Source organism: Archocentrus centrarchus, chromosome 5 (assembly GCF_007364275.1).
Source record: "Archocentrus centrarchus isolate MPI-CPG fArcCen1 chromosome 5, fArcCen1, whole genome shotgun sequence".
Classification (NCBI taxonomy): Eukaryota; Metazoa; Chordata; class Actinopteri; order Cichliformes; family Cichlidae; genus Archocentrus; species Archocentrus centrarchus.
The window spans coordinates 29,669,735-29,813,913 of NC_044350.1; the positions used below are offsets into that span (position 1 = coordinate 29,669,735).

The 144,179-nt window shown below is 40.0% G+C and overlaps 3 protein-coding genes across 10 annotated transcripts; 1 reads left to right on the forward strand and 2 right to left on the reverse strand.

Annotated features, from left to right (window-relative positions):
* Positions 1 to 1,627: 1,627 nt before the first annotated feature.
* Positions 1,628 to 68,789, reverse strand: eif4g3a (eukaryotic translation initiation factor 4 gamma, 3a). 5 transcript variants are annotated; one of them, XM_030729105.1, is made up of 35 exons: positions 68,177 to 68,789; positions 55,240 to 55,312; positions 49,631 to 49,798; positions 46,537 to 46,629; positions 43,387 to 43,419; positions 37,225 to 37,245; positions 33,914 to 34,093; positions 32,378 to 32,489; positions 32,024 to 32,127; positions 30,411 to 30,536; positions 28,958 to 29,147; positions 27,614 to 28,381; positions 26,707 to 26,795; positions 24,337 to 24,631; positions 24,001 to 24,125; positions 21,972 to 22,091; positions 20,490 to 20,645; positions 20,135 to 20,332; positions 18,880 to 19,026; positions 18,515 to 18,751; positions 15,576 to 15,680; positions 14,277 to 14,415; positions 13,873 to 13,985; positions 9,576 to 9,666; positions 7,486 to 7,603; positions 7,129 to 7,352; positions 5,674 to 5,786; positions 5,136 to 5,308; positions 4,364 to 4,489; positions 4,066 to 4,147; positions 3,557 to 3,655; positions 3,058 to 3,204; positions 2,386 to 2,467; positions 2,100 to 2,246; positions 1,628 to 1,809 (listed from the first exon to the last, which is right to left on the reverse strand). In XM_030729105.1, the coding sequence occupies exons 1-35, from the start codon at positions 68,329 to 68,331 to the stop codon at positions 1,628 to 1,630; spliced, it is 5,331 nt and encodes a 1,776-aa protein (XP_030584965.1). In that variant the 5' UTR covers positions 68,332 to 68,789. The 5 variants fall into 5 exon arrangements, with proteins under 5 accessions (XP_030584965.1, XP_030584966.1, XP_030584962.1 ...); XM_030729106.1 differs by lacking the exon at positions 37,225 to 37,245 and having other exon boundaries at positions 30,411 to 30,545; positions 32,024 to 32,184; positions 49,691 to 49,798; XM_030729102.1 differs by lacking the exon at positions 37,225 to 37,245 and having other exon boundaries at positions 30,411 to 30,545; positions 32,024 to 32,184.
* Positions 68,790 to 72,230: 3,441 nt separating this feature from the next.
* On the reverse strand, positions 72,231 to 98,287 carry ece1 (endothelin converting enzyme 1). Of its 3 annotated transcripts, none has more exons than XM_030730390.1 (19): positions 98,150 to 98,287; positions 88,951 to 89,037; positions 86,682 to 86,817; positions 83,750 to 83,962; positions 83,520 to 83,644; positions 83,269 to 83,415; positions 82,759 to 82,824; positions 82,302 to 82,490; positions 79,356 to 79,498; positions 78,910 to 79,024; positions 77,148 to 77,258; positions 76,972 to 77,070; positions 76,786 to 76,863; positions 76,569 to 76,672; positions 76,166 to 76,276; positions 75,134 to 75,201; positions 74,846 to 75,036; positions 74,225 to 74,320; positions 72,288 to 72,464 (listed from the first exon to the last, which is right to left on the reverse strand). In XM_030730390.1, the coding sequence occupies exons 2-19, from the start codon at positions 89,035 to 89,037 to the stop codon at positions 72,288 to 72,290; spliced, it is 2,256 nt and encodes a 751-aa protein (XP_030586250.1). In that variant the 5' UTR covers positions 98,150 to 98,287. The 3 variants fall into 3 exon arrangements, 2 of the variants coding, with proteins under 2 accessions (XP_030586249.1, XP_030586250.1); XR_004020004.1 differs by lacking the exon at positions 98,150 to 98,287 and adding an exon at positions 74,444 to 74,498 and having other exon boundaries at positions 72,328 to 72,464; positions 88,951 to 89,610; XM_030730389.1 differs by lacking the exon at positions 98,150 to 98,287 and having other exon boundaries at positions 72,231 to 72,464; positions 88,951 to 89,079.
* Positions 98,288 to 100,209: 1,922 nt separating this feature from the next.
* alpl (alkaline phosphatase, biomineralization associated) lies at positions 100,210 to 126,409 on the forward strand. 2 transcript variants are annotated; one of them, XM_030730391.1, is made up of 12 exons: positions 100,210 to 100,361; positions 102,539 to 102,704; positions 103,127 to 103,246; positions 110,489 to 110,604; positions 112,864 to 113,038; positions 113,915 to 114,090; positions 116,459 to 116,599; positions 116,754 to 116,823; positions 116,957 to 117,091; positions 123,524 to 123,715; positions 123,802 to 123,921; positions 125,078 to 126,409. In XM_030730391.1, the coding sequence occupies exons 2-12, from the start codon at positions 102,632 to 102,634 to the stop codon at positions 125,341 to 125,343; spliced, it is 1,584 nt and encodes a 527-aa protein (XP_030586251.1). In that variant the 5' UTR covers positions 100,210 to 100,361; positions 102,539 to 102,631; the 3' UTR covers positions 125,344 to 126,409. The 2 variants fall into 2 exon arrangements, with proteins under 2 accessions (XP_030586251.1, XP_030586252.1); XM_030730392.1 differs by lacking the exon at positions 100,210 to 100,361 and adding an exon at positions 101,111 to 101,398.
* The last annotated feature ends 17,770 nt before the right edge of the window (positions 126,410 to 144,179 follow it).

Consider the following 144,179-nt stretch of genomic DNA (forward strand, 5'->3'; position numbering starts at 1 on the left):
TTCACTTGCTGCACGATGATGATGATGATGATGTGTTGCTGCTCTAAACTCTACATTGTTTTCTTGCTTGTTTTTGTCTGTATCAGTCAGTTTTATAAACCTCCTGGGATTTCTTCAAATAGCTTTGTGAAATAAGCTGAAAAAATTTCTACTTTAAGATTAATCATTTTTGCTTACATGTATGAATCTGCATGTTCTCTTGCTCTTGTTAAAATCAATAAAGAGATGTTTTAAAAAAAAAAAAAAAATCATTTTTGCTAGAAAGCAGCCGCTGATGGATATGCATAAAATAAATGGCTGTAATTCCTAAACAGTTAATGCAGCACTTTTGTTTAAACCCCTCGAATTAAAGCTGAACTCTTGGCTGGTGTTGAAAGGTAGAATTAGAAAACACATGAAACTGATTTTTTAACAGTCACAAGAGAACCAAGCACTAAAAACACATTTGATGATGGGTGTGTGTGTGTGTGTGTGACCGCACAGCCTCTGCATTATGAACGTACAAATGTTTGTATCCAACACAAACACGAGAAGAAGCGCTGTAACGATTTCAAAGCCGACACACGGACAACTTCAGCAGCTGGTGGCTCACAGGGGCTCCAACTGCTCCTTCCTGTTGGATTCAAAACTGCCTGTTTTTCAAACACTGGCTCAGTTCATTAAGCGCGCACGCACACAAACACACACACACCCACGCGCACACCACAAGTTAAAAAAATCTGGTAAACCACTTGTCCACAAATGAAGAGACGAAACCACGAGGATGAGCACTTTTTTAAATACCTTTTTTGTCTTTAATGTATTTACAAGCTTTAATCTGCTCTGTAGGTCTGAAGTGTTACAAGCATGTCATGTTCGGCGACTTCGGCCATTTGCTTTTTGAAGTTGCTCATTTCATCTCAATGAATCTGGTTTGTTCGTCTACGTTTGTGTGACAGTTCGGACTTGCATTGCTTCTTGAACGCATACTCCTACCTCTCATGAGGTGTATGTACATATCAGCGCAGAGCAAGCCAAGGCTGAGGGAGACACTTCTCGGTTATTACAAGATAACCTTTGACCTTGGACAATGTTAATAGTTCCTGTGCATTCACTCCTCTTTTTTTTTGTTTTTTTGTTTTTAATCTTTGCTTCCCCTTCATCCCAAAATAATTTTTTGCTTTACCCTGTTTTAAACCAAACAGCGTGGAATCCGGGGAGGCCATTTATTTCACAATTATTATCTTGTTATTATAATTAATTATATTGTTATTTCTGCCGTCTTGTTCTCATTGTGAGCATCTGCAAATGTTAAATAACTTTCATATTTGCAGTCCTTAAAAAAATAATAAATTAAAGAGTCCAGAACCTATGTATTTTTAAGTCTCTTCTTAAAAAGTAACAAAAGAAAAGTAAGTTAAAATTTAAAACAAAAATATTTTCTATGTATAATACAGGTATTTAGTGCTTCCACTGTTGGAATCCAAACTCAAAATGGCGGCATGTTTCAGAACCGTACCGCAGGAAAAAAAAAAAAAAAAAAAATTCCAGCCGTAAACATGTCGTCCTGCCCACGCAGCCATTTTGAAAGTTTGTTCTGCTGCGAGGATACAGTTCTACTACGTCACGTCCCCGGGTGTCTCCCTCGTCAATTATCTTCGGACTCCTCCTCCGCCTCCCGCAGCCAGGTGAAGAAGGCCGTGACGGACTTCAGGGCCACACCTTTGCCCTGCTGCTCGGCCGGGTCTTTGCTCGACTCCCACTTGTAGAAAGCGTCCTCCGAGATGACGTCCTCGTCATACAGGCAGTCAAAGAACATCCTTAGGAGGTCTAGCAGACACAGGAAGAGAGCAAACACTCAAATGTCACCTTGTTGCCGTCTGACAGGTTAAATTTGGAGCTTAAAGCTTAACTCAGTTCCTTTTTGAGGCTTTTTTTTTTTTTTTTTAAAAACAATTCACAACTAAATTTAAGACCAACCTAAAAACTACTGTTCTCTAAATGAATAAAAAGGTATTAGTTATTACATGTATAGTTTCTTGTAACCGCTATTTGGGCTGTGAGGCGAAATAAATGAAAGATGCATCCGCAGGTTTCATAAACTATGATGCAGAACTTACTTGGAGGCTGATCGAGGGCAACGATCAACGCCTGAAGTGCATAAAGTGCTTGCAGCTGTCGCTCAGTGTCTGAGTTAAGGTACTTGAGTAATACAGGCAATCTCCTCTGGATCATGGTTGTGTCCACTCGACAAGTGGTGTTATCATCTGTACGGCACAGCAGGAGGCAGAGTGAGTGCATGCCGAGCGGCTCCGCTCGCAGTTTGGCACAGTGTAAATATTGCAATCAGCGGTGCGATTTTAGCAGAACAGGGAAGTGTCTCCTCCGGGCGGTGGAGCGGCTTACCTTTCACTGCTGCCTTACACACAGCTGTCATCAAAGCCCTCAGGAAGGGAGACGAGCTCATCTGTGATTCATCTAGATTTGCCTGGGAAACGGAGCACAGAGGACACAACTTCCTGTCAGTGTCACGTGACCCCACTGAACAGTTAAAAGACATCCTCCATCCTCACATAACTTTGCAGCAGGACCAGTTTCAACAATGTTTTCCCCTTTGCACCGTGTTCGGATTGTGCCCTCTCTTCAAACACTCAACTTCAACCACACCAGGATTGTATTACACTCTGTACCAACATGTCACTTAACACCTACTTGTTTCAGGAATGATCTGGTACTCCGTTCTACTGTCGGCCATATCTGGACAGTGTTTGAGTCATTTTCTGACATTTTTTAGTGATGAGTGCAGCTGTGTAATGGTAAGTGGCAAATGGGCTGCATTTATGTAACGCTTTTATCAAGAGAGCTTTGTAATTTCATTCACATTCCTGGAGTTAAAAAAAGGGAAAAGGCAGGAAGAATTAAAAATAAATCTAAACACAAAGTCTGTTCTCATTCCACAATTTCACATCAAACAAAATCCAACATAATATACGATGGCCTGCCACACTTCCCTCCTTAGTCACTTGCTCACACAGTTTGTGTGACGTTTGAGCTCCCGAGAAGTGTCGCTTGTCATACCTCCACCCAGTCAAAGATCTGCTCGTCACTGGCCACATCCTCCAGGAGGAGTCTCTCCAGCTGCCGGCTCATCTCCTCAGGAGACAAGATCCTTTTCGGCAGAGCCGCCTCAGGATTGGAGCTGTCTGACTGAAGAAACTGGAGTTTCTGTTGATGTGAAGATGACAGGACAGTGATATGAGAAGGAAATGCCAAGAAAAGAGAAGATAATGAAAAGGAAAAAAAAGTTTATCCCATCATCTGTTTACATACTTTTTTTTTTTTTTTTTTTTTTTTTTTTTTTTTAAAGAAAATTGATAGTTAACAGCTGATAACATCATGCAGGTCTTGGAAAAACAGTAAGGCGTGAATGATGAGGAAGCAATGCGTAGTCGGGTGTGCAAAAAAACAAAATCTTTGGATGCTATTGCGGCCTTATTTCACCCAGTGACCATCATAAGATATAAAAATCTGAAGTCTGAGCCTGGCACTAATTTAAATGGATGCCTGTATCACTGACCTGTTGTGAGATGAAGGCCTGGACATCCTCTCCCTCTGGAAGAACGTCGGTCCAGTCGAGGCCCGATTCTCTCCACAAAGAACCTACAGTCCTATGGCTCTGTGGAAGCACGACAAGACGAAGTTAAACCTCTGCCTTCACACATATCTTCTTGCATTTTTAAAATTTTGCAGGTGTGGGTAAGGAGGTGATTCATACACATATATATCCACATATGAATACTTAAACCTTGCTTTAAAAAAAAAAAAAAAAAAAGATAAAACATAAAACATAACATGGAAAAACAAATATAAGGTAAAAACTAAAATAAATGCAATAAAGTAATCTAAGTATAAATTTAAATCCAAACACTAATAGATTATGCATCTGTCAGTCAGTTACAGATCATATGTCTGATCCTATCTGCAGTTTAACTACTGCTAAAACTCCACTGGCTTCATGAGGACAGGCAAAAAAAGGTAACCATAATAATATCAATAAAAACAATAAAAGATCAAGGTGTTGCTTACCATGTGTTTGCATAGTATGTGCAGTATTTCGGATATTAAGATCCCAGCTTTTCCCACAGGAAGCAACGGTTTGCTTAATTCACTGCGAACAGAGACCAAAGAAATTAAAATATCCACATTTTTTCCCTCTCATACACCACTTCGCTTACAGCAAACAGCAAAGAGATGCAAATTATTTAAATACATATACGGATGTAACCCTTATGTTTTTTTATTTCTGAAAGTGGTGATAAATAAAGGTGGCAATTTATTCCTGAACAAGTTCAGCAAATGTTTCTATATTTTTTGGTATTTGTACCTAAAGAGCTCTTTCATAGAGAAGCCCCCCTCCTTCAGCATAGGGCTGAGCAGCTCGGCCAGGTACAGCCAGATATGAGGAATGTCGATGGCCATGTCATCCGCTTGCTCCAACGTGTCCGCAAACCTGAGAGAAAACAAAGGCCAGGCGGTGCTTAGTTCCAGAAAGGTTTTTAACAATAAATAAAAAATAAAATTGAAGTAACTTTTATTTATTTTCAATTTGAAAATATTGTTTTTAACATGCAGGAAACACAAAATGTGTCTCCAAAACCAAAAACAAACAAAAAAAAAAAAAATCTGTTTCCCCTTGTTTTATGCCATTTTTTTTTTTTTCATCTATTTTTTATCTACGTGGAGTTCAAGTTTGATTGAGTGCACTTGTGTGTTATGTAGAAAATGTACTTTCTGCATCTCTAATGTCTAAAACCACTCAAGAAAGGTTAGAAGGGAAAAATATAAACAAAAAGATAGAAAGATCCCTGAGGCTCAGACCAAGCGGGGAATATTCCGGTAGAAACCCTGAGGATGATGATGAAGGTGGCAGCCTTGTTAACTAGCCTACTCATTCAAATGGCTTGAAAATCGAGATGGGAGCTGCCAAAGCTGGCTGCCGGAAAAGCACAAAACAAACTGCTGTATTGCGAAGTGCTTATAAACACATTCGATCTCCTCTATAGCCCCACATTAGCACCAACACATTTGGACAATGTTTCAAAAACTGGCCCAATACTTTAATGGGTAAATAAGAAGATGAATATAATTCAGCTGACCCTTTGTACAAATGTGCCTTGAGGAGGATTCCCTGCTGCACCAGCTGGAAGAAGAGCTGGCCCATGTGGTCCCGTGTGATCTGACTGCGCTCTAGGGTCGACTCCACCCCAACGCGCACAAAGATGTGAAGCTGGAAGCCCAAGTCGAGCTCGTCCACACACTGGACAGCCTCCTGCAGTAAACAGAGAAAGACGGTCAAAACGAGCTCTGCTGGAAACTTATGAGAAGCTTAAAATCTCTGAATTTAGCATTCTAGCAATTACAAAGCATTCAAATATGACACAGTCCATTACTGTACCCTCCTGGTGGATTTAAATTCAAACAAATGTTGCTTAAAGCTTACAATGCTCACAATTAAAGGCTATGAAAAATGCAAAATGCATGCTTTGCCTTAAAGAAAAGACATTATTTAATCATGAGTGAATCTTCTGGAAAACTAGTTGCTAATATTCATGTAAAGCAGAAGCCTGCTGATGCAAACTAAAACTTTTACGCCATAAGCTTCACCTACTGCTGATTTTCTCGTGAACGTCATACCTTATAATCGTTTATGTGCAGGAACTCGTCAATAATAGACTTGGACTTTCTCTCGATCTCCTCCTCAGACAGGGCTGGTCTGTCTGGGGTCTGGACCACTGGCTCAGGTTTCACTGTAAACATAGAAACAAGAGTCACAACTTTGCCTTTGTGCAGACAGAACTGAAGCCTGTTCGATGAAGCAAGTTCAGCTTATCCGGCATGTCTTTTTCATATCTAGCATCAATTACGTGAACACCGGCAATCAGGATGAGCAGTCACAGGTGGTTTGCAACTTGATAAATATACCCGATGTTAGCAGCACAGCACACATGGGAAGCAGAGAGGTGTTTTTATAAATCAAGAGTAAACTATAATATTAAAAAACAAAAATCCAAAGAGGTTAATCCCATAATGCAGTAAAAGCAGCAGAGCGTGTGAGAGTGTGTGTGAGAGGAAAAGCACCCCACAGTAGCACAGTGTTAAAAAATGCTGCATGAATATTAATAAATATATTATAATATATTATAAATATATATATAAATATAAATATAAATAAATAAAATCTATTTAGAGCCAGGAAGGAAAGCTGGCTGTGTAAAGTTCACAGACTCAATATTACTGACCGATCATTAAGGAACGGGGAAATCTGACTACATTAGGGGGCAACTTTTAGTTGTTGCTTACGTGAAGGAATTCTTACATTAAGTAAGAACATTTTAGCCTTATTCTGCCAACTGCATGTCAAGAGGTACAATACGATCTTAGAGCAAGTAAATAATTCAGACCGGTGAGCAGGCTTACTAATTTTATATAAAGTTCTATAAGTAAGGTTTCCTTTTTTAAGGCTGGGTTTAAAATCGTTTGCAGCCAGCAGGAAAAAGGGTTGTTCCTAAACTTCTGTTCTAAATGTCCTATTGATGCTCATTAAGGCAAGGCAGAGACTTTAGACCCTCTCACTATCTGCGCACTAATATCCAGGAATGGTGACACTGTTTTCCAGGTATCTGATTGGTCAGTAGGTGGTGGTTGTATACATGTAACCTGCTCCAGAACAGGATGCATGTGCAGCATAGATTACTTTGGTGATGTACCCTGATAAGAAAAGACCCACCAGTGAAAACCAAAGTTACCTCGCTAAGCCCTTAATCCTGCTCTGTAATGAAGAGCTCAGATCTCCTCTATAACCCCACATTAAAACCAGCTTACTCTATCTTTTAATAAACATCACAGATTCATCATTTTATTCACAGAAGACCAGAAATAACTTAGAAGTTAAAGTGATTTCCAAAGATGAAGGATGCAAATCCTAAATGAATAAGAGACACAAAGATATCTGCACATGCTGTTTGCATGCTAAATAAAACCAGTGCATTTGAAGAAATGCTAATTTTGTTTTATGTATGTTTGCAGCAGGAGCTGTTTTCACTTCTTTTCACCTGAAAGGTCAACAAAATATGTAAACTGTGTTCTCACCAGGCTCCCTGACTCTGCTGCGCTCCGTCTCCGGTTTGTCCTCAGTGACACTCGGTCTCCGGGGCTCGGCTCCCTCTCGCTCGCGGTCTCTTCGCGGCTCCTCCGGGCTTTGACTTTCCAGCAGCTCTTTTGAACTCCCTCCCCTGATGAACGGTCCGGGCCGTGATGACGGCGCGGCAGAGATCAGTGGCTTGTCACTGCGCTCTCTGCCTGTACTGCTACGACTGTTGTGAAGGAGGAAGGGGGAAGCAGACTAATCAGTCAAACAGGATCTTACTGTACACGAGGATATCTGAGAAACCAAAACATGAGGTCAACAATCAGGAGGATCAAACAAGAGCTGGAGTTGTGCTGTACCTTCCCAGAGTTCTCCTGGAGTCATAGTCTGGGTTCTGAGGAGGTGTAGTGGAGGGCTGAGGTGAGGGTGTGGACTGCAGTGCAGAGTAACGGTTGAGGCCAGATGTCCGTGACAGCTCTGTAACAGGAATGACAAAAAAGACCAATAAACAAAGAAGTGATCACAGATTGTTAGGTTTGATTGCCAGATTAGCCAGAGTGCTTTAGATACTTATGACTGTTGCAGTCCTTTTTGACTCATTTCATGCATTTGAGCTCTATTCAACACGAGGCTAAAATGTCTGCAGGTCTCACACTTGTAAACCCCAGAGAGCCTGAGAGTCACTGCTCCATTACTCAGCAACTAATGAGATACACAATTAATTTCAACTTCCCAACAATCAAAAGAAATAAAACAGTGGTGGATCAATAAAGAATAAGGCAAAATGTAATTTGCTTTGAATACTTACTTTTTTAAATAATTCATAATAAACGAGCGGTGCCAAGCACAAAAAAAAAAAAAAAAAAAAAAACACACCCCCGGCTGACGTTTTAGCTGATTTCAACGTTGTCCGACTCACAAATGTGTCACTCTCCAAACACCGAATCACTGAGATGACGCATCGGGTCCCACTCTGACCTTTACCTTGAGGTCAAGGTCACTGACATTTGAGCTCGTAGATAGTAGATTAATCTATGGTGTGAATACAGACATCCTACCTCATATTGTTTGAGTTATCGCATTCACAAGATTTTCAGAAAAACTTCATCTCTGACCTTGACCCAATAATGGCAAAAATTTAATCAGGTAATCTAGGGTCACTGGCCATCTTTCGTGCAGATTTGGTATGAATCAGACTGGTAGTTTTGCTGTAATACTGTTAACAAACAGACAGGCAGACAAACCTAAAACAACAGCCCGTTTCCCCTCCAGGAGCAGGGTAAAAATCTATGGTTATTTAAACGACCTCTCCTGGCTAAAGTGCAGCACCTTCACAATCCACCAGGGGACCACAGCCCCAGAATCACGACTGCCCAGAGGTTTTTTGGCACTCCCCAAAGAGGTTTTATACAGAGCAGAAGATAACATTGGTAACTAAATCAAAACTGAAATTAAAATTAGGCCCAGCCTGATGAGGCTTCCTTGCAGATGTTTACTGATGTTTACTTGCAGATGTTTACCGTCCGTGTTTTTTTTTTTTTTACAATTCTGAACTTCACAAATGTTACAATCTGACAAATATCACCTGCTCATAATAAAAACAACCATTTTAACTAAAGTAGTAGTAAATTGTATAGATTTTTGTCAGATAGATTAACACAATGCCTCCCCCCAAAGGCCCTGATGTCACAAGCAGAACATGTAGTTTTAATATAAAACTAAATTTATGGAGAAAAGAGTTTATTATAAGCCTGCAAAGGAGTGGCTGTTCCAAAGGTTGAATTATTTTCACAGAGTGTGCTGTGAGTGCAGTGCACTGGGGGAGTTTTTGCCCTGAGGACTTTCAGACCTGTCAACGCTGAGCTTCACAGGATTTGTATAGAAAAATAGATGCTTCCTGTTGAGACGGATCCTAACAGCCACAGGTCGGAGCGTGGAGAGTGTGGAGAAAGCAGTCTTTGTTTTCCAAAACTTCACACAGGACCTGCTGTTCATGCATCCTGGCGCTTTAACTGTGAGACATCTGAGCTAGCTGCAGCTACAACCTGACCATCAGACCTGATTTTCAACATTTTTTGGGGCCAGTCACAAAGCACTGAAGATGTATCACTCAGTATTTATACTGTTATGCTGTCTAGTCTCATTGATCTCATTTATCTTTTAGAAATAATAAGCCATTTATCTTATTTGAAATATGTTTGCTAATGGCCTAAACTGACTTAACGTCATCAAATCAGCAGCTGACTGAGACTGAAAGCTGAGGGATGTCAGATCAGTGCGCTAAACGTTGCAGTTTTGGTGTTTTGGTACAACTAATGAGCCTCTGAGATTCAAGATAAAAAGGAGCAGCCTGTTAAGATGACCAAAGTTTTTACAGTCTACTCAGTTGTGCTCGGTTTTGTTTTTCCAACTTTTGCTAATGATGTTTCAGCTTGCTGTGGCGTCTTACCCGAGTCGCTGGCTTTGGCTCCTCCACTGCTGCCCTTCACCCACGTGACTTGAGCCCGTGGGCCAAGCTGGATCTTCTCATCCATTTGAGGCTGCAGGAACACAATAATTAAAAAAAAAATTCAGTATTTTTGCTTTTAAACAGGAGAACAAGGAAGACTGCCAGCTATAAGACCAAAGGAAAAATGCCAATGTGCATAAGCTGCTTAAGCATTAAGGTAAATGCTGTTATTGAATTGTTAATCAATGATAACAACAGCTAAAATGCTGCATCAATACCAAACAGCTTCTGGGATATTTGGTGTTCTCACTTAACTTCTACCAGAGTGCTTCCAGCAGAGGGCGCTCCAAAAATGAACTGAGTTCTTTTACTCAGCAGTACTTATAGTTGCAGCAGGTTGTCAGTATGTGCACAACTAAACATACAGAGTTATGCAGATGAGATGAGATCAGGGAGCATTTATGTACACAGGCCAGTTTTGATGATCCTTAAGAGTCCTCTTGAGGCTGTGCAAACAGTTATCATCTGTGTACAAGAAAATACCAACCAGCTGTGAGAGCCTTAACCAATGTGGAAGGAAAAAAAAAAAAAGAAAAGACGCAAAACAAACTTGTCATGACATGAAAACCACCCTCGACAATTTATGTAAATTACAATGCAGACCTGAGAAAGTTAAACCAAGTCTGAGAATCTGAGAGAACAAAGCAGCTGCAGATTACCCACACACAATCGTTACACAATATGCTGCAACAAAAACACTGTCGCTGTCAGTGACAGATTTCTAATTAGAGCACATTTCTGATACCTCCACCATCATTGATGCCTCCTCATTTGATGGATTTGCTAACTTACTGGTTTTCAGACTGGCACATCCCACTTTGGAAGCCAAAAAAAGATTCAAGTCCCATCCCCAACAATTTTGGTTATTAACTAACAAGGATTCAAATGGAATTTTAGTGTGAAACAAAAAGTTAGTACAATAATCTTGACTATCCACCCCCCTCCAGAAAAAGCGAGCAAACAATTTCGTTTCAAACTGGTGATAAGTGCTAAATCTCCAGATTGAACAATTTTCAGTTCATGAGACCAGGCCAAAGACATGGTGTCAGGTGAGGAGTGAGACCTTGCATATGTTTGTTTTAATATTCATGGGGTTGTGCACTGTGAGTTTGTCCCTTGGGCGAGACCGTCAACCCCGAGTCAACAGTAATGTCCTGAGACATCTGAAGGGGAGCAGAGGAAACAATATGAACTGGAGTGCCATTGTGTACCAGCTAAGAAAGCAAAGAAAAGACATGAACTTTTGCCCCCACCAACACATTCTTCGCTCACCAACTGGCTCACTTGCCAGATTTGCGTTCCTGCAACTTTGTCCACTTCCCAAATATGAAAATCAAGTTGAAGGGACGCTGTTTTGACATACTGGAGGAGATCCAGAGCCGCTCACAGAGGGATAGGTAAAAGGAAACATACTGGGAGTTTCACTGTACGTCTAAAAACAGGAGTTGTGCTGAAAACAGTCCAGAGATGACGAGAAAGATGATGGATTGTGAGACTGTCTAAACTTAAAATCATTTAAGGGTTTTGAGGTATATAAACCTCTTCTCTGACTCTTAAATTAAAACCCCATCATCTCATATTTCATGACTTTTCGTAAAACGGGTTAACGCCAGGCGATCGCCACTGAAGCACCAATTTTCTGCCCTTACTAGTCGGGAACAGCTCGTTAAGAAGTAGTATCAGCTGGCTTTTTACCGTAACTCCGCCACCGTTTGTTCTATCGGAAAAATTCAAACGGTTCCCGAAAGCTCAGAAATTGCACTTCACCAACCATATAGGGGTATTACGGTATTTGTTGCCACGAATGGTGGCACTTTTGAGGTACGCTGTGTCGTATACGACACGTTTGGAGGTATAAGGTTAATTCATCATATAGTAATTTTTGGGGCGTGCGGGATGCTATGTAGGTTTACACAGGATGGCTGCTGTAGCGTGAGCCAGAGCTAGCCAGATGTGACTGATTGACAAATACATTGTGTACCACCCGTCCTTAATGGACTGTATTAGTCCAAGTGAAACTGAGAAAGGTCTACCAGATACCAACAAAAACGGTGGCAGCTTATCCAGCAAACATTTACACGTCGGTTTTTCATTCCCAGATAAAAACTGTTTGCAAACTTACAGTTGAACCGACGTCGCGACCCTTCACCTCCATCACCGGTTCAAGGTACCAATTTAACGTTGCCTAAACATCCTTGTTAGGCTTTCTAGCAACATAAAGTTTGGGTTCAAGAATTGTTTCTCTTAGTCGATAATAATAAAACAAAATAAACGTCGGGAATTCAGCCGTGGGACATTTACCGACTGTATTGGATCAGCAATGAAATAAAATGGCAAGTCACCAGAACCATGGTACTACCTTGGACAAGCTAAAAGTATTAAGCAGTGTTGCCAATTAGTGACTAGCAACTTTTTCCAGTGATTTCCTGGCTTTTTGGAGACTGTCGTGGAAGGTGAAATCAAATACAGTGTCTGTACCGTGGCCCCGCTTATCATAGTGTGATATTTACAGTCCCCATATAATTTCCTAAATGTTGCCAATACAAAGGCAGTAGAATTTTAAGCACAGGTTTAAAGATAAGACATTTTATGAATGTTTGACTTTATTTGACCTTGGTAAAGAGGTCAGAGGTCCAAAGTAAGGTGTTATTTAGAATCCTCATACAATATATCATTCCCTATATGTTGTCACTACAAACAATGACAACAAGAAACATTTTTAAATAGCTCTATATACCATTATTATAGCTCTGACCTTCAGATAAATCTACTGACCTTGAAGGTGACATGTTCTATTGGATTCGGGTCAGGTGAGAGTGGGGGCCACTCAGTGGTATCAAATTCTTCATCCTCTAGGAACCGCCTGCATACTCTGGCCACATGAGGACAGGCATTGTTGTGCACCAGGAGGAACCCAGGATCCAGTGCACTGCAGGGTCTGACAAGGGTCCAGGGATTTCATCCCAATACCTAATGGCAGTCGGGGTGCCGCTGCCTAGCCTGTAGAGGTATGTGGATCCCTCCATGGATATGCCTCCCCAGTACATTACTGACCCACCACCAAACCGGTCATGCTGAATGATGTTACAGGCAGCATAACATTCTCCACGGCTTCTACAGACCCTTTCATATCTGTCACATGTGCACAGGGTGAACCTGCTTTTGAAAAGCACTGGGTGCAAGTGGCATCTCTGCAAATTCTGGTATTCTATGGCAAATGCCAATCAGGCTCCACAGTGTCAGGCAGTGAGCACAGGGCCAACTAGAGGATGTTGGGCCCCTCAGGCCCCCCTCATGAAGTTTGTTTCTGACTGTTCAATCAGAGACATTCACACCAGTGGCCTGCTGATGGTCATTTTGTAGGGCTCTGGCAGGGCTCCTGTTCCTCCGGTCCGGTCTTGCTGATGGGTTAAGAACCTTTTCCAGCCCCGTCCAGCTATTCTAGAGTAACTGCCTGCCTCCTGGGATCTCCTCCATGCTCTTGAGACTGTGCTGGGAAACACAGCAAACCGTCTGGCAATGGCATGTATTGATCCACCCTGAAGGATCTGGAGTACCTGTGCAACCTCTGTAGGGTCCAGGTATCATCTCATGCTACCAGCAGTGACACTGACCCCAGCCAAATGCAAAACTAGTGAGAAAACAGTCAGAAAATATGAGGAGAGAAAAATGTCAGTGGCCTCCACCTGTAACCATTCCTGTTTTGTGGATTGTCTCATTGTTGCTTCTCCAGTGCACCTGTTGTTAATTTCATGAACACCAAAGCAGCTGAAACTGATTAACAACCCCCTCTGCTGCCTAACTGACCAGATCAATATCCCAGAAGTTTAAATGACTTGATGCTGTACTCTGATTAAAAATGTTGCTTTAACTTTTTTGAGCAGTACACACACACCTTACAGTTATGTTACTGTATTTTTGTTTGGCCATGTCAGACAGCTTTTCCTTGATGTTATTGTTTCTGTTATTCTAATCATTAATAAAAATAAATATTTAATAATGCATCTTAATTTTTTGTCTTTTTTCAGTATCTGTATAAAGGAACAATTCTAGTATCTCAACCTTACAGGTTTTCCCATACTTTTTGCAACCTGCTCTGATTACTTAGCATGTTCAATAAAGACAAATGTTTTTGTGCACTCTGAAGCTCTTTAATATTTTTTAGAGGTTTTTCTTGTCCTTGGCTCCTGCTGCCTCCTGCTCACTTATGGCTACGAGTCCGGGCAGCATGTCTCACCTTAGAGATCTTTGGGATCTTGTTGGGGTCGATGGTCCTGCTGTTCTTCGTCATAGGCACAGTGTTCCAGGTCTCATCTCTCTGCCCACGCTGATCTCTTTGCTCTCGCGGATCTATGAGAACCAAAGGGGCACAATGCAGAAAACAAGAAAAATATACATCAATGGAAATCCAGCAACACTTTTCTAAGCATTTTTCATCATTTCAGCCACACATGATGGAATATTATAGGTCAGCTGACAGATGGGAGGGGGCAGGGGGGCTTCCTTTCTGCTGGGCACAATAGCATCTCTGCAGGCTATAGGGACAGGAAGTCTGCCTGTATGCTTGCAGGCTTCCTGAGTCACTGTAGCTGTGCCGATGTGACTCTAAGCCTTAAAGAGGATTTAGACTGCAGGCCTGACCTGGCCGTCTCTTGCTGTCCTTGGAGAGCAGCTGCTGGTGCACTTTTCTTTGCTCTTCTTGCTCTTCAATCTTAGCCTCTTTGTGGATCTGCTCGATGGTTTTCGGGCCCTGGTCAGCTCTCCTGGAGAACCAGTTGTGCTGAGGGGAAAAAAAAAAGTGTCAGACTGATGTAAACCAACTAAAATAACAGCCAGAGAAATTACAGTATTTCTCTGTTTTATCATAACACATAGATCAGTTCATATATGAGAAGCTGTCAGTCACAAAAGAAAGTGACTGACACATTAATGAGTGCCCACACCTGATAAATGCGTTAACAAGGTTTTCATCTTGCAGACAGGCCTTCATTTGCTACTAATATTTGTGCATGTCTGTAATGCTGAGCATGAAGGTTTTTGTTTTTAAACAAAGTAGATCCACGCTCATTTTAATTTCAAATTTGACAGGAACGCAGCACAGCAGAGCTTTGAATCGGTTTTTCCTCCTTTCTCTATGAGACAGTGACACACATTCAAATAACCTGCGTAAAACGCGAGTTAAGGAGGAAGCTCAGTTTAATGCATGCAGATGTCTCTACAGGTAAAGCGCAAGATCAACCCCAACGGGGACGCCACAGATAAGGTTTGATGTATGTATAAAAGGACCTCTAGCTGAACCCACAATTCTGCCTCATCTCCATTAGGCTGATAATATGACACAATGAAAAAAAGCCATGACTACTCATTTCTAGACTAGAGACATGTTTGTACAAACTTTGATGACATCTATATAATTAATTGTCTCTGTGTGATTCGTTCATAAAATAAATACAGGAGTAGTTGCACGAAACGTCTATACGAAGTGTTGAAGATATTGAGAAGAGAGAAAAAAAAAAAACAGTGTTGCACCTTGTTAGCAAGCCAGAATGAATGCAGACTCACTTTGGGAGGAGTTTATAACTCACTTCCTGTTAACTGGTTTGGTAACCTAACTAAAGTGTTGTAAGTAGTAAGAAGTGATCGGCACACACAAGCGGACATAAGGTCAGGTATTTAAACGCTTCGGGTAATTGTTTGTTTAAGGCTTGTTTCTGTTCTACTGTGTATTTCCACAGAAGGTATTAAAATTCAGTACCAAGAGGTAGATATAATTTGAACAATATCAGATCAAAACAGCAATATCTTGTTTCAGAGAATCGTGTCAGAGAAATCAATGAAATAAACCTCTATTGGGGCGCAAAGCATTGTGAGGTCATCTAAACAAGGGTTGGGAGGCTGGACTCTCTACTGAAAACAAATATCATAAATGCACAGACTCACCAATCTGAGGTCTATAACGTCCTGCAACATGAACCGTATCCGAGATGAAGTCTTCCTCTCTTTGACAATTTTCTCCATCTGATTGAAATATTGATCCATCCGAGGCTGATGAAAGAGACAGAGAAAGTTCATTTGAGACATGAAGGTTAAATTTTCAATTTCTTTAATGGACAGAAGGTCAGAGTGATTCACATTATTTCATTCTACTGAGTGATTGTTCAGTTTATTACTTGGAGCAGGAGCTGCCCCTCACCAACCAACATTAAACTGGAACATTTTGGGAAGCAGAAGAACAAAAAGTGTAATAACCCAAAATGAATGTAGCCAATTCAGTATAATAGCTCTCCATTAAACAGACATGTTCAGAAAATGATGAGATTAAACAAGATAAAACTCATCTAAAAAGGGAACAATGGCTGATTTATGGTCACATTTTTTAGGATTTAATGTTTAAAAATGTCTGGTTTTTTTGTTTGTAAACAGGGAAAACATATTCCAGAAGCAAACAAAGCAGCTCTAAGTCATAACACTGAGTTCATTGATGCTTCTAGGGGTGTGGTCTCAGTGTCAGTTAGCTGGCTCTTTGGCATTTCCTTCATAAGGAAAAAGATCCTACATCTTTAACCTTTAAGGGTTGATTTTTGACAACAGGAGGAAAACAAAACAAAACAAAAACAAACAAACAAACATTATCAACTGTGGACTCTGTAGACGCAGATGTAATGGTGACTGCTAACTAAATTAATGTTCACATTCACTGAACCTTTGCTCCAAGTCGGCTGCAAACTAACTGAAACCATGCTAAAGAAAACCAAGCAGCAACCTATGAAGCTGAAAAATGAAGCTATTCCTGCTATGCTGTTCACTTCACTACAGACTGCCATGTTAAAATGCCCAACTTCACAGCATTTAAAAACATGTTTACAACCTCATCTAATTGGTTCTGGCCTCTGTGGATAGTTTTCCCCCCTTCATAACAACTCTCCTGATGTGATTGCTTTAAATCATGCACTCATTTTTATGGAATTATACGGAATTCTATGACTTGCCGTGGGCTACAGACCATCTAGGAAGTTTGCGCTTCAGTTTTGGTGAGTGACAGATATGTGTGAGCAAGCTGTGATTTCAGGGTTGCAGCTTGCTAACCAATCTTCCAAGCATTAGCTGATAATTTAGGACTCCACTTCTTGTGTTATACACGGTCACTGGCTCAAATAAGCAAACATGGCGGTGGCAAAAATGCTAAGTTGAAGCTTCAAAATTCATAGTCCATGTTTAATACGGTCTATGGTTACAGATGACCAAAAAAAGGTGAGTATAAACTCTGCAACAGTCTGCATATCACAGCTCAGCTATCGTTAAGCTGAAACGCTAAGCTAACTGTCTGTGCTTTCTGGATTACCTCTTCAGGCTTCGTGAACGTATCAGATAATAATAGTATATATATTAATAATAGTTTTATAATGGCACAGCCACCCAGCCACAGCTGCATGAGCTTATCATCTGTTACAATTTCAGTTTAATGTAACAAGGTTTAATACACTGCAAATAGCAGCTTTATCTGTCTATTTGTGACTCATTAAAAACACACACACACAAACGCACACAACCCCTTCACTGCTTTGAACTGAAGTTTTAGTTAAAAGGCAGGTATGATGTCAGTCCACCAGGATTTTCCCCAGTTGACCACAGCCTTGGCAGGTTCCTTGCTGGTCAGAGGGCTTGTCTTTTGTGGGCTGATGGGGAGATGACAAGGATCAAACCACACATCACATCACAGCGCAGCAGAGAACAGAAAGACCTTTAGGTCAGTTGTGTCTCTCCAAGCATCTGAGGACTCTTTCTGTGACCAGCTGAGAATTACTGATGTCTACAGGAGAGCCAGTCAGACAGAACAAAGCAGAGCATCGACTGCAGGGACACTGTGGGGATATCCCCATTTCCTCATAACCTACATAAACAGCTTCTCATGCCTCTGGAACCAAACGTAGCCCAGCTGGTGCAGGATCAAATCCCACCAGAACTGCTGCTTTATGACTCTTGAACCTGTGCTGCTGTAAATCACCTTCAGCTTCACTTAACTGCCACACAGCCAACATTCACCTCAGTGGATATTAGCAAAGGCATAATGATGCCAAAGGGTTACTCCTATGTCATAAATATATATCGGTTCACCTTTGAATCTCTGTCTCCAAACACCGTCTGAATTCTTTCACTTTCATTTCCAAGTCTGGCTTCAGTCCCGGATTTATAGATTTTGTAGGTGTTTAAAAATTCACACTCCTCAGAGTGTGATCCGATGTCAGACTGTCCAGTGCCAAAGCCTTCCTGATAGGCCGCCACTGATCGGTTCATACAGAAAACTATGCCACATAAAAACAGCTAATCACGCATCACCTTATAAAGCACGCTACCACATGGCCAAATCTTTCAATACAAAAACCCCCATGTAGGGATATATGTTTGCAGGCTCATTCAGTGTGATCAGCTGGCTGCTGATGGGGATTTCCTATTCCCAATGTAAATGTAACATTACTGCAAGTGTCAAATCATACCCACCTTCACTGATTCACTTTCTTGATACCACACTTCAGTCAGAATAAATTCTGTACCGATTAGAAGCAGCAGGTTATCTGATCTTGGTATAAAGACTAGAGACAGAAGACAGCTAACCTGACTCTGTCCATAAGTTAAATAAATCTGCATACCTATTGAAATCTAACCATTAATATGTTTGTTTAACACCAAAGTAAAGTGCCTTAGGTTGCCTCAAGCTTACAAACAGTCCAGCTCATATGGCTGTAAAACCACATTTTTTACACTCTGCATGTTTTTTTGCACAGATTACATCAACAAGGTCAGACTATCGTTTTTTTAATGCTAATTTTTGTAAAACTATTCTTCCCTATTTAATAAAAGAACCTTCTCCTCCAGCTCACCTTGGCCTTCTCAAAGTCGAGGTCCTTGCCAATGGTGGTGAGCAGCCTGCAAAGACACTCCAAGGACTCCTCATCGTGGTTCTTGAGCAGCTTGACCACACAGTCATGCATAATGGCCTCTGTCAACATCTTGAGCTTGAACAGCTCGCCGATGAACTTGATGTTGCCGATGGAACGCCGCCGGGCCTTGTCCTTGGCTTCCTCAAGCTCTTCCTGAAGTCGCTCACGCTCAGTCACCTGAAAAAAAAAACAAGGAAATGTTAATCTTTACCTAGGTTCAGCCAAACCTTCCAGCCAGCATAAGATTTTCATAGTCTAAATAAAATCCAAAGTAACACATCTTTAGTAATTCATAGATGCCATACCGATGCAGCAGAGTCCAGCTCTTTCTGCTTCCTTTCAAACACCACATCGTCTACCTTGTCTTTCTCAAACTCCTTCTGGCACCGGTTTAGCAGCAGCTTGCGAAAGTTTACTGTGGTGTTGGGTTTGTCTGTCATCTGCACTCTCAGCTGTACATGAACAGAGTAAACATAAGTAAAGAAACATCAGAACAAAAGAAAAGATAAAACCTCTAAAAATGTTTCAGATGTAAGGCAAGACCAAAACAACTGAAACTCTTTTCTGCAGGTTATACTAAAGGAAACCATTATACAAAAGCATGCCTTTTTAGATGTAAAGGCTCATTTCATTATTTTACACTTAAAGCCATTTATATTTATACGTTTATATGTATGAACGTTATATTCACAGGTGGAATTGCCAGGGAACAGTTCTTTAGTTGTTCTGAACAGGAATTGTATTGAACTGTATTGTACATTTTAATGTGGTCTATATTGAGCCACATTAAAATGCATATGATTATTTTGCAAAACAAGCAAAAAAAACTAAAGGTAATGATTTGGGGTCATCTTCCTTCTGTGACACACTCATTTTTTAAAATTTTATTTATTTTATATCAAGTATGTGGTCAATTGTGTGGCGTCATTTATGCTGCAAACATACTTTCATTTTGTTTTGTTTTTTTACATTATAGGCTGTGATTTTATTGTAATTTTCCACTTCTAATCACTACAATGTAATGTTTTAAAGTGAACCATGGCTAATCGACTTAGAACAAGGTTGAGAAGCATCCTGAAGTACATGCAGTTTGCAGGCAAACCTGCTTTCAGGGATATTTGGACAATATTTCTACCCCATTTCCCCCAACACTATCTCCCTGGTAGTGAGCTCTGTGTCAATGAACACTTCTACAAATCCTTTCCAAACCAGCCAAGTGTGGCGTAAAGATCGAGTGAAACTGTGATGTTATGCAAAGTCCTATTTGCATAAAAAAGACTGAAAACTTTCCACTGGAACAACTTAGAATACCTGTCACATATAAAGTATAAAGGTAGGCATGATAAACACAAACAGAGCCATTAAAAAGGATTGCCGTCTAACATATAAAGAGGTAAAAGAGGCCCCAACCAGTTCTTTTTTGCTATAATAAGTTGGTCACTTGAGGGTTAAACATTTAACAATTTGGCAACCCCATAATGCATGGGTGTAAGTCAGGATGAAGATATCTACAGCATAAAACAGCCACAGCTGTCTTCATCGGGACAGTGACTGGCTTACCGTGGCAAGGCAGCGGCACATGTTTCCATAAGCCACAGAGAAGCTGGGCTCATCGATGGCCTTTTCGAAGACCAGGTCGATGACACCTTTGAGTCTCTCCTCTGTGTCGATGGTCAGGTCTGTTACCTGCTTCATCAGCTGGTTGAACTTCTGAGGTGTCAGCTTGTTCAGGATGCTCCGCACCTTCCTGAAAAGCTCCTGTAGGGAAGCAATCATGAAATGGTAGTTGATAACTCAGCCTATCAATCAGTCAGACACGCACTTAGAAAAATTCTCTCTGTATGTGAAGTTCATTTAGTTTTTCCTTGTATATTTTCATGTGTTTGCTGGCTACGTATGGTATATTTGGCCCTGCCTGTGTCTTTTGCGTCTCTGCGTCCTCTGCGAGGGACTCCCTCTTCATGCCGGGCTTCCAGGCATGCTCTGCTTTTTTCAGCTGAACATCATCATTCACTGACACATTCATGATGATCTTCCTGGGTGGAGGCCGTCGGGGCCCAATGCTCATAATCTGCAAATGCAATGGGAGAAATCAAGAGACAGTTAAAATTGCTAATGATGTGACATATACATAAATATAAATAACACAACTACCAGGAGGCATTCTTTATAATTTTAGCTGCTGTTTGCTCATGCCGTTGAGAAGACTTATGCCAGTACAAATATTAAATCAGCTCTAACTATGTAACCGCATCACTGCAGTGCTGCCAGGTAGTCTTTTTGGTGACTCCCTTTAACATTTATTTATTTTAAGCATCCAAAATAATGGCACCAGGCGTGACTGATGCACTAGTGGACATTCCTCTCACTCGCGCACCTGACCAGCAAGCCCTAGCACTTCCTGTCTTGTGTTTTCCCTGCTGGCTGGCTCGTTGGCCAGGTTTGCTATTGTGGCAGTCCTCGATATCAGCTGCTTTTCCTGAAAGGATCTCATCCTGCAGTTGAATGGACTTAAACGCCAATGTCTTGGACTGCAACTACTGAGAGTAACTGGAGGGCCACTAATTAAAGCCCACAGCAGGAGAGCTGGTTCATGAGAACCTATGCCCACTCCTGTTGTCAGTTGCAGTCCAAGGTAATAGTGGGTAATGTTGTTTGTATATATATACACTTGTGTCTTGATTCGGTTGCATTGCTAGGAAAATGAAAAAATAAAAAGGCCTAAGTTTATACTGGTAGAATGTGAGCTCTTGTATTAACATCCATCCATCCATCCATCTTCTGCTTATCTGGGGCCCGCTCGCATGCTAAATCCAATTACAGTCTATTACATTTTGTTTTAGAGCTGTTATCCTTGTGCTAATCAATAAATTGCATTAGTCTTGTGCAATAGACCCATTTCTTTAAAGGTGTACTTAAACCTCCACCACAGATTTAACGCAGCACTACAAATTAAGAATTATTCATTCATCACAAATAATGGAGAAATAAAATATCTGCAGAGAAGACTTTTAAAAATTGCACTATTTAATAATTCATTTCGCCTCTCAGCATCCACCAGATAACTGACAAACCACCTTGGAGTAGGGTTAGGTTACATTTTATCTACATATTAAACAGCCATACTTAACTAGAAGTTCTTCTGTAACAGCAAAATTTGAGTATGCAAAAAAAAAAAAAAAAAAAAAAAAAGAGTCAAAAAGTCTAGATTTGAACCTAATCCTACCCTTAAGCAGGTTACCCGTGGTATGGATCATTAATAGGTGCAGAAAAATTCCCAGTTGATTAGGTTAATTCAAGTCTGAAACTATGTTACACTGTATAATGGAATAGAAGGAGTGTGAGTGGGATTTTATGAATGACTGTGGCAGCTTGTGTGAGTGCATGTGTGACTCACTGCAGCGCTTCGTCCTCCAGGCATCGGCCTCCCAAATTCTGCGAAAGCAGGTGTGAAATCGGGTCCTCTGGAAATCACCCTGGAATCCACCGCTCGAGATGGCAGCTTGTTTTGGTTCATCTGCATGAAGCATAACATGCAGAATATGTCATCACGCACACATAAACACACAAGATAAGCCTAACAGCAGGGGGAGCAGTGATACCCCGGTAATATTGGCAACAGGGCAAGAAGTGCCTAATGAGAGAGAGAGAAACAGTGTGAGAGAGTGTTTGTGTGTGTGTATGATTTTCTAACTCAGTAGTGCTTTAAAAGGTGGCCTCCAATAAATGACAGTCATACTACATTATCAATCTAAGGTTTATGTGTTCTTCTAGCACTAGTAATAAATTATGCTCATCTTGTTCTGCAGGCCGCACATGGAGAAAAGTCAGAACCAGATGTGGAAGGGGAGGGCAGAAGAAAGGAACGCAGGAGAGAGCGAGATAGTTGTGGGGGAGGAGAAGAGAACAAATCCAGCTCTTTGTCTTTCAGCTGTCCTTGACTTCCTCTCCACTCTTTTCCAGTGAGATTTCACTTTCTCCCACAGAGAAAATGAGACTTTGGGATTGTACCAATCAACTGTTCGCCGGTCTGGTTGTTCTTTTTGGAGAGACGGGGGAGGGGCATGTGCTCTTAACACTGCCAAGTGTGACATAATAGCAATGTGATTTTAATCAAAACAGCATTTCTGCAGGCCATATGCTCCACCCATACATATGTGGGGATCTGAGGAACAAACCAAACTTGTATCTTTGATCTGATCCAATGCACACAATCTAACAAACTAAAACAATGTCTATTGTTGCCCTGCTGACACACAGTGAAAAATCATTTTCATCCATTTCTTAAAAAGGTTTATTTGAAACTAATACTACAACTAATATTTTTCAGCACAGATTTTTTCCCCCCCAGTCTTTAAAAACAACTATGAATAATGCCCAGAGTTTGCTGTGAGGATTTCTGAGAGATTTTTTTTTCCTCCTGAACAACAGTCTAAAACCCAACTGACAATAAATGTACAATGCTTTAAAAGCTTCACATCACTGAGATAGAGTTGACTGTTTGGGACTAGTCTACATCATGAAATTTGTATATAGAGAACATTTGTTAATAATTTCATATCAGGGGTGAGCAGCGTACCTCTTCCAGACCCTGCCCTTGACTGTAACTGCACTTATTTTCAAATGCATGCTGCCGGAGGCCTCCAAGACGCACCATTCACTGGTGCTTAAGCTATTTAAACAAGTCTTTTTAATTTTGCTGCAGTGATTTGGTGACTTTGATGGGAGCAGAAGCACCACTGTGCTGCATTCTTTCCTTTCAAATGGCTTAGCAGAGTTGCAGATCACCAGCAGTCCATCAATAGCGATAGCTCTTGCTTCGAGCATTACCAGAGCGAGAGCTAAATTTAATACACCTCCTGAGCACCATTTCCCTCTAGCTACCACACTACAGTGTGCTTTAGGAGGAGCGAAGTCCATCCATTCATTTTCTTAGCTGCTTATCCAGCCCTGGACAGATCACTGGTCCATCACAGGGTTAACAGAGACAGACAGACAACCACACGCTAACACATCCGCACCCAATGCCAGTTTAGAAACACCAATCGACTAAGCATGTTTTTGGACGTCAACAATCCCTCCTCAGTCAAAGATGGCCTAGACCTATTACTTTATATCACTCAAATATTTGATTAACAAGAGCGATGATATATATTTGGGGTTTGAGTTGAAGGTTGGATATTTAAATAAGATGTCTGGCTCTGGGCATAAATAATAATGGAATATTTAAAGACAGTTTTAGCCCCACACAACAGAGATTGGCCTCTCAATGAAGTTACACATCTGCTAAGAAAACTGACAACATTTTCAACAATCTATTTATCTTCACAGATGTTAGGTATGACTGCTAGAGATTTTATCACCGTACAATCTTTTGTCTAAAGCTCCATGAATTCTACAAGCCTGCTGGGCCAGCTGTAGCCTACCTTGTCCAGCACCACATCACTGATCGGTGGGAGGCCTTCCGGCTTCTGTATGCAGGCAGGCATGAACTGGAAGCCCAACAGGAACTCTCTGTTATACTGACGCTTTCCACTGGGCTCCGCCAGGTCTGGACAGCCAAGCAGGGGTTTAAGAGGAAAGTAAAGAAAGAAAAAAAAAAAAAATAGATCAGCCAGAAGTGCTGAGCTTTTCATACAGTAGCAGCTCTAAATGGCATAGACAAACATTGTACATGCGGAAATCAATCCTTTGCTCACTGGATTTAGTTTTGCCCCTGGCTGCTTAAAAACAGTGTTTGCACAGACCGAGGTCTTCCTCACCTTCTATGTCTGGAGGAGCTCCAGTGGAGTTCTCCTTGTCTCCAGTGGTGGCTCCGCTGTCGCTGCTCTCCGTCTCTGATGTGTGGCCTGCTCCGTTCCTTATTGGCTCCAACTCAGCTTCACCATTTTCCTCTGGAGCAGCGGGCTTTCCATCAGCCTCTGGGCTGCTACCAGGAGCAGGAGCAGGAGCAGGGGTGGAGGTGAAGGCTGACGGCAGGGGCACTGGGCTGCTGCTTAGAGGAGCTGACTGCATTGCCTGGTCTCCAGCAGGCTGATCTACTGGCTTAGGCTCATCCTGTGAGGAGGAAAGACTCCATTATGGTCTATATATACATTTATGTGTGTGTGTGTTTAAATATACATTTAAACATATATTTTATACTGTGGAATTGTAATGTATTTGCAAGGCACCATGGTAAATGAAAGCTTAGCTCTAAAATGGGCATTCACTGATTAAATTAAGGTCTACCTGTTTCAGTATCTGTCCAATATGATATGTCTACTCGCAAGCTGCTGCTGCTCTCTAATTATTATATAAGATTATTATATGAAATAAAATAAACACATGGAAGTCTATTACACTTTACACAACCACAATAAAAACAGAAAATGTGAAAACTGAAGCGCAATATGCTGCTTTTAGCGGACTGCATCAATGCTGGCACATAGTTCGAAGACATCCTGCTAGTATCATTTATTCCCCTTAACAATATACCTGCAGTCATTTAACTGGAATTTGAATAGCTCAGTACACTTAGTAATCCTCTTCATGGAGACACAAACACCATCTATGCACATAAACAGCACAACAGAAAGCACTGAACTTCCTCTGAGCAATCCGGCAGGACAAGTAAAATAGAACTACAGCCTATCAGAACAACTATAATACTGGGAAGTATACGTTTCAATTTGTTATTATAGCAGGATTTAACTTTGTCACTGTCTGATGATGCATAGGATTTGATCTTAAAGCTTGTTAAATCAGCATCCGTCTGTGCCCTTCACCTTCGTTTTGGCCAGAAATGCATTCTTAGCCCATTTCACCCCACAGTACAGCTCATTTCACTAGTGTGATTGCTACATGCAAGGCCAAGGAAAGTTAACCGTTTCAGTTGAACTCGGCCACTTGGCCATGGTATGCATGTAGTGTGATTGCTATTCCAAGTATGGGACTCTTATGCTACGACAGCCACCTTCAAGAAAGTTTACAGATCTATAATAGGTGACCGATTCCAAAAACAGCCTTAATTAAACAACAAAATGCATCAAAGCAACCTCATCGTGCCCTGCAAGAGCGCTCTTAAAAAATACTGAGCATGTAAGAGAGAAAGCGCGAGGGTGCGAAACAGAAGATGACATGCTGCGACAAACTGAAGGCCCCAGACAGTTTAGTGAAGTGTGAGCACAGGCCAGCAGGGGGAGTGGGGAGGGAGAACAATAATGCTAGGACATGCTACAAGACAGCTATGCACCTAGAAAAAAAATTCTAATAAAATAAAGGTGTAGAGATCTTTTCTGAAACGCTGTTCAATATTTTTAGTCAACATACAAGTTTATTCCTTCACTTTTCTTTTCCTTTTTTTCCTATTTGTGTTTTTTTTCCCCTTCAAATATATACTATACTAATGTATCTATTTCTAAAGCTGCTATTTCTGCATATAAAACTCTGGCTTCCAGCACTGAGATGAACCGAGTATAGAAACAGATAATGAACTGTACTGGGATCATTTATTATCTACGCTACTAAGGTTTTATGTTTAAAACCTCTGTGTGTGTGTGTTTTTTGTTTTTTTTTTTTCATAAAACAGCTCATAAAACTGGTTCAGCACAGCCTAGAAATAAGCTATTTAAAGCCATTTATTTGTTGGCCGGTATTTGGTGGTGTTAGAACTCAGACATCGCAACAAGCCTGTGCAAAACCATAAAAGAAAGGAAACGAGAGCGGAACGGGGATGGTTTTACATACAGTGGACTGGCTGAGCAGCGGAGATGATGGATAACTCCTCGCTAACGCTCTCGGACGATAACAACACCCCAAAGTCATTTATGTCTGCTTCCCTAACCACACATGTGGAAACATTTTCCACTTGAACTATTGCCCACATTGTGCCTTCCCTCCTCTCTCTCTGCCACTCTCTCTCATTCCTTTGACACTTTGTAGTCTTGCTCCAAAATGAATTGAGACAAAATAAAACCATTAGAATAGAAAGAAAGAAAGAAATCTAAAAAGATTTGTCCAGAGAAAATAAGTCACTTCTGTTCAGAAGCTAATAAAAGACACATTTTGGAGGTAAAATAATCTACAATTAGATTTTTTTTTTTTTACCCCCTCCTCATCCTGAACTATGAAATAACAGCCTCATTTCATACCTCATCTTCCTTTTGAGGTGCATCTCCAGTAGAGGTCCCTTCATTTGGTTTTCTCCAGGTCTTTGGTATTGCAGAAGCAGTCTGATTAACTGCAGGTAAAACAGAAATGCAGGCCACTTAAAAATCACTCACAGCCAGTCAGCAAACAAGCAAGTAAAGAGGGATTTAAAAGAGAAATTTGTTTTTCTAAGAAATAATAGTTAAAGACCCACTATCTTTTATCCATTATCAATCAATGCTAAATGCTCCATGTCAGACCGTTTCTACTACTCTTGAATGATGTGTGAGAGAGGAGGTATCCCTAATACGGTGTTGCTCAAACCTTCTGTTTGCAAGGGGCAGCCAATCAGAAGAAAGCTGACTTAAAGGAGTATATCTTAGTATATCTTTCCAGACAGAAGATATACTAAGGGTGTGTATCAATATCCAGTATAAGGCTACTCTAGTAGAGCACAAAAATTAAAATATGGAGTTGTAAATGAGAAAAACAGGTCAACATTCATTCAGTGCAATGTCCTCTGCAGCACGTCGAGACGGTGTGGCACAAACATGACCCCGAGTCCATTCAGCCACTCTAAATATGCACAGATTTCATATAAAGCCTATGTTTGATACCAGACAAACAACAAAATGTGAAAACATAAATATTCTCCTAATGTCCATCATTTGAATGGTAATTGGCCTATTGAGGATCAACTATATTAGCACAGTGTTTGATAAGAGATTATCTGCAAAATGTGGTGTATGGATGTGTCCAATAGGGCCATTTAATTCAGCTACTTATGTATTACACCATAAAAAGTAATGGACTCATAAAAAACCCTTCATTGCCTTGTCATTGCCACTTACTTTATAGCACACTTTTAAAAATGCCACATGCAATCAAGAACTTCAACAGACACAGTACCTGTAGTGGGACTCTTCCTGGTGAGTGCTTGTTGCAGGGACTCTGTTTTGCTGTCAGTAATACCACCATGCGCCTCTGCCCCTCCTCTAGAGATGAGGTCTTTAGTGTCTAAGGACTTGCTCGACTCATCAGCCTCTGCTGTGGCCTGCACTAGAGGCGGAAGGCCAGGAGGGAGCGTAACTGGCAGAGTTGGGACAGGGCTTGAGGTCAGGGTGACTGGCACCACAGCCACAGGTGCCATAGGGGAGAGCGTAGCAGCAATGGGCACCTCTGGCCTCACATCAGAGGGCAAAGTTTCAGAGGAAGAGACCTCTCTGTAAGCAGGAGCAGAGGTTTGGGGCTGGAGAGAAGGCTCATGAGCTTGGGTATCCAGCTCAGTCCCAGACTCTGCAAGGCCGTTCAAAGCCTTGGGAGCCAGCAATGGAGAGGCAGCTAAAGTTCGTGGGGTGTCTAAAAGAGGCTTGTCTGTGTTGGGCAACTGAGACTGTGCCAAGGAGGACTTGCTCTCCACAGCAGAGCAGGAGGCGCTGGGAGAAGAGGCTGAAGCAGGGGACTCCCTGGCTGAGGGGCGTTCACTTGTGTTGGCGACTGCCACTGGGAGAGCGACGGGGCCCGCCAGTGAAGCGGGGAAGGGAAGCTCTGGCTCGAGAGCAGGAGAGGGCTCAGATACAGGAGTGTTGGCCTCCAGTCTCTCCAAGGGAGCTTCAGGCTGCACGAGCCCAGGCGAGGAAGACTTCTGGGCAACTGGCTCCAATTTTGGCAAGTCATCTAAGTGGAGAAAGGAAAATGCTTTAAGAATTCAGTAAGCAAAGGTAAAGGTTTTTCTCATCAGACTTGAGTGCAAACATGCCTTTGTGTTTATCTGTGACATTAGCAGGTACATAAATTAATTAAAAAAAAAAAATTCAAAACTGAAGCTCAACAGTGAAATTCCTGTGAAAGCTAGTAAAATGGTACAAGTGCTTACAGGCAGAGCAGAAGGCCCTGCTGATTCGATACTTTTATCTTCACGTGAAATGAAAGTGAAAGCACTTAATGTGCAATGTGTCGTAACAAAAAGAAAAGTGATATTTAAAATATCTGAAAATCACCAAGAACAAAAGACACCTAGCTAGAGGGGAACTATGGCTACTGCTATGCATGAAGAGTTAGAGAAGTAAAACCAATGATGCATCAATTACATTACTTTAGTCATTTTTTTTGGAGTACCTAATGCCATAGTTTTACCTTATGTACATATAATTAGAGTTATATATGTTTTGGGTAGTTTAATAAGGTTGGACTCCTATGTGTTGGGAGTTTTAGATGACTTTTAGGGACACGAAGGAAGTGTTTGGAGCAGACCTGGCCCTGGTTTGGGGTCTGAAGCCACAGCTGTCAATGGCTGCTGTGGCTGTTGGGACTGTGGTGGCTGGGGTGACTCCAACGTGTAGCTTCCAGGATGGGATTGCTGTTGCGGAGGAGGCAGAGGCTGCGACTGCTGCTGCTGCGGCTGCTGCTGCTGCTGCTCCGGAGTCTGGCTGCTGCTCAGCTGCTGCGATTTGAGGTAGAAAATGTGAGGATAATGAGGGTGCGGCCATAAAAACTAGCAACACAGAAAACCCGCAAGAGAGGCACAGAGATGCAGGCAAGCACGCAAACAAACAAATAAACAAGCCCAAATGCAGCATTAAGCAGAAATAAGAGTCCAACAAGGTAGAATAAGAGGAGAGCGATGGAGGACAAGACAGGAGAAACAAGATGGAGAATGAGGATCGATGCAGGAGGAATGGCAGGAGAAGAAGAGATGCTCAGGACGATGCAGAATTAAAGCACAGAGAAAAAAGGGTAGATGCATAAAAATGAAATTTGGGAGGGTGGCACAAAAAGACAGAGAAAAAGAGGAAAGACTGTTAACATCCACAGAAGGACACAGGGAGGAAGTCGTCCTAACGTCCCTCTCAGAATTCAGAATCTGGGGAATATGTCTAAGTTGGGCTCAGTTTGTTTCATTTATTAAAATATGCCAACAAAATTGGCGCAGTAGATTTTAGCCTCAACCAAGAAATTTAAGATTTTCCATATAGAAACAGGGGCTACTTTACATTTTTCATAGAATGGCAGTATCAGTAGTCTTGGACTTAGAGAACAGGATTGAGCACCAACACGTTTCCATATTTATTAAAGCAGAACACCAAACAAATTACATTTTTTAAATTTTGTTTGTGCAAGAATAGATTGGACAGACTTAGAAACAGGGACCTGAGTGGATTCTGAGGAAGGAGTAGGAGTATAAAGAAAGTACATATGCAATTTACTGTAAAAGGTAGTGAATGAACAGAAACAGTGAAAGAAAGAAAAGCAGGTGTAAGATTAAAAAGAGCCGTTAAACAATCAAGTGCAGAGCGATTTTTACAAGGTATGATCCACCTCCATAGCTACACATATGTGGTATTTAATAATAATGTTATTCTTTTGTTATCATCTGTATGCAGTTTTTTTTTTTTTTTACTCTTATGTTCCCAGGAACTTGGGCTGAGAAAGCAAGGGAATGAGCACAATAAATATGAGAAGATGTATTTTTAAATATTGTTCCTGATTAAATACAACAGGCATGTAACATTCTGGACTGAAAGCCCTCATGAATTTCTTATGAAAGGGCTGAATAAACTGATCCTGTCTGACACACATGTGGTGGCAGAGAGGAGATTAGAGCAGAGAGCTCACACTGCAACATGAAACCTTCCACCTCTCTAAATACTTCTACATAAGTACTGCAGGTGAGAGGTGGGTGAACGCGTTTCAGAGTAAGCCATACCTGTGGTGGGGTAGGGGTAGAGGAGGGGGGACCGACAGGAGGTGTTGAATTCCTGCTCCCTGAACCTCCTGCCATGATCTCCTCTGTGATATCCCTGCCACCCTGATTGGGGTCACGGATACGGATCTGGGAGGACAATGGCACAGAAAAAGAAAGAAAGGGGGGGAAAAAATATATATATAAAAAAAAATAGACTTCACTAAAGCACCCAAGTCTTACAGAATCCTGCATCAGCAGTATTTTATCAGCTATAAAAGGAAGGAAATAGTCTTGGAGTGTCACACTCAAACTGGCTGCAAATGATCATATAATGACCAGCTTTTAATGTACTGAATACCAGAAAAGTTGCTAAACCAGGCACTATTTGGCACATTTCAACATGACTCTCGTCAGACTATTCACCTGTCAAACTGGAAGCTGCTAACTGAGAAGTTCTGCAGACAGAACTTCGAAACACACGAGATAGGAGGGAAAATAAGCGATAATGGGAAGTTTATTTCCAACTTTCCATGATGACAAAGAACAAGAAGTATAGAAGGTGAGCACTGAATCACAGTTGACCTTCTTTACGTTTAGCAAATAAATGACCTTAAAGTAAAATGACATTAAGTAGGAACAGTAGGTCAGTAAGACACATTACCTAGGTTAGAGGTAAGAGCGTTTGTCTTAATAAAAACATAAATAAATCCCAGGGCTCAGGACCAGTCAACTCTGGATAGGCGGGTTACCGGTGAATGGATTTTAAGAAAAAAGTTAGACCGTCAGTCACTTTCTCAGCTTCCTGAACACCCAAACCATATGACATTTACAGTGCCATGAGAAAGTATGTGTCTTGCTGCCAAGGGTGACATGACCAGCTATTAGGTTTAGGGGGCAGTTATTTTGGTTAACTTTTTTCCCCTTAATAAATGAAACCATGACTTAAAAGCTGCATTTTGTTTTTACTCAAGTTGTCTTTGTCTAGTACTAAAGTTTGGTTGATGTTCTGAAACATTTAAGTGTGACAAACATGCAAAAATCTAAAAGAATCAGGAAAGGGGCAAATACTTTTTTCATGGCACTGAATGCCTCAGGTTGCCTCTCGTTCCACTCCTCTAAAGGGTACAACAGCAGCTAACGTTGGAGCTTAGGGTCCACCAGTGTCAACAAATGACCAGCTTCCAGCCACAGAGACTCCAACACAAACTCAAACAAAAAATTAAGCACATTCAGCTGACAAACAGACAAATAAACGGCGTTGTAAGCGTACCCGAGGGAAACAAAGTGTTTAGTCAAACCACAATCTCAATAGCCAGCCCTGTCTCCAGGTGGTCGGCGCCCACCTACGCAAGAGTGTGCGACAGGATGCTGACTGCAGTTCACTTAACAGCTAAAGGTGTTATTAATAGCAAAGATTTTATAAAAGTTACACACACACAAAAAAAAAAAAAACTTTAATATTCATGCAAAGGAAAACTGCTGAATATTAATTTTAAATAATGTGGTTTGTTTAAAAAAAACTAAAATAAACTGACTTTGAGGTGAAATTGTTTTGTTAACATACATTTGTAGGGTAAGGGGGCATTGGGTCCAATTTTCCTCTCTGGAAAACACAGAACTAATAGGATACTCACTGTTTTCTTCTCACGCTTGGCTGGTGGAGGTTGCTGTGGTGTAGGCACTATGATAGGGGGTGAGGGGGGGTACACAGTCTGTCCTGGGTAGTACGGTGGACCAGCTGTGGGAACGGGAGCAGGGACAGAGGGTGAGACAGGTGGGTGGTACCTGAGGGGATCTGAATGAATTTGCAAGAAAAGACAAACACAAACAGAAGAAAGGAGATTTTAGTTAAACATGGTTACAGTCACAGCTCTGTGGGCACACAAGGCTGAGTGGTAGTGTGTATTTGTGCTACTCTGTCATGATTTGAGATTTTATGGGTATGGGAATAGCACTGCATGTGTATCTGTGTTGGATTAGTGACTCACGATATGGGGCTGGGTACTCCCCTGGTCCTGGACCAGGATAGAAGGTGCCAGACCCTGGGGGCTGTACAGAATACTGCTGAGGAGGTCCCACGTAGGGCGTACTGTGGCGATACTGTATGGAGGACAGGGAGAGACACTACAGTGAAAACAAGACAGATACAGACCAACTTATTCTTAAAACTGATATTTTTCAAACATTTGTGGTTTTTCTTTAAAGGGGTTTTAACAGTCCTTTTGATTATCCTTTGAATAATTCACTGAATTCTGTCTAGACTAGATTTTTATAATCTTCTAGCACACAAAATTACTGTAAATAAGACAAAGGATAATGCTGCTGTTTAGGATCTGTGTTCTTTATCATAAATTACACAAACTTTATACTAAAAGTGTACAAATTTATAATATAGCTGAAACTCTGCTATGGACGGATGATAAAGACCCATCATGTGGTTTTACTATCTGATTCTAGGAGCATAAGTATGCATGAATTGCCTAGTTCATAAATAATTCTTATTTATCTTTTACTGGACCTTACAGTAGTCCCTTAGTTCATTCTCTGTCTGAAGTAAATTGTTTAAGCTCCCTTTCCCATTACTTTTGGCCTACTTTCTTCTGATTGGCTGCCATTTGCAAACAGAAGGTTTTAATAGCAGGTGGGCTGGGCTTCTGGCTGAGAACTGGCTGAGCTCTGCCCCCCCACCCCCCACCCCCACCCCCACCTCCAGCTCCAGCTCCTCTAGGTGGATACCAAAGCAGTCTCTAGCCAGCTGACAGATATGTTCTATCCAGTGTGTCCTGGGTCTGCCCCGAGGTTTTCTCCCACATGGACATGCCTGAAACACAGCACCTAGGAGGCTCTCAGGAGGTATCCTGGACAGATGCCTGAACCACCTCAAGCGGCTCCTTTTGATGTGAAGGAGTAATGATCTATTCTAAACTCGCCAGCCTAACTCAGAGGGAGAGCCCAGACACTTCGAAGGACGTCACTTGTATTTGAGATTTCATTGTCTCACACTGACAATTTCTCTGTAGATCTCAGTGTAAATATATATGACAGAAAATAAGAAAAAAAAAAGCATAATAGAGCCACTTTAAACTACTGCTAAAGTGATCAACAGCTGTTATGGTGCATATGTCTATTTTTTTTTTTTGGTGGGTGTTACCTAAGACATTTTTCTGTCCCTTTAATTTCTATTAATTAAATATGCAGGCACCAGATAACTGGATGAGCTTAGCACAAAAAATGGAAACAGTAGAAAAACAGCTAGCCTAGCTCTGATTTACTGATTTTGTCTGCAGAATCTGGAACATGTGTAAATAAATCATGATCTTATGTTCTGGACTAATTCCTGGTCATATGCAGTAACACCCAGCCAGTCTTACCAGGAGCTTCATATTCAATTAACACATGAGAGTGGTTTTAAAAACTTCCAATACTTCTTTGGAAGAAAAAAAAAAAATTCTTGCATACATTATGATGGATGGAGCAACAATTTTAATAGTCTCAACTGTACAATTTCATTGTGATTGTTTTACCTGTGGGATGTAGTACTGTGCAGCCTGTGGGGAATGGAAAGGCATAGGTGCCATGGTCATCATTATTGGCTGATTGGCGGGGTAGACGGCTGCTGCGGGAGTCTGTGAGCCCGGCCGTATCGAGGGCGTGTTTGTTGGGATGGTGGGCCTTGCTGTCTGCATTTGAGTTCTCTGAAAAAACTGAAGATAACAAGGAAGAAAAACAGAGAGAAAAACAACAGAATACATTAAATACTCTCCCAGATGCAGAGCCTCGTTTCAACAGGCTGTCATGCTCTGTCTAAAATACAAACAAGTAGCTTTTTTTCAGATGTGTGCAGCTTTCTCCACTATGAGCTTCAGTTTTTGTTTTTTTTTAAATCTGCAGCTTTGTAAAATGCCAGTGACCACAAACTTCCCTGAATACAACACTGCAGACAGTCCAGGCCATTTCATTAAACCCACTCATAAGGTTGAAAACACTTTTATAACTTTTCCTCCAAAACCAACCGATAATCTCTTCCTTGAATTATTTACTAAACATATCTCTGAAGTTTGGATTATATATTTTAACTGGCAAGAAATGTGATGAATCAGATGAATATTTACAAAGTAGTGGCACCAGTCTGAATTTAGCTCACTTTAGACACTCAAGTCCTTAATGTTTCATCCTGCTGCAGCCGTCTAACCAGAAGTCTTAAAAGCACGATTAAGTCATTCAAACAGAGGTGACGCTTGAGTAAAGAAACCCACAGCACATAACTGCAACCATCCTACTCCAGAGTGAAACCTCATGTGTACATTAGTGCCACGATCACTGGCACCTTCACAATGTTTCTGCTGTCAAAGTTTCAGACATATACACATGTTTGAGCTGGTGGATCATTTAGGATTGCATTTCCAAGACAGACTCTGGTCCCAGATCTGAGTTGAGTCAAGAGACCTTTGTCATATCTTTGTCATTACAAATTTTTTGTTCTAGCAATTCAAAGTGAAAAAATTAGGGCACACATGCATTAAAATAAATAAAGACTGTTTTCCCTATGCTTTATTCCAGTTCAGTTGTGTATATTATTGCCTTTGTGCCAATTTCCACTCATGAATATAACATGATCAGGGTTTTTCAAGGGTGAGTATGCATGAAGGCATGGCCAGTCCAGAAAATGAACACTGTCTCTTTGCTTATGTGAACAGAAGTTTACACATTTTCATGTTTTGTGTACCTGAGTACACCAAACTCCACGATCCACCTACAAAAAAATGGCTGAAAATGTTTCCATTACAATTCTGATGACTTTCCTGTTTGGGAACGATGGAACCTCTTTAAGTAGTATCGGTTTAACTTTTTGATCAAGTATTTATGTTAATGTTAGTAACACATCCTGACACCATTTCCTGCCATGACAAACAGGATGGATTAAACTATGATTTGACAAATTTTCACAGAGAATGGTGGGTTAATGTGAGTCAAACTTCTAGATATTTAATTTGTCACATGTGTTGCCTTCTTTATCACAGGGTTATTCAGGATTCATACACAGATGAAGATTTTCTGTGGTATGAATATTAGTAAGACCATGTTATAGCTGGATAAGCAACAAAGGACTATGGAGACTAGAGACTGAACTCTTCTTCTTTCAGCTGCTCCTATTAGGGGTTTCCACAGCAGATCATCTGCCTCCATCTCCATCCCACCTATCCTTTGCACTTTCTGTCATCACACCAACCCTCTGCATGTCCTCCTTCACTACATCCATAAACCTTCTCTGTTGTCTTTCCTCTTTTCCTCCTGGCTGGCAGCTCCAGATTCAACAACCTTTGCTCAATATATCCACAGTCACTCCTCTGCACATGTGCAAACCATCTCATCCTTCACCCCTCACTAAACTGCTCGAGCTTAACCGTCCCTCTGATATGCACATTTCTAATCCTGTCCCTCATGGTTACACCCATGGAAAATCTCAGCATCTTCAACTCTGCCACCTCCAGCTCCGCTTTCTGTCTTTTATCAGCGCCACTGTCTCCAAATCATACATCACTGTAGGTCTCAGTAACATCTTGTAAACCTTCACTTTCACTTTTGCTGCTGCTATCCTTCTGTCACAAATTATGAGACCGGAGATGAAACTGGTTATGGTTTCCTGCAGAAGGCCCTAAAACTTAAAGGGGAAAAAGCCAAAGTTAAAATTTCCTTTTTTGTGACCTGGAATGCACAGCTATAAAAAAGTAAAAGCTCTCAGACTATTAAATGCCCTTAACTATGTTTTTTGTGCCTGAGCTGCATGACCAATCCCACAACTGTACAGAACGTGTGACACAGGCCATTGCTCTGCTCATCATGCAGAAATATGGCCTTTTCTGGTGTGTCAAAGACAACAGGAAAAAAAACAACAAAAAAAACAGTAGTCACAGTGACTGCAGCTACAGTGGCTTTCGAAATACATGTCACAATCACTTAAAAGTTAAACACTGGAGGAGCTCTGTATTTGATTAGCACATAAAATGTAATGATGAATCTTTGTGTGCCAGGCTTGAAGAAAGACCACCACCAACAGCTGTGACCGACTTCCACATAAACAGGGCTCAAGCTGGGAATACCCAACCACAGTCACAGAGTGCCCCAGTGAAGAACAGAATGGAGAGCAGTATAAACAATGCTGTAAAACAGTCTAAAAATATCCAGGAGGGAAATCACCTTTAACATAATAAATCTGCTTCAATGGCTTTATTCTAAATAGCTCTGTGAAAATCTGGGAAATTACCGGAAAACTCGTTACCAGTCTCTGTTAAAACTGCTGGCAAAGCAAGAGAACAAGACACCAGACAAAACGACTTATCAACACTGTTAACAGAAAGGAGTTTTTGTAACTTAAAACAATCACTTAACTCCCCAACAAGACTGTAACCATATATATATATACATCAATTAGTCACCTATACAACATGAAACATATTTCCAGGGCAGCAAACACTTTTCTTATCACAATGGACATAAAAATGAACTGAAAGAACACAAATCTCAGGAGGGAATACACAGTTTCTCTATCATTGAGCATGCTGTTCATTTAACTGGGCAAGCTGATAAAGGATGAGTAATGAATGGGGCAAAAACTATAAAATTATAAAGTGAAAAGTCCACTAAGGATCCTTCACAGGATAAAAGACAGGACATGGGGATAAAATGATGATAAAAGACCACCCTACTGAGAGTACACTGCAGTGAAGATGGGGGGGTGCACAAGGTAAAAGGTTTGGAGGGATGGGATCATTTAAGTATGATCCTCATTATGTCATGCAGGTCTGCAGAGACTTTTGACAAAGAGGTAAATTACCTGGATGGGCCTGAATCCTCCCTGGGGTATTGAAAGCAGGAAAGAGAGAAAAGCCAATAGTAGACGGCACTGGTGAGACTTAGGCAACAACATATCAACAGGAAACTGCCCCATTATTTCTATCTAACTGACACAGTGACTGGTCCGGACTCACTTTTGGCAATATAGCCCACAATACAGAAAATAACCTCAGAAGAGGTGATGGGTGATATTAAGTGGGCAGTAGAGCAGGACAGGCTTAAAAGTCACAGTCAAACGTCACATCAGTATTGGTCTTGTGGCCATGTGCCACCCAACATAACATGCAGGCATTCACATGCACATAATCATTTGATTCAAACATGCTTTTTATAAAGAGTTTCTTTCCCAACTGGGAGGATTAAACCTCCACGCCAGTCTAACCTGAAAGTGTCTGCTCCAGTGGGATCTGACTGGCACCTGAATCACTGGCTCAGCAAGAGGGGAAAGTGTTATGGGCCGCATGCAGGAGGAGTTGCAGACACATGTCTATATTATGGAGCAGGTAGGCTTCACTTCATTCCCCTGACTTTCATGTGCTACCAAAATTGTCACCAGAGTTTAGGTGAAAACTCCGCGGCAGCCTCTAGGGCTGAAATATGAAGCCAAAGCAAAAACTACCAAAAATGTCAGTCTCTCGAATGGCCAACAGTGAGTCAGACCTCACTCCAACTAATTCCAGTCACTGAAGGTGTAGCCTAAAGGAGGGAATTGCCTGCCCCGCCCTAGTTGCATATCAATGCAATTAAGTGTAATTATGGAGGGACACGGGGGTCCGGATCCACACTTTTGGGTCAACAAACAGTGCTGCTTTCTTTAATTCACCAGCATCAAACTAACTATACGATGTTAAATAATAACGTCAATAATTAGAACAGCTCTGATGTTAATTATAGATGCAAAACAATACATGTTAAGTTTTGAAAAACAGTACCCACCCCTCATATGCTTCACAGCGGTTTGGTCCACTACCTACCATTCCTTAATTCCTTGAGTTTGCAAAAATTAACATAAAGCAAAGGATGTGTATGACAATGTTTTTTACTTCTACCCATTAATAAAATTAATCTTTTGTTTGCATTTTATTAGCTCCATTACTTGATGATTGAATTTGATGCTTCAATGCAGCCACCATATTGTTAGGGAACAGCCCCTCCTAATAGTCCCCCTAATACAGATTTTTGAAGGAAAGTTAAAATCATAAAATTAGGTATGATAAAACATTTTAATTAGCTGAAATTTAAAAAAAAAAAAAAAGGCTTGAGGAAATTTTTTAAATATCTGAGTTTTGTGAACTTAACTTACCAAAGTAACTAAATTTAAAATATATAGGCAACGTCCATAGTTTTAATCTTTTGGATTTTGTTTTTTTTCAAACACAACCAGCCTGAGGACACTTTGTTGCACATTTATTGAGACTTAAGTTGTCTGCATGACTGTGAGTCAACTGCCTTCAAAACGCACTGTGCTTATATTTAATATTTACTTCCTAAATCTCACCCGACAACTACTTTCTCTAATGTAATAATTAAAAAAAAAAAAGACTAAAACTGAAACTAATTAATTAATTATAAACTAAATCCGATAGTACCAACTAAACTGAAATGATCAAATTTACTCTGGAAAGTAGTGGACCCACAAAGGCACAAGGAGAATATAAAAACTCCAAACTCCACAAAGAAAGGTCCCAGCCAGTGGGTCTGAACCCAGGACCTTCTTCCTATGAGATCACCGTGCTGCTCAGCTCAAAATGAATAAAAAACTAATAAAAATAAAAATGAATTTAATTAGAAAATAGAAGTTAGAAGTTGTGTTGAAAATCATAACTGCAAATAAAGATCATGATCGCTTGTAGACAGACCAATTTTCAGGCCAAATAAATGTTTGGATCTCTACGCATCCTTTAACTGTGCATTGAATGTGTTTCAGGAAAACAATAGCTGTTTTCTCTGTTAGTATAAAAGGCCACTGTTTGTCTTCATCTGCTTTCCGATTCCACTTCCGTGGTGGCACAAGAAATCTCAGCACCAGTTTGTGACAGCCAGAGCATGCACTTATGTGTATCTGTGTGTTTGTGCCAGTAAACACAGCAGTTACACTTTGGTACCATCCTATTAATAGATGATATGAAATTTGTCCACACAGAAGCAACCAGAAGGTGAGGATGTAACACAGCAAGTGACAGGGGCCACATCTTGTGGACCAGTGGGTGTGAATAACACATCAACCTCATAAACGGGGCAGCTGTGTGAATCATGGCGGTGTGAATCAACAAACACAAAGATAACAGCAAGCCACATGGACTGAATGTCAGGACCCAGACATGTCTAAGACTCTTAGCATCCACAAGGTAATACACAAACAGCATCATAAATCCTGAACTGCCAGACATGAACACATGCCCTCCTATTGACTCCGTTTTACACGGTGTCTACAGTCTCACAGGATCCAGGGTGTTATTTACACAAGTATCAGCTATCATCACACAAAAATGGGCCCGTCCACACACACTTCTTCTAGCCTCTTAACGACAGAACTACCTGACCACTAGCTATCCCTTATTAAATCACTTTCTTTAACCCTGAAAAAGGAATCACTGCTCAGTTATTATCAAAGATATGATCTAAACAACAATAAAACAGCCGAATGAAAAAAAGTAACAACTTGGTATTTATAGTGGAAACAAATGCAAAAGGTCTGACAGATTAAGCTACGTGAGCACTGAAGCAACAATGTTCCCATTTCTGTTTTCTGGCAATATATTCTATCCAAGTTAGGTGGCATACCATAATTTCTATTATTTGCAAAGAAAAAACTACACAAATGCCTTAAAACTAAGGTCAAGATTATCACAACAACTGCCTACTCTGAAACTAATCATTTGGTGTCGGCCCCTAAGACATGCACCTCGAATATCCTGTTTCATAAACACTTCAAAAACAATAAAGAAGCATTCAATTTCAGTACTAGAACTGAAAGTGGTGCAACTGCTGTTTGAGGACACTTGAGTTTTTCTTACAAGGATAACTGCTGACTTTCAAGACAATGTGAACTGAATCCAAACTGTAAATACTAAGGTAACGGATACTGAAGTGTCAAATGCAAGGGTTTAAACCAGAGTCACTAGGGAAAAACATACATTATATTGCCAAAAGTATTCACTCATCCATCCAAATCATTGAATTCAGGTGTTCCAATCACTTCCATGGCCACAAAGATATAAAATCAAGCACCTAGGCATGCAGACTGCTTCTCCAAACATTTGTCATGGGTCGCTCTCATGAGCTTAGTGAATTCCACCGTGGTACTGCGACAGGATGCCACCTGTGCAACAAGTCCAGTCATGAAATTTCCCCACTACTAAATATTCCACAGTCAACTATTAGTGGTATTATAACAAAGCAGGAGTGATTGGGAACAACGGCAACTCAGCCACAAAATGGTAGGCCATGTAAAAATCACTGAGTGGGGTCAGCGGATGCTGAGGTGCATAGTAAAAACAGAGGTCACCAACTTTCTTCAGAGTCAATTACTACAGACCTCCAAACTTCATGTGGCCTTCAGGTTAGCTCAAGAACAGTGCACAGAGAGCTTCATGGAATGGGTTTCCATGGCTGAGCAGTTGGATTAAGCCTTGGTGTAAAGCACACCGCCTCTGGACTCTAGAGCAGTGGAGACTTGTTCTCTGGAGTGAAGAATCACGCTATTCTGTCTGGCAATTCAACAGACGAGTCTGGGTTTGGCAGTTACCAGGAGAACAGTACTTGTATGACTTCATTGAGCCAAGTGTAAGGTTTGGTGGAGGGGAGTTATGGTGTGGGGTTGTTTTTCAGGAGTTGGGCTCAACCCCTTAGTTCCAGTAAAAGGAACTCTTAATGCTTCAGCATTCCAAGACATTTTGGACAATTTCATGCTCCCAACTTTGTGGGAACAATTTGGGGATGGGACTGCACACCAGTGCACAAAGCAAGGACAATAAAGACATGGATGAGCGAGTTTGGGCTGGAAGAACTTGACTGGCCTGCACGGAGTCCTGACTGCAACCCCACAGAACACCTTTGGGATGAATTAGAGTGGCGACTGCGAGCCAGGCTTTCTCATTCATCATCAGTGTCTGACCTCAAAAATGCACTTCTGGAAGAATGATCAAAAAGCTGTTATAGTTGCAAAGGATGGGCTGACATCATATTAAACCCAATAGCTTAAAAATAGGATGTCACTCAAGTTCATATGCATGTGAAGGCAGACAAGCAAATACTTTTGGCAATATAGTGTACATTCCCTGATTGGTTGCCAGATGTTTGCTTGCAGTTGCTAGGTGAAATAGGTATACAATGCTGCACCAAAAACCTCCTTGCGACTGCTTTGGTTGCTAGCAAACTGCCCATAGTTTGCATGGAAGATTCTGACTTGTCTCTCTCTGAGCAGAAACTGTGACAAGTGCAACACAAACTGGAAAAAAAGCACAGCTTTGACTTTGAGACCATTTCAAAGCTGTGCTTTTTAAGTGTTGGCTGCAGCGGCGAGGCACAGCTTTTACTCTGAAGACCAACTATCTCCATTTCTGATTTTACGACCGCTTGACTAGTAGTTAGCAAGGTTTTTTGCAGGCGAGTAGGTGTCTTCAATGCAAACTATGGACAATCATGGAATTATCTGTAGCAACCAAAGCAATCACAAGGAGGTGTTTGGTGCAGCACCTTCTTTGCTACCAATTTCACCAAGCAAATGCCAGCAACCTCCAGCAACCACTTGCAACAGGAGTTTGCGGACTGGTCTCTAAGCCTGTGTGACTGAGGCCTTACTAAGTGTTTCTTGGGCAGCTAATACATGAAAAAGTTTAAATGTGACTCAGGGTTGAGGGGAGCCTTTCAGAATAAGGTGGAGGTGTTGAAGGTGCCCATACAAATGAAAATAATACAGAAAAGCAAAATAATATCAGAGACCTATCAAAGGTGGTATTTTATTCCAAAAATCCAAAAACAGTTCCAGTCTAAAACACCAATGAAACTCAGCCAAGAAAGGTAACAGCAGCTCTGTAATAAAACTGTATGAACAAAACATCTCCATCAAAGTTATGAAAAGAGGAAAATGTAGAGCTCAGAACCCAAATCTTGCCAACATGGTTATATATGGCTGCTAGTAGTGCTGTCACACTGGCATTTATTGATGATTTCACTGCAGACAGAAGCAACCAGATGGATGCAGAGGTATACAAAAGGAGTCTGTGTGCACAGATACAAAGCATCTGATGACATCTATGAGTCCAAGACTTCAAGCAGTCTTTGACTGATAAGAATTTGCTATAGATTTATCAAGCATGAAAATTTCATCTGACTTGATGAATGTTGATCTGATTACTTCTGAACCCCAAAGATTTAAAAACTGTGATTTAAAATGGCTTCATCTGCCACATAGTCCTTTCTGTATTAATATAAACCTAAATTGTAAATTTGAATGCAGTTTCCTGTATTTTTGATTTCAAATTTAAGGTGCTAAAACACAGAGGCCAAACAAAACTCGTGTACTTGTATAGAATAAAAATTAATATACAGACTGGTCTCTAAACTCGAGGATATAATGTATAATGCTGGTTGGTCTGTACTCTGCTGTAGACTATGTATGTTTGAGAAAATCTGAGACCAAATAAAGCAGCACAGATTGATAAAGAACAAAGTTATATCCTTTAAAAAGCATTAAATACCAAGAAAAGCATATTCTCTGTAAGAAAGCCTTCTTACTCAAAATCTTGTGCAAAATATGCTTCTTTCTCCACTTAGTACCCACAGGCATCAATAAATTAAAACCTGATAAACACCAAATTCCAGTTACTGGAAGGAACTAATTTCACCCTCAACATAAAAATAAACATGAATAGTTCAAAAAACACAGTCAGGAAACAGCCCTGTGCACCTGAATGGATATCTTGATTAACTAACAGCACGGAAATATCCCATGACAATTAAACCCTCTAACTGTTTCCAAGACACTTGAAGGCTTTTAAATCTGAGAATTTTTTTTTTTCCTCCTAAGGAACAGCAGACGCCCCACAAACAGGCCTCTGCCAGCAGGCCTCAGCAAACTGCTTTGATGATGATGATGCAAGAGAGAGAGCAGGAGGAGCATTCAGCGGGGGTAAATTACCTGATGGTGGGTTGGTCGAGGGCCCGTAGCAAACTGGTGGGGGAGGGAGGAGAGGTCCAGCAAGGAGATTGAAGCAGTGATGGCAAAGCGGGGAGAAGAAGGAGCATAAGAGAGACAGAGATACAGTATAAGATGAGCAATGGAAGCTGACGCTTGGAAGTACAACACAAAACCACAGAGCTACAAAGCTTTAGAGACACATGGCACATGATGCAACAGTAGTTCTCAGTCGCAGCATGCATTTGCAAATAATAGCTTGCAATTTTCACTTGTTTTAAGTACCACATTGAATATAACAGGTTTTAAGGCCAGTGAAGATACTGTGCGTAAATGTCAAACAGAAAAAACTAAATTGGATGGTATGAGGCATCTTGTAGTGCAATAAAAATGTATTTCCAGTGTCTTAAGTGGCAGAATTTAAAACAAGACTTACTTTCTGTGTAAATACACACTGACTTAGGTCTTGTTAGCCAAGCTCTTCAGACAGAGAAAGACTTACAACAATGTAAATGAGACATCATCATACTTGGAGATTTTTCTTCTAGGCTTTTCGTGGTAAGAATTTGATTTTTTTTTGCAGATGTTTTCTCTCTTTACAGGTTTTATTTCAGCTACACTGAACAAACACAAAATAGTTCGATTTTACTTTCAAATTTTAGGTCAAGAGAGGCAACGCCACCAGCTATAATTTAATAGTTTGTGGAGAGCGCAAAGACAAAATACATATACAATAAAAATAAACTGCTTGGTAGGGAATAACAAGCTTAAAGTGGACCTATGATGCTTTTCTGTATTTTCTGTTATATTCAACCCCAACTCTGAAAAAGGTTGGATATTGTGTAAAAGGTGAATAAAAAACAGAATGCAATAATTTGCAAATCTCAAACCAATACTGTATTCACAGTAGAACACAGAAAACATCAAATGTTTAAACTGAGAAAATCTGGCATTTTCAGACAAACATTGGCTCATTTTGAATTTGATGACAGCAACACAAAAAAGTTGGGACAGGGCCATGTTTACCACCGTGTGGGAATCTCCTCTTCTTTTAACAACAGTCTGTAAATATCTGAGAACTGAGGAGACCAGTTGCTAGACTTTTAGGAGAAATATGTTGTCCTGTTCTTAGCTGCTCAATTAGCTACTCAAGTCCTGGGTCTTCTTTGTCGTATTTTTGGTGTTTCATGATGCTCCAGATGTTTTCAGTTGGTGAAAGGTCTGGACTGCATGAAGGCCAATTCAGCACCTGGATCCTTCTATGAAGTCGTGCTGTTGTAACATACAGTTCAGCGCCGTCTTTCTGAAATATGCAAGGTCTTCCCTGAAAAAGATGTCATCTGGATGGGAGCATACGTTGCTCTAAAATCTGTATATACCGTTCAGCATTGATGTTGCATTGATGAACTGTATCCATGTTTTCTGTGGATACAGTTTAAATCTCAATTTGTCTAACCACAAAACAGTTTTCCTCTTTGCCTCAGTTCATTTTAAATGAGGTTTAAAATGGAGGAGATAGCAGCATTTCGAGATTATGCTCACATATATCTTCTTTGCATTGAGATTTATCTTGCACTGGTGGATGGTATAGCAAGTGATTTCCATGACAGAATCATGTCTGTTTTTAATGTAGTGTCACCTGAAGGCCTGAAAATCATGGGCATCCAATATTTATTTTTGACCTTGTCCCTCACACTGAGATTTCTCCAGATTCTGACAATCTTTTGATGAGATCATGTACTACAGACAGTGAGTTATACAAAATCTTGAAAAACATTTTGAAATTGTTCCACAATTCTATGACAGTTTTTTTACAGATTGGTGAACCTCTGTCTTTACTTCTGAGAAACTCTGCCTCTCTAAGATGCTCTTTTTATACACAGTCATGTTACTGACCTGCTGCAAATTAACCTAATTAGCTGCAAAATGTTCCTCCAGCAGTTTCTTTTAGGTACCACTTACTTTTCCAGACATTTTTTTTACCCCCAAGCCAACTTTTGAGATGTGTTGCTGCCATCACATTCAAAATGAGCTAAAAATTTTCACCAAACTCTAAAATGTCAGTTTAAACATTTGATATGTTTTCTATTTTCTACCACAAATTAAATAATGGACATTATTGTATTCTAATTTTATTCACATTTTACACAGCATCCTTTTTTGGAATTGGTGTTGCATATATACTTGTATAATATTGGATGTTCATATTAAACATGCCCAAGTTTCAAAATATTGAGGTCAGCATATGCACAAGTAATCCCAATGAGTGAGAAACAGAAGCCCTGTCCATCTGCTCTTTAAATCTTCTGTTTGTGAGGGGCAACCAATTAGAAGAAATCTGGCTTAAAGGGAGGTTGGAGTTAAAGAGAAAGGTGCTGATATGGCTCATTTCAGACAGAACAATGGGACCCAGTATAAGACAAATAAGAATAATTTTTAAATGATCCAAAGATACTCTAGGAAAGTCCAATAGTAGAAATATGGAGCTAGAAATGAGCATAATAGGTCCATTTTAAGCCTTCGTTAGAAACTGAGCAAAAGCTTCGATAAAGAATTCCCACTTTGGTGTATTCTACATTCCTTTATGCTGGACATGGACTATAGTGAAAACGGCCGAATTCAACCCTACGAATGGTCTCCATTGATGACAAAACCTGACAACAGTTCTTGCTTCCAAACTACTCGTTATTTGCACAAACAACATCTCAACTCTGATTGTTCAAAACACGATAAAAACATTGATTCCCAAGACCGATTTGAAGTCTCTTTCCTGCAGTTAAAAGTTAATTTTCTGCAATTTTTCACTGTCAATAAGTGTATAAAGTGTTAAATACCCACGGCGCAGATGAAAGGTGAAAAAAAAAAATTACACGAGTGCGGACTCATGCTACCACCAACAACAAGCCCATAAAGGGAGACCTCATTAAATAAATCTACCCTCTCCTGAAGTACCTCAGTGCCACAGTCAAACTAAGATCAATCAACAACTAAAGTGGATTTTGTGGCTTCTAAAAAAAAAATTAAAAATTAAAATTTCCTTTCTCTTACTCCATAAAGCTTCTACTACCGAACAGATTCCCCACTAAAACACACAAACTGTTTGGGTACTTGGAGGCAGGTGTGCTGTAAATCCAGGTCCAGAGGGGCACTCACCGGGCGACTCTGTGGCTGTGCATTCATTGGCTGCGTCTGGGGAGAGTACACTAAAGGTGCGGAGCCAGCATTTTGCCCAGGGTTGTATGGAGACTATGAAAAGTAGAAAAAGAATCATAGACAGAAAAGAAGAAGGCTTAATATATACTGTGCAAAAAATGTGCAGCAATCAGTCTGTAGTCATTTAAGAGAAATTGCACTGCAAATGACCTAAACTATAGCCAATACACCAAAACACAGCACTAAATACTTTTGGATGTAGCTGGGAGAAAGTGTTTTCAATCAGGGTTTATGTACTGCGCAAAGATAATTGGTACCCTCAAGGACTGCAAATCCTGTGTTCCTTTATTCTTCATCTACTGTGCAGTGGAGCTAAGCAGAGGTGGGTTTAAGCAGATCTGTGTACTCTTCTTCAAGCTGCTGCTGGTACGGTGTTGATAATTTAAGTTTGTGTTGGCTGACAAAACTATTTATAGAAATACTGACGAGTGACTAGAGCCGCTTTAGGGTGAGGCAGTGGGCCATTAGGCTATAACAGTAAAGAGGAACAACTAGATTTCTTGGACACATAGTCACATACTTCTAGAGAAGCTGAGTCACAGAGTTAACATGCTTTAAAGCGGGAGCAACAAGGCAGCAGCAGTGTCATTGTCTGATGTTGTTTATGTCTTTGTGATTAATGGACTGACCTTTCACAAAGTTACCTGCATACATCTAGGTATTTTCCCAAATAAAAAGAGGAAGGCGCAGGTAGCAAAACCTAACTAAAAGGCAACAAGGGCAAGAGAATCTTCTCAGAATGCTTAATGCTGATTCATTTCTGCCCTGCCCTTGAAAATTCTGTCATAGCCTCATCCCATCTCCATCAAACAGGCAGAGATTTTGCTGTAGTCACAGGCAGAGAGGGAAAAGACCTTGCTGGATTTCTACCCACTATTTAACCCATAACCAAACTCAACCATCTCAAATACAAAAATCAATCAATCTTGTAAAATCCATCCTAATCAAAGTTTGTCTATCCATAGTCCTACATACATACATACATATCTTCATTTAAAGGGGACCTTTTTGTTTATTGTTTCATTTTCTGTCATATAAATAAACAGTTACTGTGGTAACCAAAGAGTCAAATAACAAGATCACCATATGTGCATGTAGTCCCTATGAGCCAAAAGCTGAGACTTCAGACTTCATGATGTCAAGGAGAGGGGATATCCTTAATATCTCCTCACCCACCTGCTTTTAAACCCTGTTTGTAGGGGGCAGCCAATCAGAAGACAGGTGACTTAAAGGGGAGCTAAAATAGCTCGTTTCAAATAATGGATGAACTGAGGGACTGAACCATGGCTCACCGTAAGATAAATCATGTAAAATCATGCAAAGCTACTCTAGTGGCTGAGGCTGGAAATGAGGATAATACATCCACTTTAACAAATCGCAAAACTCTAATCAAATACTGCTTTTTATACTGCTTACATCCAAAGAGTGTTGGTTTAAAAATAACAAGCAAGACAAAATGACAAATTATGAAAGATGAGGCTTCAAATCAATTAATACCATTATAGCACTCCAAATATTCAACAGGACCCCCCCCCCCCCCCCACACACACACACACACAAACCAGAATTAAACAACAGCCTTAAAAACTACTTTTAACAAATATACTGATTAAACACCTCTAACATCATAATGTTGCTTTCACCAACATATCTGTCATTATTAAACTGTGACTTAATCCAAGCATAACTCAACAGTACTCCTCTAAAAAGGTTCTAGGATCTAATTCTAATTACTAATCTGAGTTAGTTTCTCCTGTTCTACTTTCCTCAAAGTCTTACAGGTCACGTAAATGTTCTGTGTACACATTAGCCCTATAGGAGACTGGAAAAATCAGCAGACTGGACTGTTTATCTCTCTTTTGCCACATCTATGCTGCGCTTGCTCACTCCAGAACCCTTATCAAGATTAGGCAGGTACTGTGTGCAGAAAACAGTGGATGGATGTTTGCCTACAGGCAGCAGAGCGCACGAACAGCTCTCTTTGATTTTGTGACTGTTGTCATGTAATCATGTGGATTTCATTTAAACAAGACACTCATGCACACACGACTTATCGTCGCATTAAAACTGTGGTGAAATTAAAGGAGTGACAAACATGAAAATGAAGGCTTATGTAAAAAAGGAGAACAAAATAACACAGGGTAGGTGCAAGCAATATGATCAAAACTAATACAGGGTGTCTACAGGTATGAATACATTTTAGACTTTACCACTTTAAATAAAATTTAGCACACATCAAATCTTGAAATATAGTTCTACATGGACACACTGAAGCCGGTACAAATAGTAATAGTAAAGACAGAGATACTAGCCTCAGCATAAGAATACTGTCTAAACATCTTATTAATGCAGGGTTCTAGCCAGTGGTTGATCACCTGTGCCTTGCTTTGGTGCCGTCACACCAGGCTGAGAATTTCAGCACTTAGCTACCAGAAGAGATCGCTATTTTAACAGTTAGCTAGCGACGGCATCTTCAGTTTCCAGTGTTTTGCTCACTCAGCAGCCCACTCATCTTAAATTGTCCATCATCAGACCTAAGACCTGGGGCCTTTGTAGTTTTAGGATATTTTTTAGGCATAAGCTATATTTAGCTATGACACATTTCTCTACAAGTTCTTAAAGCTATAAAATAAATGCCCTGAAAGGGTCAGTCAGTTTATAAAACACAGCCATAACAATACAGTCACATTGCAAATTTGAAACTGTGGCAGGTTTGAAAATAGCAAGATGAGCAATATTTGAGACTCATTCAAATTTCAGACAATTTGATGATATTCAAGGCGTGTTACTAATAAATATGAATTTTAGATATTTTAATGACTCACAGACACCCTGTAATAGATTTAATTTGTCAAAATGATGCTGTCCTTTTATATTTTATTCACACAACAGACAATTTTTAAATCTGATATTTTACGAGTATGCTGTTATGATATTGGCCATTATACAGTATGTTTATACTAAGAAAGCAGACAAATGGAAAGACCAACAGTTAAAATGGAGAGGATGACGGCGTTCGTAGCGACAAACTCACCCCTCCGCCTGCCTCCCAGCCCTTAGGGTAGCGATATGGGGAAGCTGTGGGTACTGATACCTGAGAGAGCGCTGGGGAATGGGCATGACCAGGCGGGGTGCCTGCCAAGTTAGTGTGTCCCTTTGTGATGTCGTGAGCAGGGTAAGAAGGACCAGCATGCCTGGGTACCTGTATGAAATGAAGCAGTAAAATTAAAGAGTTAAACAAAATGAGATATTATGCCAGACTGGTGAAGAGGAGGAACAGCAGTGGTGGGGCTCCACAGGTCATTAGTCCTCCCTCCTGCTGAGGGATGCAAATTAAGCGCTCAAGCAGCAGGATTAGCCCCTGTATTTATGCACAGAGGTGAAGACCTTCAACATGCATGGCTGCTGAAGGCTGCTGCAGTTTGCTAAAAACTTGACTCTGGCCTCTTCTGCAGTCTGCTGTTCCAGACTATGCTGTGCAAGTATGTCTGGGCCTCATATGGCAAAACTGGGTCAATTAATCTCTGATAAATAGAGAATACCTGCTGCAACAGATAGAACTGAGTCATGTTACACAAGCCTGAGCCAGGGGGAAGGGTTCAAGGTGGGTACCAGCAGTGAGCAGTATCAAACAATCCTGAGATTTGATTTGGTTCTCTGTGGTGCGGCAGGATGGGCCTTGGCTGCTGTAGCTATGGGCTGGCCCCACTGCAGGTGATGCTTGTTGCTGCAGCAGGCCTGAAGACACCAGGGAATGAGACAGAATACTGCAGGAAGAAATCAGTAAGCACAGAGTGATGGAAAACGGAAAGCTAGGCAAGCCCCCCTCTTCTCTTTTGTTCTTCTAACAAGGACAGCTTTTCTATGTTGAGAGATTTAAGAACTCAGATAGCAAAATTAAGAACTCACAACTTCAATTGTTTGTAATCTTTATTACAGTCAGTACTCCATACAGCTTCTATAGTATCTCTGCATCTCTACTGAGTGGCCCACTTCCCTCAGATGACCTGGGATAAAGCAACTAATCTAGCTGCTGTTGCCAGGGGAGGAGCCTGCATTGCTTCAGGCAAGTGACTGATTCTGAGGACATACAGTGTGATGGGATGGGGGAGGGGAGAGCTGAGCAGCTGTATGGGGGCTGTACATGAGGGGAAAGAGAAGAAAGAGTGGCTGAGCATATCCCACATTCACCATACAGAGCAACAGCTTCACGTGCTGTTAATTTCCACCGGTGTCATCATTGTTGCAGCCCCCCACCCCACCCCCCACCCCACCCACCCCCCACACACACACTGAAAAAAAAAACAACCCAAACTTTCTTGAAGAGCTTGAAAATCCCATAAAGCCTCCAATGTTTTCAGTATTGTTAGGTTGCAATGCATAAACAGAACTCACAGCCTGAACAGCCCATCTCCAAGGATACAGGAGCTCCTCTTCTAATGTGCAGCTACTTAATGTACCTTCAACAATTCAGAAATGTTATCACCACAGGAAACATCTTCAATGTGGTGGCAGAAAAAAAAAAGTCAATTATAAGGCGTACTGTTAAATGCCAGCGATTGTAAAAATAGACAAGTTTTCGCCCTCATAAACCAAAGAAAAATATATTTTCTCCATGTAATTTAGCCTGTTTCTGTGAACTCCTTTCATTTAATATCAATGAGAGTCTCTTTCAGGGCTCTGCGATTAATCAGATTTCATTTTCAATGATCATTTTGACTCGCAAAGTTTATGAAAACAAGATGATTCAGATAAAAGGATTACCACGCCACATTCCTTTTCGCAATGATGCTCTAACTGATAATGATTGATGATGCTCTGTCTTGTGTTATAAATTCAGCGCTTGTACCATTGGCTCCAACTGTCCCACCCTAAGAGGCTTAGACTCACTCCCTGCCAGCCTGCGCCAGGTTTGGTTCAGATCACTTTTGACATTTTCTGTTGGATTATATTTACAATTCAAGGAAATCCACAGTTAATCCACCGTCGATGGCATATCAAGTTTACACGAGACATCAATATTTACCTAAATTAATTACAGAAAAACAGCACCCAGGTTTATAGTGGCTACTATTTTATATCAATTGTTTAATCAATATAAGGTTCATTTATTGGTTTCAATTTGACACTACAACCATGTGACTGGATCATGTAACTAGCTGTATGCAATTTAAGATGGGTCTTATATGTGCTTTACTGTCTGATGCAGAGCAGGCTGGTTGTGGTGCAGCAGAAAGGTAAAACTGGAGCCCTGCAGCACTGTTGATTTTTAAACATTAGACGTTTTATTTTTAGCTCAGTACTTGCCCCTGTTTTGGTGTGGATGTGTGTGTATTTCTCTACTTTTTTTTTTAAAGTGCTTATATTTATGGTAGAATCGAGCGGGCCTAGTGTCAAATGCATTTTGCTGATATTTATGAACACGTTAGTATATCATCCCTGGTTTTGCGCTCTGTTTCACTGTGGGTGAGAAGGGGCAGAGGTGAGTTGACAGGTGTAAGTGAAATAAAAATTGTACTGCAGGTGTAATAAAGGGCAAATAGTCCTGGTCAGACCACTAGCAGCTCTCCTGCTGTTATAACTGCACCTCTATCAAGCACAAGAGGCCAGGTTTTGACCCAGCACTCCATCTGGCTCACTAAGAGCAATACTGGTAAGGTTAGGTGCACATGTATAAATAAAGTCAATGTCATACAATCCTGTAACACTCAGATTGTGATCACGTTCAGCTTTCACCTGTTCAGAACAACCAAATTAAACAGATTTCCAACAACCCCTGAATGGATAGAAATAGTTCAGGAAATCTGTGAAAAGGAATGTCTGACATTCCCTCCGAGATCTGAAACAACAAAATTTAGAAAATACTGGGAAAAGGAGATCATAGCAAACTGTGAAATGACATATTTGAATAGCTTAATATAAATCCTAAATGGATAAATGTATTTTCTTTTTCTGTGGAAAAAACTAACAGAGAAAATCTCTGGATCTGAATGAGTGTTAGATTCCTCCACCTTCTGCAGTAATTGACCAATAGATGTGACTTGTATGGCTCTACAATAAAACAGATAATGCTAGATACAAAGTAACTGCTGCCTTTACATGATGGGATCATTTTTGTCTTTAGAGAGGAACGGTAGGTGTGACTGCTCACTGATTACGAGGCAATACACAGCCTCCAAAGTTCAGGCAAATCTAATTGTCTACCAAATCCTCCGAACTCATGTTTATGCTCCGGGCAGGTTAAAATAAAACACACCAAGAATTGTGTAAATATTATCATGACAAAGACATGATGAAGGAAATGTTAATTAAGTCCTGAAGGAGTCAGTGAATGGCAAAGGTGCCCTAAGGGGCCCAATCTGCAGAGCAGGCCTGCTGTGGTCAGATCACAGCAGAATTCCTCTACAATTTTTAAACTTCAAACACACATGCATGTTTACAGGGTTTGTATTCCTATTGCTCAGTTTCAAACAATCATATATCACAGACTAGGCCGACAGCAAACATCCAGGTGGAATCTCCAGCATTAACGTCTTTGACAATCTTGACATCAAAAACAGTAAAAGTATTTTTGTGTTTTGAAAATGTTTACAGCCAATATGCTGCTGCTGTGTTTTGGCATAAAGCCTTCTGATTATTATTGTTATAAATAATATTGTGTGAGATAAGTTTTGGTAGCAACATCATTATTATGCAGCAAACTGATAGTTCTATCAACTCATTTAAAAAATATATTTTATGAACCATCTACAAGGATCACAATAACCTTGTTTAAAAGGTGGCTCTATTAGGCTTAAAAGATACATTGATTCAATATCTGGATGCTGGATTGGACACTGGTGACAACAAGCAAATCTACTCAGTTCAGCTTTGAGTTGTTTACTTTGCCACATAAAGCTGGGAGGTTAAACAGCATGGAGGAAGGTACCAGCAAAGGGCAGCAGTGTGGAAGTATTTCACATCTGAAGCACCTACACCAACAGATTTTCTTCATATGTTTGCCAAAGTTTTTTTTTTTTTTTTTACTAAACCTCAACCTGTGGTCATGTAAGTGGACATGAATGCAAAGCTCATATAACGAGGGCGGGGAGGCTTTTTCTGTCTCTCTTGCTGGCTCTCACTCTTGTTATGTCCAGTTCGGAAAGTTTTTATTACATTTTTACACTAACATGACGTGTTGTTGTCAATTCAGCAACAATCCAGCTCCATTACACACTTGAGAGCGAGCGCGAGAGTGGGAAAAGGAAAAAAAACTAGTGCAAGTGTAAGGCAGCACTATGAAGAAGCCTAACTGCTCTTATACTGAGCTGCAAAAAAAAAAAAAAAAAAAAAAAGACTACTGCAAATAAATTAGATGAATAATGTGAAAACAATTTAGTAAATGCAGTTTCTTAGATCCATATATTTTTCACTCAAGTTAGCAAAGCAATGTTTAAGCCAATCCCAATAATGTTTTATACATAAAAAAAAAAAAAGGAGGGATTCCCAGACTCAGCCACACAGTGAGGAATACAGCTTAACTTATCACTGGTATTGGGCTGAAGCCACGTTAACAGTATCAACCTGCAACCGAAAAAATCTGGATCAGTGAATCTTTAATTTTAAGTATAAATTTTTCTCTTTTTTTCCTACCACACACTGTACATTGAATGCTTCACTTTCATTTCACAAGCAAAGGGGAGTGCTGAGTAAGCAAGACTTCTTGCTCTTCCTGTTATAAATACCTGGAATGTTTGACCAGCGTTCCGGGTAACTATATTGTTAAGTTTCACTTTTAAACTCCTAATATACCATACCAATGTTGTTATCTAAACTTATAAAGGCAGCTTTTTTTTTTTTTTTAAAGCAAAAATACACAAAGCAAGCTGATTACTTGCAAAAATCAGCTTGCTTCTGCTAGCTCACTGGTTAAATATATGAACCTAAATTTGGTAATAAATGGCAAATACAGAATATAGTTTAAATATTGCACATGCTCATATCAACATTATGTAATTATTATTTTCTATTATCAAACTATGATATAATACATAATGGTTCTTTCAGCCACTTCCTTATTTCCCAAAAGGGGCACCACAGCAGAGGGACCTGCATGTTGATTTGGCACAGATTTTACACTGGATGCCATTCCTGACACGACCCTCTCATTTATCTGGGCTTGGGATCACCGCTAAGAATACAGTAGCTTGTGACCTTTGAGGCTGGGTTTTGTGTCTCCTCCCCATCTTGAATTGGGGATCTTTCGCATGTGAGGCAAATGTGTTAACCACTACACCACAGAGCCACAATGACACAATGTACAACAAATAAAATGATATAATTCCATATTATGACATTAATTTTATGGTAAACATTTTTAGGTATCATTTAATTGTGTCTTATTGACATTTAAATAACTATAAAAAATTTGTAAAATTTTAGTGATCGTCATGAAGGAATGGTTGTACAGGACTGCATTAGTTTTAGTGTACCTAACCTAATAATCAAGTGTGTGCAAAAGCATACAGTGAGTACAGCAGATCTAAGTCTTCAGTGTTTTTACTTAAAGTGTGTCCTTTCTGTATGTGCACTGCAGCATACAGTACATACAGGTGCATATAAATGTGAATGTGTCTGAAAAGGGGGCTGCATGCAGTGACTCACGCTGTAGACTGCAGCGACTCCAGGCTGTGTAGGGAAGATTCGTTCGTCCAGTGATGACTGAACCCGTGGGATTCTGGAAGGAACGTGTTAAGGGAACTTCTTCAAGCAACAGGAGAGTAAAACAAGCATCATGCTGGGTCAGAGACAGGTAAGATTCCTCTTAGATTTTAAAAGAGGCATTGGTGAGTCTAAATATGGCTGATTAAACCACATAAAGAGACCTGATCTGTTGTGTTTAAGAGTAAGAAAACACAAATCCACTGAAAAACATTCTGCAGTTCTTTATTTTAATACAATACATTCAGATTATTAAGATACCCAGGACTTCCCTCAGACCCCATGTCCTGTGTGGCTCAATTTCAAGGACCCACCCCCCCAAACCATACAAACCCCGCCTAAAATGCCCCATCTCTGAGAGTACACTATGTACCTTCACCATTTTGCAAGAGTTAAAGGGAAAATCTGAAATGGATTTCTGGGCTACTTCAGGCTGGGGGGCAGCTGGAGCATAAGACTGAGGACTGAAACAACTATTCAGCAGTACGGGAGAAAATACATTAAATATTAATTCTCTTCGCCTCGTGGTATGTGAAGAAGAAGAGGTTAAACAAAAACTACAACAAGATGCAAAAGAAAATCTATAACACTCAAGGGTTTAGTAAGCATTTGAAGAGAAACCTGAGTAGGTGATCACTTTCTTTAAAGCTTACAGAAGACAAAAAAAAAAAAAAATCAAGACATCACTGAGATGTTAGAGGGAATAAAAGGGGGAATGTGTAAAATCTAAACAGAATAGGGAAGTCCTGTGTTTAGTAACCTGCTCAGGCAGTTGTGTGTGACAGACAGGCTCACACACTGCTGATCACATGATTTAAGGGAAACCAAACGTCTGGCTTTCTTCCTTTCACCCAAATCACGCCTCCCTTTGCCCTAAACCCTCTTCCTTACTCTTGATCTTGCCTGCAAGGCCCGTCATCTGTCTTGGACCCCTGCCAGCACCGCTACTCATAACCAGATAAGAGGGAGCGAAAAGAATTATTTAAAAAGAGCGCCGCAAATCAAAACACAGAAGCACAGCAGGAAGCATTATCTGTTTCATTACCGAGGAATTTATATTTTTATATATATATATATATATATATATACATATATACATATATATACATATATATATATATAAAAACAACACTGCTGCCCCTCCACCCTACCCTCCACATGGTACACACAGACACAGATATTAGGAGTAACTGGAGGCTCAGTCCCATCATAATGATTTTACAGTCTAGGTGAAGAGGAGCACAAAAACTATGGGAAAGACAGTATTTAGTTGTCACCTTCTTCTTCCTGGTGCTTTGAGAACCAGACAGAAAACATTCTAATATAAGACAGATTTCTTCAACGATTCACAGACTACACATCATGATAAAAAAAAAAAGTTACATCCAAGAAATGCAGCACTCGAAAGTAGGTGAAAAACATGAACTATATACAGAATTGAAAGGGAAGTAATTTTAAGCAAACATGTCAAGCTTCTCCCATGAGAGGATTTTCTTTGTTTTATATCACCGCACACAGAAACTGAACATTTTCTGCTTATATTTTTAATGATATCACTCGGTGGCTCTAGGAAATGTGACTAAAATGTATCAATATTTTCTAAGTTGCAAAAGTAAAAAAAGTACTTCTTGACCCAGTTCTGGTAGGCGACAGACAGAGAACCCGACAGCAGCAGCGGCGGCTATCAATGGTGCCACAACCTGATATGTCTGCACTACATGACCACTGGCTGGCAGGGGCAGCTGTGGAGAGTGTAAACAGTGGGTGGGGAGCTATACACAGAGGTGAGAGCAGGGTTCAACATAATAGAACAGGTGCAAGTCCACCTGGAGATCAAAGGTTGCAGTCATCATGCTGAAACACGAGCGTACAAGATGAAATCGTGCAAGCACCAAAACCCAAAGTTCCTCCATTGGCCCCTAAAAGCTTTCTCCAAAAATGAGTCAACCCCCATAAACTCCATAAACACCACTCTTAAAATGTCCAATTTTACAGCATTAAAAAGTGTTTTTATAGACTATTTTAGCCCCTAAGGATAGTTTCCCCCTTCATAAAAACTCTAGCATGGTGATTTAAAAAAAAATTTACCTTCTGGATATTGTTGAGATTTAAACTTGGGGCGTGGTCATCTAATTGACAGTACTGCTGACAAGGGCAGCTGTAGCAGATAACCATCTGTGAGGCCGCATCTCCGTCACAGAACCAAACCTCTCTGCCATGTTTGTGCTGTTGATGCTATTTGAAGCATTTTTAATGGAATTGTCTGACTAACATAATGACTTTTCTAATACAGACCATTCAATACGTTTGTGCTTCAGTTCTGGTATTTAAAATGTCTGTGTATTATTAGCCGGTTTTTTAATAGGACTAATTAGAAGGCATGTGTGTCTTTACATTGTATGCATACAGTTCATGAATGCAGGATCACCAAGCTTGACAGTGTTATCAGATATAGTAACCTAGGAGTCCACAAAGCCATCTTTCTGGCTCCAGAAGACAAACATCATAGTGTCCGCAGCCATCTTCTATGTACAGTCTAGGAAAAATGCCATTTCTGAATCTTCAATCAACTGCACTTCAAGGATTCAGCTATTCCAACTGGAAGGAGAATTGAAAACAGCGATGACACGTTTCTTACAACACTATTAGCTTTTAGACCCACAGATTTCCAGTCAGTGCAAATATACTATTATCCAAGTATGAACACAGTGTAGAAAACAACAGAAAAACAGACTTATGTGTGACTCAGGTGTGCAAATGCTTCACATTGTCAATTCACAACGCACGCCTGTCAGTAAAAAAGAAGGTTGGAAACATACCAGCCTGATGGACGGGACAATTTGGAAGCAGTTTTTAATTCCAAACCCTACTAGAGGGGGGAAAAAAAAAAAAACAATGAGGGAAGATGAGACAAATACACCTGAGAGGAAAAAACTAACCAAACGCTGGCAGGCCTGGGCTTCTGACCACAACCACCAAATTATAAGAATGAGTCATTATTTAAATGGCTCAAAGGCACTGCACAGATTTCTGTTGTCTCAGAAAGAAACAACCAAAAGTCTCAAGACATTTTGGTAACATGCTTTGAGCCAGTCAAGCTTTTATGCAATGTATGCTTTTGTCTTTTAATTCTACTGTTCTTAACCCCATTACTGTCATTTTTTATTAGGGTTAAAGCAATTTTTGCATTGTATATATTTTTTGCTGTTTTTCAATGCCTTCTTCTTTTCCTGTTTTTAAATCAGCATATTATCTTCAACTATTTTCTTGCTTTCCTTTTGCTTCAGGGAAAACATGATCCTATCTTTAGTTTGATTATTTTTAAGAGTTATGTTTTGAAGATGTTTAAACGTTTGATTATTATACTCTGTTACGCTTATTTAATCAGAGAGCTGGCTCAGTCTTGATTTTGCCTCATTCTGCATCTGTACATCCAGTTTATATCCAGCTTAAACTGACCAGATATGGTTCTTTTTTAAAGCTTCTTTAGCAGTGAACTAATACTCCAGTGTTATATCCAGGTGATCAAGCAGGGAAACCAAACTGTCTTGAGATGAAACATCATTCATGTCGAGCTCTCCATGTGGGTGGTCCAGCAACCAGATGGATGCAGACACTCTGCAGTCCTGCTCTACTGCATACATCAGCCATAACCATATCAGTAGATGACTGCACTAATTGGTCATTAGTCTTTTTTTTTAATCTGCATTAATTGTCAACTTAGGGAAGGGGGCCAAGCACAATGTCATCTTAATGACTTACAGTTGAAAATGAGTGTCTGTGCTGCTGAAATATCACCTATAACATCAAGCTGATCAGCATTACAGCAATGGTGAGAGATTCAAAGAAATTCATATTGGAACATATATAATCCTAAACCCCAAGGAGCAGTAGAGACACTAGAAGATAGCAACCATGCTAACACTTGCATAAAAAGCCACTCATTCAGAAAAAAGAAAAAAACATTTTCTGTGCAGTTGTTTTGTTAGGAGGTAGATTTATGGTCTAAAACAAACAATACAATCTAATACTAATCTAATGCACCTTTCCTGGGGAGATCCCAAAGTAGCTTCAAACACTCTTCCTTGTCCTCGACCCCTAGAGTGACCTATAAGCTTCATTTAGGAAGGAAAAGCTGCAGCGGCCCCTGCTTCATCATTAGCTTACTGGAAAGCCACTTAAGTGCTGAGTGTGTGAGAGGGAGAGAGGGGAAGACAGGAGGAGATACAGCTTTACATATAGGAACGCTGTGATCGAGAAGGTGATACAGCTCAATAGACTAATCCTGAATAAATGCTATCCTAGAATAAATGAATGAATCAGAGCTATAAAGTTAACAACGTCAAGAAATCGCAAGAAGTACCCAAGAGAAAGAGTCAAGATGGGGTCTGACTAGTAAAGATGTGAGAGGTGCGTTGACTGACATATCATGGAAATGTTGTGGTGCAAAAATGTCACATGACACGAGTGTGGCAAACAATTGACAGCCCTATAGGCTATCTGAATGATGCAGACTACCTGGAAATTTCAGAGTACTTCCTGTAACGTTTTAAAGTGGACGTACAGGAAGCGAGCGGAGACGACCCAGATGGTGCAGATACAAACCCTCCTCCCTGCTGGCATACTGGCGCCCCACACACACACACACACACACACACACACACACACACACACACACACACACACACACACACACACACACACACACACACACAAGCTGGATAAAAGCGAAGCTCACAAAGCTCTCCTCTCACTGCTGTTGCTGAGACTGCTCTTTCACTACAGTATGAACAATAGGTGGTAGGTTGGTGGATTCAGTTGTAACAAACCAAATCTTAAGCAGCTACCCTTCTGTATTTCTATATCACAAACTGTATTTGTTTTTAATGATAACCATTTTAACTTCAGAGGGCAGAAGAGACTGTATAACTATAGACTGTATACAAAAAAAATGGACGCAGCTTTCAGTGTCTGAAAAGTGAAGCCAATTCAGAAGTGCTTTTAAACCTGCATTCTTTCTGATGGCCAACAGGCTCTTCTGGTTTCAAAATAATGTAAATGAGTCTATGAGAAAGCAGCAGTCGGTTGCCTTCACCTGTGACCTCAGTAAACATTTTCTCATTGAGTTTATTCTAGTCAGCTAGATTCAAGTTTTATTCAACACAACATGATGTTCATTTTGTAACTTATGGTCCTCAAACGGAGGGTAAAGGAGGTTGTATGGCTATCTGCAGCAAGATAGTAACCAGAAGGAAGAGATGACTGAAATTCTGTGTCCTGTAGCAACAACTAGCAAAAGTCAGCAATGTGAAGAGGGCAGATCCTGTGTTAAAACTTTATCAACTGTGAGGTGAGCAATTAAAGCACGATATTGCTCACTGACACATGAGAGGGTGGTTAATGTATTTAAGGGTTATGTAAGCCTAGAATGACCACTAGCAATCGAAACAAATGGATGCATGACAAGCAAATCACTTTATATGTTGACTGAGATTTAGGGTGGCACTACCATCGGACTGACAAGAGGCTGTTGTGTGTGTATTGCCTCGGTTTCTTAGTCAGTTCCACCCCTCATTCATCACTTCCTGTTTTAAAAAGACTTCAAGCTCAAGGCTTCAAGATGGGACCTTACTAACCAAAGGGTGACATCACTTCTAACAAAGTGTCTACAGGGAAACAATCATTCCATATCTATCACTGCATGCCGTTCTAAGATTTCCATTATGTAAGTTACGACTAACTAAAGATTTGAGAAGCTAAAAGTACTTAATCCTAATGATGATTTCTGAGGTTTGACAATTATACAATGCCTGCAAAGAAAGGGTTTCGCATATTTATTGGAGAGTCAGTCCTTCCATAAAATAAAACATAACTTAAAGCCTTAATAGATTTATTATTTCGGCTGTAAGCAACTGGGGCACTAGTCTTCGGCTAGGTTGGTCAGTGAACTGAACCTCTCAAATGTATGTATGAACATAGTGCCATTTGGGGCATTTTTAATGCAAATATATGACAAATAATATGGCCCACTATGTAGTTAATATACTAACAAAATTTCCAAGAGTGCCATATTTGTTATCTAGCACAAATTAAAATAGCTGGTATCTATGCAATACACCCATATAATCTGTAGATTTCCCTTGCAAACCAAGCTGATGGTCTCCCTGGCATCAGCCATTGGTTAGTAAAGTCAGTATCTTGGTGTTTAAAACTGAATGTGAAGACTGAGTGATGACACAGTGCACACCAATATGGTAACAATTTGTCAATCACATAGGCAGGAGGCCTGCCCAAAATTACACTCTACTTTAATTCCCTTTTAAAACTTTTGGAGAACCATAATTGACACACATTTTATATATATATATATATATATATATATATATATATATATATATATATATATATATATTGTATTCAGTAAGTCTTACAAGCAGCAACTGAGCAGATAAACTTGTCAGTAACGTCCTTACTGTGGTCACAGATCAATTGAAGCAAAGGGCAATTTTCCCACAGATGTATAAACAGTAGTTCTTTTTGAAACCACAAGAGCCCCCCCAATGGAAAAAATACAGGTTTAAGGCACTTCAGCCCTGGCTTCATTTTTGAGACCTGGAAACTACATCCATCTTTTATACAGGGTGTATGAGCCTAAAATAAAATCTGCAAAGGTTGAGTCTGTCATCGAAACTCCAAATAATGATTTAAAGCCCAAGAAATAGCCGTGTTTTTAGAGGAAAATAAGAATTTTCAACAATAAGTCTACACTCTATATAAGCTGAAAAACAGCTCTCTAAAATGCTGCCAATGTAAAAACTACAGTCCTTGCTTACTGTTATCAAGTAACCATTTATTTGCAGCAATACTTTCTGTGAAAGTTGAGAAAATATGAATTGGTGTAATGTAATATGATGACTTGCATTGGTGGTAATACATTTTCATATGAATCAATTTACAAGAAACACAGAGCAGTTGTCAGTAACCAAAAAAAAACAAACAAAAAACAAAAAAAAAAACCCTGGCAAGATGATTTGGGCTATCAAAACAAAAAGTGCTACCCAACAGTCCTCAAATACTCAATCTGCTTAGCATAAAATCAAAAGAATATGAAAACGACAATTTCCCAGAACTACCACCTCAGTAAACCCTTCTCAGCTTCACACAAATTAAGCAACTGTTTGGCTGTAGTACACTGAATTCACACAATTTTAGGGCGAAGAATAAATTATTGCACCTACACAAACATCAAAATTATATTGGCAAAAGTAGTAGCACTACTTGCTGACAGGTGCACATGAATAACTTCATCACTGACCTTAGAGCATCATCGTGTGGGTGAGATGGCTCTCCAAACACAGTATTATAAGAACAGCTGAAAGCAGTGTGTCCATGATAAGAAAATGTCAGTTTTCCACTAATTACAGGATGTGGCTGAAATGCTTTCGCTAGAGTAAATACAGAAAAAAATATATATACACAGTGATGTGGAAATGTCACTTCAGATTATAACGCTGGGAGAGAGCTGACAAGACGTCTTCTTCAACAGGCCACTCCCTCTCTGCAAAGAACAGCCCCTGAATGCTGCCTCATAACAACTCAGCAGTTTATTTATAACATCCCACAGTGAGTGTGCTCATGAGAATATCTTCTCATGCAGGCTGCACACACCTGTCCTGAAATACAGGACTACTGTGCTGTGTGAACTACCAGCTGGGTACATACATTACAGAGCTGCACAGCAGTGAGTGTGACTGCATGCCTGGCCACATTAAGGGAGAAACATGGCACTCAAAGAATCCTTGGAAATCTATGGGACGATTATGCAACAGCAAAGATGGTGACAGACGTACAACTCCCAGGGAGAAAAAAAGCTTGTAGGGGCAAAGTCCGCAAACCTTTTCAGCAGGTTTTTAAACAAATTATACTGCTGATTCTATATATAAAGAGGGGGCCACTGAAACAACCATCCTCTGCACCACTAACTGCAGTAGTTCCCCAATGGTGTGCCTACAGTGTGAGGCAAGATCAGGTGTACCTTGGGATTCTGCATCAACCAAACATTATTACTGCAACTGCACAAAAACTAATGACTGAGACATTGGCACACATCAAAGGAGCAAAACAGATCGCTTCCTTGTGTGCAACAAATCACAGTTAACTAAAATTTAAGTTTCATGTTCCGTAAACATGCTACAAATCTGCTATCAAAAGACTACATATTAAAAAAAAAGAGAAACTCATATTTGTTTGGACACCACTGACTTACTGAGAAGGGAAGCACACTCTCTGTAAACTATTTCAGCTGCACTACAGGATCTTTCCCACCTCACACCACAATACTCGTATTTATTTGTTTAGAGTTTTACTCACTCATCCTTGTTACTGTATTAAATTGGCTGCTGTAACATGCATTTCCCATATTTGGGAAAAATAAAGTAAATCTCAGTTTTTCTTTCAGTTTCCCACTGAACTAAAAGCTGATTTAAATACTGCTTCAAAATAACTAATCAAATAAGTTCTTAGAGGCATTTAAAGACAGCAGCCAAGTGGTTTCTATGAGAATTTGATGTTTCATTTAATTTTAATATTTTAAAAAAATGCTGTCATCCTTTTGTCTGTTTGAGGGCACAAACCATTAAGGATGAATTTTAAAGACTATTAAAGTTGGGAATAACAAAATGGAACAAGCCCAAAAGCTGTAGGGTTAGAGGGGGTGCCCAAGAAAAAGGGGCAAAAAAAAGAAAGAGGAGAAATCCTCAGTTTTCTCAGCTGGCTCAGCAGTGGGGTGAGGTGAGCTGAGGGGGGATGGAAGGAAATGGGGGAGGGCTGAGGCAGGCTGGGTGACCTGGGCCTTTGTTGGCAGATGGTGGGAAGCGCCACCTTGGCCTCTCTCTCTCTGAATGCTAAGCAGCAGTGCCATTGTCTGGCAAGCGCAGCAGCAGACGCATGCGCTTGGGGTCTCTCTGGCAACCACGAAGAGACAAACTGCCCCCCTCACCCCTCCATCACACGCATGTGCACCCACAGGACCCACGATGACACACAATAACATCCTCCAAGACGAAATTCCCACACACGAGGCCAGACAGAGAGTAACATGATCCCACTCTCCTGACCTAAGAGGTCACAACAAAGTGAGAGGTCAGACTAGCAGCAACACTCAGGAGGGTGTGTTTACATACAGACATGAAACTCAAACGCTGTACAGTCTGGTGCATTCACAGGACCATCACAGGAATCTGTCAAGTAACACAGAAGGCCCAGAACAAAACTGGCCTAGTTCATTTTTCTGTTAACTTCACTAATTTGATGCAGATACGGTTTAATTTTACTGCTAACTCTCCTGCTACCACATACCTCATAATTTATCACACAAAGAGCTTTCTAAATCTGATCAAATTCAATACAACACCGAAAAATGCAGACTCCAAAATAACTACCAAGGTGAACACCTCTTGAACCTACACTGTCAACAAACACTGACCCGCATTTATCAGCCAAACATCGGAACCAACATTTATTCGCCTCCTTGACTTTGTTTATGCTGCTGAATAACATGAGTCAGTATGATGTATTTCATTAGAAAGTGTGTTTCCTTCCTGGGGGCTTTGAAGCTGCAACAAGTGTAAGATGATGATATTATAATTATTATTATTAATAATAATTATTATTAATATTATTATTATTATTATTATTATTATTATAATTATTATTATTATTATTAATGATAATAAATATATATATATATATATATATATATATATATATATATATATATATATATATATATATATATATATATATATATATATATATATATATATATATAAAACCAACACAAGAGGCATCAATATATATATATATATATATATATATATATATATATATATATATATATATATAAACCAACACAAGAGGCATCAAAATTGTACTGTATGGGACAAAAAGGGGGAATAACTAACAAAATAAAGCAAATAAACTAAGAATGGTATTAGTATTGGTCAAAATGTTAATTTAACCTCTGTATTGGTTCACAATTTCAGAATCAGTGCATGTCTATCAGCAACAAAATAGGATTAAATGTCATAAAAGTAGGTTTTATTTGCTGTTGTGTATCATATTCAAAAGCAGTGCGTTGTAAAATTGATATAACATTTGCATATGTACAGAGTTTTTCCTGGCTCATAACGAGCCTTTTGTGGGAGACTATGCAAGGATGCATGCACCTGTATTTATACATTTTGGGAAATAATATACAGCTTATAGCAGTGGTTCTCAAAGTTGTTCACCACTTAAGAGCTGAAAAAAGGTTCATGATCCACACACAGCATTTTTAAAAATCAATTAATAACAAAAGAATAAGGGATGAAACTGAATTTCAGTGAAAATCATGGTCACCATAACTCTATCCATCCATTTTCTGCGCCTTATCTGGGTTAAGATCATCGGGGGGGCCGTAGTCTCCCTTACCCAGCCACCGCTGCCAGCTCTTCCAGCTCTTCCAGGGGACACTGAAGTAATCTCTCCAGAGTGTCCCAAGTATGGCCCTGGGTCTCGTAATTGGACAAACCCGAAACACAGTCTCCTTGTCAGGTGCTAGATCCATCTCAACTGTCTCCATTCTATGTAAAGGAATAGTGGATCTACTCCACCTTACCATGGTGGTGGGGGTGTCTGTGTGCCCAAGTTGTCCCAGAAACTTTGTTGTCATGGGCAATTTGCCCCTGTTATGGTCTCCTGAGACAAACTTATCCTGGTTGAGGACCAGACCATGTGCGGTACAGAAAACCCCCCTGAAGAAGAGCAAATCAAGGGAGCCAGTTAGCTTGCTCAGGATACTGGGGCCCCGCCCAGCAGTTAGGCCTATGGAAGGGGCTTGGTGAACCCACCACTCAGACGAGCCATTGGGGTTCAGTTCAAGGTGGACGGCATTCGGGGGGGAGGCCCTTGCAGTCGGATCTCCGGCTGCCATAACTAGCTACTGAGATACTGTAAGCTCTTTTTGCTTTCTTTCCCATATTCTCATATTAATTCAACTCAGTTTAATTCCACATTTTAACCTCAGTCACGTGTGCTCCACCTGCAGTGGCTCTATTCCCCACGGTTTGAGAACTACTGGCTTATAGTGTTTTAGATTAAATTAAACAGAACAAGTTTCATGAAATTAGCTTCTGCTCCCAAATACTTTGTCAAACTGTGGTTAACTATATTCCATTAATGACGTTTAAAAGCTTGTAGCAAGAACAATCAGTCTTATAAAGTAATTGGCATTTATGTTATATGGGGATTCACGCTGTACAAAGACACAGACCTAGACACGTAGAATATTCGCAACAGATCAATCCAATGTCATACCATAAGCCAAGTTAAGCTAAGGTTTAATAATCATAACTTACAGTTACACCCAAAGTAGGTTCCTTTTATGTAACTGTCTCTCTTGAACTTTCAAGTAGGTAAGTGAAGGTGGAGCGTTTCTGTACTCAGAGGGTAGGCCCTTACTATCATGCAGCTGAAAGTAGGTTAAGCAAATGCAGCAGCAATTACAAAAACCCTGAGTGTCAAAAGAGGACACAGGACAACAGATAGAGAAACCATTACCTTTGGTGTGGTGTTTGGTTTACACATAGTCAAATAAAACACACACACACACACACACACACACACACACACACACACACACACACACACACACACACACACACACAAACAGCAAAACAAAAGAGAACTTTATACTACCACCTGCCAAAACCAGCAACTTGCTGCCCCTTACAGATGTCATAAACGCAGGGTGGCTGTAGTCGTAGGAAGCAGGAAATCAGGTTGAGACATCACACCCCTAAGCTAAGCCACAGCAGAATCTGTCAGATCACAAAGACACATCTTTCTGCCACTGGCAGCCAGGAGACATCAACTTAATCCTCTCTCACACACACTACTGACACCATACTGTAAATAAAACACAAGCTGACATAACCACTATGACTTCACTCCACCAAAATGAGGGTAGAGATTAATACTGGGCCATCCCTGAGTACACCAAAAGGGAAGTAAAAGCAGGAGGCCATAATAATATAATAATATAATCTTTGCGTATGTATAAAGTACATATTGAATATTTAGAGACAGATTTCCAGGAGAACAACTGTCGAAATTGTAGTGAAGGAATTTTGAGGTTTCTAAACCAGACCTGATTGTAACCGTCAAGACGGTCATTAAAACTAGCGAGCATCTTTCTAACTGCTGTCATCCTGACAACTCAGCCTTGCCAGGATGCACATAAAAACCTAATGTTAATTTGAAACTGGAAGCTGTGTGTATTTCCCACAAGCCGGGCCTAAATGTTAGGCAGTACCATTAGCTCTGTCACACATATTAAAGCCACAGGAAGCTGTACTGCTCTGCGACGCTGCATTCACGGACCTGGGCACTTGCTAGCATTAACTAGCTGGCACCGAACGTTGGGCTTCTGCACCTTGCTAGTCAACAACCAAAGCTGAACAAAGCCGGTAACCGGTGTTGAGATACGTTGGTGGACATTTACTATACCTAATATTACCTCTTTGTTTACTATTATTTCATACTCCCACTTTTTTTGGATATGTCAGCGATATTTGATAATCAGTGGCGTAGCGTCAACTGCCCCCCAAATTAAACTCAGATCTCCGTTAGCTTTGACAACCGGCTTCATGAGCTAACTTTAGCACAGTTAGCTAGCTAATTGTCCCCTCCCCTCCCAGCTCCCTCCAAACGAAACCATCATCCCCACATCCAACCTTTGCTATCAATCACTAATTAAACATCTGTATGTGTTACTGCCACAAGGGAAAATTAAATACATTAAAACACAAGCAATTTATGCGTTACCCACGTCAAAGGATACTGAGGTGGCTGTACAGCGCCGGGCTGAGGAGCTGTTGGGGCTCCCGGCGGCAGAGAGGTCAGGGTAGCCCGCAGTTGGCTCGAAGAGGGGCCACTTCCAGGTCCGCTAACTGCGACAGCGGCGGGTTTGGGGACCACTTTCGGTGGCAAACTCATCGCAAAAAAATCAACAAATAAAAACAATACCTTAATAAATACTGATACAAATAACGCCTAGCCTGCATACATAGAGCAAGCGTTGCGGATTCTTGAAGAAGGCCCCAAAATCCCTTTAACGAACTGGGATAACGAAGCTCGAACAGCAACACAAACGTCTTTTTTCATGGAAAGTCGCTGTTAGGATCAGCGGTGCTATTCATGGGGACGGTGGGAGGTTTAGCCTCCCTCGCCCGTCCGGAACCTCTGCGGATCCGGCTCGGTTCGTTTCTTTTAAACGAAAAAAACAATCGCCGCGATCTTCAACCTCCCTCGGCGATCTACCTTTTCTTCTCGGCAAGTGTGTTTTCTATCATTTTTTTCTCACATAGATGAGAGACTTCGCCAACATGGCGTTGCGGCCGCTTCCAGCAGTCCGGGCAGGACAGATGATTCGGCAATCCTCGGCCAGTTACGGAATCGCTCGGCTAATCAACTGACCCTCAATCAAAACACGAAAACAGCGTGGTTTACGCTCCCAAAATGTGTACGAAATCAGTGTTTGGATATTTTAAAATCCACTTTTAAATCCAGAATTAATAAAGGTGTCATTATGACTATGATTGTTTATCAATAAACGTTTCTACTTTTATTATTATAAAAATAAAAATAATGAGATTGCGCAGGTGTTTATTGTAATTTAAGTGTCTGTATGGTCAAAAATAATCATATTACGTATTTAGCGTTTGAAGAAGTACCTGCGTTGTGCCCCAGTACTTGTGTGTTATCACTGCCATCTACTGTTCTTCCGACTGCTGCGCATCAAGGTGTTCCTGCCAAATTCGTTTATTCATGAGCCACAGCCTAATGTGATCTCAAGTGGGCCAGGCCAGTAAAACCAATATATATATATATATATATATATATATATATATATATATATATGTTGCGTATGTATAAAGTACATATTGAATATTTAGAGACAGATATGTAAAATATATGTTCCTGATTCTAGTGCAGGAGTTTGAAACATATGGATTGGAAGCTAAGAGCAGTTCAAACTGATGCATTTGCAAGATGTGAAAATTGCAGTAAAGTCATAACACCATCCATCCATCCATCCATCCATCCATTTATCTTTTTTTTTTTTTTTTTTTTTAAATAAAATGATCTGGTGATACCAGTATTAGTACACAGGATTGAAAAACAAAGAATATATATCTTCTACACAGTATGGTTTGCATCACCACAAAATAATTAGTAGTATATTTTACTGAAAAATTGTAGTTAATGACTTCAGTGCCATTCTTTGAAAAGCTTAATTTGGAAGACAGCCATTCTAATCAGTACAATAGAATTGGAGGACTTAAGAAAAACGGATATGCAGTTGGGTAACAACAACAATGAAGGAGCCAGACAGAACAAAAAGTCTCAAAACCAGGCAAGCTGTGAGAGTTTTCAGCACTGTTGCTTGTTTGCCATCTAATCTTCTCATGCACGTGATTCCCACAAAAATCATCCTTAAACAGATACAAAATATGGTCTGAATGTGCGGAAGGTTTTGAAAACATCACAGCTATTAATTTTTATTTTATGAGCAGGCAATACATATTCATTTTAGTGATTCCTGCAGAAGACAGGAATATCAAAATCATATAAGCTGAATATTTAACAGTGTTCCATGAAAACCCTCTTTCGTCTGATCATTTCTTAATAACATTTAAATTTACAATAATGGATTACACATCAGTGGTGAATAAATTTTATTAAATTAGAAGTCTTCCTGAAAGTGTTGTTAAGTTAGTTTAAGGATAAAAAAACAAAACAGAAACAGCATTAGTGAAGGTTACAAATGATCTTCTTATGACTTCTGACAGTGGACTCACATCTATGCTTGCCCTGCTAGCCCTCACTGTAGTGTTTGATACAGTGGACCATAACATTTTATTTCAGAGGTTAGAACATGCCATAGGTATTAAAGGTACTGCGCTGCAGTGGTTTGAATCATATTTATCTAATAGACTCCAATTTGTTCTTGTAAAATAGAGAGTCTCCTTCACACACTAACGTTAATTATAGTTTATAGAGTTTATTATAGAGTTCCACAGGGTTCTGTGCTAGGACCAGTTATATTTATATTATACATGCTTCCCTTAGGCAAGTATTCTTGGAAAGGATAGCATACATTTTCATTGCTATGCAGATGATACCCAGCTTTATCTATCCATGAAGCCAGACAACACACGCATATTAGTTAAACTACAGGAATATATCAAAGACATAAAGGCCTGGATTACCCCTAATTTCCTGCTTCTAAATTTGGATAAAACTTAAGTTGTTGTACTTGGCCCTACAAATGTTAGAAACATCTGTCTAGCTTACTCTGGATGGCATTACCTTCAGAATTGAATTTAAAATCCTTCTTCTCACTTATAATTCAATTCTATTTGTATAGCGCCAAATCACAACAGTCACCTCAAGGCGCTTTGTATTGTAGGTAAAGACCCTACAATAATACTTGAATATAAGATCTGAATAATTAGGTCCCATCTTTTCTTAAAGCCCTCATAGTCCCATACCACCCCCAACAGAACCCTCCCGAAGATTACGCTTAAAACTTCAGGTGACCCTGAACCCTTTCTTAGTTATACTGCAAAAGGCCTAGGCTGCTTGGGGGGGCTGTGTGCAGATGGCTGCACCTCCCTGAGCATGGTTCTGCTAAAGGTTTCTTCCTGTTAAAAGAGAGCTTTTCCTTTCCACTGTCACCAAGTGCTTGCTCATAGGGGGCTGTTTGATGATAGGGTCTTTACCTTACACTATAAAGCGCCTCGAGGCAAATGTCGTTGTGATTTGGCGCTATATAAATAAAACTGAAAATATCGGATTACACTCAAACCAGGCAAATGCAGAAGATGACAGAAAGCCAAATTATACTTTTATATTTTATGTATACAGAAGCTGACAAAAGTGATAGAGAATGCAGAAGAACCTCACTTTATTATATTCCAGCCCAACTTGTTTTCTTTTCATAGAGATTTAAAATTGATGGAGAAAATTATGTTAAAAATATTTTTAAAAAGTTGCTGAATGCAGGAGACTGATGCTCAATTACCCCCAGGGACAACACCAGACCCCTTGATGTTCAAACCAAAGTGGAATCTGAGCCCCAGTCACTATTCATCAGTTCAGATGCTTGCTTGTGTGTAAATGTGATGCTTGACTCAAACAGAACAATGCAAAATTTTCTAGATTGGTTTTAATGTACAAAAAAATTTGTGACAAACTGTATAAACAGGTATGGCACATGTTGGCATATCTTAAGATCTGAATGACACACTGACCAGACTACACATATTTTTGGAATATTAAGTGTTAAAAGGCAAACACTTGCATCAATAAACAGAATTTTAGCCTCTTAACAGCTTTAAAACTGTCAATGTGAACTGGATTGTCCTTTTTTTCTCTCAAGCTAAAAATCTTACAAATTCTGGTTCACTTGTAATAAAAAAAAAAAAAAAAAAAAAAAAACCTTAAATATAAAATTCAATAAAAGCAGCAGATTAAAAGCACAGTGGACAGTAACAAAAATTCCCATTCCCATTGCTTATTTTACATGGAAAATAAAAAGTTAAGAGTGATTCCTCCATCGTTGTAACCAGCCATTGGGTTTCCAGTGTTCAAAACAAACAAGAAAAACATTTTTAGCTACACTAAATCTCAGAGTTTGGGGAATGCAGTTTGCTAAGTCACTCTTTGCATAGAAGTTCTGAAGTCTGCAATCCTTCCAACACAGCAGGCACATTTTGTCCCGATAACGCGCCTGATAAGCAATAAGTGGCAAGGCAGGACTTTCGGTGATTCCTGGATCCTTGTCTGAAGAGGCTTTGCCGGTATCTTAAACCATCCCCCCCCCCCCCCCCCCCCCCCGCCCAGTGTCAGTTTCACTTCTGATAAGTTGTGCTGTGAGCAATGAGACATCACCAAAGCTCACACTTGTGTTTTGGGTTCATGGGAGTGTCTGCTTTACATCCAAAGTGCTTTGAGAATTCACGTGAATTTGAGACCGTTCCGATGACCCTGAATCTTGGAGGACTGTGAGGATCTGTCATAACGCCCTCATGTGAGCTCTCGGGTGTCCTGACAGAGCACCATACCTGTAAGAGGAACAAAGGAGACAAATCAAGCAGTTATTTTTCCACCTAGCCCTTCAGATTTATTCAGGATTTTCTTTGAATAGAGATTCCAGAGACTGGCTTTTAAAAAAAATAAAATTCTCTTTTGTTTCAACAGTGCTATAAAAAAATAAAAATGAAGGGAACACTTGACCCTCAGAGAATAACACCAGTTAGGTTAAACTTCAGATATTCTGTCCAGTTAGGAAGTGAAAACCACTGTGAATCAATTTCATCTGCTTTGGTGCAAATTACAGTGACAGCAGGTGGACTAGAGAGGTAATAGGTCAAGCCCCCAGATGGGAATGTTTTGCAGGTGGTGGCTACAGAACATTGCTTTCTCCCCTAATCTGTGTTGACTGATTTTTCCTCTAGTTCTGCTTTTTGATAGTATCCTTGTCACTACTGGTAGCATAAGACTGTACCCTGCAGCCCATTCAGGTTGCTCAGGTAGTCCAGGCTCCTCCAGGATAGCACATCCTTACAAGGAGGTTTGGCATGTCCCCCAGCACACTTATGTGATAAAGAGATCCCAGGGGATAGGCAGTTATGAAGAGAGCTGGACAGGGTCATAGAAGGACACCAACCCTTCAGCAGGACCAGCACCCACTCCCTTTGCACAGCACAGCCAGAGCCTCCAGCAGGCTACTCGTGCATATTTTTGACTAAATTGTCAAAAAGACTCCATGAGGGTAGCAATAGGGTCTGCCATCCTTTTAACAGGACCCTTGCTCCCAGACCAGCAGTGTGCAACTCTATAGGCATTAAGAGAATACCAGAACTTGTGGATCCATCACTGGTGACCTGTTCTTGTCACAGATGAGAGCCAGCTCACAATGAGCACAACTGGCAGATGTGAAAGTCTTGAGATGCTCTGGCAAAGGTTATTCTGCATGCAAAATTATTCAACATGAGCCGTTTGTGCAACCTTCCAGGGATATGCCTCCCGAGACCACCACTAACCAAAAACCTGATCTCCATGTGGTAGCCAGCAGTACTCTGACTGACACGTATGAGGATGAAATCCTTAGACCAACTGTAAAACCTTATGCTGTGAAGTGGACCCTGGATATCTCCTGTTACAGAGCAATGCCCAGCCTCATGTGGCCAGAGTGTGCAGGCAGTTCCAGATGACAAAGGCACTGAAGCTACCGTCACGTTCTCCATACCTGAACCCAGTTGAGAACCTCAGATGTAAATGTGCATCTGAGACCAAGTAGCACCACAGTAGGTCACCGACACCCTGAGCCAATCTAGAGGGGGGATGCCCCAGGACACCAACCTGAGTATGTACAGATGTTTTCATGAGGCATGTGGGTGCCATACACTCACTGAGTCTGATCTGCCTCCCACTCCAATTTTTAACAGAATTTTCCTGTGATTTTGAGTTTAGCCCTGAAAGGATAGAGGATACCGCTCTCAGCAGTGTTTTACCTTCAATGTTTGACAAAGTACAGACACTACAAAGCTCACGTTAATCTTAAGTTGTCTTCCTGTGCTTGTGTTTTTGCAGCTTGCTTAGAGCCAGTTTGCTATGAAATAAGCAAGTGTGGCAAACTTGAAGTATCCAGCATACACACAATGAGAATCAAGCTAAATAAGAGAAGAAGCAGAGATCATACACAAATTGTTGTTCCGAGCAGAACAACAATTTAGCTGAAAAATACATCTGGCGGTGAGCTTTAAAGACCTTAAAGCAGAAGCAGCATTATTTGGTAGCGCGATGATCAAAAGATACAAACCTGGGCAAACCCTACAAAAAACAGCTGATGGTTTGTCATTCCCAGCGCTGGCAGCACAGCCTCTTCGCCATTCTTTTTAATCCAGTTCACATAAGCCTTCAAAGCAACAAATCACTGTTATTCTCACATGCATTCACCGTTTCTGTTCACATAGAAATGTGCATCACTATACAGAGTAAATGAAACAGAAGCTCAGCTCTAGTGCCTCTATATACTTACAGGGCATCGCTTTTACTTCCATATCGTTTTGGTCATCTGCCTCACAGCTTATGACCTTTCATTACATGGAAAGAATGTGTGCATGTGAAGTAGTAACTAGAGGCTGACAAGGCCACTCATAACCACCTGTTGCATTTCCAGCCTTCACTGTAAACTAGACAACCTACTTTTTCCAATACAGATTAATGGATATGACCCACAGCAGCCCCAACAAATAAATTGCTGCAGGGGATTAAGTGTGATAGTCTAACCTTGTAAACATGCAATGTGTAAAAACTTCCTGTTATAATCCAAATACTGTATTACAGCAGCACTATTTGCCTACATTGCTCACAGAAAGCCATTTTCTCCACATTTAAATATTTCGAGAGATTTCAAAGCACGCTGTGCTCCCTGACAGACCTTGTAAGCAGCCTTGAGTCCACCGTTGTCGGCGATGTTTTCTCCCAGGGTGTGTCGTCCATTCAGAGGCTCTTGGTTGATGCTGTAATTGCCGTATTGCTCCACCATGCACTGGGTCTGCTTCTTGAAGGCCTCCACAGAGGAGTTCTTCCACCACGGGCGCAGGTTTCCATCTTTATCGTACTCCCTCCCTTTGAATACAAATTACCGTGCTTATTTAATTTTTCTTTAATAGTTTAGAATAGGTCAGTTTCTCTGTGAAATATGAATTGTTTCGTTTGTTTTTACCTTGGTCATCAAAAGCGTGAGTCAGTTCATGGCCCATGACAACTCCAATTCCACCAAAACTGAGTGCTCTGTGTAACCAAAGAACATTTTGCATGTGTACAGACTGCATGTTTGTTAAACAGTTAACTCTGAGGTTTAAGTCATCATAGGTAATAACCCTAACCCTATTGGAGAAAGGCAAAACTGACTTGGGTAAAAATGTAGGTAGTTTCTGAGGTCTTTCATTTAGAATGATTTTTGTTCTGATTGTAAGATCTGGGAGCACAACTACACCCTGTGATGGCCTGTGGCTAGAGCTGTCACAAATGACTGAATAAACCTCTGATAATTAAATAACCTAAATGTTCGTCCTAAGACCAAGACAAAGAGTGACACCACCCATTTGTATTTCAAGCTAAAGGCAGCAGCCAGTTAGCTGAAGTGAATGCAAAGACTGAAAACAAGGGGAAACAGCTGGCTGAACTGTGCCCCAAGAAAACATTAACACATTCAGCTTTAAAACTAACAGAAGCCAACATTAGTTATTTTTTTCCTTTGAATTTCTCTTCACATTTCTAGTCTTTGTTATCCAGCTATACTACACTGAAAGTGCACTACAGGAATCTCTTCAGTTGGAAAAAAATGCATTTCCTATTGATAATGATTTTCAGTGTGCTATGATTTTCAGCTGTGTTTAATGCTGCTCTTATGTTTTAGTGGAACAGCGATTATCACAGTTGCCTCAAAGCAAGATGGGTCTTTGTGTGAGTCCCCTGAATTACCAGGTACTCAGGCTTCCTCCCAGAGTCCAAAGACATGTTAGGCTATATGGCAATTCTAGATTGGCATAGAATAAAGCACAATCTGAATGTATAGGTAAATGTGGCTTGTAGTATCAGTGGTTTCGAGTGGTCAGTAAGACTAGAAAAGTGCTCTAAAAATACTAGTACAGTAAATGTTTGCCAGCTACGTATAAATGCTGTTCACAGCAGAATAAAGTTAGTCTTAATTATTTTATTTAGCAAACTCAAAAATACAACACAGAGGACATACTTAGGCCAGGAGCGACCGTAGAATGGAACTTGAAGGATTCCTGCAGGCAGAACCATCTCATTTTTCGTTGGATTGTAGTAGGCATTTACTGTTGGAGGGGTCATGCTCCACCTGCAAAAACAAGGCATATGAAGCCACCTCATGAGCTCTGCATCAAGTTCACTGTGCCATACAGACTCCAGATCAGTTTGCAAGTCATGGGGACCCGAATCTAACCCCTCCTCTGTAGCCTGATTAGAGATGAGGATTGGTTCAGCTGAGAGAAACTTGTTGCTTGGGAATAATCATGGATGGCAGCAGTATTGTGCTGAGTCAGTACAATGGGAAAGTTCCCACTGGAACACGCTACCTCCTCTGCGGCAAGAAGGGTGGCAGGGAATTGGGTTAAAACTGAGGAACTCACTGGTTTCGGTTGGGAGGTTTCCTCAGCTGGTCTGCAGTCACTCTGGTTGAGAAGTTGTAGTACTGCATGACATTCTGGAAGTACAAGTACGACACCACGGAGAACTAAAAGAGGAATCAATAGTAATAGAAAATAAAGTTCAGCATTTTATGGAGGCAAAGAGCCTATGATTAAGGCAACAAGCTAGGAAAGGTAATCCACTTCTGCATTTACCTACATCATTGAACACTTTGTCCAGCTTTGTGGGGTTCATGATAAATTCAGGATACCCAACCATGTTGTATATTGCATCTGCCTGAAAGACGACAATTTGTAAGAGACATTTTCACAGCAGATGGCAGTGCTGCATCTCAGATGTCACCATAAAGCATGAGTGGGACGTCTTCCCATGAAAATGGCCCACCTTTTCTTTAGCTGCCTTTTTTGTTTCCGTGTCCATCCAGCTCACATACTTCAGTCCATCCTCAAATGCCTGTTTAATTTCTGTAACCATATCCTCAGCCTGAAACGCAGGAAGACAAAGTTGAGTCAAATGTCACATCGCTCACAGCAGTGAGGGAAGAACCATAAAACACTTACAATGGCTTTGCTGTCCTCAGCAAAGGTGGCTTTGACAAACATGGCTCCAAGAGCAAAACCCAAGGCGCTGTCTGTGTCGCTGACACACAGCTTCCAGCGTGGACTGCAGCTCTGGAAAACAAAGACAAATGAAAGAAAAAGATGAATTTTCACTCTGTTAGGTGTTACTGCTTCCTGTATTCACAAGAACTAACCATCTTGCTACCTGTAAACTAGCATATGCTATAATCATCATCATCATCATCAGGTGAAAAGGACAAAGAAGCGCAGGCAAAGAGGAAAGGAGAGTTCAGAGCAAGAAAAGTACTCAGGCATGCAGATGGAAAAAAGAGACATGGAACAGAAAAAACTAAGATGTGCACAGAAAGAGTTGGTTTGTTATTCCAGCTTGACCCCAGTGGAAAATGAGGCTGAGTGAACAGGATCTTCCTCAGATAAGGGATGAAGTCACCGGAGCCTCCAGTCAAGTAGGGAGGAAGTACAACTTTCTGAAGGATCAGCTCAATCCACACATGCATCCCTGTTAATGCGTGTGTCTAAAGTCATCCTCAGTTTAGAGTCTAGGAGAGTTTTTCACAAGGGAAAACTGCAGATTTTTATTGCTGCGTCTGCATTATATGAGATGAGATCTTTATACATATTCAGGATTTTTTTTTTCCTTCCAAACAAAGCAGCATACAACATACAGCTGCCCCAGTTCTGCAACTTGTAGCATCAAAAGCACCGTATACACCGAGCACTTATGTAATCCCCTCTTTGCACTCCCATGTGTTTATATGCCTTCAACCTCTGTCTTGTCTCTTTGTTTGGTGGATGTCTCTTCCTGTTGTTTGTCCTCCCCACTGCTGCCAAATGCTCACATATAGGGAGTTGTTCTAGGGTCTTTTTAACCTTACAATATAAACTGCCATTTGATTAATGTTGTGAACTTGTTTTTCACCCCTTAATTTTACTACCGAAGAGGATGGAAGCTATCCCTGCTGAAGTGGCACTACATAAATAAAAAATCAAAACTGAAAGAAAACATCTGGCTAAGATTTAAATATTACATTACAGCTTCTTCAGCCCCAGTGAAGCTGAAGAAGCCAGGTTGTTTACTTCTCTGCTGGAGTTTTCCACTTATCTAAGTTCAGTTAAAAAACCCTCTTTGTCATACAAAAACAAGGGGTCGAGTGAAAAGCTCTAGAGTGCCATCTGTTTGGCTTTGGGCCACATCCTCTGCCAGAGTAGCTTCTAAAAATGTCTGCTTTTATAAATTTCCCAGTGACTCTGCTTGTTTCTTGTTGGCTGGCATCAATTCAAACATTTGTTTAAGCAGTAAGGGATTGATGAAACACACTTAGATATCTGTAAACAGTTCAAACGTGATATATATATTTATTTTAATCTGGCAGCAGGTCAAACATATACAGCACGTTCCAGTTTCCCCCAACTATCTCCTTAATGTTATGCTGGGTTACAGCTGCATGCAAACAATCCTGAAGTGAAATCTGTGGTTGAATTTCATATCAGTAAAGAAAACAGAAGTACAGCGTTCAGAGGGGGCTAAAAGCTTCAAAGATTTGGGGTAAATTCAGCAAACTTTGAAGTGTTTTATATCAGATTTAACTGATGATTCAGTGGCCACTGAAATTAATTTAGATTATGTCAAAATAAGGATCCAAATAAGTGCCCAGATGTGTTTCCGAATTACCATCAAGGGGTGAGAAGTTTAGGACGTTGATTATAGTGACTTTGAAAGGCCTAAAACTTCGTTCCGTACCTTCTTGGTTCCATACATGACCTCAAGGAATCGCTGCTCTGCATCCTGGAACCTTTGGTCCAAAATGGAAGCCATCTTTCTCACCACTTTCATCATCATGTAGTTGTTGAGAAGGCTGCAAAATAAAGAATCTGTATATATAGTCTCATATACTCCATGCTTACTGCTGTAGCTTTCAGTAGGAGAGGATTTGAGGAGATGTAAACAGTGTATATTCATATGTCTGTTTAATTCAAGGGGCAATTCACATTAATAAACCCAAGTGCTTGGGTCTACCATGTAAATGTGTAAGATTTATCTTAGCCGGTTGATCTTCTCTGCTCCATTTTATTTATTTTACGGCATAATCATAAATCTGAGCAAACATATTTAATAGCTGTGCTTAGATAAAACCTGTGTTTGACAAATTAAGGAGAAAAATGATTAAGCATTTCTTCACATCTCACCTTTTATTTGTTTTAGTTATGAGTTCAGAAACTTTCTGGAGGTATTCTTTGGCATAAACCACCACTGGCTCTGACTCGTTAAGTGACACAGGAGCAAACACTTCTCTGAGGAACGGCATCCAGTCCACTGCTGGAGCCAGAGTCTGCAAAACACGAAACAAGCGATTGAGACATAATGAGGAGAGTCTGGACCTCGTTTTAGTCCTCCAACTTAAAGATTTATATTTATGTTCACATTTTCACAACAGTACAACTGGCAGGATTTGAAGGAACTAGTTTAAGTACTGCATATATTTGTTCTTCCCTAAGCTGACTGCAAAGCACATCTAACATACCAAATGCATGTTTTATTCTTTAGCTGTGTAACTATAACTTAAACAGATGTGAGCAAAGTGTTCTATACTATATACTTTTATACTTATATTACTGCACAATGGGAAAAGCACCTATAATTTCATTATATGTGAGGTATAATGACAAAGCAGGGCTTTCAAATTATGCTGGCGGCAGGCGCATTTTCCACCTACTCCACCACTCTGCGCCGTCTACTTTTTAATTTTCCTAAAAAAAATTTTTTTGCACCGTCCGCCATCTCCATTTCCAGCACCATGTGGATGAACATGGCAATATTTACGTTCTTTCAATCTGAGCCATTTGATTGGTTCACGACTGCCATGTGACTATTCATATCGTCTGCTGCCGTCATGACTACGGTCTCGGTCATAAGGCGGCTGCTACTTTGGCATGCCTCCCTGCTACTCCAAAACAATTTGAAAGCCCTGTAAAAGCTATTCTATTCTATCCTATTCACTTACCCTAACCTCTCAAATCAGCAGTCAGACAGAAGTTTTATCTCAGTAAAAAAAAAAACAAACCTAAAAAATCCAGCATTTCCTCATCTAATGGGGAGAATGTTCCCAAAAAAATGCAGTCCTGACCTCAACCACACTGAACACTTGTTGGATCAGCTTGGACATGCCAGAGTGACCAACACAACCACATTGGCTGACTTGGAACAAATGCCGGTTGAAGGACGGGATGCTATCCGACAGCAGTGTGTGACCAAGCTGGTGACCAGCATGAGGAGGAGGTGCCAGGCTGTTGTGGCTGTGTATGGTTCTTCCACATGCTGCTGAGACTGCTTTTTGTTAAATTGTAAAATTGCCAGTATATCTCATTTCTCCGGACTTCAATCATCCAATACAATAAACACCAAACCAGAATCATTAGCAGAACAAGCTGTGGGAGCGCAACCTACATACTCATCTCTGCTGCGCAACCCACAAATGCATTTTCCTTACAAACGCGGCACTGTTTAAGGGGAAAGAAACAGGCTTTCCAACGGTGAGAGATTTACTGGCATGAAGCATTGTTACAAAGAAATAACTGACCAAACACAAATTTCTTTACTTTTTGTGACAAGTTTAGATAAAAAAAAACCATAATCACTTGTACACAGGAATATAGAAAAAGCAGTGAACTTTATTCCTGGTAGGGCTGCAACGATTCATCGATTAACTCGATTAAATCGATTCTAAAAATTTATCGACACAAATTTACTGTGTCGATGCTTCGTTTAAACTCTGCAGCGCTCAGCTGTCTCGGTGTAAGCGGCGCTCCTCACTAGCATTAGCAGCATTAGTGCTGACGTTTTTTTGTGGGTTTATTGAGGGCTGGCAAACCAACATAGAACTGCATTACCGCCACCTACTGGACTGGAGTGTGAATCACTCACGTATACACAAGCACACATTCTAAAAAGCTCTCCGTCGCTGCGATGGATTTCCTTTAACACAGAGTGGATCATCACTAGAGTTGCCACCTGTCTCGTAAAATACAGAACCCCGTATGTTACGGGACTCCGTGGAATACGGCTCCGTAACATGCCGTGTTCCATACTTTACGGGACGGGTGGCAACTGTCGCTGACATGCATTTCCACGCCTCCACTGCTCTCTGTGTGTCTGTGTGTGTTGTGCTCGCTGAGAATTTCAGCTGCTATTTTTGTCTTTACTTCAGCTGTAGCTACCAGAACTGGTTTGCTAGCGAGCGCGGGCCATTAGCACTAGCGATGGTTCGGTACCGGAAAGCCCGCCCCCCAGGACCGAGGGGCTCCTTCAAAATATTTTTTATACTTTAATCCCTTATTAGTGACTAAATATAGACCTGCAGTAGAAACGTATTTTCGAGAATGCTTGTGAATACAAAGCATTACACCATTACTCACACATGCGCCATGGCTCCCGCAGCCACTAGTTTTTCAAAACACTCATAGCAGGCAGCGGTTTTAACTGCGCAAGCGCAAAGAGGCGAAGCTGTGACGTGAGCTCAAGTAGTGAAAAAGGAAACGTTTTTCCAGCGTCCAAAACAGCAGCTTTTTCTTTTAGTAACCACCATTAAATCTGTGAAACAGCTGGAGGTCCTTCATCAAGCACCTGATCAGCAAGTGTTAAGGTGAAGAAAAGAGAACTTTGTAGCTGCTCCATTCACCACTGTTTGTTCACATGGCGAGAAACTGCATTACGGAAGTTAAAATATGCAGATAAACTGTTAATAAAAAAAAGTATTTCTTATCCGATTACTCGATTAATCGCTGGAATAATCGATAGAATACTCGATTACTAAAATAATCGTTTTATGCAGCCCTAATTCCTTGTATATAAGAAATACATATCTCTGCTAACAATCTACATCTTAGATCGATGCACATTAGAAAAAGAGACACTCTTGGTATCTGCCCACCGAGGTCCACAGGATCTTTTAGAAGGATGTGATGTCATTTTCCAAAGGAAAAGATTGAAAAACACTGCCTGCTGACCAAAGTACTGATTGTTTATCTCAAACATATCCCGGTCTGGAGCAGGTTAGGTCTGCAGTAAGAACTGAGGCAGCTTTGGAAACACATGTTTAACGTTAAGTTAGAAGAACAGGAATCTGAGACACTCACTGCCAGCTCCCTGGCCTCCATCTTATGGTAAATGAGCTCCTCATCTCTTCTCTCCTCCTGAGGGACTGTGATGTTGGCCAGGGTGGTTTCAAAGTCCACAATTTCTTCCATCATGGTTTGAGAAGTCTCGTGCGAGCCACCCAGAAGAACCCCCAACTCCACCAGGAAGTTGAGGTACGCTGTCAGATACTATAAAGAAAGGCAGCAGTAGGGTGGGGTTGGTTACGGAAAAAATGTCTGAATGTGTTATAAACTTAAATCAGGACACTAATCCTAAACTATGCAACCACATGCTACTATCCAGAGTTTATCCCCTGAGGATGAAAGAGTAAATATTAAATATTTCTCGACTTCCTTTTGTAATAGACAATGAGCCCTTGGGTGTGTTTAAATGACTGTGCAACCTTCCATGTACACTTTCATATCTGTAAAGCCAGTCTAATGCTGTAAACGGTACCTTTTTATTTGCTGTTTTGTTGAGGTAGTAATCACGTGAAGGTAGTCCCAGGCTGGTTTGATCCACCTAGAGCCAAGAGAAACATGCTATGACTCTGTTCACCCTCTGTTTCAACTCACAAACAGCCTTTTGTTAGCATTTGGCACATTTCTGCATTTTAGCCTGCATTCTGGCAACTTGACCATGCAGACTAAATGCAGAAACTTACCAAAGATTCTATCTTTTCCATTTGTCATAGTCCCATGACACATGACTGAATTCCTCTGAAAGCCTCAGCATGAATCAAACACTGATATAATGAAAGGGATTGTTCCAAGAATAACAAATAAAAATCTGGCTTCAGGGAAGCTGTAAAAATGGCTTCTGTTGGGTGACACTTTTTATAAATATGCATGGTATTTAAATAAAGCTTTCACTGAAGAAGTGTTTTTGGATATAATCATTTTAGATAAATGAGTAGAATTTGGTTAGGTGAAGCCAATAAAAACCTTTAACATCGGTTTCCCTCACCTGGATGATGTTAGTACTGGAGTTTTTGGAGTCTGTGCTGACAAACACAGTGAAGAAAGGGGAGGTGCGCAAGCTGGCAGACACTGTTCGGAGAACTTTTTGGAAGTTGTCCTTGTCCCAGGGTTCAGTCAGACCCCATCCTCCGATCTGGGACAGACAGGAATTAAGCAGACATTCAGAAACTGATGAGATAAGGAAATTATTTTCTTAAAAAGAGACAAATGATTTGTTTTGATGTTTAATAACCACACCTGACTAATTAGGTGCTGCAGCGGCTTAGCTCCTAATTCCTCAATCTTGGTCTCATTCATGCAGGCCTGATAATATCGCCGGGCCTTCTCCTCAGCCTCGCTCAAGCCTTTCATTGTTGTGTTTTCTGCCCAGATACAAAGAAATTGCACCGATGAGAAAATGGAAAATGGTTTAAAAGGCAGCTAAAAAACAAAGAAACTCTGAACTGCATTCAAATAAGGATGTTTACCTAATAACTGCTTCATTACAAGCATGTTGTGCTCCCACAAGTTGCTGAAAGAGCCCCAGCGGGACTTTCCCTCAGGGAGGGGGTTGCTTTTTATCCAGCCCCCACAAGCAAAGTTATAGAAGTCATGGCAGGGATCTATGGATCGGTCCAGGGCTCCCAGAACTGCACTGGCCACAGTAATGCACGGCTCTGTTAGGCACAAGCCTGGGTGACCTGTTGCAAAGGGGGGGGGGGCTTGTTAAATTCATACATAATTCACATTCAGCATAATCAGCGAGTGGAAAACACTACCACAGTGGATAATCTGAAATAATTCACAGTGGAACAAAAATGCACCAGGGTTTTCAGACCATCTGGAAACCATTATCTTAGGAGAGCCAAGATATACAACCTGGAGGGAACGTTACTGCTTGTAAAATTCTTTATAAATTAACAGAAAATGCAACGGGTGGCAATTCTTTCTCCCAAAGAGGCAATGTGACATACTTATGAAGGTGTCTGATTAATAGGCAGACAATACATTAATAGAAGAGGATGACTTCACCTAATGTTTCAAGAGTCAAGTATAGGTGAATCACTTTGCTACATCTTGACTAGTTATAAATAAACCTGCCCTTTGGGCTTCTTTTACTACCCAAATCTAAGAGTACGCTTCCCACTTCAATATACATCGTTTGTTGCGTTCTCTAGAAAAAATGATAAAGAGGAAGTAAGTGGTTGAGGCTTATAGATTCTCTGTTACTTAAAATCTAAACATAAACCCACTGAACGGAAATGGCTTTAGAAAACCTTCAGTGTTTAGAGAAGTGTAAGCAGCAGGGAACATCTCTACTACAGAACATCCAGGAAGACCTTCACTGTCTGTCCATATAAAGCATGAGTCAGAGACCGAGACAAATTTATGAGCAGTGATGAGGTTAGTACCCCAAGGAGGTTTCATCCTTGTTCCTTTTATTTCAAAGTGGGATCTGACTCGCAGTGCTGAATGGGAGGAAGTGGTATTACGTTTCCCATGGTAAATTTAAGGAAGCTACCACTGATGAGACACTGCCAGGATGTCAATGCAGCTCCACAAGCACTTTTTTCCATAATGAACAAGGTCAAGGGAGAGAGTTAGGGTTGTTTTTCACTGGCGAAGATCCCTTTGGTCACGATACATGAATTTTGGTGGAAAAAGAAATGATCTTCTGCCTACATGATCTTTTTAGGTAGGAGAGGTCAGAAAATGATTACAGTACAATATATAAACTATATATCTATATATAGTTATATATTGCTAGATGACTGAAGTGGATAAATAAATTCCATATCATATCTAATGTCTTTAATTTGCATCCAGTAAATACTTTCGTATTCTCTCTCACACATGAGGCCAAGAGCCAAAAAAAAAAAAAAGAAATTCTTAAAGGCTGAAAAAGAATTTACACCTTAATAAAAAAAACTAACTTATTTTCCACAAGTTCTTAGAATATATGTAATATAACACTATCTTACCAAGCATTTAGACGTTTATTAAGGGTTTTGTTTTTTATTTTGCATTTTAACAATAAAGTATAAAACTGCCTTTAAGTCAAACCACTACTGCCTCTATGAAATGCCTTGTGTAGATGAATGAGTGAAATCAGGCTCAGTTTTAGTAACAACAAAAACTCTTTTTAGAACAAAGTTCAATAGGATTCAGCCTTATTTGGCATGTTTTATTATGGGGGTAAAAGATCAATACTTTCCAGAAACAAGTCTGTATCAGTTGGCAGTTGTCTCACCCTGGGCTCGTGAAATGCCTCCAAACACTTACTATTTTGAAGCACCATTTAATTTTTTTTAAATTTATTTTTTAGAGGTTGCTGAGACAAAATCTCTTTTGATTAAAAAAATGCTTAAAGTTTGCAGACTTCGCCTGTAAATATTACTATTACAGAATTCTCCCATATATTACAATACAGTACCATGTTTCTCTCTAGTGCCTCTGGCCTAGATTTGGGGTGGCTCAATCCAAAAGATTCATAATTTAATAAGAAAAAACTTGTGCATAACTCCCTATAAAACTTACTCTCTGCAAGGACAAACTAAGATTTCCCTTTAGGCCCTGGAGGCAGGAGCCTCCGAGGGCTGCTACCAAAGCAAAACCTGCTGCCATTTGGAAAGCCATCGTGTCTCTTCCTTGTACATGCAATGAGGCGGCCAACTGGTACTACTGTAATTAAAATGGGCGTAACACTATTGTGCTTTAATTCTTTTTCACATGTAGTTGAGGTGCAGCTGAGAGTTTTTAGAACACATTTGCTAGCAGGGCTGCAGTGATGCAGTGGTAAGCACTGTCACCTCACAGCAAGAAGGTCCTGGGTTTGAATCCAGTCTGGGGCCTTTCTGTGTGGAATTTGCATGTTCTGCACCTGCATGGGTTTTCTGTGGGTACTCCAGCTTCCTCCCACAATCCAAAGGGTTTGGTGATTCTATACTGGCTGCAGGTGTAAATGATGCGTAAAGCCCTGTGACAGATTTGGCAACCTGACCAGGAAGTTCCCTGCCGCTCGCCCTGCTGTAGGCGCCAGACGCCCCCCCCCCCCAATGACACTGAACTGGATAAGCGGGAAAAAAAAAATATAGAGAATGCCATCCTATTCAGCCAACAGTAATGTTTTGTATTTACATTGTAACTATTTTTTGCAGGAATTTCTTTAATCTCACTCTGGGCTTGTGGAGATGATGTCACCCTTTGTATTTCTACATTGTCCTAATTTAAAAATGTCCCCTAACAAGAAAAAAAAAAAAAAAAAAAGGTATGATGCAGTGTTTTCTATTGTTAAAGGGCTGAAGAATCACTTAGATTGTTGTCAGAACTGAACATGTTTTTTTTTATCTAGACACAGAGACCACAGGTGGTTCTTTTCACTGTATGTCACTGAGGAGTAAATAAAAACTTTGAACTCACTCTGTTTGTAGAAAATCCCTGTCGTGATGAGAGTTACAAACAGACCCACTGTCAGGACACACACCAAACACATCAGCCTCCTCTCTGTCTGTGTCCTGCTCGGCCAACACGAGGAACGGCCGTGCAGCAAATTCACCTGGATGCATAAACAGATCCATTAAATGGATTATTTAATCAAAGCCAAAGACAATAGCGCTTAAATGACATGCAACGACTGTTTTTGTTCATGCAAGTAAAACCGAGTGGAAAATATTGTGTATAGTCACACAGTTTCTCAGGGATTCGATGACAGGTATGGTTTCAAAGTATAATGGCTACGCCCTCAGCCTCCTCAACTCTCACACGCAGAAAAAGGTCAAGCATTCTTCCACTGCTCCCTCACTAATAAAAGCACATTTTTCTTATTCTAGGCCAAAAGTAAAGTCAATGCTGAACTTTATCTGGTGCTTTTGTGGTTCACCTTCAAATGATGAGTTTGCAGATAATGACCTACTGAAAAATGGCTCAAAGTTTTGTAGAAAGCGTGAAAGAGTTGGAAGTCTGCTTTGTGGTCAGCGCTTGATTTTTTTTCCCTCCTCAAATCTGATTGGTACAAACTCCTAAACTTTTTTTCTGACTACAGCTTTTGTTAAAGCTTCCAAGGGAATTGATTTCTTACAGGAAGCATTCCAAGAGCCACTTAAATGCTCCAATGGGCACAATAAGCACTCTGGTCAGTGTGAATATCTTCTCTAAATAAATGCTGGCTTTTGTTTCTCCCACACAGTATACTCTGTGGAAATCACTTATGCCTAAACTGTATATAAAACAGATCAGATTTGCTATTAGACATTTTCACCATTCAAACTAATGTGATCGAAGCAAATGCCAAAGCCACGGTGGCTTCTTAATCCCAGAGCCTCAGCGCATTAAGCAGGTTTGGACCAGAGCTGTATTTTTGAGCATAATTAGGATAATAACTGCTAAGTCTTTTCCACCTTTAGGGTGTCACGCTCAGGAAGCTATGTTTTATTTCACAAAAATTCACTGCAAAACAGTAAAAGGTAAAATGCATTCATGGGATAATTCTGGTTAAATAAAGCTTCTGAAGAATCAATGGTGACATCTCATTTGCCATGAAAATTTCTAGGACATTTTTGTACGCTTTCTGTAAAACTTGAGTACATGTTGGCCTGAACTTTATTTAGCAAGCTTTTCTGTTCACTTAGCCCATTTGTGTTTGATGCCACGCTGAAAAGCTTTGCATGGATCAAGGTAAACTTGTAACGGGACCAGGATCATCCTCTACTAGAGAACAAAAGCCAACAGTGAAGGTAAATTTCTGATTTTATTACTGTTTGCACTAAAGACCATTCCAAGTTGTAGCACTGACATCATTTTGTTTTAAATTACAATATTTTTGTCCCCCAGAAATAAGAATTTAAAGGCAAAGCTGTACACGCTTGAGGCTCCACCAGCAAATTGCACCCAACACATATGAGAATGACACAGATGGCAACAATGTGATTATCCATCAGTTCATTCATTCTCTTAACTGCTTATAAAACCAGTTTCACTGGGCGTTACACCAGCTGACACTGGATGAGAGCTGGGGTGCATCGTGTCAATTGCCAGAACTAACACAAAACACTGATGTCTCTGGATTGTGAGCACAAAATTGATCCCAATTAAGCTTGAGAACTTTGGGAGCATTGGGAGGATATGTCGCAGCTGACCAGCAGTTACAAACCCTGTGAGGCTGCAGTGCTAACCACAACACACCCACCCCCATCATCCCCATAGTATCCTCTCAAACGGTTAGCATGGCTTAAATACTATCGGCAGTCATGCAAATACACACTTATCTTCTCCCCATTGTTCACACAGTCTCTCAGTTCAGTGCTGTTTGGCAGACTGGCCAATCTAATACTGTACAAAGGCTTTTTAAATTCCTCCATAAATACACAGGCTAAGGGACCTAATATTTCCTTAGTGCTACATCTTTTAAGTTATGGACAGACATGTCAAACGAATACTACTACTAGAGCGATTTTGACAGCTTTATTTGAACTCTTTAATGAGGGCAGCTCGCCACACACTCCGGTTCAAACAGGATCTAAACATAAGCCTAAATTATAAGTCTTTCATCAGTAATTCTGTTAATTTAAAAGGTGTTGTCTTCTAATGTGCAAAGCCTCAAGAGTTATGCACCCAGCCTACGTCTTTCGTAATAATCTACTATTGGCAACAACCTGTTTATTTTTTTAGCACAGGGTATTTGCATTCTTACCTGCATGGGAGCTGACGGGTAGAAATCATCGCTGGTGGAGTCCACCAGGTCCTCCTCATCCAGGGTGGCTCTCCTGTACGTGGACATCTGAAAAGTCAAATTAAGAAGAGACTCTCTCAGTGCTTCCATGTTGCTTCATGCAGCTATTAACTCCCACGAGCGTGTGTGAGAGTTTGTGTGTGTGATATCTATTCCTCTGGAGTCTCAAAGGCTTCAGAGCAGGGTTGCCCTCTGAAATCCATGGGGAGGAATCTAAATGATCCAGTTGTAGTTCTTTCGCTCATACAGCAAAATTGCTTAGGGAAAAAAAAAAAAGAACAAAAAACATGTTAGTCTTCCTTTCAAAGTGCTTTTCTGCTCCCTCCAGCTCTGTCAACACCTCTCACCACCCCCATGGCTTCAGGCAGACAGCCCCTGGAGCAAACTTCACAACAGGAGAAAAACCTCCTCCTGAAACTCCAAGTACGATCTCCTTGCGGGTCCTCTCTCCCCCCACCTTCCTAAGCAAAGTTTTTGTAGACTTCCTTTTAATCCTGGTCTATGCAAACACAGCAAGAGAGAAGACGGAACTACTGAAAAAGGGGTAGCGGCTCTGACTTCAGCAATTTACATGACTGAGACTGAGAGTGCGGTAGTGATTTTGTGTGTGTGTGTGTGTGTGAGAGAGAGAGCACATTCTCAAATGTGGTTTCACTTAGATTTGGGGAGGTAAGCACGCAGTTGTAGTTCACACCCAGTGTCTTTTCTAAACGACAAAATACGCACGGGGCGGAGCACAGAAAAAAAAAACAAAAAAAAAAAAAATCAGCACATGCTGCAGTCACTTCCTGTTGCAGTTGTTACCTGCAAGTCCGAATAGTTGTGTCTTTTCATACTTAAGCCCTCGCCCAAAAACGGACGCAAACACTAACACTTAAAAGTAATTAAAAAAACAAAGAAACCGACAAGAAAGAAAATAGGGAGTATATATGCTGGAGAGAGTGCTTATCTGATTGGCCACAGGTGTGGTGGAAATTTGGAGGGAAGGCTAACAAAGACCAGAAGTAAACTTACCAGAATGAACAAAATCCAAGGATTACAAAATAAATCAGGAAGTGACAGAACAGAAACCCCAAACCACGACAAGCGAGTGGAACCTGTCACCTCTAAGCCAAACATATAGTTATATACGGGACAGAGAATTACTGCAGCTGAACAGCAGCAGTAATTCCTTCTTTGGACGAGTGTCTGTAAAACATAAATAAAAACTTATCACTGCTCTATTTATCAAAGTATAATATTTAACCAATTAAAGTGGGGAAATCACAACATACTATTAAAAAAAATATATAACAACAATGTACAACCGCAATAACTTTCCATTGAAAAAAAGAATTTTTTTGAACAAAAATGTAATGTATGATTTGGGGTGGGTAGATGACAAGGAAGTTTAACCTTATAAGTCAATTTTTAGGCCTGCAAATGAACCCACTGATTTATTAGACTCACAATCCTTTGAATATGCCTCACTTTTCTGAAGAGGCTTCAAAGATTTCATTTAAGTAGTATCTGTGGCCTCACAGAATGAAGGTCCTGGGTTTGAATCTGCTGGCAGCTGCAGCATATGTTCTTCCTGTGACTGCCTCCTGTAGGTTCTCTCTGTGTACTTATGGATTGTGTCTCTGGTTGCTTTGCTTCCTTTGTGTTCACCTGTGCCTATGTCTATATATTCTTTCCCTGTGTCACTGGTTATGCTGTCTGTTGTTTCACCCGTTGTGGTTTCCTGGATTGCAGTTTTGTTTGCACAAACCTTTTGGACTTTGTTTTTCTGGAATCATTTTGTTGTTGTTGTTGTTGTTGTTGGGGCCTCCAACATTTGGGGCCTCACTTTGAGACATGTGCTCTAGGTTTTTGACCCCAGATCACCAAAAAAAAAAAAAAAAATCAGGTTAGGGATGCTGTTTCAATTAAGCAAAACTCAAAAACCCATCTGTTGTTAGCAGCTGACTTCACCAAAAACCTTGAACATTTGAATAATTAGACATCATTTTCATGAAATATTAAATTACACATCATAATCTACAGTTCTTTAGCTGTAATGCATAAATGCATACAGTTAATTTCCAAATGCTTTGATTATTCTGAATGACAGTGTGCATGTCATGATGCAGCAGTGTGGCAGGCAGGGTTTGGACCCAAATGTAGGACTCCAGAGACCAAACTTAGCCCAAGGGTAGATTTATTGATGAATTTCTATATTAAAATATACAAACAAAGGCATCAGCAAAACTGGAACAAGTAATCTAACATGGAACAAGAAGACACACTACTAAGGGGGGAATGAGGGACGACATGACAAAAAACAGAGGTGAAAACTCAGGGCTTAAATACACAGGGGCTAATATGGAAAACACAACACAGCAAGGAATAAAAAAAGCTGAACAGAATCAACTAATGAGACAGACAGGAAGCAAAACTAAACACAGTGCACATGGGATGCAGGACTAACAGAACAACACAGGAAGTATCAGAACACAGAAATGCAGACTTGACAAGACATGACAACCACAGGGAAGGCAGAGCAAACTGAGGGAATGCAATAGACACCGTACACATGAATGAATATAACACAGGGAAGGTAGACACACTGAGGAAGGGAATGCAGATGAAGACTTAAACTAGCACCAAGAACTATGAACAAAACTAACACTAGTAACGCACAAAGCAAATACAACAAAACCACAAAGTCCCCCAAACTCAAAACTCTGGGTCAAAGACCCAGGATCATGACATTTTTTAAAGCCAATTAAAACTTCCTATCCTAAGAAGCACAGAGGGCTGAATTCAAAGACATCCCGAAAATCAAAGTGAAAAAAAATGTTGGAGCATGTGAGTCCATTTCGGTGAAATTTCATTGCAGCAACTCAAAATGAGGCTGTATAGTTTTTATGGCTCCCAAGTGCTTGTATGCATGCCTGACAACATCGGGGCACGCTCCTAATGAGATGACAGATGGTGCCCTGGGAGCTTTTCTCTCAGAGCTGGACCAGAGCATCACTGAGCTCCTGGACCATCTGAGGTGCATCCAGGCAGCATCAAGTAGACCGAGACATAATTCCCCAGAGGTGCTGTATTGGATTTAGGTCAAGCAAGCGTGGGGGCCAGTCAATTCCTTCATTCTCCAGGAACTGCCTGCATACCCCCCCGCCTCATGAGGCCGGGGACTGTTGTGTGCCAGGAGGTACCCAGGACCCACTGCACCAGTGTAGGGTCTGACAATGGGTCCAAGGATTTTATCCCAAAACCTAATGGCAGTCAGGGTGTCACGGACCAACTTTGTGGCAGGCACCCAAACGCAGGCCTCTGAGAACAGATTAAACTTAACACGGGCTTTATTGCTGCAACCAACTGGGCAAGAAAGTACAAAACATAACCTAGACTTGGCTTGGACTGCCAGACGTCACCAAACCGGTGATGCTGAATGATGTTACAGGCGGTATAACCCCAAACATCTGTCACATGTGTTCAGGGTTAACCCGCTCTCATCTGTGAAAAGCACAGGGAACCAGTGGTGGACCTGCCAATTCTGGTGTTCTATGGCAAACGTCAATCGGACTCCACAGTCATTTTGTAGCTCTGGCAGTGCTTATCCTGTTCCTCCTGGCACAAAGGAGCAGATAAAAGAGCTTCTACAGGCCTCCAGCTCTAACTGTCTGTCTCATGCTGCCAGTAGTGACACTGACCCTAGCCAAATGAAAAACTAGCAAAAAAAAAAAGTCAGAAAAGATGAGGGAAAAGTTGTCAGTGGCCTCCACCTGTAAAACCATTCCTGTTTTGGGGGTTGCCTCATTGTTGCCCCTCTAGTGTGCCTGTTGTTAATTTCATTAACACCAAAGCAGCTGAAACTGATTAACAACCCCTTCTGCTGCTTAACTGAACATATCAAGAAGTTTAATTGACTTGATGCTGTACTCGGATTAAAAAGTGTTCCTTTAATTTTTTGAGCAATATATTCTGTCTGCAATAAATCTGGTGTGCACTGTTTCAGACAGGGCTACGGGAATAACCGGCTCCCACTGATAAATCAGCTTTCCAGGCGTTTCTGGTAACAAGGAAAAAAAAAATCAGAGTGGCAATGAAAGTGTCGGCTGGATTGCTGTTTTCATTAACAAACTGTGCCACCCAGGTCACATTACCACGAAGGACTGTTTCTGCAGCCCTGACATTGAACTGCTAGCTGTGGGGTTACATACACTCTACATACTCTGGGAGTTTTCAAATGCCATCTTGGTTGTTTACACCCTGCCTCTGCCAACCAGGCAACCACATGTGAAGTCATCTACTCTGTTGCAGCAAGACTCCAGACTATGCATCCCAGTGCTTCTGTGATTGTACAACTTTTGGGTATTAAGTAACTGTTATAAAAGTTGTTCTAAAGTCTTACACAAGTAAGACTGTAACTTTGCTTTTGGTAGTAAAAATACAAAACTGCAGCTCACGTGAAATCAGCTAAAGCACGAGACACCACAGAGATGCATCATTTTCTTATGCTATAATGTACAATGATTAACCTCGGCTGCCTGTCAGCTTGATAAACAGCTCGCTGCAGACTGATTGCTGGTCACAATGCAGAACACTGCACAGGGCCTTACATATAAGTATTTTGAACATCACTCATGTAATCAGACTTTAAAACAGACTTTGTCCAATCAGTACAGTCTTAGTTTTTCTTCTTCTGTGCAGTTCACATGTTAGTCTCTTGACCAAAAGACAAACAGGCGACTGAAATAAATGTTTACTTGATTAAAACCTATTAGATTATCTTGTAAGCACAGCCAGAAGGCCAAATCATTTCTTTTAGTTCCCACTTGTCTCTCATAAACATGCAGCAGAGGAAAATTTATGTTCTCACCACAAAAATCCCAGAGAATTCCAGACAAACCAGGAGCACAGATTCCTGTGATTCCTACTAAATCTTGCTTTCTATTAGATGAGTTTTGCAAATAAACTCCAATGACACAGGGAGGAGGGAGCAGCTGTTGGCCTAATCTAAACTGCAAGTTTTAGAGAAATTACAGAAATTAAAAAGATGGGAGATGGCAGTTGAAGCAGTAGAAAACTGAAAAAAAAAAAAACCCAACCCCCCCAAACAAAACAGAAGACTTTATTTTGAAAGTCTAGCACCTTAAAGCATCCTGGAAAACTGCTACAACTGTAGGCTTTTATTTAGAAAATCTTTAGGAAAATCTTAAAACTTACTAGGTTGCACATTGACACCAACCATTAAATGTCTGGGGGCTTTTATTTTGCAAACTGGGTTTATTTTAAAGCAAACTGATCTTACATTAAGAAACTGAGAGATTTCAATTTGAAAATCTGGCACCATGTCCTGAGCTGTCGTAGTCGTCACGGTGTTTCTGCGACAAACGCCACAGGACTAGTTACACGACAAAAAGCAAAGGAGGAAAGAGGAAGATCCTACCAATCATATGTACTTTGCCAAAAACCATCACTGTGTTGGTGTGTTTATGAACTCTAATAAAGGGCTGGCACCTGGCCAGCCAAGTCATACAATCAGCTTATAAAAAAATGGAAGGCTAAAGTGATGAGGGAGAGTGGTAGGGTAGACTGTGAGGACACAGATAGTTTTAGGACGCTTTCAATTACATAAATGGTTTCGAATGACCTATAGCTCAAAGCAAAAGGTCTAATGGGGACAATGATGTCTGACTCTCTCTTTTGGTGACACACATACCTTTCGCTCCATCAATCTTTGACCTACAACTCATTAAAGGATTACAGCTGTTCCATTTAACAGCAAAGTGCCTACTGAATCACACAAAAATGATTGTAACTCCACAAAAGAATTTTATGCCAAAAACCCCCCCAAACAAACTATAACCCCACCCCCACCCTAATTTAATCATGTGGTCTGCTTGGGATCACAGTCCAGGATAACAGCAGTATTTACTGGCACTGACCATGTTGTTGTTGCAAAGACATCCCGATGCACACTCACTGTTTCTGAACACTTTCCTGGCAACTGGAGTCTGTGCAGGCATATATACACATGTTGCCACAAAGACTGACCCCTCCTGAGCTGAATCACTGTGTAGTGACAATACCACTTCCTCTTTCTCCTTTCCTGTTAATATTTGGTGACTAATAAAAGCCTCTTTTTTTTAAGAAAAGTGAATTTCAGTACTTGATGTAATACTATTATACCCTGACTCATACAGACCTGAAACTAAGAATTATAAATAAATATGCATCTTAAATCTGACATCTTCTTAAAGCAGTTATTGCTTAACTTGATGCTGCCTACTCACAAATTCCTGTTGATGCCCCTATCTGAAAGGAAGTCACGCTAAGTGATGAGTGGGAGCCATACAAAAAACATAAAATGATGCAGGTCTTACGCTAATAGTCTGCGGTCAAGGTCAGTTGTGGACACTTTGTGGGGAAATCCCTAATGGTGTCCCACAGGGCCCAAAGATGTCTTCCCAAAGAGAAGCCAACAATAAGCGAGGTTAGTATCCTCCAATTCTTGGAAATGACAGGAGGCCGTGGCCTTTAAGGGAGGCTGTAAACCCCAACCATGCGTCAGTAATTCGTCACTGATCCTGCAAACCAGATGATTATTTGTAGTGCCAGGGCATTCCTCCAAGAATAACTTGAGTATGTGCAAAGCGACAAATGAGAGCAGAACGAGCGAAACAAGAAAATACGTAAAATATACTAGGAGGAGGAGATGACTGTTTGACCTAAGCTTGGAGTATACCCGTTAAGCAATGATAGAAGTGCGGCCTGGTCAACCACTGTGGTAAGCCAGCAAGATGCTAGGTCTGGATGCGGTTGCAGACCACGTAAGATCAGTAATTAATGACTACATGCCAAAAACAAGTGACAATCTGAGCCTCGTATTCTGTGTAAGAGACACGTCTGTTGAAATGTAACCGCTGCGTGTCAGATTTGAATCACGCTCTCCTGTCTGTGTCATGCAGAGATGAACCTCAGACCACAAGCAGAAAGAAAGAAAGGTCTTCTTTCCAAGCCTAAAGCTCTCTGTTAACCCACTGGTGTGAAACCAAAGGTCAGGAAAACATTCCAGGAATACCACATTGTCAAACATAAACACAACTACACATCTTACTACAACGAGTACAAACAGTTTGATCCAGTCCAACATGCTACCTGATGAGATACTGAGTGCACACACTGCAGCTGTATTAGGCTGTGTTTACTGGAGTATTGCCATGTACCGCTCTCCCCTTTGAATTGTAAGCTGCGTTTTGAACCTGTGCTGCGTACGGCATACTCTTTTGTAAGCTTTCATGTATCAAATAAAGCAAAGAAATGAAACCGGGAAGGTGACTGATTGTGCAGACATTCCTAAAAGCAGTCACTTTGTCTTTTGTGTTCAGTCCCTTGTATTTGTGCCTGAAGGCCGCTGATAAGACAAAGTTGTCTCGGGCAGAAGTTCTCAACCCCTGAAATCAAAACAGCACTGGAGATTTATTTTTTGTCACCATGCAGGGATGTTTCCTTTGGGGAAAACACCCTGATAATGGCACCCCACCCAAAACTCACCTCCCCCTCACCCCCAAAAAATAAAGCTACTTTCCCAGGCTTTCTCTGGCTCTGATTGTTAAACTAAGCTGAGGAGCTTTATGAGAATCATAACACTTCATAACACTATTTTTAGTGTTCTGTGTATGCCTCCATCCATCCATTTTCTTCCACTTATCTTTGACATAATAAAGAACTTGCATTTTTTTTTTCCTCACATGGTTTTTAATATGCAGCTCTGAAATTCTTCAGATTCCCAGTTAGCGTACCACTCCAAGTCAGTATTCTGTGTACTTTTCAGGTACTCTGACGTATGTGCAGTGGTATAATATCAGCGAGCCAGGTTTTGTTTCGCCATCATGCTGTGTGCCTCCTGCAAACAGTCGAAGCATTAAGTTCGATCACCCTGACCCTGCATGCACACAAGACTAAAACACGACAGAATATCATTTTGCTTAGATATGCATAATATGGTATACTTCAAAATTGTGTTCCTCTTTGATTAAAGAGCTCCTAGCAAGACCTCTTTAGCATAAGGTCAGGATTAAAGGAGTGGCACATGGACGCTTGCACCAGCACAAACAGATAACAGCAGATTACCTGTTCCTGCTGTTGTTATGGCATCCTGCAGCACACTCCTGATCACACCTAGGTAATGAATAACTGAGTGAATCAAGCTCCCCCAAGTGCAGCACACTGCCAGAGCCTTGTAATGTTATTAAAGCAATCAATCACCCAGGCGTGAGATTGTACAAACAGTTGACTTCTGTGCCTGCAATCAACAGAGCCATATTTCTAACAATCTAGTTATTGATTTTAACTTGAGTTTGGACAGATATAACTGATTCATAAATTAGAAAAGACAGTGCAAAGCAGAAGTCACTCTCAACAGAGAGGAAAATGAAATGGTACAGAGTGAAGGGACATGAAAGTCAGGACACCCAATTCCTCCTAAAGGTCAGATTAAGGTGATTAACGTGTATGTAAAAAGATAAACTTATGTTATGCTTGTGTCGCTCTCTAAACAAACCAGAACAAGAAATTTCACATAAGTCTTTTTAAGATAATTTTGATTATTTCGTTTCTTACAGAACGCCCTTATAGCATCCCAGACTAATATTAATTTTGCGCCTCTGCCACAATAACATCTAATTTAGTCACAAATACGTTTGTAGTAGCAGCTATGTTGGCTAAAATGTCACACTCAGTGCGGATGATTGAGCCTGTTAGGTGGTTGATGGGTAATAGGATGTTGACGGTGACTCACTAAATGCACCCCTGAGTATTTTTCAACACAGCTCTGATTGTTCAAACCTAATGTGCGCCAAAGTTATGAGCGAAAAACAGGGAGGCTGCAAGAAAATTTAAACTTGAAGGCGCAGAGATTATTATTGCAACATATTTTAATATGGCAGCAAAACCTCACGTCTCTATTGGACTATTACTGTCAAATCAGAACCCGCAGCATGCAGCGAACCTAGAACAGGGCAACAAAACTTCACGCATTTCCTTTAAATAGAGGGCTTTTTCCTTAATGACTACAACCTCACAGTAGTTTGTAATAATCAGCCTCTCAGTGCATTACTGAACACAGTCCAGTTGTGTAATTACAGGTTAAATCAGTATCGTGTGTAGCCAGAGGACGGCTTACCGTGCTGTCAGTTGATCCACAGCCACCGCCGTGACTCCGGTGCGCTTTCTGACCGTGGGACAGTGGGCGATCTTCAGCTAAAACAACCAAAGAGCCCGCGCTGCACTGTCAAGATAGTTCTCGTCTCGTCCCTCTGAAACTTTCTCCCACTACGCCGCAACCCCGGAAATCAGCACCCCACCACCACCACCTCTGCCCCGCCTAAAGGTTTCCGAGACAAGCACTGAAGCTGAAATGAGAGGCACCGGTAAACACCTAATCTGTCAGTATAAAAATACCACCAAGAGTGAAAATTAGGCTTTAATCTTTAAAGCGTAATGGTGCCCCCCCTCCTTTTTTTCCCTATCCGAGTTGACTTGACACAATAGCCTGCATAGATTTGTAAGAGATAAACACTAAGTAGTATTAGTCTGTAGTCTTAAGTTAACCTAACATTAGCTAAGCATTTTTGGTTATGCTGTACCTGATATGGTGAGATAATCAATTAAACTGGCAACAAATTAACTAAGCTGATGTTACAATGTTTCAAAAATGCATACAAGCACCAAAATGTGTTTGTCTCTCTGACGCCCTTAATTTCAAAATTCCCATGAGAAATTTTTAATTTTTAAAATTAACATTTACTTGGGGGGGGGGGGGGGGGGGGGGGGGGGCTATTATTATAGCAAAATTATTTATATTTTAAATAATGACGGGTTGAGACACTCAGCGCTAACAAGGTAACGGGTTTGAAGGATGTTGATGTTGAAGTGCAAACCATGACTGAAGAAGCAGGTTTAACAGCGACACCCAAAGGAGGTCACAGTAAACAGCAAAAAGCTCACAGGCTGCAGTTACCAGTTACTGCTAGTAACGCTAAATCACTGCGATATTTTGCCACTATATTTTTTTATTTATTTACTCAACTTTAAGTTTTAACTCTACAGACTATATTCACATATTCTGGTGCTTTTTGAGGGGGTTATGGTCATTTTAAAGGTTACTAATTGTTTTGTTTTTATTTGCATTATAGTTTTGTGCTGTTTTGTCTGATTTTTTTTTTTTTTTTTTTTTTTTTACATCTATCACGCACAACCCCAAAACCACACACAAGTGAATAACATTGGCTGTTCTATTATACTGTAATACACTGCTTGGAAACCTACATAGCATTAGCCGGATTTAATGCTGTGGCTGATAAACGTATGCTTTGTAATTTTCTCTATTTGAAAGTCTCACTATAGGCACGAGGACACATGCCTAGTACGGCATTGGTCTATACTATATATAATGAATGCTATTAGTAATGATCCAGTGTTTTATAATTGTACTGTCAGGGTGATATCCCTGCATTTCAACTGTTATCTTAATACTTGAGCATTTTACTAATAATTCTCATGTACTTTGAAATTCTAAATGGCCTTTGATTATAAGAAGTATGTTTTAACTTTGTGACATTCATGTCCTAAATGTGATTAACACTCCCTGGGTGGGACTGCGCAGCATTTTTACCTCACCCTCCATCCCACATACTGGTGATAATGTCCCACAGGGACAATTATGAGTCTCCATGAAGTTGAAGTCACAAATATATGTTCACATACATTATGATTCTTAAGCATTTGTTCTATTAAGGAGCACTATGATTTTTACTGAAGTAAATCTCTTCTTGTATTCAGTAGTATTTAGTATTTACTTATTTCACTACTTTGCAAAAACAATTTCCAGGCTCTTGTGCAGTGCCACTTTTCATTGAAAATTGTGTTATCTCCACCACTTTTCTATACTGGATTTATTTAAATATTAAATATTATTTCCTGTGGACCCCCTGCCTTGTTGTCGGTTCCCCTGGAAACATCCCTGATTGCTGCTTAAGTACGAATACTAGACGCTGTAATTGTGTCACTGTGCTCTTTTCTTGAACCAACTCCTGGGTCGACAGGCAGGCGGCGCTCTCGGTTCATTTGCTCCCACAGCAGCGGCAGGGCATCGTTATTTCTAAGGGTTTTTTTTTTTTTTTTTTTTAGCCCCCCCCCCCCCCCCCCCCCCCCCCCCCCCCCCCCCCTCGTGGGATACAAACCGTTATTCTCCGATCCTGGAGCCTCAATCGAACAAGTGTGGCCTTCTGAAAAGCACCGTGGAGGCAGCGACCCGGACACACGTTTCAAGGGGAAGGACTGAATGGGCTGCACGCACATTTGGATGTAATTTTTGCCCACCAAAGCCACCTGCAGTAAGTAAAACTACATTTAACTTTTTTTTTGTCTTGTTTTCTACACATTAACAGGTTGCGTTCGGAGAAACCACGCTTCCGGAGTACAAGCTGCAATGTGGGTGTTCAGCTCGTTTCCTTTTCTTTTTTCTTTTTTAATATATATTTTTTCCCTCTCCATCTGCTGTGATATTGCTGTCAGTTAATTCTTGCTGTAAAGCCGTGTAAAAATGATCTGTGCTGGATTAAAAAAAAAATATATATATATATATATTTTTTTGCTCATCTGTTGCAGAGAGACTCGCTCAGTTTTCTGTCATTTTCACTTTCATTTCATTTATGAATAAAGGATTTAATATCGCAAAAAATCCTTAAAGCCCTGAAAGTTACATATTGTAAAAGTTCGTGTTGTGGATGCCTGAGCATTTCTTTAACCCTTTCATGTATAGAGATTGTAATGAAATGCACTTGTCTCAATTTGCGTGTGCAATGCAGCTGAAATGTTAATTATTCTGCATGCATAGAAGAGGTTGCATGAGGCAGCCTGGTGTGAGGAGCCAAACAAGTTGACTGTTCAAAGCGGTGACAGAGACGACAGCACAATCTTTGCTGTCTGAAAACCTGCCACAACACTGATCCCCATATTTTGATGTAATATTTTGAAGGTAATAGCTTCTATCTGTCAGCCGTTCACTTCTGAGTAGAATTAAAAGCCTAATCCATGCTTTGGCGCTGCTACCTGCTGGAATGACACATTTAAGTGCCCGTGTGACCTGGATCAAGCTTCAACAGCAGCTTAAGACGGAGCTGAGAGATGTGAAGCTTCACACCATCTGACACCAGTTTGGACACACTGGAGCATCTGAATGTCTTTTGACACCATGACTGAAGTGGAATTCAATGCGATACTGACCACTGCCCTGACAGGAGTCCTGCTGGTGGCAGTTATGGCTCTGCTCTGCTACTTTACCTGCAGACTGGCTGGTTCACTGCCACTGGGTGGACCTGGCCGGTTTTGAAGCTGCTACTTACCTCTGGCCTGCTGCATCTGAGGAATGGTAAAATTAACTGGCGTCAATACTAGATTATTATTGTCTGGTAGGTGTTGAAATGTTCTTTAATTTATGATGGCAGCTTCAGACTTGCTTCCTTAGAGAAACAGATGAAACCTGGGACAGATTCTTGTTTGAGCTTGCTTTTGGAGGGGATGATCTCTACAAGAATTTTGGAGTTTTATCAGGCCAACAGGGAAGGCCTGTTAGCACATTACAACACAACAATGCAGGAATGAAAAATGGGCAGTGATTAACCCATTAATGCTCTACCCTTTCTTGCAGATATGACTGTATGGTTATATTTTGTCTATGCACGCAAAAACAATTATGAGCCTAAGATATTTGTGTCAAAAAGCATTAATATTGAGGTTTTCATTCAAAAGTGGACATGTCCAGTCAATCATTTGGTGTTAATCGGCTTTGTTATGGCTCTTAAACCTCTCAGTGCCATGGAGTGCAATCCCATTAAAATGACCTTGACTATAAGCATGGAGAAGAAAAGAAGAGGGGGTGGATAATTATAGTTGAAAGCCTGACTGGCCAGGACCCATAAGGGCCCCTGTTGTGACTACTTACATTCACAGTGAGGCCTCAAGCTTAACTTTACCGCGCTCTTCTTTTATTTTTCCTGCTTTAAGAGGTAAAGCTGCACTTTTGAGCGAGTCGTATGAATATTGCACGAACATATCTTTCATTTAAGTAGCTTAGACAAAAGTAAAACAGGTGGTTGAGTTCCTCTTGTGTCACCTCACCCTCCCTGCAGCCTCTTTTTTTTCCAGTTTCCTGTTTTCCTGGGAATGCTTGTGTAACAGAAAGGAACACAAGATCACTGATTATCGCTGCAGTTTATTCTTATAGAAGGGTGTCCTAATGTTGAAAGGGCAGCCTTATATCAGCTTGTGTTTGTGCATGTGATGAGATTCTTTATTGTAACGAGCAAGTAAAATAAGCAGAACATAAGTTCAGTGTAAAAATGAACTCCTATCCTCACGAAGCATTTTAGGCACAGAAGAGTTTGCATTAAACAAGTGCACTTAGTCAAATCAACATGCTGTAAATAAATATTAAACCAGTGTGTCAGAGCCATTGTATGACAGGATGACACATACTAAATTACTAGTTTATGCCCTTATTCTCTTGTAGCTGCGAGACGACGGCAGACAGGCCTCCCCGGCTTCTCAAAGTGGCATTTTATGACTGTCTAGAGTAACGCGTCAGCCGCACAGAGACGACAACATGAAGATGACAGCCCTGCTCATCATTTGCTCCTGTCTGATTTTGGGGAGCTTGGGGAAACCACAGTTTCCTGGTAAGTCACTGTGCTCTTCGTCCGCTGCTAAGAACAACGTTGGAAACTAACCGTTTATAGTTTGACAGCAGGTGTCCAACACACAGAGGGAAGTTTACAACCCCAAAAAGAAGGTCTCATATCAATATATCTCTGCAGCTGTATTCGGTTTAGTGGTGCCACGGAAAATGAATTTCATTTGACTTTAACATGGCTGCAGTTAAGGTTGCCGCTAACAAGTACCTTCATGTTAAATCTGATGGTTATTGTTTTGATTAATGGATTAATAACTGGAAATTTGTTTTATCTAGATTGGTGATAATTGGTTGACTATCTTGGGAGAATAAGGAAGCTCCCAAATATTCACATTGGAGAAGCTGGAACCATCTGTTGATTCCTGTAACTATCCAAATATAACCTGACTTGTTTATTGCGATACACAGAGGAAGAGAAAGATCCAAAGTTTTGGAACACGTGGGCCCAGCAAACCCTGAAGAACGCTTTGACGCTGCAGCAGCTCAATAAAAACAAAGCGAAGAATCTCATCCTCTTCCTTGGTGATGGTAAGCAGCGACCTCATCACAGAAGTGATACAATACCGCTCTCACTGCGGTATTGTATCACTTCCTGTTCCTGTTTCTGAGCACAGTGTTTTGCTGTCTGTTAGCTGTTATATCTGTATAACTCGATTTATCTGGATAATAACATATTTTAGTGTAATCTTCACCTACTTTAAATAGCATACTCTTTGCTGAATTCACATTACTCACTTTATTTGTTTGTAGAAATTCGCTAGCTTAGCTCAGCTAGTAGCTTAGCCCTTAGCCGACTCACTACCAGCATGGCTTCTTCTCCTGTCTCTCCTGCACTTTCCTGCTCTGGGTGTCACATGTTTAGTTACTCCTCGGCCTCCTTTTGCAGTAACGGTACTTGTAATAAATGTAGTCTGTTTATAGCTCTGGAGGCCAGGCTTTCTGAACTGGAGACTCGGCTCCGCACCCTGGAAAATCCTACATCTAGCCAGGCCCCTGTAGCGGGTGCGGACCATGGTAGCTTAGCCGCCGTTAGCTCCCCCCCAGCAGATCCCGAGCAGCAGGGAAAACAGGCCAGCTGGGTGACGGTGAGGAGGAAGCGTAGTCCTAAGCAGAAGCCCCGGGTACACTTTTTTTTTTTCTTTTTTTTTTTTTCGTTTTTAAACCATGTAACAGGTGCAATAAAGATGCAATAAACAGAATGATTTAAAGTCTCAAAAGGGAGAAGAAGCTTTGATCACCTTGCCATCGATTACAGCAACATGACCTCTATAAAAGGCCACCTTACCCTGGGATCTGGCTTTTGTAATCTTAGGCCACAGTTCGTCTCGTGCCAGCCGGTCTTCTTTTATGAAATCCTGAGCAAAACGGAGACCTTGTTCTTTGCACACCGCTGAATCCTTCGTCACCTTCCAGATTGTGTCTCGATGGCGCCTCCTGGTGAACTGTAGGATAACTTGACGGGACCTTCCCTCTTCTTTTTTCCCCACTCGGTGGATTGTGTCGATCACATCTTCTACCTGGTCTGCCCATTGCGGTAAGATTCTCGAAAGAAGCTGTTCTGCCTTTTCCCTGAGATTTTCTCCTTCTTGCTCTTTGAGACCCGACAGCCTCAGGTTCCATCGACGCTTGTACCTTTCAGCCTCCAGAAGTTTTTCTTTCAGAGCTGCATTTTCCTTATTAATTGTAGCAAACTTCTGTTCAAGGTTTTCCATAGTAGATTTACAGTCAGCTATGCCAACTGTGTTCTTCTCCACTTGTAGTGTGATGCAGGTAAACAATTCTGAGTTTTCTTTCAGCCGCTTTCCAAAGTCATCAACCTTGCTATCCAAACTTTTAATGGCTTCTAAGACAGCAGCTAAAGAGACCTCACTCTCAGTGGCTTGCTTTTTAGCAGGAGGAAGTTTAGTTGGAGTCGCATTCAGTTGTCGTCTTGTACCTGTGGCACTTTTTGACATCTCCATCGGTGTTTCCACACGAGCGGCAGCTGCATAGTTATGCATGTTTAGCTTAGTAGCGTTAGCAGTCGTCAGAGTGGGGAAATCTTTCTCATTAATGACGGACATCTTTCATAAACCTCTTATATTCCCTTACTTTGAGACGTGGATGTTCGGCACTACCTTACGGGTAAAATGGTGCGCCAAGGGCCGGTCTATGAAACTTGCTAAGGGCTGCACGACTGGAGCTCAGAATGACACGTGTGCCCACATCGCCATCTTGCCTGAAGTCCCCAGCCCCGGGTACACCACCAACCTGTTCACGTCTCTAACCGTTTTTCTCCACTCGGCGACACACCCGCCGAGGAACAAACTCTGGTTATTGGTGACTCTGTTTTGAGAAACGTAATGCTAGAGACACCAGCAACCATAGTCAAATGTCTTCCAGGGGCCAGAGCAGGCGACATTCATGGAAACTTGAAACTGCTGGCTAAGGCTAATCGTAGATTTGGTAAGATCGTTATTCACGTCGGCAGTAATGACACCCGGTTACGCCAATCGGAGGTCACTAAAATTAATATTGACTCGGTGTGTAACTTTGCAAAAACGATGTCGGACTCTGTAGTTTTCTCTGGGCCCCTCCCCAATCAGACCAGGAGCGACATGTTTAGCCGCATGTTCTCCTTGAATCGCTGGCTGTCTGAGTGGTGTCCAAAAAATGACGTGGGCTTCATAGATAATTGGCAAAGTTTCTGGGGAAAACCTGGTCTTGTTAGGAGAGACGGCATCCATCCCACTTTGGATGGAGCAGCTCTCATTTCTAGAAATCTGGCCAAATTTATTAACCCTCCTAAAAACTGACTACCCAGGGTTGAGACCAGGAAGCCGAGTTGCAGTCTTACACGCCTCTCTGCAGCTTCTCTCCTCCTGCCATCCCCCCAAAACCCCATCCCCATAGAGTCGGTGCCTGCTCCCAGACCACCAAAAACCAAAGCTAAAATCAGCAAAAAGCTATTTAAGCATAAAAATTCAAAAACAATAAATAATACAGCTTCATCAACTGCACCAAAAAATAAAACAATTAAATGTGGATTGTTAAACATTAGGTCTCTCTCTTCCAAGTCCCTATTAGTAAATGATTTAATAATTGATCAACGTATTGATTTATTCTGCCTTACAGAAACCTGGTTACAGCAGGATGAATATGTTAGTTTAAATGAATCAACACCCCCGAGTCACAGTAACTGTCAGAATGCTCGAAGCACAGGTCGAGGAGGAGGATTAGCTGCAATCTTCAATTCCAGCTTATTAATTAATCAAAGACCCAGACAAAGTTTTCATTCTTTTGAAAGCCTGACTCTTAGTTTCCTAATTGGGAAAATCAAAAACCTGTTTTATTTGTTATTATCTATCGTCCACCTGGTCCTTACTCAGAGTTTCTGTCTGATTTCTCAGACTTTTTATCTTATTTAGTGCTCAGTTCAGATAAAATAATTATAGTGGGTGATTTTAACATCCATGTAGATGCTGAGAATGACAGCCTCAACACTGCATTTAATCTATTGTTAGATTCAATTGGCTTCTCTCAAAATGTAAAGGAGCCCACCCACCACTTTAATCATACTCTGGATCTTGTCCTAACATATGGCATAGAAACTGAAGACTTAACAGTATTCCCCGAAAGCCCCCTCCTGTCTGATCATTTCTTAGTAACATTTACATTTACTTTAATGGATTACACAGCAGTGGGGAATAAGTTTTATTACAGTAGAAGTCTTTCTGAAAGTGCTGTAACTAAGTTTAAGGATCTAATTCCTTCATTGTTATGCTCTTCACTGCCATGTGCCAACACAGTGCAGAGCAGCTACCTAAACTCTGCTCCCAGTGAGGTCGATTATCTCGTCAATAGTTTTACATCCTCACTGCATATAACTTTGGATACTGTGGCTCCTCTGAAAAGGAAAGCTTCAAATCAGAAGTACCTGACTCCGTGGTATAATTCACAAATGCACAGCTTAAAGCAGATAACCTGAAAGCTGGAGAGGGAATGGCGTCTCACTAAATTAGAAGATGCTCATTTAGCCTGGAAAAAGAGTTTGTTGCTCTATAAAAAAGCCCTCCGTAAAGCTAGGACATCTTACTATTCATCATTAATTGAAGAAAATAAGAACAACCCCAGGTTTCTTTTCAGCACTGTAGCCAGGCTGACAAAGAGTCAGAGCTCTGTAGAGCCGAGTATTCCTTTCACGTTAACTAGTAGTGACGTCATGGATTTCTTTACAAATAAAATTTTAGACATTAGAGAAAAAATTATTCATAACCATCTCAAAGATTATTCTTCATGTTCGGCTGCTTTCAGCACTGCTGGTATTTGTTTAGACTCTTTTGCTCCAGTTGATCTTTCAGAGTTAACTTCAATAGTTACTTCCTCCAAACCAGCAACATGTTTGTTAGATCCCATTCCTACTAGACTGTTCAAAGAAGTCTTTCCAATTATTGATGCTTCAATCTTAAAAATGATCAATCAGTCTTTATTAGTTGGCTATGTACCACAGACCTTCAAGGTGGCTGTAATTAAACCTTTACTTAATAAGCCATCTCTTGACCCAGCTGTCTTAGCTAATTATAGGCCAATCTCCAACCTTCCTTTTCTCTCAGAGATTCTTGAAAGAGTAGTTGTAAAACAGCTAACTGATCATCTGCAGAGGAACGGTTTATTTGAAGAGTTTCAGTCAGGTTTCAGAATTCATCACAGTACAGAAACAGCATTAGTGAAGGTTACCAATGATCTTCTTAGAGCCTCTGACAGTGGACTCATCTCTGTTCTTGTCCTGTTGGACCTCAGTGCAGCTTTTGATACTGTTGACCATAACATTTTATTACAGAGATTAGAGCTTGCTATAGGTATTAAAGGTACTGCACTGCAGTGGTTTGAATCATATTTATCTCATAGACTCCAATTTGTTCATGTAAATGGGGAGTCTTCTTCACACACTAAGGTTAACTATGGAGTTCCACAGGGTTCTGTGCTAGGACCAATTTTATTTACATTATACATGCTTCCCTTAGGCAGTATTATTAGAAAGCACTGCATCAATTTTCATTGTTATGCAGATGATACTCAGCTTTACCTATCAATGAAGCCAGATGACACACATCAATTAGTTAAACTGCAGGAATGTCTTAAAGACATTAAGGCCTGGATGACCTCTAATTTCCTGCTTCTAAATTCAGATAAAACTGAAATTCTTGTTCTCGGCCCCACAAATCTTAGAAACATGGTGTCTAACCAGATACTTACTCTGGATGGCATTACTTTGGCCTCCAGTAACACTGTGAGAAATCTTGGAGTAATTTTTGACCAGGATATGTCCTTCAATGCACATATTGAACAAATATGTAGGACCGCTTTTTTGCATTTGCGCAATATTTCTAAAATTAGAAACATCCTTTCTCAGAGTGATGCTGAAAAGCTCATTCATGCATTTATTACTTCTAGGCTGGATTATTGTAATTCATTATTATCAGGCTGTCCTAAAAGCTCCCTGAAAAGCTTTCAGCTGATCCAAAATGCTGCAGCTAGAGTACTGACAGGGACTAGAAAGAGAGAGCAGATTTCTCCCATATTGGCTTCTCTTCATTGGCTCCCTGTTAAATCTAGAATAGAATTTAAAATTCTTCTCCTCACATACAAGGTCTTGAATAATCAGGCACCATCTTATCTCAAAGACCTCATAGTACCATATCACCCCAACAGAGCACTTCGCTCTCAGACTGCTGGCTTACTTGTGGTTCCTAGGATACTTAAGAGTAGAATGGGAGGCAGAGCCTTCAGCTTTCAGGCGCCTCTTCTGTGGAACCAGCTTCCAGCTTGGATTCGGGAGACAGACACCCTCTCTATTTTTTAAGATTAGGCTTAAAACTTTCCTTTATGATAAAGCTTATAGTTAGGGCTGGATCAGGTGACCCTGAACCATCCCTTAGTTATGCTGCTATAGGCCTAGTCTGCTGGGGGGTTCACATAATGCACTGTTTCTTCTCATTCACCTTATTTACTTTGTTTATACTCCGCTTTGCATTTAATCATTAATTGATATTAATCTCTGGCTCTCTTCCACAGCATGTCTTTCTCTCCCCTCAGCCCAACCGGTTGCGGCAGATGACTGCCCCTCCCTGAGCCTGGTTCTGCTGGAGGTTTCTTCCTGTTAAAAGGGAGTTTTTCCTTTCCACTGTCGCCAAGTGCTTGCTCATAGGGGGTCGTTTTGACTGTTGGGTTTTCTCTGTATTATTGTAGGGTCTTTACCCACAATACAAAGCGCCTTGAGGCGACAGTTTGTTGTGATTTGGCGCTATATAAATAAAATTGAATTGAATTGAATTAGCATCCTGATTTCTGGGAAGATGTTAATAAAGTTACATTAATACCTGTGAGTAAAAAGTGAAATGCAAAGGATTTGATTTTCAATAGGCTCATCACCAAGGACTCAAAGTGTCAGTGCAGAGCCTTGACCACTTTGATAGGGTAAAATGAACCGCAAGCTTGATTGATATTATAGAGGATTCAGTTGAGCAGTAGAAGATGAATGAGATTTTTCAAACGTTTTCCAACGTGAGGTGAATGAATAGCAGCAAACAAAACAAATGTACTGCCGTTGGATCACCGGGGTTCCGTTTGTGCTGGGTTGCTCGCTGGTTGCACAAAAACTTTTATCCTTCCATCGGGGCCTCTGCTTTCAGGCTCTCTGTTTGCTCTATATGCACACCATGACATTCTTGCATGCTGCTGCATTCACAGTTATGTTTGCCTAGTTATAGAATAACAGGGAACTTATTAAAATGAATAAGAAAGCTGAAATGAGACAACAGTGAACGATTGTCTAACTAGTTAATGTTTCCCAAGCATTGTGTGCTCTTTACCACGTTACATGGCTCTGTTAAGTAACAAGGCAAGCACCAGTAACCAATAAAACCAGACCTAGGGCTAAAGCATAACAATTTGTTTTGCTCTCTGTGTGATGTTTATGACAATGGTTTGTTATGCTGGAGTGTCAATTTTCCAACTGAAAATATAAAAACAAAGTCATGACCACATTCAAAAACATGTAAAAAATTTTCTTGTGACTATCTTCATTTGCAGTCTATAAAGTCACGAGTTGTTTCTGAATTCTACACAAACTGTTTAGTATGTGAAACAGCATGTGAGATTTGTTAGCGTGCCTGAAATCTTAGTATGCACCCAATAGCATGCAAGGTGCTTACTATTCCCAGGGGAATATTAACACTTGCGAGAACTGCATTCAATGCTGAAATAAGTATCTCAAAAAGCACTGCAGTGCTGATGCACATAGCAGACATTGCTGGACTGTAATCAAAGCAGCTCCGATCTTACTGCAGTACCTCTTCAGTTTAAGTGTTTAAGTGTATGGTGCCACTGCACAGCTCTCTGGAACGCATTAAGTAGGGTGTCTGAAAAAGTGCGTAGTGTCTATTTGCTGGACAGTAGTGTGTACAATGAGTACTATTATTTCTCCCTGTTGTAACTACAAAAGATTTCTTCATCTCTGTAACCTAAAAAGTATCTGCTGCAGACAGTTGTTTCTTTTTCCTCCCTCTTTTTCTTTTAGTATCTGCCTTTGAAGTAATGTGAATCCAAAAAATATGTTTTGCCTATCAGCAGTCAATTTGTTCTAGCATGCCAAGCTCAACAAAAGCTGTCCATGTGCAGCAATCTGAGTACAAAGAACTCTTTAATCTTTGATTTATACAGGGTTTTATTTTCTGTCCCCGCTGTGTCGAAAATCAGTCGAGAAACTCAGTGTGCTTTTTTGCGGTTTAGGGATGGGCGTTCCTACGGTGACGGCTGCTCGCATACTGAAGGGTCAGCTGAATGGACAGAGCGGAGAAGAAACACAATTGGAAATGGACAAGTTCCCTTTTGTATCTTTATCCAAGGTCTGACTAAAGTGCCCTATGACACATTGCATCGATCGTGCTCTGGCTAGCAATGATTTCCAGAAAAGGCCTGTGACCGGAAACAAGGTCGTTCAGAGTGTCACATCATACTGAATGTGTGTAATGTTATAGATATGATAAAACAAAACAAAACAAGAATAGCCTGTTCACCTATACCTCATGAATCATCAACAATTCATTGAAAAAACTATTGAGTTTAATGTTAAGGAAGGGAAAATGCTGTATTTCTTTTAGTATCAAATACCATGGAGCTCCATTTTTGTGAGATGCTTTAAAAAAAGCAGCTCTGAGAAAGAAACTGCTGTGACTGCTGGTCAGCTGATCATTTCAGGGTTTGGCATTAACACCCACTAGTGCACCAAGTGTGCATTCATATTTATTTTTCTTTAAGTACCATTTTCTAAAAACCGCAGTGGGTATTTATTATAGGAATTATGAAGCATTTTCTAAAGATCTTACCATATATTTGTGACCTATGTAGGCAGTGGGAGTCATAGTGCTTCCAAAGGAAGGTGAGACAGCAATGGATTCTACTCAGTAAATTACTGGTTCTGTGCTTTTTATGATATGATGATTATAAGAATAACTGCCACCTTTTGCTTCAACTTCAAGTGACCAAGTGGGGTCATATATGACTCGAAAGTATATTTACATGAGCCGTTGTAATAACTGTAATTTGTAATGTTTAAATGTTTCCTACTTTACTTTTTACAGGATTGTTTTTGACATATTTTCATTTTCCAGTTCTAAGCATTGCACTGTAAAGTTTTGCTGCTGCAGAAGCCTTGAGGCAGACCCTTAATGCTCAGTGAATTAAAATATCTCAGTTGATGGAGATTAGACTGGTTAACTCCTTCTTGCATAAAAATAATTGAAAACCATCGTTATTTTACTTTAGAACATTTTAGGATATCTGACATGGTTTTTAAAAAAGTATTCCTGTATAAAATATCTATTGACGGGATCATTTGTGATTCCGTTATAGTAGCTAAAATAACTTGACCTCTTAAGGGTTAAAAGTGCAAAAGTCTTGAGCCAACCCTCATTCCTTTATACTTCACTTCCAAGGAGCCAGACTTTCTTGTAATTTGTAAAGTGGTCTTGAACAATCATTCTTCAGGCTTTCTGAAGGACATTCAAAGTTTTTCTTTGGACCTTGACTGCTTTTTCACTCATTTTCAGTCCGTCCTTGTACTTGACTGTTTTCAGGAATTACTATTTAAGCCACTGAGCTATTTAGCAAACAAAAAAATTTAAACTGTATCTTTTGGCACTTTGGTACTTGCTGCCTGTTGCAAAAACACATGATTTGTTCCAATTTCTTTAGCTGAATCTATAAAAATTACCAACTATAACACAGTTTGACGGCATAAAATTGCACTTTTGTACCAACAAGGTGATTCCCAAAGAGCTATTAGCTGAAAACTTGGCATATGTCGGCACTGTGTGCAGTGTGCCCTTCAGTTGGTCCATCTACTGTTTGGTGAAGCCTCATCAGAAATGGTGTCAGTGGAAGCGCAGCTGTCAAGAAGCCATTCTTAAGGAAGGGAAACAGGGAGAAGGTTGAGGTATGCCAGATAAAATCAGTGGCAACAGGAGTGATGAATCCAGATTTGACATTTTTGGTTCAAATCATCTTCAGTCAGGAGAGAGGTACAGCAGTGAGTGTCTACAGCAATGTATAAAACCTGCTGGAGGCTCTGTCATGTTTAACCTGTATTGTTGGGGATCTTGTCAAAAATAATGTGAATATGAACACAGAAATGTACCATGAGATTTTGATCCACTAATGCAATACCATCTGGAAAGCATCATATTGGCAACAGCTTCATTTTTCAGCATGACAATGATCCTATACTGGATAGAAAAACACATAATGGAACACTATCAGTTGCATTTATTGGATCAGTGTGGGATCATCTTGTCAGAGAATGGAAAAAATGCAGCCAACGTTCAAAGAAGAGCTTTGAATGTCCTTCAAGAAGCCTGAAGACTGCTTAATGAAATTAGAAGAACGCTAACCTAAGAGAGTTCAGACTGTGTTGAAGAATAAAGGTGGTCATACCAAATATTGTCTTTCAGTCTCATTAGAATTCCACAAACTCTGTTTTATATATAGAGTTTGTTTTGATTTTGTTGTTTGGAAAACAGAACTGGTCCAGTTAATGCTATGTTTAAAGAAATTAGATCATATAAACACATATTCTCACGGCATGTCTTTGGCTTGTGTCCCTGCAGACATACAACACTAATGCACAGGTGCCAGACAGTGCTGGCACAGCCACGGCTTACCTCTGTGGGGTTAAGGCCAACGAGGGCACAGTGGGCGTGAGTGCAGCTGCTGTCCGATCCCAGTGTAACACCACACAGGGCAATGAGGTCACCTCCATCCTCAAGTGGGCCAAGGATGCAGGTAGAGTGCCAATAAATAAACCTTAGAAAATGCAGACTATGTTAATAAGCCCAACCAGCCATGTTGAGTGTTAGGGTCAGTGGGTGTGTGTTTGTGGAAATCCAAGACAGGTTGCCAGTCCATCACAGGGCTAACACAAAGAAACAGGCAAACACTGACTAACAACCACAGCCAGTGTAGAATCACCAATTAACCTAACATTTGGACTGGAAAGAAAATAAAGAAGGGAGGATTTTTTTTTCCTCTCTTCCCTGAAATGGCTTTAACTGAATATGGTAAATATTATACAGTAACAATAACAACCTAGAACAGCATCTGTAAAACATCAACAATAAATACCTTTACCAAGTATCCTAACAAGGAAAATCAGGTTTTTAGACTTGAAGGACAAATGTTGAGCAACCCAAGAATTTAGAGACCAAACAATAAAAGGCACCACAGAAGAGGAGCCAGATGTGACAGGAATGAGCGCTATGGCAGTAGTGGGGATAAGTTGAGGGGTGAGTGAGGGTCAGGATGTGTATGTGTGTGGGTTCGCATGTCACAAACAATAAGAAATCCAATCATTTCTCTGGGAACTCTGCGGGCAGCGGTCGACACCCTGCACAAAGCAAATAACAATGGAAAAGTGTTTCCGTTGGACCTCAATGGCTTTTTACACCCATGTGATTAATAATTTCTTTACTGGTCAATCCATTGATCCTTTTTTCCAGTATATTCCAGTTCTCACCAGTGCACACACAAAGTAACAGACTCAGTAATTTATTCTGCTGCTGCTCAGAAAGGAGATACTGAACACAAAGAGGGAAATTTCTTCTTGAAAGGTTATTTACTTATCCAAGACTGTCTTTTTTCCATCTGCATGTTTGGTTACAGGCAAGTCAGTGGGAATAGTGACCACAACGCGCGTCAACCATGCAACTCCCAGTGCTGCTTACGCACACTGTGTGGACCGAAACTGGTACTCCGACAACGAGATGCCAGAAGAAGCGCTGAAAGCTGGCTGCAAGGATATCGCCAGGCAACTCTTTGAAAACATTCGCAACATTGATGTAAGCGAAAAGCACAGATTAAAACTGAAGATTAATTTATCGACCATTTGTGGAAGTTATTAGCAGCTACAGTATCCAGACTGCTATTTTTAAAGCACAAAAATCCAGAAATCCCATATTTTTGCATACTCTTAGTTGTGATGGTTTCATTGTCTTATTTAATTAACACCGAGTAAATTCAGTATCTTTTGTAGCCATGGTAGCAGTCCACTCTGAAATACAGTTTTTCTAACTACTCATGAAACATATTACAGACACTCACTGTGACTTTGGTGATTTCCTGACTTTCCCTCTAGTTAGGTTCACATTTATTGCTTATAGTGGAATGTCCTAAAAAAAAACCTTTGAATAGATTACCATGTAAACTGGTGCAGACATCAGTGATAATATTTATTCAATGCCATCAAGCCAAAAAATGTTCTTTGTTTTTACTATGGCCAAATATCTGCAAAACAAATGGCATTCACACCAGTGAAGCAATACCGTCTAAAACTTGTAGAGTAACACTTATTTGAATAAATGTCTCTGAAGTGCTTCTTTATTGGCCAGTGAGGTAACACAGTGGCGAGTGAACCTACGGTCTCTGTCAACATTTTTTGCAGTATTTATGCTATTTACATGATTGAAAACAAGTGTCTGCTGCGGCATTCCCAGCTAAAATGAAAACATGTGTTGCAGTAAGTAGGAGTAATGCAACAGCAACGCATGTTTTCACTGTTATTGTGATCAGATTAGCATGCTAACATTGGGTTTTATTTCAAAGCACTGCTATGCCCTCAGCCCACAGAGCTGCAGGTCGTAGGATCTTGCTTAGCTTTGTTTATCGGACAGGAATGAGTGCTGTGGCAGTGGTGGGCAAGAGAGGAGTACTGGGAGGGATGTAGTGCGAAGCAAGTTTAACATATTGAGGCTTTCCTCATGTTAGCTGGCTTGACAAAACCTAAAACCCTAGTCAAAGATAAGTCTGGTATAACTCAGACCTTCTGCTTCAGGATCTATGCGCTCTCACATGAAAGGAGGCTTTTGGTGCGACTCCTCCTCTGTACAAAATGGATCAGTTGAACGCTGCCTACTCCAATCAGAGACACTATCAGAGGAACTGGTGATAGAGATCTATAAAGAACATAAAAAAAAATCTGACAGTAAAATTCAACACTCTTGCTGCAAATATGACGAGAGTAATGCTGCAGAAAGCCATTAAACTGGTAATCTGTGTCGAGCTTACATAGCATGACAAGAAATATATTAACTCGAGTTAATGTATTGTTGTGTTCTGTTTATTTTTAACATGACAGCTGCATGTTGGAGCTCTGAAACTTTAAACTGCATGCACTTAAACAGTAACAGTTATCCGCTGTGTTCAGGTCTGACACTCTCCCATAGCCCAATAAAGGAGATGTGGAAACTGCTTTAGTTTGTTGCCACATCAGAATTACCTTCTTGGTGAAATATAGCCCAATATATTTCACTGTTGGCTAATCTGTGCTCTATTAGCTGCAATTCCAGCAAAAAGACAGACTTTGCAGCAGATTAGGATACAGCATATCCACCTGAATATATATATAAATTGACAGTGACAGTGCTAAGCACAGTTTGCACTGCTGTTAGTACGGGTTAACAAAATGCATATATGAAAGGTATTCCTCAAGCAGGGACTTAAACTATACTGTAAATAAAAGAATTAGTGAAAACGTGGTGCTTCGAGATTATTTTAAACTGAAACTCTGAACATATCCTGCTTCTGTTCAGCATTTAACACAGTGATTTAGCCAGGCTAAGAAAGCCACCTTTTGGATCCCGAAAACTCTGGCTTGCGGCTCACTGCATGGACCTGGGTAGGCCCTTGCTGCATGGAGTTTGCCTCTTCTCCCTTAGTTTTCTCCAGGAGCTCTAATTTCTGGGTTAGCCTATGACAGCCCAGGAAAAATCTCGCAAAAGAGGTTCTTAATCTTAAGAAATTCACTTATGGTTAAATAAAGGTCTTGTTTTTGATAATGATAGCTCCAAGTGCGCTTAAAAGTTCTCATAGCACCACTTACTTCTGTTAAGCATTAGTCGAACAAAGCAAGTAACAAATTGATGGCTTCACTGAACAAGCACTGTGTGTATGAACCAAGCAATTAATGGTTTGAAGTGAGGAAATAATTAGCTGATTAAATGTCTACAAATGCCACTATTCCAATTATCCCCTCACATCTTTAATTGATTTTCAAGTGGCTTAGTTGCACTGACCTTAATGATTCACAGACACTAGCTAGTCATCTGCCTCTGTACAGATAATGAACCGACCAAGCAGTATAACACAGGATATGCTTTCATCCGGTCCTTAAATAGCTGTGATTAAGATTAAATCTGTGTTTTTTATCAGGTGATTATGGGCGGAGGAAGGAAGTATATGTTCCCCAAGAACCAGTCGGATGTAGAATACCCTAATGTGCTGAAGCACAGCGGCACACGGAAAGATGGAAGAAACCTGGTGCAGGAGTGGACTGAAAGAATGAAGGATAAAGTAATTTTCCCTCTTTTTTCCCCCTCTTCGCTCTCCTTGGTTCCTCACTTCCTCCTTATCTACCTAATTGCATTTTCCTATTCTGAAGTTCAAAGTGACTGCAGTTGGCAACACTGTTCTGTACCTTTTTTTTTTTTTTTTTTTTTTTTTGCAGAAAGGACATTATGTATGGAACAAGAAGCAGCTCTTATCCCTAAACCCTAACAATGTGGATTACCTCCTGGGTGAGTCTAAGTCTCATTATGACACTTTCATTGAAGTGTAAATAAAGAGCCATACGTGTTTGCATTTACTCTGGGCTTATTTTCTGTGTGTAATGTCTTGTTACTCATTGAACTGTGCCTTCTGCTGTTCCAGGTCTCTTTGAACCTGAAGATCTGCCATATGACTTGGAAAGGAACACTGACTCTGATCCATCACTGACAGAGATGGTGGATGTGGCTATCAAGATCCTGAAGAAGAACCCAAGTGGATTTTACCTGCTTGTAGAGGGTGAGTTTGTAGCTTCTGTTATGGTTTTTGTTCTCATGCTAATTTCACCAAGATTTAACGGACCTCTCAGTCGTCCCCTCTTTACTCAATAAAGGAGGATGAATGTGAGCTCTGAAGGATGTTATTTGCTGAAGTCTCACAGTGCAAGGTCTGATGTCAGAGTAAAATCTGATCACTCGGTAAAGCACTTTAATTAGCATTTGCTATTATTAAAAATGTAAAAAAGTAGATTGTCTTGATTGTAGGTTAAAATAGTGTTTTGCTTATATTATAATTCAGCAAATTCGTGCCTTTATAGCTGACAGAAAAGGCATCAAGCTGTTGTTTCTTTTGCTGCCTTGTATATGCACTCTTTGCAAGGTAAAGAACTATTGCTGTTATATAGTTTTTCTTATCTTAGACTATTTGTAACACCAAGCATCATGAATTTTAAAGGATCTACATTTGAGCCTGACTCCATTTAAAATTCAGCAGCAATCAGAGTTTTTAATAAGAGATGTTACAGATTTTGGTAGTGAAGATCCTTTAGATGTGGTACACCTTGTTATTGCAGTACTGTATAGATTTTGGTCTTTATGACCAGTGTAGGGGTCATTACTTGATAAAAGTTATGTATTTAACATTACTTGTTACTTTTCTTAAAGTTAATGCACTACATTACTTAATTACTCACTGGAGAAAGTCATTTGTTACACTACTTGTTACATTACTTTTGTGTTATTCCATAACATGTTCTCAAATGCATTGTGACATAATTACCATGATTCTGTTCATCTCTGCTATTGTTACCTGTTGAAGTTCAGAGTCTGGCTGCTTGGCTGGGGTCTGCAGACACTGAGCTCTAACATCACTCACATTTTTTTGCTAGGATCCTGGGCGCAATTTCCACTTTACTATTGTGCCTTGTGTGCAATTAAAACAAACATAATGTTCATATATCCACACCTCAAAAGTTGTCAATTGCTCCACCATTTTTTTTCTCCCTGCATAACAAACTTCAGCTGACTGTAGCAGAAATGTGCAAAAATAAAAAGGCATGTTAGTTTTTTTCTTTCTGTCTGCCCATCGTGCAGATAACTTTTTTGTAACTCCACTGCCAACTCTCTGGTTGGACATTTTGTTATGTTGTAGCTAATGTAGCCTCAAGCCAACAGATGAGGGGGAGAGACGAAGAGTGGGTGATGAGAGGTCACTTCTTAATAAATCCACATCATAGATGCTCTAATTTAACACAGATGCAACATATGCTACACTGCGCTGGCATGATTTTGTACTTTTAAGAACTGAGTACATTAGTGCTATTGGCTTACACAGGTCTAATGTGACAGTTCCAAAATGAAAATAAAGTTTAGTCAATGAACTACAGCTGCTGATTAACCAAATTTGTTTGTGGTTTACTGCTGTAGCCATGGAACCTGAAAATCAAAACCTGTATCCAACATCCAATAGTATGTGCTTAAAAGAGCTGGGTTCTGCCGCAGTTAGTAGGGCTACTCCCTTGGCTCTGCTCGCTGTGCCGCATGATGCAAGCAGAGAGAGAACATTCACACTCCACACAGAGAGAGGGTTCCAAGGTGGAATCGAACCCAGACCTTCCAGTGCTAACCACTGCGCCACTGTGCTGCCATCATAGTACACATAGTGCCTTGGGGGCAGGTGTGTCACGCGGTTGCTGTTGAGGTGGCCCCACTTATTTGTTCACTGTTGCCTACCCCTCAATTTTATTTACATCTTAGACATTGAGGGCATTGGAGGGTGGTGTGGATGGACGCTGTTGCTCAGTGCTCATGTTATATCTGTCCCTCCAATTTTAATAGCACTGTAGCTTTCACACAGTCATACACACTCCTCCCACTACATACACTCGCATACACCCAACACATCACCTCAACCACTTTGAGTGGGAGGAGGGGGTGGGCGGGTCTTCCCACACTGGGTGTCGGGCGATTCCCAGCTCGTGCTGGGGGGGCCGGCCTACCCGAGGGGGTTGGCTGCTCATTGCCTCTGGCTCTCTGGGCTCTTGCCCTTTGACCATGGGGGCTCCGTCTGGGGTCTCCCTCCTTCCTCCTCTGGGGTGTGCGTACGGTTGCCATTGGGATGTATGGCCTCACGTCTTCTGGGCTCCTGGTGGGCCGTGGATTGCCCAGGTCCCCTGGGTCTTTCCCTGCTTGCCTCTGGATCCTGAGGGGCGTGGTTGCGACTTCTTGCCCTCATTACGTACGTTCCATGACAGAGGTGCACACGCACACACATTACTACAAACCACAGCTAGATTGTGTGTATGTGTGTTTGCATGTGTATAGACATGGGAATATGTGTGTTTGTGTATCTATGTTTCTGTATCTATTTTTCTGTTTTCTTCTCTTTTTTTCAAATTAAATTAAATAAAATTTTCTTTCCTTCTCTCTTTCTCTTTATCCCTCTTTTTATCCCTTCCTTCCTGCCTGTCAGCCCTGGCATGAATAAATAAAATAAAAATAAAAATAAAAATACAAACATTAACAAGTGTAGCCTATAGAACACTTATAGAGCTGCTCTTGTAAAATCAAATGTGTTTGGTACACCAGTGCATTCAGATCATCATTCTGATTGCGAAAACTGCCAGACATGACAGGCTTAAAAAAAAGAGAGAATTCAGAGCATGCTATGAGATTTCAGAAGAAGTGTCTGTCTTTTATTGGCTCATTTCACAAGGCAAAACAGGCAGAACAGAATTCAGCAGCTTCAGTCTGTTTGTCTGCTTTGTTATCCCACACTAGCTTTGGTTTGTTCATCATGAAACTGTATACCATCACTTTAGTGAGCCCAAGTTTTCTGTAATGAGAACTGAAGGTGGTATGAAGTTGATGGTTATGTTAAACTCTTAAAGGGGCTTTACATATTTGATCCACTGGCTTTCTTCTTGAAGCCATGATGTGGTTGTGTTGTGGTCACACAGACCCTGTGCCAGTATCAACCTGGAAAAGTGTGAGTGACAGTTGGCAGAAAGAGCAGGGTGTACTGTGTTCAGTGAGATTGTCCTTCAGCCAGAAGCCTTTTCTTTTTTTTTTTTTTTATTAGCTATGAGACTGATGTGTGTTCCCATGGAAACAGCATTTCACCATTTCTATTAAAAATCACAAACTATTTAAGTCTCTTTTTTTAATACAATTGGGTGTTAGAAGCTGACCTTAAAAATTCACCACAGAGCACTGAATTTCATTAATAGGTCAAACACATAAGCACAACTGACATAAGCCGCATATGCATATATATATATATATATATATATCTTGCTTTTTTCACATAATTTTTCCTTCGTAGTTGACACTCTGCAAACTTAAAAAAAATATGCAATAACATATATAATGTTTAATAACATTTGCTAGGAACTGATAAATAAATCATAAGCCATCTTACATTAAAGACAATCAACCAATCAAAGACTCAGAGGCAGGACAGAAGTGGTTGATAAATTTTTGCATTATTTTCATCTTCTCATTATGTACTGAGAATATATTCTGGGCGCCAGTGTTAATTTTGTTGATGAAATATTTTTGTCATAGTTTTCGTCAATGACCCTTTTTTTCATGACGAAAACAAAATGATAATGATAACTAAATTAAAACTACCTAAAAGGATAAAAACGATGGCAAAAATGCTTGAACTTATTTATTCAGAACTGATTTAATTTTGTGACAGGGCGGGACAAGTTAGGAAAACATCCAATCAAACGCACAGTTGCACAAATTTGCTCTAAACCCGGGAAGATCAAACTATCCTGTGATTGGTCGTTACTTCCGATAGAACTAAGTTATGTAAACAATGTCAGCAGGGAGAAGGAGAAGAGCCGATGTATGGACACATTTGTCCTTTGACGTTGTGACAAACAAAACGATGTGTAAACCATGTGGAGCGACTATCTCGGGTAAAAACATGACAAATATTAAACGACATCTGCAAACCAGTCACCCAGATCTCCATGCAAAGGTCAGCATTTTAATGTCATGCAGGGTAAAGTGTTTTTCCCAGTTCAGCGTTTGTGTTTAGAGCAAATCTCCACACCGCGGTGGATTAGCCTTTCCTAATCTTAGTCCTGAACACTGCCCTGTACCTTTCAGAGCGTCCTGCTGTAAAACGCTCGGATTATCTCAGTAAGGTGGTGTTAATGATCAGGTGTGTGGGAAGCAGGTGAAACGCTAATGTTAATTTTATTAATAATAATCCATAATTTTTAATAAATGTTTAATTGTGTTTAAGTGTGTATAATGACTAATTCAAGGGAACTGAAGAAAAAGCATTTACATTTTACACCCTTTATATTTTAGTCACTAAATCCACTGTAGATTTAGTCGACTGTATTCTTATGATAATTTCGTTGACTAAAACTAGACTAAAACTAAAACTATTCAGATGACTAAATTATGACTAAAACTAAATTACATTTTTGTCAAAAGACTATGACTAAAACAAAATCAAAATTTGCTGTCAAAATTAACACTTCTGGGCGAGATATTAAATACAGTAGGAAGAGAAAGTCTGGTGTGGATACATGTGTACATGTTTGTCAGATAAAATGAAGGGGTTAGCATCAGAGGCACGCAGTAACAACGTATAAATACCTTATCGCTGCATTTAAGTAGGAATGTTCAGGTATCTCTGCTCTACTTGAGTATTTATTTTTCTGTTCTACATTTTCATTACTTTAAGACATTTGGAGGGAGTTATTATTTCCTGTTAAACTGATTTGAACCTAAATGAAGTAGAACAATAACATGCAAGACAGTCCTATTGGTCCTATTGCATCACCCTTGCTTATCACACATGACAAGATGAAATAGGCAAAAATATATAATTTGTGAATCATTGATAACACAGTACTCAGGGGCCACTGTACTCCTAGTGCTGGCTGTAAGCTGGGATAAATAGTTGACATCCAGAAATCTCTCTGGACTAATGCACAAATACTCTTTGGGTAAGGCTCTACAAAAATAGATGTTTTACTCTTTTGATTTTTTTCTGAATTTTCAAAATTTTCAAGAAATAGTGAACATCGATGTTTCCCTCTAATCCCATTCCTCCCTTGTTCCCAAGCGACTCTTTTGAAACTTGGTATGAGCATTCAGTGTGTAAAGCTCTACAAAATCCTTCAGACAGTTTGTTTTTTTTTGTACAAATTTTTGAAATTTTGAAGATAAACATTACAGTCATGTTTAACTTTAGTGACTGCTTCTCCCTTATTTATTGGTTGAATCTTTTAAAACTTGCTACAGGTATTGGTTTGGAGACGGTGGCACTAACAAAAAGAGCTGGAGGTGACAGAGCTAAAGATGCTAAGAGGGACAGCTCAGGTTGAGTAATTTGGAGACAAAGTCAGAGAGATCAGGGTGACATGGTTTGGACATGTGCAGAGGAGGGATGGTGGATATACTGGACAAAGCAATGCTCTGTGTTGCACTGGTGCAGAGAAGCAGTGGTGTTCATGGTCAGTGTTAGGCAATGTAGCCGAGATCAATTTGAATTTAATCTGATGATGCTGAGTAGATACTTTCCAGGGCCTGGAAATCAGCTGGGATAGCTCATGGAGCACCTTTTTTTTTTATCTTGTTAAATTCAGTGTAAATCCACAAATAGCAGCAGCACAGGGCAGCAGATCACAGCCTCCTCACAAAATCTACTGGAGCTCACAAAAAAAAAAAAAAAAATTAGCGTTACTTATTTCTAAGTGATTCTTTTCCCCAAAGTCCATCACTACAACCAAGGGTTCCCACACCTGCTGAATCCCACTTTAACCCCCGACTGTACACATTTTTTCTCTGTAGGTGTGAGGTAGTCACTCATCTCACTTATCCTTGTTTTTCTCTGTTTGTGTTCTGCATAACAGATATTCAAGCTGAACACATTTATTAGAATAAAATTTATATTCCTGTGTATTAATATTATTTCATTATGATACTGATATGAGGCTCTGTTAGCTTTGCACAAAATAGCTAGTAGAAATGCCCTCCAAAGTGTTACTTTTTACTTTCATACATTGAGTGCCTTTCAGACTTCAACTTTTACCAGAGTGGTTTTTAACACACGCATTTATACCTCTACTTAAGTGACAAATGTTTATACTTTTGCCACATGTGGTTAGCTTGCATTAAGATGTGTTCTTACCATGTAGAGCATCTGAAATATGTAGCTCCATATCTTTATAATGACAGCAATGTCGGAGAGTCATTTGATACAGTATCTTCAGCCAGATTTATTCAGTTTATACAGCAACTGGCCACATTTATTGAGCTGAGAAAATAAACAGAGTTTGAAAGTCTCTCTCAGGCTGCCTTTTATCATTCCTAAAGCAACTGCTTTGGCATTTTTTGTACAAACATCTGGTTGAATTACATGTCCAAACAAACCGCTCTAAGGTCATGTTAGCCTAACTCTAAATGTTTACCCCTCTGCCAGGAGGACGAATTGACCACGGACACCATGAGGGCAAGGCCAAGCAGGCTCTGCATGAAGCTGTGGAAATGGACCGGGCTATTGGCCGGGCAGGTCTCTTGACCAGCACACATGATACACTCACCATAGTAACTGCTGACCATTCTCACGTATTCAGCTTTGGAGGCTACACACCTCGAGGAAATACAATATTTGGTATGTAATGACAAGCATGTAAATGATGCTGTATACCTCAAGTGGAGAACTCGTAGTTCTTCGTGTTAAATCTGATTCTTCCACAGGTCTGGCTCCCATGTTGAGTGATGTTGATCAAAAGCCGTTCACCTCCATTTTGTATGGAAATGGACCAGGTTACAAAGTTATCAATGGTGCGAGGGAGAACGTCTCTACTGTTGACTATCGTAAGTAAAAACATTTTATCCACACTGCTTCAGAATAATAATAATACAGTGATTGCGATTTGGGCAGTGGTCAAAGGCAGAGACCGTGACAGTCCAATCCTTGGCTATTTAAACTGGCTTTAAGTAAATGGAATGCCACCTCCCTGGTGATGAATTAGCCCAAGCTTGTGTTTACCGGTTAAAATCTAACCTAGTGCTGGTTGTAAGCCGGTATAAATAGTTGACATCCAGGATGGTTGCAGACAACACTGTGATCTGTAGTGAGAGTAGGGAGCAGGTAGAAGAGAGCCTGGAGTAACTAAGGTCAGTGTTCATGATTCAACAATAAGAAACTGGGCAAAAATGGCATCCATGGGAGAGTTTTAAAAACCACTGCTGACCAAAAAAGAACAAAAAATGCTCGGGTTGCATTTGCCAAAAAACATCTTGATGATCCTCAAGAGTTTTGGGAAAATATTCTGTGGACAGACAAGACAAAAGTTGAGCTTTTTATTTAGCTCCGTGTCAATCCGTCCAGCATTTAAATCTTCTGAAACTTGGCACAATTACTCTTTGGATAAGGCTCTGCAAAATAGGAGAGATGGATTTGGGATGTTTTACTTTTTTTGATTTTTTTCTGAATTTTCAAAATGTTCAAGAAATACTGAACATCAATGTTTACCTCTAATCCCATTCCTCCCTTATTCCTAAGTGACTCTTTTGAAATTTATATCTATATCTAACCGTTAGATATAGTTGGGCTTACCTCAATGAACAGTGCAGGTTATGGTCTAATGGAGAGGAGGGGCTACACTTTATTCCACTCTGGAGTCCCCCACAGCGAGAGGGGCCGTGTAGGGTGGGTATATTTGCGTCCCTACCCTTGGAAGGTGTATGTTGGGCTTGTCCCTGTGCATTTGGTTTGGATAGCAGGTACTGTCTGTTGTTAACACTTACACACTGAACACCAGCTCACAGTACCTGGCCTTCTTGGTGTCCTTGGTTGGGGTACTGGAAGGCATCCTAGCTAGGGACTCTACTGTGCTACTGGGGGACTTCAGCACTCACATGGGTGATAAAAGTGAAACATGGAGAGTTATGGCTGGGAGTTAATTCCAACCATACCCCTTGTGAATTAAAAATGTCTGCATCTTTTCTCCCTGTTCCTTCCTTTCAGAGGCAAACAACTACCAGGCCCAGGCAGCTGTACCCCTGAACTTGGAGACTCATGGAGGAGATGATGTGGCGGTGTTTGCTAAAGGTCCCCTGGCTCACCTTCTACATGGAGTCCACGAGCAGAACTACATCCCCCACGTAATGGCATATGCAGCCTGTATCAGCCAGAACAGGGAACACTGTATGCCATCCAGCGGGACAGCTGGATTGCAGCCAGCTTTCTCCATTATTGCAACCGTTCTCTCAGCCACTCGACTTTTGTGCTGACCCAGACACCTCACCCTGTTAATGCACCCATTTTAACCAGTCATACATTTTAAGATTTTAATTTGATGATATTGCTTAATGTTTTTTTTTTTTCTCTTTTCACTATTTTAAATATGGGACCACTTTTAGACACTTTTATTGTTACAATAATTAACTGACAAAAGCCTAAGTATATCAGTTTTGGTCTATTCAAAATAATAGATAACAAATCGATCTACTCTGATGCACTGCAAAAAGGATGCTGTGGCTGTGGTCACTGTAAATTACAAGACTTAAATTGTGATTTGTCTGTTGAACAGTTGTTAATTAAGGATTTTGGGACCTGTTTGCTGTCCTTTTTTAAAGCATACCGTCTCTGTTTAAATAGATTGAATTTGCAAATGTTTGAATTTGTTTCATATTTTAAATGTGCATTTAACAGAGTCTACCTCACAAGCAATTTGAAGAATATTTTTTGCCACTAGAGGCAAATGAATGTATAATTGACAATACATTGAAATATAATTGTTTTTTTTGTCACACATCTTTTTTTGCATATTTGCAAAAAAAAAAAAAAAAAAAAAAAAAAAATCCAACCTGTGGTTCTGTCCAAATACAAGTTGTAAAATCTCAAATTCAATAAATGAAATGTGTCTTTTTTCTGATAATCTTGTTATTAGTTTTGGTGTTACATAATTTAAAAAAAAATCCAAATTAATTTTATCCCCCTGCATTCTTCCATGCAAAATGCATCAAATGTTTTGTCTCACGTCTGTGCAGATAAATCACGCAGTGAATATCCTTTTTAGGTTGTAATGCGTGTAAGTTGTACTTTTCCATCTGCTGTGTTGTGGACTGTGTGGAATGCGAGTGGACTGAAGCCACTAATTTCTTGGCATCGTGCGGTCACTGGGAAAACAGAGGGCTCATGTTGGCTGAAGCATGAACATGGAGGTTTAGTCTAAGCGGGTATGAAATAAAGCTCTCATGCTATTACTAGTACATTCTCAATATCAGGACTCATAATGACTCCTTTAGGCCTGCTGGGGTACCATGTCATAATTTCCAATAAAATTAATTTACTGTTTTTTTTCTTCTTTTTCTCTTCCCAGCTACACATCATTCTGTAATCCGGCTTCATCTTTGTTATCCTGTATTTAGAGAGAGATGCTCGGTATCAGACTGTATATTACAAAAAGCTTTTAGTATGCAACTTAACTCACTGAGTTTGATGAAATGGATTGTGAAATACAAAGCACTTGGGGGAATCTTGTGTATTTGGTTCTACTTGTCTTGTCAGACTTTTCTGTTCAAATCAATCAACAACAAAAAAAATGAAGCAGGGAAGCAGCTGGTCCCCTGAAGTCAGCCACATGCCTCAGCATGAAATTCTCTTGAAGCATTTCACTAGATGTACAATTTTCTCAGGCAAGCCATTATTCCTGGTGAGTTCATCACAAAGCAATGTTTAAAGCTATAAAACGTTTAGGAACGCCTTAATTTTCTGTGCCGTGCCTCTTCTCATGGGGGCTCTCCCTTTGGCACAGCCAATATGTGCTCAGCATCCACTGGTATTATATATTTTATACAGCAGGGGAAATAATTTGATCCCCCTGCTGAATTTGTATGTTTGATCACAAAGAAATGAATTGAGGGAGGCAAAATATCAACTAAATAATTATTATTTCCCCCAGTGTACATGGTCATGGTGACCTGCTGAAGGTGAAACTGAGTATCAGAATTGAGAAGAAAGGCGATTTAAATGTCAGTGCCAGATGAGCCCATCTGGGACTTTCCCACACAACCACCTCGTTGGTTTACAGAGAATGGTCCAAGAAATAAATAAAATATTCAGTGAGGGGCACTTCTCTGGGTGTAAATGCCTCATTGATGTCAAAGGTCATTGAAGAATGGCCAGACCGCTGAACTGCTTTGTAAAGTAACCTTAACCTTTGACCAACAAATTCTAATTAGCTTCTTGAAATCCAAGTTGATGCTCGTGCCAAATTCGAAGGAATTCCTTTAAAAGGTGGTGAGAATTGGACAGACAACACAAAAATATGAAACCAGTGGGAACCAAAACAACTGACATACAGCTCTTAAATCAGTACATTTCTTTCATTATTGTGAGAAACATTGCAGTTTTAGTGCAGTTATGTTTCACAATGACAAACTTTCACATGAATATTCTACCTCCCGTTCACTCAGAAGTATGAAATGAGCTCCATAAAGCCTGCGCTATCTTACTGCTGCTGTGTTTTTATTGCCAACAATTATATGTAGGCAGTAGAAAAACAATAATTTTAATGGAGAGCAAAACATTCTTCAGGTATACAAAAACAGTTAAAGTGAGTGAAACCGTTTATCATCTTTGTCATGTTGAGTTAATAATAATAATCTGTTATTCCAGTTTCCTGTTCATGGGTTAAAATTAGACAAAAGAATCACATACTGTACTCTACTGATAACTCAAAGGATATGTTATATCACAGAGCAACAGATACTTCAAAAATAAACTGGTAATGTCTCGAAACCTGACTAAATTGTGTAATAAAACAGCTGACAGTTATCTGATTGATGTTAGATTAATTTAACACTGGCCTCAGACAAGAAATGGAGGGTCTCTGAAACTGTAGCAGAAAAAAAAAAATCCAAACATTGACAAAAACTGCATTTGAAAATCATAGTTTTTTTTCCTGTGCAGCCATAAATAGTTTTAAATCCCAGAACTTTACAAATAAGAAGGATAAAAAGGGTCCCAAATTTGGTAAAGACAACAAATACTTTCAGCCTAAGTGTGAATAAAACATGCATAAACGTAGCTGGAGAAAAGTGCTGTAACTCACTGATATCTTAAATCAAAGAAGCTAGAATGAATTATTTATGAATATAAAAATAATATTTTCAGATAGCAGTATGACCTCTCTCCTTGCTAATGTTTCCTTTTAATCAAAGATTAAAAGGAAAATGCCTGCATATAGGCTGAAAGATTTCACTGAAAGCTCGGCTGTGATGGAAAAAACGGAACGTGTTCTGCTACAGATATAGATCTGAAAAAGTTCTAACTGCGTCATCAAAGGGTCACTCGCCCTGAAACGGCTGATATGAGATCCCTCATCAAAAAGTTCACCTCAATCAGTCTGAGCAGGGTGCTGTGACAACTTGATGTTTCCCATTTCACCCCCTCTATGTGTCTCCCCCCTTGATTTGGTCACTTTTACTTTGAGTTATGAGGTTTTATATTAACAGTCTTTTGTCTCTGTATCAGAGACCCACTCAACAATCTGTGCCACGATCTCCAGACCTGTGATTCACTGTGGGCACGACTGAATAATAGGAAAAAAGAGGTGGGAAAAAAAAAAGAGGAGAGGGTTGGGATTCAGAGGCTCAGAGAGATCAAACTGAGAAAGCAAGGCAAGGCTGACAGCTGCGGGGCTGCCATATAAAAGGAGCAGTGAGGCTGCAGGAAGATGCTAATTCTCTCCCCCCTTTTCAAAGCAGAGATCTTTCCCGGGGCAGAAATGAAGTTGATGACCGACTTGATAATCCAGTTCAGCTGAGCGCATTTAAAAATCAACAGTGATCCATGGCCTCATTCAGTATGCAAACTACTTGCTTGTAAATACAAGAGGGAATTTTAATATTTACTCTCACTGGAAATAAACCTCCCACCTAGTTTTGATGAATGTGGATCTAATGTTTTGCATTAATAAGGATTTTTACAGAGTTATTATTACACTTGCTAATTCTTTAGAGGCTGCATTAAGTACATTTGCCATTCCACAGTTTCTTGCACATTTCTGGATCTGTTTATATTCTCCATGTTTTATAATTTCCTTTTAGTAAGATGTTAACACACCATAATTGCCTTTCACCCCCCCCGGGCAGCACCGATGGGGGCCGATTCCTCTGCACCTAACGAGGGCACGATGACTCAGGTCTGTGCCCTGACTTCTGTATTCGCTTTCTCCAGTTCTCCTCCACACAGCCTCACATTCATGAATATTATGGCCTAAAATGCCCCCTCCCCCCCAAAATCTACAGGGAATGAAGACTGCAGCAAATGAATGAATTTTAGAGTGACACTATCTACTGTGGCCAAATTTATGGAAGAAAAAAAAATCTGCAATAAAGTCAGGAAGGGACGTGCTCTGCAAATTTACATGCTAACTAGAGGCACATGAAGCCAAGCTTTTAACTTCACACAACAGAGCACACCTTATCAACTGCCTCAGTGCCAAAAAAAAAAAGAAGGCTTGAATTCTTTTGAATTAATGACATAAAGAGTAATGACAATCATTAAAAATTAGACACATACATCAGTGTTTAAGGCTGGTAGCTAGTCTGTGTGCTTTTAAGGCATTTAATGAAACAAAGCCACACTTCTTTGGCTTGTTGGCAAGCTGTGAAATAGGTAAGTGAACAAGCTGCTGTGTCAGTGACTGTAATGTGGATTTTTACTCTTAAAACGTTGAGACTAACTCCTGTCTGAGAGTCCTGGTTTTATGTTGTTTGTGTGTCACTCGCTGCATTCACCGACTGTTAGCCATTGATAAGCTAACACTTATTTTCTGCTCTGCTGCCTCTTATCATACTGACACAGGGTGTGCAAAGTCATTCTCTCTTTCAGTGATTTCTGAGACAGTCAATTGATGGAAGTCACAATCGCTGTCTGAATGCTCTGACAGACCGCTGCGTGAATGACAAAAAGTACACTCACTGGACTCACTGGATTAGGTACACCTTGCTAGTGCCAGGTTGGACCCTATTTTGCCTTCAGAACTGCCTTAATTATTCGTGGCATAGATTGAACAAGGTGCTGGACACAGATTTTGGTCAATTATGACATGGTAATTACTGCAGATTTGTCAATCTCCATCAGAAGATGGGTACACTGCGGTCATAAAAGGAGAGACATGGTCTGCAACAATACTCAGGTATGCTGTCGCATTTGAAGGATGCTCAGTTGGCACTAAGGGGCACAAAGTGTGTCAAGAAAATGTCTTCTACCGCTGTAGCCTATCTACTTCAAGCGTCAACATGCTGTCCATTCAGAGATGCTCTTCTGTATACCTTGGTTGTAATGAGTGGCTATTTGAGTTATTCTTGCATTCCTATCAGCTTGAAGGAGTGTTACCATTCTCCTCTGGCCTCTGACATTAACAAGGCACTTTCTTAAATTCACTTAAATCATCATGTGCTTGATTTGTGCTTCAGCAGGTCGTCTTGAGCATCTCCACATGCCTAACTGTTGGATAAATATTTGTGTTAATGAGTTATTGAATGTCCTCTGCTTTGAACATTTCTTCATTTATTTTTCTTCAGAACTCTGAGTATAACAAATTGCAACAAACACAGTGATACCAAAGCATGTGTGGCTTTTTCAAGTTAAAACACAAAATGAGTATTCTTTCATTTTTATTCGGTGTAAATGTGACGTCGACTCCTACCACATGTCTGGAGCCATGTGAAACTGCACATGTACATATCGTGGCCAAGGTTTTGAGAATGACACAAGTACTAGTTTTCACAAAGTTTGCTACTTTTATGATGGCAATTTGCATAAACTCCAGGATGTTATTTAGTGATGAGATGAACTGTAAATAATTGCCTCTTTAAGTCCCGCTTTGCCATGAAAATGAACTAATTCCCCCCAAAACATTTCCCCTTCATTTCAGCCCTGACACAAAAGTACCTGCTGACATAATTTCAGTGATGCCCTCATTAACATACGTGAGAGTGTTGACAGGAACAAGGCTAGAGATCACGCTGTCATGCTGATTGAGTTTGAATACCAGATTGGATGTTTTAAATGGAGGGTGGTTCTTGAAATTATTGTTCCTCCTCTTTTTTTTGTGTATTTATTTTTTTAATACTGTGGTTACCTGTAAGGAAACATGTACAGTCATCATTCCTTTGCATAAAAAGTGCTTGCTGCTAGTAAGATTACACCTAAACCAACCATATATCAGATCATCAAGAACTTCAAGGAGAGCGGTTCAGTTGTGAAGAAGGCTTCAGGGTGCCCAACAAAGTCTAGCAAGCACCCGGACCATCTCCTAAGGGTGATTCAGCTGCAGGAGCAATGCAGAGCTTGCTAGGAGGTAGAAGGTACCACCTTCTGTCAAATGCATGTCAAGATCTTATCAGTAATAGATAAAGATCTATAGCATAGATAAGATAAGCAATTTTTATATAGATGACATCATATTTTTAATTGAATGTAGATTATAAAAATAGATAATATTGTATAAGGGTATATGGAAATGAATGTCAGGGTTGGTGCTTATGTGTCACTATAGGGGAGGTGGGTGAAAGTATACATGTATACATATATATATATATATATATATATATATATATATATATATATATATATATATATATATATATATATATATATATATATATATATATATATGTATACATATATATATAGATATATATATATATATATATATATATATATATATATATATATATATATATATATATATATATATATATATTTTTTTTTTTTTTTTTTTTTTTTTTTTTTAATTGGGTATTTTATTTTTATTTTGTAAACATAAATAAATAAAAAGGCACAGGACTTGTCATTTCATTTTTGTGAGACATTACAGCTTGTATAGTTTGTTTTTTCTTTTCATTTTTCATTCAACTATGACCGCATCTTGCTATCTTAGTCAGTAAATCAATGCAGTTTTCTGCTTCTAATGTCATATCAGAGAAAAATGGCAGATATTTAATTGTAATCTGTACATTATTCTATGTCACAATCTTATTAGTGAATATATATGCCCCCAGTTTTGATGATCCAGATTTTATGAATAAGTTATTTGAACTTCTTCCCTCTTTGAATAAGAACCTCCTCATAATCAGAGGGGGGATATCTTGATCGCTCCAGCCCACGGAATTTGACCCCATCATTAATGTCTAAGTCACTCTCAGATTTCATGTCAAAGAATGGTGGCATAGATCCCTGGAGATTTTAACACCCCCACAACAAGGAATTTTCTTTCTTTTCGCATATGCATCAGTCTTTCTTTCGACATCACCGACATCAACTGATGTCAGGGATGTCAAAAGAAAGACTGAAGCATATGCGAAAAGAAAGAAAATTTTAATTTGACACAATTAAACAGCTCAGTGTAGTGCTCCTGCTGTAACTGAGTAATTTCTTTTACATCACTGACACCATCAATAGTAGTTGGAAGTGATGTTTTGCAATTATTTATTTTCTTAATTTCTAGTCCTAGACATTATTTTTTAACTTTCTTGCAAAAGTCAGACCTCATAGTGTTTTTGTTTCTCTTTATAAATCTTAAAGCACATTTAAAATTTGCATTTGCCTGTTTTTTTATACTCAAACAAAGGGGCATGTCTATGTTTACCCAAATCAACCCATGCTTTAAGAGCCCTTCTGGCCCCTCCATGAAACTCTCCTAAATAGTCATTCCAGCCTGGCTTGATACCATGTGAGCTGGTTTTATACAGAGGCTTACTTGAGGTAAGAAGGGACGTCACAACATTCTCATACATAGTGCATAACTCAGCGCTATGTTGAGGATTCTTACAGCTCATATCATGGCATGAGATGGCTTCTTTTGGTAAACCAGCTGTCAAAAAGAGACAAAAAGTAAAGAAAAAACACCCTAAATATGTTTAGAACTACTAGGGCTGGGGAATATGGACCAAAATAATATCTCAAATTTTTTTTTATCTGAATGGCGATATAAGAAATATATCTTGATTTTTTTTTCTTCCCAAAGGTATAAACAAAAAGGTACTTCTGAGTCAAAGCTACATGTCCCAAATGTCACACAGACACTTTTATTAACATTCAGCTGTAGATGTACATGAGGAATTGCTGAAAAATAAACCACTGGCATATTTAAATAATAATGCTCCTCAAATAAATTAATGCTTTTTTCCTTCATAAGAAAAGACTAACAGCTGTGCTATTAAAATGTAAACAGAAAAGATACAGAGCAAAAACAGCTAAAGGCTGACTTATTCTCTAAAAAGCCAGTCTGCAGTGAAGTAGACTTCACCAAAAGTGCTTCCTCCTGTGTAAGATAACAAAACATGTAAACAGACTGAATGAACAAACTTCCATCCTTCAGTCAGCAGGATTTCCGCTAGCTCAGTAAATCCATAGACATATACACTGATGCATCACAGAAACGGGGCCCACCCACTCAATGTGGCGTCGTATCCACTAGGCTAGTGACAATGCCCCCCCCAAAATTTTTACATACCCCTACTGGAGGTAGAACTAAACCCAACCATGTTTTTCTTCATGGTCTCCCCTATACGAAATGGATTTTTGGACAAAAATATTTTACTGCCAAGATGGTTAAATTGATAGATATTGTTATATACCCAAAACTAAAAAGAACTCAAGTACAGCCTGTCCGCATGGGGGTTAACCCACAAAAACTGATGTAGATTAATAATATAAGGCCTGAGAGCTTTCAGAATAGACATGTATGTAGTCAGGACTTTGCTTTACCCACTAGAATAAACTGGATGGGAATATCTTAAAGTATGGTAGATAGAGACCTTGGAATACATACCTAAAATAGGCAAACATGGAAAAAATATATCTATGCAAAATGTTTTCATTTACTTTGTAATTGCTTTGCCAGGCTTTGTCATAGAAACACATATGATGGCTTGTTGGAAAGATGAGGTTGTGCTGAATCCATCAATACATATGTACATATGGCCTGCATAATCAGGGTGTTAAGTCACTTAATGTATGAAATGCCCCAACTGAAAAGTATTGACACAATTGAGTCTCCAGTCCCAAGTTTTATTATGCCGCATGTATTGTCATATAACACAGTAGGCTTGTTGAATTAATGTGCTTATTTTCTAAATCCAGCAATACCAAATATGTAAATATACTATGCATAGTCATTTAAAAAAATATGTGATCTGTCCCAAATGAAAGAATATACTGCATTTCATTGCAATATAGTAGACTGTAGTAGTAAAATCACCAGAGATGAGAGAGTAGGACAGGAAACCACAAGAGATTATAACAGTTTGGCCTTGATGGGCCTTTTTAATAAAACTATAACTTAACTACACACAGTATAAATCAGGAGCAGAACTCCATGCATGTCAAGCCCAGTGCATTTGCTGATCTCACTGCAGTTGCCGTCCTTACAGTAAGGACAGGGATTTTCACGGGGTCTCTGATTTAACAGGCTATTAATTCAGACGGTATAGGTTGTTGGTTAGACTGTAATTGAGCTAGAACATTATCGATAGCATCAAAAACATCAAATGTATCATGACTGGGTGTGTGATTTTGAGGGGGTTCAATAGGGTTATCTCATGTATTATCAACACGGGGAGAGTTGGGGTCCGATAGTTGTAACCAGAGTTCACAGCATCAATAACAGGAGTCAAAGAGATGATTTCAGGATTGGATTGACTAGCGTTCTCTCTCTATTTTCACCCTCTAACAAGGCTAAAGCTGCATTTAAATCTCTAAAATAATCATTATTAGACATTTTATTGTTAAATAAAATCCAGTAAAAAAAAACCAAACTTATTTTATTAAGGTTAATAATTCTAACACAGGTGTAAATGTTTTACAAAAGAACCCTAGTGTATAGGCGCCTGCATCTCCTCTCATTTCTCCGCCTCCTTCTACGTATTGGTATGCGAGCTCCAATAACATCTTTACCTCCTGAAAGACAGATTTTTAAAAATTAATAAAACAAACATAGTTAACATACTCACCTATCTTTAATACTTATGTGACAGAATTGGGGGAGGGTTGTCACTTCTGTCAACTGTGAGATGTTTTCCTATTGAGGTTGCGCCACGGAGAATCTATCTTTGACTTTCCACTAGCTTGCAGAGCCCAGTCCTGTTGCTGAGGGGACAAAGGTCTTGTGAAGATAGCGGTCTAACTCAAATATGTCTGAAATGGTTTTTTTTTTTAAAGTTTCTTATTTTTAAAGCATTTTGGTTTTTTTGTCTGAAAAACAAAAATACCAAAAAAAAAAAAAACCCAAAACAAAAAAAAAAAAAACCCAAAACATACCAATATCCGCCTCCTCAATCAATCCAGCATCTGAAGAAAAAAAAAGGTTCTATGACCCTCCTATTCATCAAGACATGCCGTGAAAAAAAAAACAAAAAACAAAACGTCCTGACATTTGTATCTGAAATGGAGCCTATGAGCATCTCATCTAACACAAAAGTGAAAAAAGAAAAAAAAATTTTAGAAAAGTATTTTTTAAATGACCTACAACCTAAAAACAGAGTTTGATATATCTGTATAAACCATGTCTTTACAAAAATCCTAGCGACAGTCCAAGAGTCACATTTAGAGGAACAAACTAACAACATATTTACACTGAGGTTCTTTATAGGTTTGTGTGTTTGACAGTTAGCTTTTACACCCAAATGGTAGATTTTATCATTCTTCTTTCTAAGGCAGGTCTGTGATCTATAATAACCTATATATTTTTTTTCAGTTATGAGGCTGGAACTAAACATACAAAGGGGAAATAAACGTAACTTACCTTAACTAAAGTTGCCAATCACTTGTTTTACACGGTTGCCAGAACAAACAGACTCAAGAACAGTTTCTTCGCCAGAGCAATCACCACCCTGAACTCTCACACTCACCCACCGTAACTGTGCAACACCCACATCTCTGTGCAATATTAGATTATTCATACTGAACAATATCTAACATTCCTATATTGTGTAATATTCATTCACCAAGTGCAATATTCATCATCTTCATTATTAAATGTATACATTTATTTACTTTTCTTAAAATGTACAGATGCACCAATGTATGTATATATTTTTATACATTCTATTTTTTGTATATTTTATACATTGTTTATTTTCTGTATATTTCTTGGTTATACTAGATTATAATATTTTTATTTTTATTTTAGAGAGTTTGATTTTCTGTTGTATGGCACTGAACAGGAGTGGCCCTCCAATCTCATTGTACATCCTGTATAATGACAATAAAGGCATTCTATTCTATTCTATTCTATTTAGTAGGTTCAGTTGTTTTTTCATAAACGAGACAGGCTCTGATGTGCTCACGGTAAAAGTCCGGACCATTTACGAAAACTGATTGATCGGAAGAGGGGTGGGGTGGGGGTGGGGTACTTATCTTACAAAAACAGATGTGTCCAACAAGCTAAAGAAGTCCAGTGATCGTTATTTTTTTCTGCATCTTACTAAAGGAAACAGAGGTGGTACTGCAAAAAGAGAGGCCCTGAATAGGGGCTTTTTGAATACTGTAATAAACTGTAATACACAGAGGGTGGGTGGGATCTCAAAGATGCTCAACATAGGGAGGAGGAGGAGGAGGGAGGGGGGTTTTAGTGCTTATTTCTGATAACAGATCATTGGTAATAGAAAACAAAAACTTTTTTTAAAAAGAGGATTTCATGAATTTACTTTTATTTTACTTTTTAAAAATTTAATTTTTAGTTTAGTTTTATTTACTTTGTAATTTTATTTTAAATTTTTAAATTTTATTTTTTAATTTTCTATTTTATTTTTTAATTTACAATTTTATTTTTTTATTTACAATTTTATGGAAAAGGGGTGTTGGGTTCTTATCTTACAAAAACAGATGTGTCCAGCAAGCTAATAAGGTCTGGTGACTGTTATTTTTCTGTATCTTACCTAAACAGAGGTGTTACTGTGAAAAGAGAGGCCCTGAATAGGGGGCATAGGTGTGGTCCCCACTGAAGTCTAAATTATTGGTTTTCTCTTTTTAATACTGTAATACACTGTAATACACAGAGGGGGTGGATAAGATCTCAAAGAGGCTCAACATAGGGGGGAGGAGGGAGGGGAGGTTTTTAGTGCCTATTTTCTGTTGCAGGTCAGTGGAACTAGAAAAACAGAAAACTTTTTTAAAAAACAGATGATTTCACTAATTTACTTTTATTTTACTTTTTAAAAATTTAATTTTTAGTTTACTTTTAAATTTTTATTTTTTAATTTACAATTTTATTTTTAAATTTACAATTTTATTTTTTAATTTACAATTTCATTTGCATTCATTTTTTTTCATTTACTTTTATTTTTTCAATTGTATTTTTTACATTTTAGTTTTTACATTTTATTTTTAATTTTCAATTTCAATTTTAATTTTCAATTTTATTTTTTACTTTTTAATTTTATTTTTTAATTTACAATTTTATTTGCTTTCATTTTTTTTAGTTTTTCATTTACTTATTAATTTTTTGTACATTTACTTTTATTTTTTGCTTATATTTTTCATTTGCTTTCCTTCTTTTTATTTATTTTATTTGCTTTTATTTTCAATTTTATTTTTTAATTTACAATTTCATTTTTTAATTTTTCTTTTCCTCAGAGGAATTAAACACAAAACCCTGACTGAGGCTAATCTGATGTTTAGCAGAGGAGGAGGAGCAGGAGGAGGAGGTAGGAGGAGAGAGAGGCGGGGGGAGAGAGGAAGGGAGGAGGGGCGAAAGTTCAGGCTTACTGACCTTTCTGTCTGACCTATTTCTGATCACATTCACGGTGGCACTCAGAGGTCTCAGTAGGCCCACTAACGGTGTCCTGGTGCTGTCTTCTTTGTGAAAATCGGGTAAAACGAATCTTGATTTCATTAATTGTTTTAGAAGGAATTAAACATATACAAATAAAATTAAGTAAAGATTTCCAATGTGGTCCACAGCAAAATGTTTCGGTCATAGTTGAATGAAAAATGAAAAGAAAAAACAAACTATACAAGCTGTATACAAGTATACATATATATATATATATATATACATTATATATATATATATGTATACTTTCACCCACCTCCCCTATAGTGACACATAAGCACCAACCCTGACATTCATTTCCATATACCCTTATACAATATTATCTATTTTTATAATCTACATTCAATTAAAAATATGACGTCATCTATATGAAAATTGCTTATCTTATCTATGCTATAGATCTTTATCTATTACCGATAAGATCTTGACATGCATTTGACAGAAGGTGGTACCTTATACCTCCTCTTGCTTCTCATCCAAGGGAGTGGGCTTACTCACAATTTTGCCTAAGAACACAGCCATGAATAAAGAATGGTACCAAAACATCCAAAACAGAGCAACTTCTCTCAACTCTCCAAGAGTCCAATATTTTGGTTAAGAACAATGCCTTTTCTAGCATGATGGAGATTCGTGTCACAAGGCTAAAGTGTTAACTAAGTGGCCTGGGGAACAAACTATTGAAAATGTAGGTCCGTGGACAGGAAACTCCCCAGATCTTAATCCTATTGAAAACTTGTTCAATCCTCCAGAGGCAGACTGACAAACAAAAACCCACAAATTCTGACAAACTCCAAGCGTTAACTATGCAGGAATGGGTGATTATCAGTCAGGATTTGGCCTGCAAGTTGATTGACAGCACGCCTGTGCAAATTGCAGAGATTTTAAAAAGGAAGGGCCAATAATGCAAGTACTGACTCTTTGCATAAATGTAATTTAACTGTCAATAAGAGCCAATGAGACTTATGAAATGCTTGTCATTATACTTCAGCATACCATAGAAACGTTTGACAAAAAGATCGAAAAACACTGAAGCAGCAAACTTTGTGAAAACCAGTATTTGTGCCATTCTCAAAACGTTTGGCCATGAATGTAAAAAGGTTCACCAAAAAGGAGCTACCCCACCCCCACCCCCCAAAAGTAAAAAAGTTAAGTTTAATACAATTTTAATTAATCATGGGTAGTATCCCTGATGCCAGCCCAATTTTTAACAGTGATACAGTTAAATTGAATTGTGTTTTGAAGGTTTAACATGAGGCTGTAGTCTCAAAATGTCGGGTACTGGGTGAATACTGAGCTTGAAACTGATATACTGATATGCTGTCCAATGCTTCCCATTATTTTTATCCTTCTCAGGAGAACAGGAATGTGCTCCAACATGCCACAAACCTGAAAAATACCAAACAAACAGGAAATGCAGATTTCCTGTAAGCTTTACTGGAAAGATCGAAGCAATACTCTGGCAAGGGAAAATGCGCTGACCAAACAAAGTTAAACGTGGCTTAACTGGCTGTACCTTATATGTATGTTTCACAAGCTGTGCTGCAGCTTTAAAGGCAGATTTAGGAATAAATTAATGCTGCCATCAGATATCCTTGAGAGGCTAAGAAGAGATGTGCCTATCTGGGTCTCTATCAGGTGATATGGCCCTGAATATTTCATATGGAGCATTTTCCAATCACAAGACGTTGCCTTAGAGGCAAACACTGGACTGATTAAATGCATGTTACAGTTTACACACTATCATTTCCCATGAAGACTTTTATCAGGCAGTCAGCACTCAGTTTTTGAGCATTTCAGCACTGTTCATTAGGCAGCCACAGCCTTTAATTCTGACATGTCGGAAAAGGCTGAAAAAGAGAGAGGTGGGAGGGGGTTGGGTGGGTTAGACTTAATTATCCCCAACTGTCCCCAAGGGGCAATTTGTTGTGCTGTGCAGTGAGAAGAAAAAATTGCATTAAAACAATACATGCTCACGATGCAAGCTTTGTCTGTTAACAGTTACAGTATTACATTTTTGCATCTGTTGAACACACTCATAACGCACCAGGGCTCAACTCGCTTTTGCAATTCAGAAATTTCAGAAAGAAAAAGTTGTTAGTAAAGTAGGCGCCATATGGTACATAAAAGGTCAAAAAGTTTCAAGGGCACACACTGTCTTTTAAACATTAACCAGTGTGGTAAGAACTAACCCTGGATGGGCAAAAAAATCTTAAAGACATCAAATAAAAGCTTTGAAACTTTAAGTTTGCTTTTCAATATAATATTATTTTAACAGACTGAATGCTCCTGCCAGTATTTTAAATAGGCTATTGATTTATGTTCATAAACCAAGGCTAGTGTACTTCTCCAGCACTTTTCAACAACGTAATACAAAATGCTTCATGTAAGACATAAATACATACTATGAAAGAAATGCAAGTTAATATTAAAAGGCACAAAAAAGACACATCACTGCTTTTTTCCCCTCAACTTTGACCTGTGTATGCTTTTCTGCTCTGATGTTGTTTTCTCCAACATTTCTTCAGAACAGAGCTTTCAAATGAAGGAGAGTTGATCTCTTTTGTAGTCTCCTGGCTCCCACACACCCCCTCTGCCCTCTCCTTTTAGTCCTCCATCACCTCCCCCACCCACAGTCTTGACTCTCCTCCACAGCTGCATGCATAAGTTGATTCACACAGTGAACACAGTGCTGTACCCCTCCCTAGACCTTGAAAAACCCAGCGGGCGAGAGGATGCCAAGTAAAGCTTTAATGAGCTTGTTATGCCAGGAAATAGTCACTGCAACAGATTATCCAGGGCAGCTCAAACATTAAACTAATAAACATTAGGTCTCTCTCTTCTAAGTCCCAGTTAGTAAATGGTTTACTAATTGATCAGTACTGATTTATTATGTCTTACAGACAATTGGTTACAACATAGTGAATATGTCAGTTCAAATGAATCAACACCCCGGGTCACACTAACTGTCAGAATGCTCGAAGCACAGGTCGAGGAGGAGGAGTAGCAGCAATCTTCCATTCCAGCTTATCAATTAATCAAAAACCCTGACAGCTTTAATTAATTTGAAAGCCTGACTCTTAGCCTTGTCCACCCTAATTGGAAAATTAAAAAATCAGTTTGATTTGTTATCTATCATCCACCTGGCCTTTACTCATAGTTTCTATCTGATTTCTTAGACTTTTTATCTGATTTAGCACTCAGTTCATATAAAATTATTATAGTGGGCAATTTTAACATCCATGTAGATGCTGAAAATGACAACCTCAACACTGTGAATAGTTTAATGTATTGTTAGACACAAGTGGCTTCTTTCAAAATGTAAATGAGCCCACCCAATCTGGATCTTGTTCTGACATATGACAGAGAAATTGAAAATTTAACAGCATTCCCTGAAAACCTTTTCTTATAGTTGAAGTGGTCTGAAGAGAGGACATAGCAAAAAAAAAAAAAAACAGGGGGAGAGACAGACAATAAATACACAAGGCAACGAGGAGAGAGTGAAGACAGCAGGGGGAGAGGGGTAAATAGAATTTAATTAATGAGACAAGGGAAGAAAAACTGCAAAACAAAGCACACAATACAAGGGGCTGGCAAAGTAAAACAGGAAGAAAGTAAACATGGAAACAGAAACAGACTTGACAACACAGGCAGGCAGGCAGGCACACTGAGGAAGACACACAAAGGGAAGAACTAAAGCACTAGAAATTGAGAACATAATGAAATATACTTAAACAGGATATATACAAGAAACTATATAAATACCAGGCAAATCAAGGATCTCATAAAATCATAAAATAAACAAAACTCCAAAGTACACAAAACTCAAAACACTGGGTCAAAGACCCAGGACTGTCACAATTCCTGAAAGTGCTGTAACTAAGTTTAATATAATTCCGCCATTATTATCGTCTAAAGTGCCATGTGCCAACACAGTGTAGAGCAGCTACCTAATCCCTACTCTCATAGACTAGTCAGTAGTTTTACATTCTCACTGTGTATGACTCTGGATACTGTGGCTCCCCTGAAAAAGGAAGCCTTAAATCAGAAGTGTTTGACTCCCTGGTATAACTCACAAGCACACACCTTAAAGCAGATAACCCGTAAGTTGGAGGGAAAATGGCATCTAGTTAGAAGATCTTCATTTAGTTTGTTGTTCTATAAAAAAGACCTCTGTAAAGCTAGGACAGCTTACTATTCATCACTGATTGAAGAAAATAAGAACCCCAGGTTTCTTTTCAGCACTGTAGCCAGGCTGACAAAGAGTCAGAGTGCTGTTGAGCCGACTATTCCTTTCACTTTAACTAGTAATGACTTCATGAATTTCTTCACAAATAAAATTTTAATCATTAGAGAAAAAATTATTCATAACCATCTCAAAGACATATTGTCACGTCCTGGGCCGTTTGCCCAGCATTTTGTGTTTTGGTTTTTATTTTCCTGAGTTTCAGTCCCCAGTTTGTTTCTTTTGATGTCCTGTTCCCTTTGTCCCTGTCTCCCCTGCATCTATGGTCTTGGTTCTGCTTTGTCATTTTGTTATGTTTCCCTGGTGTCAAGTCTGCGTCTTTGTTTCCCTCGTCATACTTCCTGTTTTATTTTGATAGTCGTCCAGCCCCTGTCTGTTGTATTCAGTTTTGCTTCCCCTGGTCTCGTCTTAGTTATTAGTGTCACCTGTGTTCGCACCTGTTTCCTCTTCCCTCATCAATCCTTTTGTGTATTTAAGTCCCGTGTTTTCGCTGTCTGTTGTCGCGTTGTTGATGTTTCTGCGTCGTTTGCGCCCTGGCTGTGAACCCTCCATGTTCTCCCTGGTTTTCTGGTCTTGCCCGTGATGTTCAGTTTAGTTTCCTTTACTCCTGGCTACCCTTGCACTACGCCTAACCCCTTTACCTCGTCTGCCTTGGGGTCCCCTTCCTGCCTGCTGCACAGCTGATCCGTGACACATATCTTCATGTTCGGCTGCTTTCAGCATTGCTGATATTTATTTAGACTCTTTCTCCATTTGATCTTTCTGAGTTAACTTCAATAGTTACTTCCTCCAAGCCATCAATGTGTTTATTTGACTCCATTCCTAAAAGACTTTAATTAATTAATGCTTCAATCTTAAATATGATCAATATATCTTTAGGGAGGGAGGTATGGGCTTCGCTGCTTAGGCTGCTGCCCCCACAACCCGGTCCTGGATAAAAAAAGAAGAAAAAGGATAGACGGATCTTTATTAATGGGGTACATACCACAGGCCTTAAAGGTGGCAGTAATTAAACCATGACTTAAAAAAAACATTACTTGAGACTTAGTTAAGATTCCAGATGTCTTAGCTAATTATAGGCCAATCTCCAACCTTCCTTTTCTCTCAAAGATTCTTGAAAGAGTAGTTGTAAAACAGCTAACTGATCATCTGCAGAGGAACGGTTTATTTGAAGAGTTTCAGTCAGGTTTCAGAAGTCATCACAGTACAGAAACAGTATTAGTGAAGGTTTCAAATGATCTTCTTATGACTACTGACAGCGGACTCATCTCTGTGCTTGTCCTGTTAGACCTCAGCGCAGCGTTCAATTCTGTTGACCATAATATTTTATTAAAGAGATTAGAGCATGGCATAGGTATTAAAGCTACTGTGCTGCAGTGGTTTGAATCATACCTAATAGTCTCCAATTTGTTCATATAAATGGGGGGTCTTCAATTGTCACACAGTAAAGTTAACTATGGAGTTCCACAGGGTTCTGTGCTAGGGCCAGTTCTATTTATACTACATGTGCCTTCCTTAGGCAGTACTATTACAGTAGAAGGATACTGAGCTTTCTGTCCACAAGGCCAGCAAATGACACACACAATTAGTTAACCAGCAGGAATGTCTTAAAGACATAAAGGTCTGAATGACCTCTGATTTCCTGCTTCTAAATTCAGATAAAACTGAAGTTATTGTACTCGGCTCTATAAACATTAGAAACATGGTGTCTAACCAGGTACTTACTCTGGATGGCATTACCTTGGCCTCCAGTAACACTGTGAGGAACCTTGTACTCATTTTTGACCAGGATATGTCCTTCAATGCACATATTGAACAAATATGTAGGACTATTTTCTTGCATTTGCAAAATCTCTTTAAAATTAGAAACATCCCATCTCAGAGTGATGCTAAAAAGCTATTTCATGCAAATAGAAGAAGAAGAAGAAGAAAGAGCTTTATTTGTCACATACATTTACATGCAGTGAAATTCATTCTCTGCATTTAACCCATCACACACATGGAGTATGTAGTACACACAGCACAGCATGGAG

Coding starts and splice junctions, on each gene's coding strand:
- ece1 (XM_030730389.1), bottom strand. CDS start 89,079: ATGGAAGCACTGAGAGAGTCTCTTCTTAATTTGACTTTTCAGATGTCC. Junction 86,818..88,950: donor ACCCGTCAGCTCCCATGCAG/GTAAGAATGCAA, acceptor TTATGCATCCAG/GTGAATTTGCTGCACGGCCG. Junction 75,037..75,133: donor TCACGCTTTTGATGACCAAG/GTAAAAACAAAC, acceptor TTGTATTCAAAG/GGAGGGAGTACGATAAAGAT.
- eif4g3a (XM_030729102.1), bottom strand. CDS start 68,331: ATGAGTTTGCCACCGAAAGTGGTCCCCAAACCCGCCGCTGTCGCAGTT. Junction 20,646..21,971: donor CTGGAGGACGAAGCGCTGCA/GTGAGTCACACA, acceptor TTGCATTTGCAG/ATTATGAGCATTGGGCCCCG. Junction 7,353..7,485: donor TCCAGGAGAACTCTGGGAAG/GTACAGCACAAC, acceptor CCTTCACAACAG/TCGTAGCAGTACAGGCAGAG.
- alpl (XM_030730391.1), top strand. CDS start 102,632: ATGAAGATGACAGCCCTGCTCATCATTTGCTCCTGTCTGATTTTGGGG. Junction 116,824..116,956: donor CAATGTGGATTACCTCCTGG/GTGAGTCTAAGT, acceptor CTGCTGTTCCAG/GTCTCTTTGAACCTGAAGAT. Junction 117,092..123,523: donor ATTTTACCTGCTTGTAGAGG/GTGAGTTTGTAG, acceptor CCCCTCTGCCAG/GAGGACGAATTGACCACGGA.